This window comes from Marmota monax, unplaced genomic scaffold (genome assembly GCF_021218885.2).
Source record: "Marmota monax isolate L192 unplaced genomic scaffold, Marmota_monax_Labrador192_F-V1.1 WCK01_AAM20220418_F8-fsc00012, whole genome shotgun sequence".
Classification (NCBI taxonomy): domain Eukaryota; kingdom Metazoa; phylum Chordata; class Mammalia; order Rodentia; family Sciuridae; genus Marmota; species Marmota monax.
The window spans coordinates 8,845,363-8,981,716 of record NW_026695227.1 but is presented as its reverse complement, the minus strand read 5'-3'; the positions used below and the strand labels follow the sequence as shown (position 1 = coordinate 8,981,716).

At 35.8% G+C, this 136,354-nt stretch overlaps 1 protein-coding gene, 1 long non-coding RNA gene and 1 other non-coding gene across 5 annotated transcripts; all 3 read right to left on the bottom strand.

Moving 5' to 3' along the window:
- Window positions 1-4,128: 4,128 nt before the first annotated feature.
- LOC124086915 (uncharacterized) lies at window positions 4,129-16,062 on the bottom strand. Its single transcript, XR_006849968.2, has 3 exons — window positions 15,812-16,062; window positions 14,908-15,665; window positions 4,129-5,281 (listed from the first exon to the last, which is right to left on the bottom strand). It is a non-coding gene; the product is annotated as an uncharacterized LOC124086915 (long non-coding RNA).
- Window positions 16,063-42,530: 26,468 nt separating this feature from the next.
- On the bottom strand, window positions 42,531-135,661 carry Slco1b3 (solute carrier organic anion transporter family member 1B3). Of its 3 annotated transcripts, XR_006850019.1 has the most exons (16): window positions 135,551-135,661; window positions 131,563-131,714; window positions 96,340-96,481; window positions 93,321-93,453; window positions 89,285-89,397; window positions 88,002-88,145; window positions 87,708-87,806; window positions 76,230-76,472; window positions 72,792-72,956; window positions 71,327-71,522; window positions 68,863-69,028; window positions 66,546-66,730; window positions 60,585-60,649; window positions 59,603-59,720; window positions 42,855-43,774; window positions 42,531-42,750 (listed from the first exon to the last, which is right to left on the bottom strand). XR_006850019.1 is itself a non-coding variant. In XM_046436018.1 (15 exons), the coding sequence occupies exons 2-15, from the start codon at window positions 131,644-131,646 to the stop codon at window positions 43,564-43,566; spliced, it is 2,064 nt and encodes a 687-aa protein (XP_046291974.1). In that variant the 5' UTR covers window positions 131,647-131,714; window positions 135,551-135,661; the 3' UTR covers window positions 42,531-43,563. The 3 variants fall into 3 exon arrangements, 2 of the variants coding, with proteins under 2 accessions (XP_046291974.1, XP_046291975.1); XM_046436018.1 differs by having other exon boundaries at window positions 42,531-43,774; XM_046436019.2 differs by lacking the exon at window positions 135,551-135,661 and adding an exon at window positions 134,183-134,294 and having other exon boundaries at window positions 42,531-43,774.
- On the bottom strand, window positions 84,513-84,622 carry LOC124087485 (U6 spliceosomal RNA). Its single transcript, XR_006850078.1, has one exon. It is a non-coding gene; the product is annotated as a U6 spliceosomal RNA (small nuclear RNA).
- Window positions 135,662-136,354: the final 693 nt, after the last annotated feature.

Genomic DNA, 136,354 nt, shown 5'->3' with positions numbered 1-136,354 from the left:
CTGTTTGCAATTCACCTGAGTGTATTTGTGCAACCAGGCCTTGCATTTTTTTAATATTCTGAATTTTGCATGCTTGCCTGAATTAGTATTTCTGAATTGATCTTTTTTAAATGGTATGACTGTCTTTGTTTTCACTGAGACTAAATAGTTTTGTCACTACTATGTAAATTAATCTGAAACTTAACTTTTTAAGTAACTGGAATTATCTGCTTGCAAGATTATTCCTTTTTTGCTTTTATCTTCAGTGTACCTCCTTAATTCTTCAGCATGATTATCTTGTGTGGTGAATGAAGTATGATCTTGTGACTAAAGACTTGGGAAGACTGGGGCTGGTCGGACCTTTTATTTTCAAATAGTAGCATATTATCTGAGTCACAGACTCAGATACTACTTTCAGAAAGGTTGCACTAATTTGCAGTCCCACCAGCAATGTATGAGGACTCCATTTCAGAACTGAGAATAAAAAAAGATCCTTGGTACTTAATGGCAAGCACACACACACACACAAAAAAAATCAAAATACAATGAATAAATCTTACAACAGGTATCTAACAACTCTACCATCAAACTATACAACATCATTCAGAGAAATTAAGACTTATATCACGCTCCTTATTTGAATAACTGACATCCTTTTAACAAAGACAGTCATACTGTTTAAAAATCCTGAAAGGATGTCAGTTCTTCAAATATTTATCAATGGGTTCAGAGTAATTTCAAGCAAAACCCTATTACTTTTTTAAAAGTTTGTTACAACTGATATTAACATATCATTTTCACTAAAAATCTATAGTTTAGAATTCACCCTTGGAATTATACATTCTATTGGTTAGCACAAACTTATAATCATATGTATCCACCATTACAGAATCATATAGAAAAGTTTCACTGCCCTAAAAATATTCTGTGCCAGGAGTGTTCATCTTTCCCCCCAAAGTCTCCAGCAAGTACTAATATTTTTTATGGGTTCCTTACTTTTACCCTTCTCAGAATGTCACATGGTTGGAATTAGTATGTAGCCCTTATAGATGAGCTTTAATTTTTTTTAATTAGCTATATATAACAATAGAATGCTCTTTGACACATCATACATAAATGGAGTATAACTCCTCATTCTTCTAATTGTACATGATGTACACTCATACTGGTCATGTAGTCATATATGCACATAGGGTAACAATGTCTGATTTCATTCTACTAACCTTCCTACCCCTATACCTTCTCCCTCCCTTCACTTTCCTCTACCTGATCCAAAATACCTCTATTCTTCCCTAGCCCCCATTGCCAATTAGAATCTGCATATCAGAGAAAACATTCAGCATTTGGTGTTTTGGGATTAGCTTATTTTGCTTAGCTATTCTCCAGCTCCATCCATTTACCTGCAGATTGGATCATTTCATTCTTCTTTAATGCTGAGTAACATTCAATTGTGTATATATACCATAGTTTCTTTTATCCATTCATCTGTTGAAGATCAGCTATTGTGAGTTGAACTATAAACATTGATGGGACTGTGACACTATACTATGCTAACTTTAAGTTCTTTGGGTATAAACCAAGGAGTGGGATATCTGGGTCAAATGGTGGTTCTATTCCAAGTTTCCTGAGGAATCTCCATACTACTTCCAGTAATGGTTACACTAATTTGCAGTCCTACCAGCAATGTATGAGGGTACCTCTTGCCTCACATCCTCGCCAACATTTTTTGTTGCTTTTATTCTTGATAATTGCCATTCTGGCTGGAGTTGAGATGAAATCTCAGGTAATTTGAATTTGCATTTCTCTAGTTGATAGAGATGTTGAATAGTTTTTCATATAATTGTTGATTGATTGTATTTTTTCTTCTGTGAAGTGTCTGTTCAGTTCCTTTGCCCATTTATTGATTAGGCTATTTGTTTTTTGAGTTATTTATATAACCTGGAGATTTATACTGTATCTGAGGTGCATGTGATAAAGATTTTTCTTCCATTATGTAGGCTCTCTCTTCATGTTATTGATTGTTTCCTTGCTGAGAAGAAGCTTTTAGTTTGAATTATCCCATTTATTGATTCTTAATTTTACTTCTTGTGCTTTGGGAGTCTTGTTAAGGTAGTCAGATCCTAAGTCAACATGGTGAAGATTTGGGCTTACTTTTTCTTCCATTAGGTACAGGGTCTCTGTTCTAGTGCTTTAGTCTTTGATCCACTTTGAACTGAGTTTCATGCATGGTGAGAGATAGGGGTTTAATTTTATTTTGTTATCATATGGATTTCTAATTTTCTCAGCACCATTTGTTGAATAGGCTATATTTTCTCCAGTGAATATTTTTGGTTCATTTGTCTAGTATGAGATAACTATATTTATGTGGGTTTGTTTCTGTGTCTTCTATTCTTTACCATTGGTTTCTGTGTGTATTTTGGTGCCAATACTCAGCTGTTTTTGTTACTACAGCTCTGTAGTTTAAGGTCTGGTGTTGTGATGCCTCTTGCCTCACTCTCCTTGCTAATTTATCACATCAATAGAATCAAATGATTATCTCAATAGATGCAGAAAAAGCATTGACAAAATACAGCACTCCTTCATAAAAAGTTTTTCCCTAGAAAAACTAGGGATAGTAGGAACATACTTCAACATTGTAAAAGCTATCTATGCTAAACCCCAGGCCAACATCATTCTAAATGGAGAAAAATTGGAAGCATTCCCTGTAAAAACTGGAACAGGACAAAGATGCCCTCTTTCACCACTTACTTGTATTCAACATCATCCTCGGAACTCTAGCCAAGGCAATTAGACAGGAAAAAGAAATTAAAAGGATACAATAGGAAAAGAAGAACTCAAACTATTACTCTTTGCCATGACTTGATTCCATATATAGAAGATCCAAAATATTGCACCAGAAAATTTCTAAAACTAGTAAATGAATTCAAAGTAGCAGGATATAAAATTAAAATACGTAAATCAAATGCATTCCTTTATATCAGAGATGAATCAACTGAAAGAGAAATTAGTAAAACTACCCCATTCACAATAGTCTCAAAAAAATACTTGGGCATCAATCTCACAAAAGAGGTGAAAGACCTCTACTATGAAAACTACAGAATACTAATGAAAGAAATTGAAGAAGACTTTAGAAGATGGAATTTTTTTCTATGTTCTTAGATAGGCAGAATTAATATTATCAAAATGGCCATACCACTGAAAGCATTATAAAGATTTAATGCAATTCCTATTAAAATCCCAATGACATTCTTCATAGAACTAGAAAAAGCAATCATGAAATTCATTTGGAAAAAATAAGAGACCCAGAATAGTCAAAACTCTAATATTTTTTGAAATGTGGAAATTGACAAAAAATTATTTTATCCTTTATATTGAACATAAAGGGCCAAGAAAAACCAAAGCAATCTTCAAGAAGGACAAAGGTGATGAAGTCTACTATCAGAAGTTAGGAACTATAAGACAAAGTAATTAAGGCAGTATGGTATTGTCATCCAATCTCCCATTAATGGTGCCACCCAGTCTTCCATTGCTGGCACCATACTCCTTTTCTTACAGATGTCTCATTTAACCTATGTGAAACTAACTCTGTATTGGGATGCCCTCCCTCTAGGACATCCTCTCACCCTATTCAGATTCAAATATCTTACATCAGACCTCTGCCCTGAGACCACATTCCTCATGCCATAGGGATGTCTTCCTCACCCTGTTCAGTTCTGATACTTATACTAGGATATTCCATTGTGGGTGTCCTTTTTATACCCAGTAATGGTCAATCTTATGTATGAACTTAGCCAGGCCACAATACCCATATTTGGGGTCAATCATCATTCTGGATATTTCTTTGAAGGTATTTATTTTTAGATGAGATTGTAGACTTTGAGTAAAATACATTACCTTTTATCTTGAAAAAACTGCATTTATCCAAAGAAATTTATCCTGCAGTTTGCCTCTGGATTTGAAGTACAGCACAAGTTATTACACTGTATCACACATGAGCTTTTGGGGGACACTGATGGATACTACATGGCCAAACTTGTGGTACCAGCAAGGGGTGATGGGGAATTAGAAAAGAAAGACTCTCACACACAAATGTGAAGATGAAATAGCTGGGACCAATTAGAGGGCTGCTCTCTGATGTAGAAGCAAATCTAAAGGGTTATGTCAACAATCTTTATTTATATATGTGTCATTATCAGGTTACAGACTATACAAGCATTATTCTTTGTATTCAGGAAAGTCACAGAACTACAAAGATCTGTACAGCTTTCTCATAGTTGAAATGTGCAATGATAGGAGCTTTGTGTAGCACTCAAGGAAGCCCATTGTTTAAATTTACTCTTAAGCAGTCAGGCTCAAGAATAGCAGAGCTGATGAAACATTGTTGTTGTCTAGCATGATAATTCCTCTATCCCTGGGAGCTATTTGCCTGAGATCAAGGTCAAAGCTGATAAGACTCTTGCACAGAGCCTCCTCAGGCAGGGAATTACCATAACAGCTAGGCATCCTGTGCCCTTGCACAGAAACATTCCCAGGCAGTAGGTTTGCCTCAGGTGTGAAGTCATCAGAGACCCCCAGTCTCAGTTACTGCTCTCCCATTTTCTGTCACAGCTCTTCACAGGACCCTCATATTTAAACTATAACATTCCAACCCTGCCCCCCCAAAATTCATGCCCATCTCATAAAGCAATATACATTTAGTCCATTTCCAAGAGTCCCATTCTCATAATAGTTCCAGCATTAGACAAAAGTCCAAGTCCAAAATCTCATCGAAGAGTAAAGTGAACTCATGAAGGTTATCCCTTGTAAAGATCAAAAGCAAGTCAGTATTCAATATATAATGGCATAGAGTAAATGTTTCATTTCACAAGAGAGGAATAGGGACATAGAAGATTTGGGACCAAAGAAAGATCAAAATCCAGCTGGTCACACAAAATCCAGTTGGACATCCTATAACTCCATATCTAGCATCTGGGGCACATGGTATTGTGATATTCTTTCCAAAGGGATTGTGAAGCTTCACTTTCATGTCCTTGCTGGTTTCAGCCCACATGGCTTCTCTCATGGCTTGTCTCTGCTCGGTTACCACAGTTTTCTATGGAAGATGTCCCATGTTAATGGATTTTTGTTAATTTCAGGAGGTCTCCACTGCAGCTTTGGCTTCCTTCTCACATCTTCATGCATCAACTTTTCAGGGACAGTGCATAGGGACTCTGACTCGGCTCCACTTTTTCTGGCCTCCCAGGTCTTCCTTTGAAATCTCAGTGAAATCTTCATGACCCCCAAACTCCAGCATCCTTCATTCCTGAAGAACCAACACCACATGATTAATGCCAAGGCAAGCCTCCTGGGACCACAGCTGCAGCAGCCTCTAAGTACCTGGGTATCTGATCATGATGGGAAAAACATTCTGAAGCCCTCCTTATGTAAGCAGTGTGCCCCCCCTTATCAAAGAAAAATTTGCTTTTAAACCTTTGAGCCTGTAATGGGTATGGCCTTGCAACTTCTGAGATGCCTTTAAGCCATCTTTCCTATTGTTTCTGAGTAAAGTTCTTAGCATTACTTAGTAGCTATAATGTCTTTAATAACAGCAACTTCCTCAGCCCCAGTTTTATTCACAGTTTTCTAGCCAAACTTCAAAAATGTCAGATATTTTTGGTTCTGATTATCACAGCAATCTTGGCTAAAAGCCACACACAATACGCATGCCACCCCAGAATACTGTGCTGTCTTGAAATTCCTTCTGCCTGATTAATTACTACATCACCTTTAAATTCAACCTCACAAAAAGGTTCAGGACATGGGGAAAATGTAGGCAATCTCTTTTCCAGAATATAATACAAATGGCCTCTAGTCCAGTTTCCAATAGAGTCCTTCTTCTCTGAAACTCCATGAGCCCAATCTTTACTGTCCACAGTCCCATCAGCATTCTGGTCTTCTGAGCTCCCACAAGAATTGTTCATTAAGCATACAACATTCTAAAGTTGATCCAGCTTTCATCTCTAAACTTTTCAAAATTTCTGTTCAGACAAACCAGCTCCAAAGACCTTTGAACCACATGGTCAGGTTAGTCACAGCAACAACCTCACTTCTCAGTAACAATTTCTGTTTTAGGCAGCTTTTTTGTCATGTGACAAAAACAACATAGAGGCAGAAATGTTTATTCCAGCTCAGTTTCAGAGGTTCAGTTCAATATGGGTTGACTCCATAGCTCTGGGCCCACAGTGAGGAAGAACATCATGGCAGAAAGGTATGGCAAAGGAAAGCAGCTTAAGACATGGTAACCAGGAAGTAGAAAGGTTATTTAGGGGGGATTTTCAAGATGATGGAACAGAGATGGTCACTTTCCTGGCTGCTTCATGGCATGAAATCTAGAAAGCAGACAGGCAGCTTCTCAGAATGGTGGGTGAACAATAAAGGGAGGGGGAGCTTTACTGGTATTTAAAACTGGACATTCAAAGCATATCAGGGACTCAGGAGTTTAGATATAATAAAACAAGAAAGAAATCTCCAGCAGCACAGCTGCTGCTGTGGCTAGGCTGTAAACACCTCATTTTCCCTGAGGAAAATGAAGGGGTAAGAGAATTAAAGGAACCTGCATTTTTAGGAGGACAGAGGGCATGTCTGAGTATGGATCATTTAGAGATCAGGGACATTGCTCGACTATGAAAGTTGTGCTGCACTATACCCTTGTGGGGAAAGAGGCTGCCATTACTCCCAGTGGTGTGCAGAAGACAAAGGAAGAAACCATTTTACAGCTGTGGCACAGAGGCCAGCAGCTGTGGGAGCCAATTTCTGACAAACCCAACTTTGGCCTGAAATAGAGGTTCAGTATACACACACTGAACAAAATAAAGTGTTTTTAAGGGACCAAGAGAAAATCAAACTCTCTGTGAGGTTTGTTCATATTTCTCTCACCCTTTTTTAAAGCACTGTAACCATAAAAAATTCTCTTTGGCAATAAACCATGTAGTATATGAAATCTTTAAAGAGAGAGAGAGAGAGAGAGAGAGAGAGAGAGAGAGAGAGAGAGAGAGAGAGAATATCAAACATAGAGAGACATTTACATAGGGGACAACTGGTTATGAAAACCCAACCAGCTCTACCCCTTTCCCTCCAATCTGGCTGTTTGCAGGACCAGCTGGTAGAGATACATCTGGCCAGGAATTGAGAAGAGCAGGGCAGGAATGATTGAGTTTGGATACAAAACCCAAGATCAGAAAACATGGGGGCCACAGGTGACATAGGGGACTAAGAATTGTCTCCTCCACCACACGAGTGGAACCCAGGTGAGATCCCTGGGGTACAGTCATCTAGAGTGAACCAGCAATTACTGGGCACTGGAGGTACACTGATTTAAAGTCTCCAGACAAGTTGGCATTCAGCAAAGAGCATGGAGTCCATGTAAGCCTAAACTCTGCCTCCAAGAATTCCACCTGTGAGATTACCTCTCTCACTCCAGCAATATGAGGTTGAAGCATCATGCACCTAAAACTGCTGAGAAGAGAAGCTGGGACTTTTTTGAACTCCAACCAAAAGAATTGTTAAACTTTTCATCAAGGGTGTTTTTTTTTTTTTTCCATTTTTTTTCTTCTTACTTTTTCCCCTTGTTTTTTCTCTATTTAATCATGATCTTAAAGATACATGGACACTTATACATATCCATGTTTGGTTTTTTTTCCTCATTTCAAGCATTTTTGAAGCCAGCTATTTTTCATGGATCAGAGGACTACATTTGATTATTATATTTTAGTTCTGTTTTATACTCTTTTATTTTTATTTTTTGTAATTTTTACTTTACATTTGTATTTTTCTCTTACTGTTTCCCCTGCTTCTCTTTCTCTCTTTTCTTCCACTAACAGCCAATATCTATTGTTCTTTCACTCATTTTAAAATTTTTTACTTCTGTCTTCTCTCCCCATCCCTCATAATCATCACATCCTATATCACTTCTGTTTTCTCCCTTTCTACCATTTGAAATTGTAAATGCTTTTGCAAACTTGCTATTTTTATTGTAGGCAATAACTGATCATATCTTTTGCTTATTGTGACAATTAATATTGTAACTTTCATAGTAGGAACTATTTGGTTTAATGCTATATACTCTTTGCATTGGTTGTTGTTATTATTTGTCTCCCCCTAAACAGTGAGATATTAGAAACATTCAGGAATTATAAGTCCACAGAGTAGAAACTCTACTGCCTCAGATCCATACTGTTAGGTGGGTAGACACACAAACAATATGAAAAAGCAAGGGAACAAATTCCACCAGACAAATCAAGATGCTCCAATAACACAATCCATCAACACCACAGTAGAAGAAATATCAGAGAAGAAGTTTAGAATGCACATAGGTAAACTGATCTGTGAAGTAAAAGATGGTATAAAAAGTGAAATCAGAAAATACCGGAAGTAAAAGACCACTTCAATAAAGAGATAGAGATGATGGAAAAGAATAAGCAGGAATTCTTGAAATGAAGGAATCAATAAACCAAATTAAAAATTCAATCGAAAACATCACCAACCAATTAGATCACTTAGAGGACAGAGTTTCAGGCAATGAAGACAAAATATATAATCTTGAAAACAAAGTTGATCATGGAAAAAAATGTTAAGAGACAATGAACAGAACTTCCAAGAAATATGAGATAACATGAAAAGACCAAATTTAAGACTTATTGGGATAGATAAAGGCTTAGAGATACAAACAAAGGAAATGCACAGTCTTTTCAATGAAATAATATCAGAAAGTTTCCAAAACTTACAGAACAAAATGGAAAATCAAATTCAGGAGGCTTACAGCATCCCAAATATACAAAATTACAACAGACCACACCAAGGCACATTATTATGAAAATGGCTGGCATACAGAATAAGGATAGAATTTTAAAAGCCACTAGAGAAAAATTACATGTAACATTTAGAGGGAGACCAATCCAAATCTCAGCTGATCTCTCAACCCAAACCCTCAAAGCTAGGAAGGAGGTCTTGGAATAATATATATCAAACTCTAAAAAGCTTTTTCTCAGCAAAGGAAACAATCAATAATGTAAGGAAAGAGCCTACAGATTGGGAGAAAATCTTTACCAAATGCACTTCTGATAAAGCATTAATCTCTAGGATATATAAAGAACTCAAAAAACCAAATAACCCAATCCATAAATTGGCTAAAGAACTGAACAGACACTTCACAGAAGAAGAAATACAGTTGATCAACAAATATACAAAAAAGTGTTCAATGTCTCTAGCAATTAGAGACTAAGATTTTATTTCTATCCAGTTAGAATAACAATCATCAAGAATACAGGAAACAATAAATGTTGGCAAGGATGTAGGAAAAAAGATATATTCATATATTACTGATGGGACTGAAAATTGGTACAACCACTATGGAAAGCAGTATGGAGATTCCTCAAAAAACCTGGAATGGAATAACCATTTGACATAGATATCCCACTCCTCAGTTTATACCCAAAGGACTTAAAATCATCATACTACAGTAATGGAGCCATATCAATGTTTATAGCAGATCAATTCACAATAGCTAAACTATGGAACCAACCTCAGTGTCCTTCAATAGATGAATGAACAAAGAAAATGTGGCATATATATTCAAGGGAATATTACTCATATTTAAAGAAGAATGAAATTACGGCATTTGCCAGTAAGTGGATGACATTGGAGAATATCATGCTAAGCAAAATAAGCCAATCCCCTCAAACCAAAGGCCAAATGTTTTCTCTAATATGTGGATGCTAATTCACATTAAATGGGGGGGGGGCTAGAGAAGAATAGAGTTACCTTTGATTAGGTAGAGGGAAATAAAGGAAGGGGAGGAGAGAGGATATGGGCATAGAAAGGATAGTAGAATGAAACAGACATTATTACCTTATGTATATAGGTGACTGTATGGCCAATGCAATTCTATAACATGTACACTCAGAAAAATGAGAAATTATATCCTATCTATGTCTACTATATCAAAGTGCATAAATGCATCATATTGTCATTCATAAAAAAAATTTAAAAGAAAATAAATGCCAGCCAAGAATACTATACCCAGCAAAATTAAGCTTCAAATTGACAATGAAATAAAAACATTACATAAGAAAAAAAGTTAAAAGAATTAACAACTAGAAAGCCTGCACTATAAAACATACTCAAATAAGATATTTCATGAAGAAATGAAAAGTCAAAGTGAAAACAAGCAAAGTGAGGAACTACACTAAAATAACAATGAATCAATAGAGAAACAGATTCAAATTAAAAGCCAGAAATAAATCAAAATGACAGGGAGTAAAAATCATATCTTGGGCTAGGATTGTGGCTCAGCAGTAGAGCACTCGCCTAGCACAAGCAGGACCCATGTTCGATTCTCAGCACCACATAAAACTAAAGGCATTGTGCTGTGTCCATCTACAAAAAAAAAAAAAAAGATTTTCTTTCTTTCTCTCTCTCTCTCTTAAAAAAATCATATCTCAATAGTAACATTGAATATAAATGGCCTAAACTCATCAATTAAAAGACATAGACTGGCATATTGATTTTAAAAACAAGACCCAATAATATGCTATCTCTAAGAGACTCACCTCATAGGCAAACACATATACTGAAGGTATAAGGATGGGAAAAAACATATCATTCACATGGATCTTGTCAACAAGTGAAGGTTTCTATCCTTATATCAGATAAAGTAGTCTTCAAGCCAAAGTTAATCAGAAGATACAAAGATGGACATTTCATACTGCTTAAGGAAATTATACATCAACAAGACATAACAATCATAAATATTTATGCCCCAAACAATGGAGCATCTACATACATCAGAAAAAACTTCTCAATTTCAAGAATCAAATAGACCACAACACAATAATACTGGGTGACTTTAACACACCTCTCTCACTACTGGACAAATTCTACAAAAAAAAAAAAAAACACCTAAATAAATAAGCTATAAAACTAAAAAAATATGGTTAATAATTTAGAATCAACAGACATATAAAGAATATTTCAACCATCAACAAGTGAAAATACACTTTCTTCTCAGCAATACATGGACCCTTCTCTAAAATAGACCATATCTTAGTCCACCAAGCAATTTGTAGCAAATACAAAAAAAAAAAAAAAAAAAAACCAGAGATAATACCTTGCATTCTACGAGATCATAATAGAATGAAATTAGAAATTAATGGTAAAATTAAAAAATAAAACTAACTTACTAACTGGAGACTTGTGCATGTGAGGCAAGCACTCTACCAACTGAGCTACATCCCCAGCCCTATACTAAATGTATTCTTATCACCCAAGTATATAAGCCTCTAAAGTATAACATCTAAAAGAACATTTTCCCAGCTGGTATCCTCCAAACTAAAGTTCTCTGTAAAAAAAACGTCTCTTACAAACTTGTGTAAAAATAACAATTTAGTTAAAATTTTATTTATATCATTTACTATTTTATAATTAGATAAAAATTTCCTGTTATAAGTCATAAGATGTTTTGTTACTCTTTCCACTGGGATGGGAACTTAAATTCATTTGAAAAAAAGAGGATAAGGAGAGCCTGGTTTATTTAGAGATTAACAATATGGGATGTAAACAAATTTTGCAACTTTCCCACAAAAAGAGGTCAAAAGCTCTCTTAATGTGTTTGATTTATGTTTCAGATGTGGTGTTAAATTGTGTTAACTGATTCATATAGACTCATAAATGATATATAAAACTTTTATAAAATAATATTTTAAAAAGAGAATAAATCAGTTTCAAAAATAAAACACCTAAGATTTTTCAAGAGGCCATATCACCTAAGTTAAGACTCTGTCTCTCATCTTATTCCATGTTAAGATACCTACTCAAGTTCATTTAAAATTAAGTTTAAAAACATACACTTTTGCTATAAAAAATACTGTGATCTTAAAATAAAAAATATATAGCTAATTAAAAATTTGAGATTACAAAAAAATTATGTTCCTTGGTTCATAACTATTGTACAAACTCAATGTGTTTTTACTCTTGTTAATTTCATTTTGTATTTTGTAAACTTTCTAATCCCCAAGACCACGTTAGTGTAAAGCAGGCTTACTTATCCCTTTAGTGATAATTTTTAAAAGGGGGGTAGGATAGAACACCACAAAGTTGTTTGAATCATGCTGTTTTTGTTTTAAATTTTTAAAATTGTAATGTTAAAGATCACACTGCTGCTGAGCAACACACAACTCCCACCACAATAGGCCTGTCAGGCTTAGTCTAGTAGAAAGACTTATGAATAGGACAATAAAATGGACCAGATCAGGTAATAATATGTGGTAGAGACCATGCTTGTGTCTTTTCAGAGGGTGTGGCTCATCCTATCTTGGTGCCTGAACATGCTGTTCATCATCTCCATGGAAGATTTGAAGCTGCAGTTCAGGCAACTGGGGTTTGAGCTGGAGTTGTTGGTACTAGACCCTACTGGGAACAAGAAGCTGAGAGGAAAGAAGAGGAAGGCTAAGAAGACTGCAGACACAGAATGCCAATCTGCTAATGTGGGGACAACTGAAGAACCTGACACATGAGGCTCAACACATAATCAAATAGCAGGAAGACCCTAAGTCTCCAGCCACCATGTATGTGAATCCTGCATGACTTGATGAACATACTTAGTGATTTAAATGGATGTAATCTTTGGAACATATTAAAACATTCAATATGGTACATTTTGGGAAATGTGTTTGCAACTAATTCTATTTTGTGTTATAACAACGGTATGCTATATCTTCCAGAAAGAAATCTGAGAACTTCAAATAATAGCCCATCACTTGTATGTAAATAAAAAAATAAAAAAGGGGAAATGTTGGGAGTGGTGAATGCACAATCATCTTTGAACTGCTGAGAAACTGAGGTGATGCCTCTTTTGGGAATTTCTTGGTACAAAGGCACCTAGAAAACTACCCAGTTGTATAGTGATGCCCTATTCAAAAGGAAATTCTGTGCTTACCATGGAGTTTATCAGTTAATGACCTAAGGTTCAAATACCTATTGCCTGAGGGTGGAGAATTGTGGGTTCAAGCTGATGACTGTAATGGTATATTCATACTTTTGACCTCAGTTCTGTATTAAAGTAACTTTCTAATAATGAATCCCTTTGATGCTGAAACCTATGTAATAAACATGCTGAGCTGACTTGTCATCATTATACTCCATCAGAGTGTGGTGCCCACCAGGTCCCAGCTTTTTCTCTCGCTGTGTGTCTATTCATTATTTCTAATATCCTATTGCCTCTATCCAGTTTCCTGAGGCCACAACAGAGAGAACTCTCTGATATGTGTGTGCTGACGCTCCACAGGCAGTGGGTAGGAGTGGAGGTTCACTGGATTGGACAGGGGAAATGTGGGGAAGGGAAGGAAGATGGGAATGAGAAAGACAGTAGAATGGATCAGACATGTTTCCTATGTTTATATGTGAATACACAACCAGTGTAACTTCACATCATGTACAACCACAAAAATTGGAAGTTATACTCCATGTATGTATGATGTGTCAAAGTACATTCCATTGTCACGTACCAAAAAATTTTTTAAAATGTAAATATGTAAAAAAAGAGAGATTTACTGTAGGATTTGGGCATCTATTTTTTAAAAAGAAAACTGTCTTTAGATTTATATACAATTCACTTACTTTTCTTTTAAATTTTCTCAATATTATAGTCCTGTTATCTATAAGGATGATTCATAAGAAGATGGTTCAAATGGTGCTGTCGCTGCTATTCCATTGCTTTTTATAATGAACTTATAGTTTGTTAAAAACAAATACTATTGAAATGTAGCCTCATGGGTGATAAAAGCAAAGAATGAAATACTTCTGCAGTTGGCTCTAATATAATATAATATAATAAGCAATATAATAAAAGATAATCAGGATTCCTCTAGCAGTCAGATATTTGTAATTCCTGTTAAAGTCAATTTTCAAATAAAATAATTCATCTTATCAAAATGACATGTCAAGCTTAGTAAATTAAAAGACATACTTTACTGTCATCATTTTTGACAACTAAATGACTGAAATAAAACTTAGGAGAGATACATTCTTTCTATTAGTAAAGACATATGTCTTAGAATGGCTAATATGGGGGGATACATAGATATCTTTAATATGAGTAGAAAATCTTATTCTTTTCATAATTCTGTATGTTTTCTTAAAACTCAGACCTAGTTCAGTGTATAACTTCTACATGTTTGCCACACTGGAAATATAATGGCAATTATTCAAAATATTGATTGTATTTTCTTCACATTTGTTCTTATTAGTGTTATTTGCTATTTTCTTTATCACATGTTCAGAGACCTCCTGTTAATAAATAAATTATATTTGAAGTATGAGTAATACTGCTTGGAGGAAATTACCAGATTCTTGTATGCATAGGCATCAGGAACAAATCTTTGAATGAAAATTTAAAGTTACTAAAACCAGGTTATAACTTTTATAAAATTTCTGATCTTAAATAAAAAGCCAATTGAGAAGATAGAAGGAACTCAGTAGACACAAAATATGTGTCCCGTGTACGGCTTGTTTAAGGAAAGATGTAATTCACAAGAACAGATATACTAAGAATTGTCTATGGGACTCAAGTTATTTAGACAATTTATTGACTATAGTCAGGTGAGAGAAATGAAGAGAAGTACTTTCAAGTAATTCATATTGGTCTTGAAAATTCATAAAATTAATGGAAAATTAATTCTATTACATCAAAAAGTGAGACTTCTGGTTCTAGTCAGAAATGCAGAGAGCAGAAAAGAGTGTCTTACCTTTACCTTTACAGTAGGAGGAAAGCTGAATAAAATGCAAATTATACCCATCCTGATCTTGGCAGTAAACAGGTTATCTGGCAACAGCTAAATGGAAATTTGTAAAGAGACAGACACTTATAGGGAAAATATGATTTGGACATTTACTTACTTGGGACATACTGTGGCTTGGCTGTGGCTTCTCTCCTGAGAGGTCATGTGTTTGAAGTTTATCTTTAATGTGGTGCAAGGTAATTAGGTCATTAGGAAAGCTGTTCTCAGAAGGGTTAATTTAGTTCTTGTGGGACACTAGTTAATGTGATTTCTTCCACATGCCACAGTTTTCACCAGGGACCAAATAGACGGAACGACCTGATTGTAGACTTTTAGCCTCAAAACTTTGAACTAAATAAACCTCTTTTCTTTTTTATCTTGAAAAAAAAATGTGTATTTAAAATTAGACAGCTGGACTCTGTTTGGATGATCCCAATTTTGTTGTCAACATTCAAAGCATTGTAATCAGGAGCCAGTTGAACACATAGCTTCTTCTCTTCCTCAGGCCTGATCAGCTTGTTTGATCTGATGTTTGTTGGCCTTGACATCCACAATGACTGAAGACACCATTGTGTTGTTGTCTTCAGTCTTCTTCATAACTGACCCAGTGGTCAGGTGGAACTTGATGGCAGAGTGCGAAGGCTTCTTTCTCTTAAGCGTGCTTTTCCGAGGATATTTGGGCTGCCTCCAGAGCCACAATGTCTTGAGCCACCAAAAGGTAGGTGAAGTAGGGATCTTCTTCTTTATATGGCTGTGGATGCCCTTTAACATGCTTTCTTGGCCTTCAAAGCTTTTGCTTTGGCTTCAGCTTTGGGAGGGGAGGAGCTTCCTTCTTAGTTTTTGGTGCCATCTTGGTGAAAAGCCTTAGGTATTTTGCTATTGCAACATGAAACAACAGGATGCCATATAAGTTAGTATAACAACTCTGCTGAAAAAAAGTTTTAATAAGCTGCTAAAGACCAAGTATGGCTAGGCATACAAAAGGGAAGCCCCTGAAGCTGCAGACATAATGGGATTTATACCTCTTGTAGTTGATTCCTCCCAGAACTCCACCAGCCACCATAGGGAAAATTAGAAAGAGTCTAGAGAAAGCCGCATTGATGTCACCTGGGAAAGAAACAGTAAATACTGCTCAAGATCTGTTCAAAACCGATCTCTCTTTTTATTCCTAATGAAAAAAAGTTTTAATCTCCTGTGGGGAGGGGCAACACAACTATAGCTTGAAGGTACTGGTGAAGACTTCTGTAGCTAGGAAAGCAAGCCAGCAAAAAAAGGCAGCCCCCCCCCGCCCCCACCACTAGGTTCACAGATCTCACCTAAACACATCCATCCCCCACTTTCTCCCCAACCCCTGTGCTGATGAGCATCAGGTAAGATAAGAGTGGAATGTAACTGGAAGGAAACAAGAGACTGATTGCTTCTGGAAAACAGGGCAAAGGGGCAAACCAAAGCAACAGAGGGAACATACCTTAAATATAAGGATTCCCTTTCAGCTCTTGATACATCCAGGGCAACCATAACCACAACGCACTTCAAATCCAGCCCCACATTTGATGCAACCCCCAAGTGCAGGCATAGCAGGAGAGATGTGGTCATTTCCACATATGAAAAGTTCATTGCAACATTAATCATGCTGTGCTGTATTTTCGAATTTCAACAAAAAATTCTGGGACTTAAAAAGACAATAAGACAGGGAGCTGGGATTGTGGCTGAGTGGTAGAAAGTTTGCCTAGCATGTGTGAGGCACTGAGTTTGATTCTTAGCACTGCATATAAATAAATAAATAATAAAGATATTTTTAAAAAGACAATAAAACAGTCTGAATAGACAAAGCAATCATCAGAACCAAACCTCGGCTACAATACACATGGTGGAATTATCAGACAAATCCTTTTTTTAAATGCATATGACTCAAAGGAACATTCTTGTAGAAAGTTTAGACATTTTCTGTGGGGAGCCACCATGGATGAACACGCTTTTAAGTCCTGATGCACTGGGGTCCTGAACAATTACTGCACTCCACAATAACTTGGGCTTTACGCCAGCTCTGATAACAAGGTGTGGCTCCAGGTGTAGATGTCACCCTCTGGGGTTGAGTTATACTTACCTGTTCCTTTGTAATCTTAATCCTTCTGCCTTTTTTTGGGTAGAATGTTTTAAGAAACAGTATCCCCCAAATAAAAGCCTACTTCCAAAAACATTCCCTCTCTCTCATCACCCTCTCAAGAACTTCTCTTGTCCCCCTTTTTGGGGAACCTGAGGCTGGGAGATGGTGAAGCCATCCTGAAGCTTATAAAAGGTATTCTGTGTTATTTTGCATCACCCCAAATTCACATGAGTGAGTTTAGTTGAGCTGCCCACACTGGTTGCAGGTGGCAATTTACAATCCTTATTGATAAGATCAGTTCTAAACAAATTAGGGAATAGATAGATTTTTTTTCTGTTTTTAATCTCACTTTTCTTTGAACATTTTTCTTGCTGTGTGAATATCCTCATTTTCTTCATTTCCATTTCTATCAAAAACCTGCTTCTTCAAAACAATGAGGGCTAGGGATATCAGCAGTACAGCCTATGCTTAAATGCCTAGACTGTGTTCTAGCCCCAGCACCAAAAACCAAAAACAACAAAATGATTGCAATTGCACACTGTGAAGTGATGAATAATATTATCTCTTCCAATTTCACTGAAGTCCAAGTCTTAATTCACAGGGATAAACTTCTAGACTGGTTAGGTGTATGAAGTGTGTGGGGGGTAGTAGTCAAGAGTGCTCTATAGTTTTGCTGAAATCACATCATTTTTGTAATCATCTTCTCATCAGATTAGTTTTTGTTACCCGGATGGTAAGCATAGCCTATTCAGGAAGGGTAGAAGGCACACAAGAGCAAAATGAGAGTGACCACTAACAAATTTCATATTAATGATTCTCAGCAATATTTTTTTGGTAAAATCTCCAGTAGTACATGTGTTGAAATTGAAAGAGAGGATTCAGCCATAGAACAGGTAATTTCAGGCTGCCATTCGCCTGTGGCTTGCAGACAAATTACTCAGGCTTAGTGCTAAATAACCCGTGGAAACTGCTTCTTGGAGCCTGCTCTTATCAGAGCATACACCGAGCATGGAGCGGCCGAGTTCCGGCTCCCGGAACTGCTCTGGCCCAGGGCTAAGGAGCCCGCGGAAACTGCTTCTCGGTCCGGGTCCTGCTGAGTACTGTGGAGGTAAATACCAACCGAGACTTCGTGGGCAGTGGCAACAGGACTGAGACGGGGCCTGTGAGGGCCGGTCAGGACTCACCCGTTGCTTTGGTCACCCGGCAAAGGGAACGAAATGCTGCCATTCACATAGGATACCAACATGGCAGAGATCTGATGTCATCAGAAAGCGGTGGAGGAGAGAACTTCATCAATACCAGCGGCGACAGAAACAGTTGGTCTCCTGGTAGGGAGGGTGAGTCACAGACACCTGAGTATCTCTCGCTTTGTCTTCGAGCCAGAGGGGAGGAGCCGGGCAGCTGCCCACACCCGGAGCAGGCCCAGCGGCTCGCCGGCGTGGTGGTCCCGTGACCCCAATTGGAGAGGGGGCGGAGCGGAGCCACCACCCATGCCCGCAAGGTGGGCAGACCTGCGACCGACCCGCAGAACAGGCCCAGTGGTCCGTGGGCGTGGTAGGAGGGGCAGGGCAGAGCCGCCGCCCGCACCTGCAAGGTAAGCAGACCTGCCACAGACCGGCAGATCAGGCCCAGCGGCCTGCCAACGTGGTACACACGTCACCTCAACTGGAGTAGGGGCAGAGAAGAGCCTTCGCCCGTGCCCGGATCAGGCCCAGTGGCCCGCCGGTGTGGTGGTCATGTGACCCCAATTGGAGTGGGGGCAGAGCAGAACCGCCACCCATGGCCGCAGGATGGGCAGACCTGCGACAGACCGGCGGATCAGGCCCAGCGGCCTGCAGGCGTACACACGTCACCCCAATTGGAGTAGGGGCAGAGCAGAGCCGCCACCCGTGCCCGAAAGGTGGGCAGACCTGCGACCGACCAGCGGGACAGGCCCAGTGGCCTGCCGGTGCGACAGACACATCACCCCATTTGGAGTAGGGGCAGAGCAGAGCTGCCGCCCGTGCCCGCAAGGTAGGCAGACCTGCAACCGACCAGTGGAACAGGCCCAGCGGCCGGCCAGGGTGGTAGGCACGTCACCCCAATTGGAGTAGGAGCAGAGCAGAGCCTTCGCCTGTGCCCGGAACAGGCCCAGCTGTCCGCGGGTGTGGTAGACAAGTCACACCAATTGGAGGGGGGGCAGAGCAGAGCCGCCGCCCGCGCCTGCAGGGTAGGCAGACCTGCAACCGACCAGCGGATCAGGCCTGGTGGCCTTCCGGCGTGGTACACACATCACCCCAATTGGAGTAGGGGCAGAGCAGGGCCGCCACCCGCATCTGGAACAGGCCCAGTGACCTGCCGGCATGGTAGTCATGACACCCCAATTGGAGTAAGGGCAGAGCAGAGCTGCCGCCCGCGCCTGCAAGGTAGGCAGACCAGCGACTGACCGGCAGAACAGGCCCAGGGGTCCGCGGGCGTGGTAGACACCTCACACCGATTGGAGGAGGGGCAGAGCAGAGCCGCCGCCCGTGCCTGCAAGAAAGAAATGCAAACAGTATGAAAAGACAAGGAAAGAAAGGACCACAAGCAATGCAGGTCAACTCAACTTTAGAAGAGGTAACAGCTGCAGCAGATGGAATGTCAGATAAAGAATTCAGGATATACATGCTTCAGATGATCTGGAGTATCAAGGAAGACATTAGACAGCAAAATCAGACAATGAAAGATCACTTCAACAATGAATTACACAAACAAATCCAGGGAGCAAAAGATCAACTATACAGGGAGATAGAGGTTATAAAAAACAAACAAACAGAAATCCTAGAAATGCAGGAAGCAATAAACCAACTTAAAAACTCAATGGAGAATACTACCAGCAGAGTAGAACACTTAGAAGATAGAACATCAGACAATGAAGACAAAGTATTTCAACTTGAAAAGAACATAGACAGCTCAGCAAGACTGTTAAGAAACCATGAGCAGAACATCCAAGAAATATGGGATAACATTAAGAGACCAAACTTAAGAGTCATTGGGATACAGGAAGGTATAGAGCTCCAAACCAAAGGAATGAGCAATCTATTCAATGAAATAATATGAACAAACTTCCCAGACTTGAAGAATGAGACAGAATCCCAAATCCTAGAAGCCTACAGGACGCCAAATGTGCAAAATCATAAGAGATCCACACCTAGACATATTATAATGAAGATGCCCAACATACAGAATAAGGAGAGAATTTTAAAAGCTACAAGAGAAAGGAAGCAGATTACATTTAGGGGTAAGCCAATCAGGATAACAGCTGATCTTTCAACACAGACTCTGAAAGCTAGAAGATCCTGGAATAACATATTTCAAACACTGAAAGAAAATGGGTTCCAACCAAGAATTGTGTATCCAGCGAAATTAAGCTTCAGGATGGAAGATGAAATTAAAAACTTCCACGATAAACAAAAGTTTAAAGAATTCACAGCTAGAAAACCATCTCTTCAAAACATCCTCGGCAAAACATTACAGGAAAAGGAAATGGAAAATAACAATGAAAACCAACAGTGGGAGGTAGGACAGTAAAGGGGGCGAAAACAATCAAAGAGGAAAACAAACCATGTTTAGTAACAGAAATAAACAAATATGGCTGGAAGAACAACCCATATCTCAATAATAACCCTAAATGTTAATGGCTTAAACTCACCAATTAAGAGACACAGGCTAGTAGAATGGATCACAAAACAAGACCCAACAATATGCTGCCTACAGGAGACGCGTTTGATAGGAAAAGACATACATAGGCTGAAGGTGAAAGGTTGGGAAAAATCATATCACTCATATGGACTTCGGAAACAAGCAGGAGTGTCCATACTCATATCAAATAAAATAGATTTCAAGCCAAAGTTAATCAAAAGGGATAAAGAGGGACACTACATACTGCTTAAGGGAACCATACACCAACAAGACATAACAATCATAAATATATATGCCCCAAACAATGGTGCAGCTATGTTCATCAAATAAACTCTTCTCAAGTTCAAGAGTCTAATAGACCACCATACAATAATCATGGGAGACTTCAACACACCTCTCTCGCCACTGGACAGATCTTCCAAACAAAAGTTGAATAAGGAAACTGTAGAACTCAATGACACAATTAATAACCTAGACTTAATTGACATATATAGAGTATACCACCCAACATCAAGCAGTTATACTTTTTTCTCAGCAGCACATGGATCCTTCTCAAAAATAGATCATATATTATGTCACAGGGCAACTCTTAGACAATATAAACGAGTAGAGATAATACCATGCATCTTATCTGATCATAATGGAATGAAACTGAAAATCAATGATAAAAGAAGGAAGGAAAAAGCATACATCACTTGGAGAATGAACAATGGGTTACTGAATGATCAATGGGTTATAGAAGACATCAAGGAGGAAATTAAAAAATTCTTAGAGATAAATGAAAACACAGACACAACATATCAGAATCTATGGGACACATTGAAAGCAGTTCTAAGAGGAAAATTCATTGCTTGGAGTTCATTCCTTAAAAAAAGAAAAAAACAACAAATAAATGATCTCATACTTCATCTCAAAATCCTAGAAAAAGAAGAGCAAAACAACAGCAAAAGAAGTAGAAGGCAACAAATAATTAAAATCAGAGCTGAAATTAATGAAATCGAAACAAAAGAAACGATTGAAAAAATTGACAAAACTAAAAGTTGGTTCTTTGAAAAAATAAACAAAATCGACAGACCCTTAGCCATGTTAGCGAAGAGAAGTAGAGAGAGAACTCAAATTATTAGCATACGGGATGAAAAAGGCAATATCACAACAGACACTTCAGAAATACAGAAGATAATCAAAAATTATTTTGAATCCTTATACTGCAATAAATTAGAAGATAGTGAAGGCATAGATAAATTTCTTAAGTCATATGATCTGCCCAGATTGAGTCAGGAGGATATAGACAACCTAAACAGACCAATATCAATTGAGGAAATAGGAGAAACCATAAAAAGACTACCAACTAAGAAAAGCCCAGGACCGGATGGGTATACAGCAGAGTTTTACAAAACCTTTAAAGAGGAACTAATACCAATACTTTTCAAGCTACTTCGGGAAATAGAAAAAGAGGGAGAACTTCCAAATTCATTCTACGAGGCCAACATCACCCTGATACCTAAATCAGACAAACACACTTCAAAGAAAGAAAACGACAGACCAATATCTCTAATGAACCTAGATGCAAAAATCCTCAATAAAATTCTGGCGAATCGGATACAAAAAAATATCAAAAAAATGGTGCACCATGATCAAGTAGGATTCATCCCTGGGATGCAAGGCTGGTTCAATATACGGAAATCAATAAATGTTATTCACCACATCAATAGACTTAAAAATAAGAACCATATGATCATCTCGATAGATGCGGAAAAAGCATTCGACAAAGTACAGCATCCCTTTATGTTCAAAACTCTAGAAAAACTAGGGATAACAGGAACATACCTCAATATTGTAAAAGCAATCTATGCTAAGCCTCAGGCTAGCATCATTCTGAATGGAGAAAAATTGAAGGCATTCCCTCTAAAATCTGGAACAAGACAGGGATGCCCTCTCTCACCACTTCTGTTCAACATAGTTCTCGAAACACTGGCCAGAGCAATTAGACAGACGAAAGAAATTAAAGGCATAAAAATAGGAAAAGAAGAACTTAAATTATCACTATTTGCAGGTGACATGATTCTATACCGAGCAGACCCAAAAGGGTCTACAAAGAAACTATTAGAGCTAATAAATGAATTCAGCAAAGTGGCAGGATATAAAATCAACACACATAAATCAAAGGCATTCCTGTATATCAGCGACAAATCTTCTGAAATGGAAATGAGGACAACCACTCCATTCACAATATCTTCAAAAAAAATAAAATACTTGGGAATCAACCTAACAAAAGAGGTGAAAGACCTATACAATGAAAACTACAGAACCCTAAAGAGAGAAATAGAAGAAGATCTTAGAAGATGGAAAAATATACCCTGTTCATGGATAGGCAGAACTAATATCATCAAAATGGCGATATTACCAAAAGTTCTCTATAGGTTTAATGCAATGCCAATCAAAATCCCAATGGCATTTCTTGTAGAAATAGAGAAAGCAATCATGAAATTCATATGGAAAAATAAAAGACCCAGAATAGCAAAAACAATGCTAAGCAGGAAGTGTGAATCAGGTGGTATAGCGATACCAGACTTCAAACTATACTACAGAGCAATAGTAACAAAAACAGCATGGTACTGGTACCAAAACAGGCGGGTGGACCAATGGTACAGAATAGAGGACACAGAAACCAATCCACAAAACTACAACTATCTTATATTTGATAAAGGGGCTCAAAGCATGCAATGGAGGAAGGATAGCATCTTCAACAAATGGTGCTGGGAAAACTGGAAATCCATATGCAACAAAATGAAACTGAATCCCTTTCTCTCGCCATGCACAAAAGTGAATTCAAAATGGATCAAGGAGCTTGATATCAAATCAGAGACACACCATCTGATAGAAGAAAAAGTTGGCTATGATCTACAGTCGGTGGGGTCGGGCTCCAAATTCCTCAATAGGACACCCATAGCACAAAAGTTAATAACTAGAATCAACAAATGGGACTTACTCAAACTAAAAAGTTTTTTCTCAGCAAAAGAAACAATAAGAGAGGTAAATAGGGAGCCTACATCCTGGGAACAAATCTTTACTCCTCACACTTCAGATAGAGCCCTAATATCCAGAGTATACTGTTGAGAGCCACAGCTGAAGGGACCCCAGCAAACTTCCAGCTGCCAGCAAACTTCCAGCTGCTGGCTGATGATTGGCTCACAGCGGCCCCAGCAACATCTAGCTGATTGGCTCCTCTGCGGTGATGCTCATTGGGCTGTTTCCCTGCCCTTTCAGACCACGGAGCTGCTCATTGGGGGACTTTTTTGGCTCCGCCCACGTGACCCAGCCAATCGGCCTCAAGAGCAGGAGGATTGGGGAAGGTGGGGAGAAGCTTGTGTGGGAGAGAGAGGCTTGTGGAAAGCCGGTGGTGGCAGTTGAGGCTCTGAGGGTTTTTCCTGAGAGGCTGTTTTGTTTGGCGTGTGTGGTTCTAAAAATAAAGTTAGTTTCTTTTGACAAGTGGCTCCTGATTGTGCCCAGCCAGACTGAGGCAGTATACAAAGAACTCCAAAAATTAGACAATAAGATAACAAACAACCCAATCAATAAATGGGCCAAGGACCTGAACAGACACTTCACAGAGGAGGACATACAGTCAATCAACAAGTACATGAAAAAATGCTCACCATCTCTAGCAGTCAGAGAAATGCAAATCAAAACCACCCTAAGATACCATCTCACTCCAGTAAGATTGGCAGCCATTAGGAAGTCAAACAACAACAAGTGCTGGCGAGGATGTGGGGAAAAGGGTACACTTGTACATTGCTGGTGGGACTGCAAATTGGTGCAGCCAATTTGGAAAGCAGTATGGAGATTTCTTGGAAAGCTGGGAATGGAGCCACCATTTGACCCAGCTATTCCCCTTCTTGGTCTATTCCCTAAAGACCTAAAAAGAGCATGCTACAGGGACACTGCTACATCGATGTTCATAGCAGCACAATTCACAATAGCAAGACTGTGGAACCAACCTAGATGCCCTTCAATAGACGAATGGATAAAAAAAAATGTGGCATTTATACACAATGGAGTATTACTCTGCATTAAAAAATGGCAAAATCATAGAATTTGCAGAGAAATGGATGGCATTAGAGCAGATTATGCTAAGTGAAGCTAGCCAATCCCTAAAAAACAAATGCCAAATGTCTTCTTTGATATAAGGAGAGTAACTAAGAACAGAGTAGGGATGAAGAGCATGAGAAGAAGATTAACATTAAACAGGGATGAGAGGTGGGAGGGAAAGGGAGAGAGAAGGGAAATTGCATGGAAATGGAAGGAGACCCTCAGGGTTATACAAAAGTACATACAAGAGGAAGTGAGGGGAAAGGGAAAAATAATACAAGGGGGAGAAATGAATGACAGTAGAGGGGGTAGAGAGAGAAGAGGGGAGGGGAGGGGAGGGGAGGGGGGATAGTAGAGGATAGGAAAGGCAGCAGAACACAACAGACACTAGGATGGCAATATGTAAATCAATGGATGTGTAACTGATGTGATTCTGCAATCTGTATATGGGGTAAAAATGGGAGTTCATAACCCACTTGAATCAAAGTGTGAAATATGATATATCAAGAACTATGTAATGTTTTGAACAACCAACAATAAAAAATAAAAATAAATAAATAAATAAATAAAAATAAATAAAAAAAAGAAATTGAAAGAGAGATATCATCAATGTCCCTCTGAATCAACATAAACATTTTTATTCTGTTATAGTATTTATTGTACTGTACATATTATCATGTTATAATCTTATTTCTCCACTTCATTTATGAACACCAAAGGGCCAAAATTCTAGTCTCTAAATTTTTAAAAATTTAATTATTTATTGTGATTTGTTACGCATGATAGTAGAATGTATTTCAATTGAGAGTACACATATAGAGCACATTTTTTCATGTCTCTGATTGTACACAAAGTAGAGTCCCACCATTTGTGTTTCATACATGTACTTAGGGTAATGATGTCCATCTCAACCCACCATCTTTCCTACCCCATGCTCCCTCCTTTCCCCTCCATCCCCTTTGCCCTATTGAAAGTTCTTCCATTCCTCCCATGCTCTTCCCCATCCTCATTCTGATTCACATATCAGAGAAAACATTCAGCATTTGGTTTTTTGGGATTGGCTTACTTCACTTAGCAGTTCATTCTCCAGCTCCATCAATTTAACAGCAAATGCCATGATTTTATTCTCTTTTACTGCTAAGTAATATTCCATTGTGTATATATACAATGGAATTGTTTATCCATTCATGTACTGAAGGGTATCTAGGTTGGTTTCAAAATTTAGCTATTGTGAATTGTGCTGCTGTAAACATTGATGATTCCTGTAGTATGCTGTTTTTAAGTCCTATGGGTATAAACCAAGGAGTGGAATAGCTGTGTCAAATGGTAGTTTCATTCCAAGTTTTCCAAGAAATGCTTTCCAGATTGGCTGCAATGATTTGTAGTCCCACCAGCAATGTATGAGTGTGCCTTTCTCCCCACATCCTCACCAACACTTATTGTTGTTTGTATTCTTAATAGCTGCCATTCTGACTGGAGTGAAAAGAAATCTTAGAGTAGTTTTGATTTGCAATTCTCTAGAGATGTTGAACATTTTTTCTTGTATTTGTTGGTTGTATATCATCTTCTGAGAAGTGTCTGTTCAGTTTCTTTGCCCATTTATTGATTGGGCTATTTGTTTTTTTGGTGTTAAGATTTTTGAGTTCATTATATACCCTAGAGATTACTAATGTAGCGATGTGCATGTGATAAAAATTTGCTCCCATTCTGTAGGCTCTCTATTCACCTCACAGATTGTTTATTTTGCTGAGAAGAAACTTTTTAGTTTGAATCCATTCCATTTATTGATTCTTGATTTTGTTTCTTGCACAGTTGGAGTCTTATTAAGGAAGTAGCGACCTAATCTGACATGATGAAGATTTGGGCCTTCTTTTTCTTCTATTAGGCACAGGGTCTCTGGTTTAATTCCTCTGTTCTTGATGCACTTTGAGTTGAGTTTTGTGCATGGTGGGAGATAGGGGCTTAATTTTATTTTGTGGCATATGGATTTCTAGTTTTCCCAGCACCATTTGTTGAAGAGGCTATCTTTTCTCCAATGTATGGTTTTGGTGCCTTTGTCTAATATGAGATAATTTTATTTATGCAGGTTTGTCTCTGCATCCTCTATTCTGTACCATTGGTCTACCAGTCTATTTTGGTGCCAATACCATGCAATTTTTGTTACTACTGCTCTGTAGTATAGTTTAAGGTCTAGTATAGTGGTGGCACCTGCTTCACTCTTCTAAGTGAAGGATTTCTAAGGATTGCTTTGGCTATTCTGGGTCTCTTATCTTTCCAGATGAATTTCATGACTGCTTTTTTTTATTTCTATGAGGAATGTCATTGAAATTTTGATTGGAATTGCATTAAATCTGTACAGTGCTTTTGGTAATATGGTCATTTTGATAAAATTAATACTGCCTATCCAAGAACAAGGGAGATCTTTCCATCTTCTAAGGTCTTCTTTAATTTCTTTTTTTAGCATTCCATCATTTTTATTGTAGAGGTCTTTCACCTCTTTCATTGATTCCCAAGTATTTTATTTTAGGCCATTGTAAATAGGGTAGTTTTCCTAGTTTCTCTTACAGAGGACTTGTCACTGATGTATACATATGCCTTTAATTTATGACTATTAATTTTATATCCTGCTACTTTGCTGAATTCATTTACTAATTCTAGAATTTTCTGGTGGGATGTTTTTGGGTCCTCTAGGTACAGAAGCATGTCATCAGCAAATAGTGATAGTTTGAGTTTTCTTTTCCCATCTGTATCACTTTAATTCATTTTGTCTAACTGCTCTGACTAGAGTTTCAAGAACTGTGTTAAATAGAAGTGGTGAAAGAGGGCATTCCTTTCTTGTTCCAGTTTTTAGAGGGAATGGTTTCAATTTTTCTCCATTTAGAATTATGTTGGCCTGGGACTTAACATAGATAGCTTTTACAATGTTGAGATATGTTTCTCTTATCCCTAGTTTTTCTAGTCTTTTGAACATGAATGGGTGCTGTATGCTGTCGAATGCTTTTCTGCATCTATTGAGATGATCATATGATTTTTATCTTTAAGTCTGTCTATATGATTAATTACATTAATTGATTTCCATATGTTGAGGCAATCTTGAATCACTGGGATGAATCCCACTTGATTGTGGTGCACTATCCTTTTGATATGTTTTTGTATTCAATTTGCCAGAATTTTATTGAGAATTTTTGCATCTATGTTCATTAGAGATATTAGTCTGATTTTTTTTTCTTTGATGCATCTTTGTGTGGTTTTTGAATCAGGGTGATATTGGCCTCAGAGCATAAGGTTGGAAGTATTTTCTCTTTTTCTATTTCATGAAATAATTTAAGGAGTATTGTTATTAGTTCTTCTTTGAAGGTTTGATAGAACTCAGCTTCTATGCATAGAACTACGCATCTGGTTCTGAACTATTTTTTGGTTGGTAGTTTTCTGATGCCGTCTTCTATTCTATTGCTTGAAATTGATCTGTTTAACATATATATATATGTGTGTGTGTGTGTGTGTTATATAATATATATTATACATCAATATAATATATATATATATATATATATATATATATATATATATATATATATATATATATCATCCTGATTCAATTTGGGCAAATCATTCAATTTTTCTATTTTATTGGAGTATATGTTTTCAAAATAATTTCTAATTATCCTCTGTATTTCTGTAGTGTCCATCCTAATATTTTCTTTTTCATCATGGATGTTAGTAATTTGAGTTTTCTCTCTCCTTCTCTTCATTAGCGTGGCTAAGCGTTTGTCAATTTTATTATTTTTTTTTCAAAAATCATACTTTTGTTTTGTCAATTTTCCAATTGTTTCTTTTGTTTCAATTTCATTGATTTCAGCTATGATTTTAATTATTTCCTGTCTCCTACTGCTTTTGGTGTTGATTTGTTCTTCTTTTTCTAAGGCTTTGAGATGGAAGGTTTAGTCATTTATTTGTTGACTTTTTCTTCTTTTAAGGAATAAACTCCATGCAATGAACTTATTTGTTTTTAGTACTGCCTTCATAGTGTCCCAGAGATTTGATACATTTATCTGTTTTCTCATTAATCTTTAAGAATTTTTTAATCTCCTCTTTGATGTCTTTTACAACTCATTGTTCATTCAGAAGCATATTATTTAATCTCCAGGTGTTGGAGTAGTTTTTGGTTTTTTATTTCATCATTGATTTCTAATTTCATTCCATTATAATCTGATAAACTACAGGGTAGTATCTCTACTTTTTTATATTTGCAAAGAGTTGCTTTGTGGCATAATATTTGATCTATTTTAGAGAAGGATCTATGTGCTGCTGAAAAGAGAGTGTATTCACTTATTGATGGGTGAAATATTCTACATATGTCTGTTAATTCTGAGTTATTGACTATATTATTGAATTTTATAGTTTCTCTATTTAGCTTTTGTTTGGAAGATCTATCCAGTGGTGTGTTAATGTCACCCATAATTATTGTGTTGTGGTCTATTTGACTCTTGAACTTTAGAAGAGTTTGATGAACATAGACACTCCATTGTTTGGGACATATAAATTTATTATTGTTATGTCTTGTTGATGAATGGTTTCCTTAAGCAGTATAAAATGTCCTTCTTTATCCTTTTTGATTTACTTTGGCTTGAAGTCTACTTTGTTTGATATGAGGATGGAAACCCCTGCTTGTTTTCCGTGATTCATGTGAGTGGTTAAGTGTTTTCCCAACCTTGCACCTTCAATCTGTTGATGTCTTTTCCTATTAGATGAGTCTCTTGAAGGCAGCAAATTGTTGGGTCTTTTTTTTTTAACAATCCAATCTGCCAGTCTATGTCTTTTGATTGGTGAGTTTAGGCCATTAACATTCAGGGTTATTATTAAGACATGACTTGTATTCTTGGTCATTTTTGTTTATTTTTGGTATTTAACTTAACTTGGTTTCTACTTTGATTGGTTTTTCCTTTAGTGAAACACCCCCATTGGCTGATTTTCATTGCTGTTTTTCATTTTTTCCTCATGGAATATTTTGCTGAGGATGTTCTGTAGTGCAGGCTTTCTAGTTGTAAATTCTTTTAACTTTTGTTTATCATGGAAGTTTTTTATTTTGTCATCAAATTTAGTGCTTAATTTTGCTGGATATAAGTTTCTTAGTTGACATTCATTTTCTTTCAGAGCTTGTTATATGGTGTTCCAGGATCTTCTTGCTTTTAGGGTTTGGGTTGAGAAATCGGCAGATATTCTAATTGGTTTCCCCCAATATGTAATCTAATTCCTTTCTCTTGTGGCTTTTTAAATTCTCTCCTTATTCTGTATGCTAGGCACTTTCATTATAATGTGCCTTGGTGTGGATCTGTTGTGATTTTGTACATTGGTGTCCTGTAAACCTCTTGTATTTGATTTTCCAATTTATTCTTCATGTTTGAAAATTTTTCTGATATTACTTCATTGAATAGATTGTTCATTCCTTTGGTTTATAACTCTATGCCTTCCTCTATCCTAATGATTCTTAAATTTGGTCTTTTTATGGTATCTCATAATTCTTGAATGTTAGGCTCATGGTTTCTAACCATTTTCATTGTGTGGTCAACATTTCAAGATTATATATTTTGTATTTATTGTCAGAGATCCTGTCTTCCAAGTGATCTAATCTGTTGATTATGCTTTCTACTGATTTTTAAATTTGGTTTATTATTTTTTTTATTTCAAGGATTTCTGTTTGGTTTGTTTTCAGAACCCAAATCTGCTTATTGAAGTAATCTTTTGCTTCCTATATTTGCTTATGTAGCTCTTTATTGAAATGATCTTTTGCTGCCTGTGTTTGCTCTTTTATGTCATCCTTTAATTCACAGAACATTTTAATTATATACAACCTGAACTCCTTCTCTGTAATTTCTTGTGTTGTGCTGGCCATGGATTCTAATAATGTAGTATCTGGTTTGTTTGGGGCACTTTCTTCCCTTGTTTTTTCATGTTGTTTGTGTTTCTTCCCTTCTAGCACTGCAGATCCCAGCCATTACTGTTTTTACCCTATAGTGTTCCTGCAGGGTTGCAATACCTCTACTTTAAGGCAAGAACAATATTAACAGATCTCAATACAAACAATACACAGCCTTAAACCAAATAGCTACTATTAAGACATTTATGGTTGTTTTCATAAATTCAATTATTATTTGTAATATAAACAGTAGGTTTGCAACAAAAGTGTCCACAGTTTCTAATGGTGGACAAAGAACGGGGTGTGAGGTATAGGATGAGATATTGAGGGGGTAGGAGGTGAGGATATAGTGTTATTAGATCTTAGGAAGAGTGAAAGAGGAATCTAAAGAAGTTGGTTAGTAGCAGCAGAAGAGATAGAAAGTGATTTGGGGGAGACAAGTAAGTGGGAAGACAGAGTACAGAAAATGAACATAAAAATTAAGAAAAATAAAAATGTAAAAATAGGAGATAAAAAAATACAACACAACTTTAATATACTATTCACACATCCCAGTCCTCAATAGCCTGATTCATGAAAAGTACTTGATTTTGCAGATGTTGGGGATGTGAGAGTGGGAGAAGAGAAAGAGAAAAGAGGAAAATAAAATCTCAAAGCAAGATACAAGTGTTGTTTCTGTTGGAGATCAGCATCTTTCCTGCTTCCCTTCTCATCCAATAGTTAGGGTTGTCTGTTGTTTGCTGGTATCTCCACTCAGGATGGTGAAGGTTATTAGGGTGGGAGGGTTGGTCTAGGGGGCAGAGCTCCTGGAGGTGGGATATAGAACTTGCTGTTCCCCAGTGTGAGACTTCAACCCAAGGATCTCCTTTGGGGCCTGCTCATGTGATGTAGTGCCTGGTCTTATCTCCTTATATCACCTGCAGACCTCACAATTCCTGGTCTCTTATTTAGTCTCTAAACTGTATCTCACTCATCTCCTCCCTTTCTACTTCCCAATCAGGAAATTTTCTCTCCCAAGATCTTGTGGGCTGTGCTCTGAGGGTTGTTCACTGTGGTGGAGAGCTGTTTTGTATCGGTCAGTTCAGGACCAGGTTTTGCAAGCTATAGACCAGACTGGCCATGTAGCTGTAAGCACTGTGCCAAGTTGATGGCTGCCTGGGAGAGGGGGGAGTTGGGGACTATAGGTTCCTTGATATTGCTTCTAAGCCCCAGCCTGTGTCTCAAGCTGGGAGTTGCCCCAACTAAAGATAGCCACAAAAGTGTTCCAAGATGGAGACAGCTGCTTTCAGTGATGAGGTATCTGGTTGGGTGGGACCGGGTGGTGGTGGTGGATGGCATGTTCAGAGATGCAGCTCTGTGGCATGCTGTGTTGTGGCTGGAGGCTGTCTGCAGACCCTGTGGGGTGTCCCCTGGTGCAGGCTACCACGTGTAGTGGACTATGGCAGTGGTTTCACCTTGTCCCAAGATGGAGGCAACAGAGGGAGACCCACATTGGTAGATGGGGGTCCACAAGGGAGTGGCAGCTGGAGGTCCTGCATGTGAGCAGCAGCCAGGGTTCCTGTGTGGGTGGGTGGCCAGGAGTCCTGTACTGACATGGAGACCTCCAATGGTGATGACGCAGCGGCTGTGATTCTTGTGCAGGAACAGTTGTTGAGGGTCCTCTGGTAACTCACAGAGAAATAGTATTTCCACTAGTTGAATCCCAGGACACGGAAGCAACACAGAATGCAGCCTCCCTTTAGCCCGCCATCTTGGATCCTTCTCTAGATTTTTTTTTAAACCTACTGAGCATGTGGAAGACTGTCAAAAGACACTTGTTTTTCTACAATTTATTTTTTCTTTTAAAATAAAAATTTCAGAACATCTGAAATGATCACCCCTATTTCACAACATTCATGTAACTATTTAAATTTTTGCAAGTTGTTTTCAGTTCTTATTTGTAAATTCATATTTTATAAGGCTGGTATTTTTGGAATTTGCTTATCCATTCCATCATAAAAAATAATCAATAAAACACCTGCTGTTTGTCACACACCAAACTAGATCCTGGGAATTAAACAGAGGGGTATGATAATTAACTTTAGTTATTGACTTGACTAGATTAAGGGATACCTAGAGAGCTAGCAAAGCATTATTTCTGGGTAAGTCTACAAGGGTATTTCCAGATTAAGACTGGCATTTGAATTTGTGGACTGAGTGGTAAAGATCCACTCTTGATGTATGTAGGCACCACTGGGGACCAGGAGAGAACAAAGAGTCAGAGGAAAGACAAATTTTCTCTTCCTCTCTTCTTCTGAAACTGCTGCCCTTCTTCTCCTGTCCTATGACATCAGAACTCCTGTTCTTTGGACTCTAGGGCTTGCATCAGAGGCCTCCTAGGGTCTCCTAGGCCTTAGACCTTCAACTGAAAGTTTCTGATGAGCTCCCCTGATTCAGAGGCCTTTGAGTTTTTGCTAAACCATGTTACTGGCCTCCCTAGGTCTCCTGCTTATAGATGGCTTTTCTATGACTTCTCAGTCTCCATCAATGCTTGAGCCAGTTCCCTTAATTCAGTCCCTCTCAGCATGCACACCCTCTAGGTAAATAGTTAGATAAATAGATATTGATTTATTTACCTAGAGCGAGAGCCTCTGTATATGTGTCTCTGAAGAGCTATGGTTAATGCAGTGTCCCAAAATGAATTCAATTCCTGTTTTCCTGGAGCTTATGACTTGTGGAAGAAACTGATAGTTATCAAATATTCATAAATAAATAGAAATAGAAAACTACCTTTTTACCAAATTATCATTTGATAAGGATTACATGGCTATAGATATAATCAGAAATTTTTTTAATAAGTGAATATATTAGAAACATTGAAGGAAGGATAATTCAAACACTGAGCAGGATTCAAGTGGAAACAAAGCATTTCAGGAGAGAGAAATATTTCAAAGGTCCATTGCATAAAAATGGATAGAAGTGTGAAGACATAGTGCAAATGAAAAAAATTCAATTTATATGTTCATCTTTCTTCATAGCAGGAAGGAAGGTATTCTTCCATTATTTCTTTGATTAGTGCTTCTTTCCCAATTCTGATTTCTCTCAAGAATATCAGATTTCTTAAGTTGATGCTTTAATTTCTCTTCTAACTTCTTTCTTCACGCTCTGTGTCTATCTTTATCTTCTACACTTTCAGAGAATTTCAAATATAACTTCATCATCAATTATTTGATTTCTTTGTTCATCATCCACTATGTTCACTATATATTTAAATGACACACTTACCTTATTTTACTTCCTTGAAAACTTTCCTTATTTATCTCTCTACCAAATTTATGGTCTTTTCCCCACTAGGGTTTATATTTCTTTTTTTTTATTATTGTGGGTTGTTCAAAACATTACAAATTTCTTGACATATCATATTCCACACTTTGATTCAAGTGGGTTATGAACTCCCACCTTCACCCCATACACAGATTGCAGATTCACATCAGTTACACATCCATTGATTTACAAATTGCCATATTAGTGTCTGTTGTGCTCCGCTGCCTTTCCCATCCTCCACCCTCCCCCCTCCCCACCTCTCCCCTCCCCTCCTCTCCTCTCTCTCTACCCCCTCCACTGTATAACCCTGAGGGTCTCCTTCCATTACCGTGCAATTTCCCTTCTCTCTCCATTTCCCTCCCACCTCTCATCCCTGTTAAATGTTAATCTTCTTCTCCTGCTCTTCGTCCCTACTCTGTTCTTAGTTACTTTCCTTATATCAAAGAAGACATTTGGCATTTGTTTTTTAGGGATTGGCTAGCTTCACTTAGCATAATCTGCTCTAATGCCATCCATTTCCCTGTAAATTCTATGATTTTGTCATTTTTTAATGCAGAGTAATACTCCATTGTGTATAAATGCCACATTTTTTTTATCCATTCGTCTATTGAAGGGCATCTAGGTTGGTTCCACAGTCTTGCTATTGTGAACTGTGCTGCTATGAACATCGATGTAGCAGTGTCCCTGTAGCATGCTCTTTTTAGGTCTTTAGGGAATAGACCAAGAAGGGGAATAGCTGGGTCAAATGGTGGCTCCATTCCCAGCTTTCCAAGAAATCTCCATACTGCTTTCCAAATTGGCTGCAGCAATCTGCAGTCCCACCAGCAATGTACAAGTGTACCCTTTTCCCCACATCCTCGCCAGCACTTGTTGTTGTTTGACTTCCTAATGGCTGCCAATCTTACTGGAGTGAGATGGTATCTTAGGGTGGTTTTGATTTGCATTTCTCTGACTGCTAGAGATGGTGAGCATTTTTTCATGTACTTGTTGATTGACTGTATGTCCTCCTCTGAGAAGTGTCTGTTCAGGTCCTTGGCCCATTTGTTGATTGGGTTGTTTGTTCTCTTATTGTCTAATTTTTGGAGTTCTTTGTATACTCTGGATATTAGGGCTCTATCTGAAGTGTGAGGAGTAAAGATTTGTTCCCAGGGTGTAGGCTCCCTATTTACCTCTCTTATTGTTTCTTTTGCTGAGAAAAAACTTTTTAGTTTGAGTAAGTCCCATTTGTTGATTCTAGTTATTAACTTTTGTGCTATGGGTGTCCTATTGAGGAATTTGGAGCCCGACCCCACCGACTGTAGATCGTAGCCAAATTTTTCTTCTATCAGACGGCGCGTCTCTGATTTGATATCAAGGTCCTTGATCCATTTTGAATTAACTTTTGTGCATGGCGAGAGAAAGGGATTCAGTTTCATTTTGTTGCATATGGATTTCCAGTTTTCCCAGCACCATTTGTTGAAGATGCTATCCTTCCTCCATTGCATGCTTTGAGCCCCTTTATCAAATATAAGATAGTTGTAGTTTTGTGGATTGGTTTCTGTGTCCTCTATTCTGTACCATTGGTCCACCCGCCTGTTTTGGTACCAGTACCATGCTGTTTTTGTTACTATTGCTCTGTAGTATAGTTTGAAGTCTGGTATCGCCATACCGCCTGATTCACACTTCTTGCTTAGCATTGTTTTTGCTATTCTGGGTCTTTTATTTTTCCATATGAATTTCACGATTGCTTTCTCTATTTCTACAAGAAATGCCATTGGGATTTTGATTGGCATTGCATTAAACCTATAGAGAACTTTTGGTAATATCGCCATTTTGATGATGTTAGTTCTGCCTATCCATGAACAGGGTATATTTTTCCATCTTCTAAGATCTTCTTCTATTTCTCTCTTTAGGGTTCTGTAGTTTCATTGTATAAGTCTTTCACCTCTTTTGTTAGGTTGATTCCCAAGTATTTTATTTTTTTTGAAGATATTTTGAATGGAGTGGTTGTCCTCATTTCCATTTCAGAGGATTTGTCGCTGATATACAGGAATGCCTTTGATTTATGCGTGTTGATTTTAAATCCTGCCACTTTGCTGAATTCATTTATTAGCTCTAATAGTTTCTTTGTAGAGCCTTTTGGGTCTGCTAGGTATAGAATCATATCATCTGCAAATAGTGATAATTTAAGTTCTTCTTTTCTTATTTTTATGCCTTTAATTTCTTTCGTCTGTCTAATTGCTCTGGCCAGTGTTTCGAGAACTATGTTGAACAGAAGTGGAGAGAGAATCAAATCTGTCTTGTCCAGATTTTAGAGGGAATGCCTTCAGTTTTTCTCCATTCAGAATGATGCTAGCCTGAGGCTTAGCATAGATTGCTTTTACAATATTGAGGTATGTTCCTGTTATCCCTAGTTTTTCTAGAGTTTTGAACATAAAGGGATGCTGTACTTTGTCGAATGCTTTTTCCGCATCTATCGAGATGATCATATGGTTCTTATTTTTAAGTCTATCGATGTGGTGAATAACATTTATTGATTTCCGTATATTGAACCAGCCTTGCATCCCAGGGATGAATCCTACTTGATCATGGTGTACAATTTTTTTGATATGTTTTTGTATCCGATTCACCAGAATTTTATTGAGGATTTTTGCATCTAGGTTCATTAGAGATATTGGTCTGTCGTTTTCTTTCTTTGAAGTGTGTTTGTCTGGTTTAGGTATCAGGGTGATGTTGGCCTCATAGAATGAATTTGGAAGTTCTCCCTCCTTTTCTATTTCCTGAAGTAGCTTGAAAAGTATTGGTATTAGTTCTTCTTTAAAGGTTTTGTAAAATTCTGCTGTATACCCATCCGGACCTGGGCTTTTCTTAGTTGGTAGTCTTTTTATGGTTTCTTCTATTTCCTCAATTGATATTGGTCTGTTTAGGTTTTCTATATCCTCCTGACTCAATCTGGGCAGATCATATGACTTAAGAAATTTATCTATGCCTTCACTATCTTCTAATTTATTGGAGTATAAGGATTCAAAATAGTTTTTGATTATCTTCTGTATTTCTGAAGTGTCTGTTGTGATATTGCCTTTTTCATCCCGTATGCTAGTAATTTGAGTTCTCTCTCCTCTTCGCTAGCATGGCTAAGGGTCTGTCGATTTTGTTTATTTTTTCAAAGAACCAACTTTTAGTTTTGTCAATTTTTTCAATTGTTTCTTTTGTTTCGATTTCATTAATTTCAGCTCTGATTTTAATTATTTCTTGCCTTCTACTTCTTTTGCTGTTGTTTTGCTCTTCTTTTTCTAGGATTTTGAGATGAAGTATGAGATCATTTATTTGTTGTTTTTTTCTTTTTTTAAGGAATGAACTCCAAGCAATGAATTTTCCTCTTAGAACTGCTTTCAATGTGTCCCATAGATTCCGATATGTTGTGTCTGTGTTTTCATTTATCTCTAAGAATTTTTTAATTTCCTCCTTGATGTCTTCTATAACCCATTGATCATTCAGTAACCTATTGTTCATTCTCCAATTGATATATGCTTTTTCCTTCCTTCTTTTATCGTTGATTTTCAGTTTCATTCCATTATGATCAGATAAGATGCATGGTATTATCTCTACTCCTTTATATTGTCTAAGAGTTGCCCTGTGACATAATATATGATCTATTTTTGAGAAGGATCCATGTGCTGCTGAGAAAAAAGTGTAACTGCTTGATGTTGGGTGGTATACTCTATATATGTCAATTAGGTCTAGGTTATTAATAGTGTTATTGAGTTCTATAGTTTCCTTATTCAACTTTTGTTTGGAAGATCTGTCCAGTGGCGAGAGAGGTGTGTTGAAGTCTCCCATGATTATGGTGTCGTGGTCTATTAGACTCTTGAACTTGAGAAGAGTTTGTTTGACGAACATAGCTGCACCATTGTTTGGGGCATATATATTTATGATTGTTATGTCTTGTTGGTGTATGGTTCCCTTAAGCAGTATGTAGTGTCCCTCTTTATCCCTTTTGATTAACTTTGGCTTGAAATCTATTTTATTTGATATGAGTATGGACACGCCTGCTTGTTTCCGAAGTCCATATGAGTGATATGATTTTTCCCAACCTTTCACCTTCAGCCTATGTATGTCTTTTCCTATCAAATGCATCTCCTGTAGGCAGCATATTGTTGGGTCTTGTTTTGTGATCCATTCTACTAGCCTGTGTCTCTTAATTGGTGAGTATAAGCCATTAACATTTAGGGTTATTATTGAGATATGGGTTGTTCTTCCAGCCATATTTGTTTATTTCTGTTACTAAACATTGTTTGTTTTCCTCTTTGATTATTTCCCCCCCCCCATTTACTGTCCTACCTCCCACTGTTGGTTTTCATTGTTATTTTCCATTTCCTCTTCCTGTAATGCTTTGTTGAGGATGTTTTGAAGAGATGGTTTTCAAGCTGCAAATTCTTTAAACTTTTGTTTATCGTGGAAGGTTTTAATTTCATCCTCCATCCTGAAGCTTAATTTCGCTGGATACACAATTCTTGGTTGGAACCCATTTTCTTTCAGTGTTTGAAATATGTTATTCCAGGATCTTCTAGCTTTCAGAGTCTGTGTTGAAAGATCAGCTGTTATCCTGATTGGCTTACCCCTAAATGTAATCTGCTTCCTTTCTCTTGTAGCTTTTAAAATTCTCTCCTTATTCTGTATGTTGGGCATCTTCATTATAATGTGTCTAGGTGTGGATCTCTTATGATTTTGCACATTCGGCGTCCTGTAGGCTTCTAGGATTTGGGGTTCTGTCTCATTCTTCAAGTCTGGGAAGTTTTCTCGTATTATTTCATTGAATAGATTGCTCATTCCTTTGGTTTGAAACTCTGTCCCTTCCTGTATCCCAATGACTCTTAAGTTTGGTCTCTTAATGTTATCCCATATTTCTTGGATGTTCTGCTCATGGTTTCTTAACAGTCTTGCTGAGCTGTCTATGTTCTTTTCCAGTTGAAATACTTTGTCTTCATTGTCTGATGTTCTATCTTCTAAGTTTTCTACTCTGCTGGTAGTATTCTCCATTGAGTTTTTAAGTTGGTTTATTGCTTCCTGCATTTCTAGGATTTCTGATTGCTTGTTTTTTATAACCTCTGTCTCCCTGTATAGTTGATCCTTTGCTTCCTGGATTTGTTTGCGTAATTCGTTGTCGAAGTGATCTTTCATTGTCTGATTTTGCTGTTTAATGTCTTCCTTGAGACTCCAGATCATCTGAAGCATGTACATCCTGAATTCTTTATCTGACATTCCATCTGCTGCAGCTGTTACCTCTTCTAAAGTTGCGTTGACCTGCATTGCTTGTGGTCCTTTCTTTCCTTGTCTTTTCATACTGCTTGCGTATCTTTCCTGCAGGTGCGGGCGGCGGCTCTGCTCTCTCCTTATTCCAATTGGGGTGTCATGGCTACCACGCCAGCAGGTCACTGGGCCTGTTCTGGGAGCTGGTGGTGGCTCTGTTCTGCCCCTACTCCAATTGGGGTGACGAGTGTACCACGCCGGCAGGCCACCGGGCCTGATCCACCGGTCGGTTGCAGGTTTGCCTACCCTGCAGGCGCGGGCGGCAGCTCTACTCTGCCCCTACTCCAAGTGGGGTGACGTGTCTGTCGTACCGGCAGGCCACTGGGCCTGTCCCGCTGGTCGGTCGCAGATCTGCCCACCTTTCGGGCACGGGTGGAGGCTCTGCTCTGCCCCTACTCGAATTGGGGTGTCGTGACTACCCCGCCTGCAGGACGCTGGGCCTGTTCCTGGCAAGGGAGGCGACTCTGCTCTGTCACTACTCCAATTAGGGTGGTGTGTGTACCACGCTGGCAGGCTCCTGGGCCTGATCCGCCGGTCTGTTGTAGGTCTGCCTACCTTGAAGGCGCGGGCAGCGGATCTGCCCTGCCCCTCCTACCACGCCTGCGGACCCCTGGGCCTGATCTGCAGGTTGATCACTGGTCTGCTCACCCTGCGGGCACGGGTGGTGGTTCTGCTCCGCCCCCACTCCAATTGGGGTCATGTGACCACCACACCGGCAGGGCCTGATCCGGGCGTGGGAGAAGGATCTGCTCTGCCCCTACTCCAGTTGGGGTGACGTGTGTACCACACTGGCAGGCCACTGGGCCTGACCCGCCAGGCTGTCACAGGTCTGTTTACCTTGCAAGCGCGAAGGGCGGCTCTGCCCTGCCCCTCCTACCACGCCCATGTACTACTGGGTCATGGGTCTGCCCACCTGGCGGGTGTGGGTGGCAGCTCTGCTCCGCCCCCTCTCCAATTGGGGTCACGCGGTCACCACGCTGGCGAGCCGCTGGGCCTGCTCCGGGAGCTGGCGGCGGCCCGGCTCCTTCCCTCTGGCTCGAGGACAAATTGAGGAGACTCGGGTGACTGAGCCTCACCCCCCTTACCAGGAGACCAACTGCTTATGTCACTGCTGGTATTGATGAAGATCTCTCCTCCACCGCTTTCTGCTGACATCAGATCTTTGCCATGTTGGTATCCTATGCGAATGGCAGCATTTCGTTCCCCTTGCCGGGCAACCCAAGCAACGGGTGAGTCCTGACCGGCCCTCAGCAGGACCCGGACCGAGACGCAGTTTCTGCGGGCTCCTAGCCCCGGTCCAGGGAAGTTCCGGGAGCTGGAACTCGGCCGCTCCGTGCTCGGTGTAAGCTCCTATAAGTGTAAGCTCCAAGAAGCAGTCCCCGCGGGCTCAGTTCCGGGAGCCGGAATTCGGCTGCTTAGTGCTTGGTGTTTGCTCTGATAGTAGCAGGGTCCAAGAAGCAGCCTCCGCAGGCTCCGCAGCCCTGAGCCAGGGCGGTTCCGGGACGATTCCGGGAGCCGGAACTCGGCCGCCCCGCGCTCGGTGTTCACTCCGATAAGATCAGATTTTAAGAAGCACCCAGGCGCTGAACCCTAGCAATCTGTCTGCAAGCCGCAGGCGAATTGCAGCCTGAAATTACCTGTTCTATGGCTGAATGAGCTGCGGTCAGTCGAAAACAGGTATGGTGATGTCAGTTTACCAACATGGTGGCTGCTGGCCTCCTCTGTGGTCTGACCGGTGTGGAGAACCGAGATGGACCGCTTCCTTCCCCCGTCTCGAACCCATAATTCAGCCCTGAGTGCGGTGCTTTCGTGGCTGGCAGAAACTGCAGCACTGTAACCCTGCGTCTCTATCCCAGCGCGCGTTGCAGACTCTAGCCGCGGGGCGATTTGCTGAATAAGCAGTTTTACCCTCCGTGCGACAAACCTCTCAAGTTTGAGTCCCCGTAGCCGATCCTCATGCGATGGAAATCCTTCCTCCAGGTTCCGGCGCACCCCACTATTGCTGGAAATTCCTAACAAGATATCCTTTAGCTGTCCTGACTTGTCATACTCCCACTCAGTGAAGCAGCACACAGGGGTAATGCACTCCCCTCGCCGCCATCTTCCTCAACCGGGTTTATATTTCTATTTTTAAAATGTCATTGAATTAAGGATTAGCATTTATTCTGGATTCTTGGATTCTGTAGTAGATCAAATAAAATGAGATATTTTTAATGTTCATTTTCCTTTATTGCATATATCACATTCATTAAGTTGAAATGTACAATTTATAAAAATTTATAAATAAAAAATTTTATAAAATTATAATTTTTATTATTTAAATTTTAATGTTCTTTATCCCATTTAAAGTGTAAAATAATAAAGGAATGTCCTCTTTTGTTTTTACTTATTCTTGAATTTCATTTGGTCTGATAAATAGTTGACATTCAATAATTATTAAGTAAATATTCCAAGATGTTGCCCTTTATTTGCTATACTATATTTGAAAAATATCTCCATATTTTTTTTCTTTTTACTAAGACTTATTATACTGTACCCACCAATATAAGACTTGTTATATTGCACCCACTAAAATGTGGGGTTTTTTTTTCCAAATTTCTACTTAATAAATCTTTTCTCAGTTTTGCAGTCTGCAGACAGATAAATAGATATAAATTTGAGAACAATTCTTAGATTCTAGCAAACACTCATGTCATCTGATATTTTACGGGAAGCCACCTGTGAACTGTGTGAGAACTAAAACCAGCATCAAAGCCATTGAGTGGGAAAGTCTAGTATCTGGGCACTCACAGCGGCATTCTTGCTGTCTGAGAGTGCCTGGTACATGTGACATTCTGCCTAGCCCTGTAAGGTTCTACAGAGCACCACAGATAGGGTGACCTGCTGCAGCCACATAGACACACAGCCTCTCAGAGATTGGTGTGGCCTGCCAAGAAGTTTGCTGCAAGTCCCCTGCCACACCCAGAAGGAAGCCTCCTCCCTCTGAAACCTCATCCCTGCCTTTGATGTACTCCCTTAAATAAAGGACCTGAGCCATTTCCTAGTTCATTCTGTTTCAGCTCCTATATGGACTGGAAGAAACTATCAGACTCTCCACTTCCTCTTTAAAACTGTTTCCTGGCTCTGACTCTTTATCTTCACTATTTCAGATTCTTATTTTTCTCAGGTCGCTTATCCCCTCTTGAGCAAGAAACTGCCCTGGTGGGGTGCTGGTTACTCCACAACAATATTTGTGTTGTATGATACATCTTGTCCTTCCATGTGCTTTGTCTTCTGTTTATCAGGAGCTGCTCTTATTACAAATTGAAGTTAAAAGATTAAAAGGGAACGTCCAGACTGCATCAGATGTTATGAATAAGAATCTTTGGAGCAAATGTATGACTACATATTTTTTTTTAATTCACAGGTGTTTTTAAGGCAAACAAAAAACTTTTAACCAATGACAATTTTTAAAAACTACAATCTGTCTCTAGCATTCAATCTACTACAGCCAATGTCACCAGAACACACAATATTCAAGGATTTGTTCTCATTCATTTTACTTCTTGGTTTGCTTGTAGAAAAGTGAAAGATAATTTTTTGTGCATCAGAAACAACTAAAAGAACAAACAAAAATCCATGTAAAAATGGTGATAGCTTATATGTTATCTGGAAGACTTCACTTATGCCAGAAAATAAAGATAGGTGAATGAAGACATACCTGTTAAACAGTCTTTACTTTCTCAAGTCAGTTTTTCTTACTCAATTTCTATGGACTCTGTAGCAACTTCCATTCTGTCATATGTTTTCTGACAATTAGAGCTTGCAAATTTTTAATATCTCTATTTTCAGCAGTATTTTATTGGGGAATAGGAAGAAGATGCATCAGGATTGTTCATCAAACACAATTTCAAAATTTTAATTAATGAAGTCTGTGAAATATATGACTTAACATGAATAGCAATTGTCATGATTGCATAAATCCTTCATCAGGCTAGACTTTAGCCTTGGGTGACATCATCCAAACTGTTGTTATTTTTTTTTAAATACCAGGTTTTTCTCCTTATTGAGGCTACTAATTTCTTTCCTCTTTTTTCACCTCTACACATTTTCTAGCCACTTGATTTATTGAGAGTTACAATTAACTGAGTGAATACATTTTGTTCTATTGTATACTAACTGAACCTTTTACTTTAAATCTATATGGATCATATATTCTAATCTTAACTATGAATGCATACCTATATCCTAATTGTGAGTCCTTACATTCCTTTTTATTTACAGTTTGTTTCAAATTCATATACTTATTCAATTTTACATTATAGGTAGAGTGCAGGAATTCTCAGTGAAAGAACCAGAAACTCAAAAATAGCATCTTACTGCATCAATAAAGTATTTTGGAAAATCAGCAGAAGTATCTTTTTCTTCCCTTAATTATGTGTTTCCTTGACTACTCCAGAAGGTGCAACACATCCATTGTTATTTAAAGGTTCTAAATTTGGTTCTTCAGTGATTTTTTCTCTGTTTTCTGATGCCTTGGTATCTTTTCCTTCATATTTTTTCTTCATGGCATAAATTAATACAATATATAAAATAAGTGCTAGAACTTTTAACAGTAGTATCAAGCCCATGTAGACGTATCTATGAAAAGAGATAGAAAAGATTCGATTATCATTTTACATTTACAAAATAACATATTTCTCTCTAGAATGCAGGCTTTACTGGAAAAAAATTTCTTTGAAATTATGTATAAAATTACAAAGGTAACAATTGTAGTGACCCTTTCATTGGGGTATTTTGGAAGGAAGAAAAACATCCAAATCTATATCCCCTAAAACCATTCTGTCCCACCTAAGAGATGGGGGAGGTACTAACAAATATGCTCGAAGTTCACAATTCAAAGATCCAGACCCACTAAAAAACTGGAACTTCTTCATAGCACTGTGAAATGCACCCCTTCTCCTGTACCTTATACCATATTCCTAAAGAATTATTTACACAGTCTCTTTTACCTAATGAGTTATGTTTAGCTGTCAAGAAAAAAGATCAGAAGTCTATACTAAAGGCAAAAACAATTTGAAGAACATGAGAAAGACTAAAAACTAGCCATAGATTGTCAGGGATGTTGGAATTGTCAGAATGGGAATTTGAGATAACTATGATTAACTTGCTATGGAGTCTAATAGATAAAGTAGCAGAATGCACAAATAGATGGGTGATTCATGCAGAGTGATGGAAATTCTCCTAAGAACCAAAGGAGAAAAATGCTAGAGGTCAAAAATTCTGAAACAGAAATGAAAAATATCTTTGATGAAACAGCTGAGACAAGAAATTCTGAGTTTGAAGGTACTTGAAAAGAAACTTCAAACCTGAAAAAGGAAAGAGAAAAAAGACAAAAAAAAAAGTCCTAGAATATCCAAGAACTTTCACCACTTCTGTTCAACATAGTCCTTGAAATTAGCCAAAGCAATTAGAAGAAATAAATTAAAGGGAAAATACTAGAAAAATAAGAACTCGGGAACTGAGCCCGTGGGGACTGCTTCTTGGAGCCTACTCTTATCGGAGCTTACACCGAGCACGGAGCGGCCGAGTTCCGGCTCCCGGAACTGCCCTGGCCCAGGGCTAGGAGCCCACAGAAACTGCTTCTCCGTCCGGGTCCTGCTGAGGGCCGGTCAGGACTCACCCGTTGCTTTGGTTGCCCTGCAAGGGGAACGAAATGCTGCCATTCGCATAGGATACCAACATGGCAGAGATCTGATGTCATCAGAAAGCGGCGGAGGAGAGAACTTCATCAATACCAGCGGCGACAGAAACAGTTGGTCTCCTGGTAGGGGGGGTGAGGCACAGACACCCGAGTCTCCTCAATTTGTCGTCAAGCCAGAGGGGAGGAGCCGGGCCGCCGCCAGCCCCCGGAGCAGGCCCAGCGGCTCGCCAGCGTGGTGACCGCGTGATTCCAATTGGAGAGGGGGCGGAGTGGAGCTGCCACCCGCACCCGCAAGGTGGGCAGACCCGCGACCCAGTGGTACATGGGCGTGGTAGGAGGGGCAGGGCAGAGCCGCCCTTCGCGCTTGCAAGGTAAACAGACCTGTCACAGACTGGCGGGTCAGGCCCAGTGGCCTGCCAGTGTGATACACACGTCACCCCAACTGGAGTAGGGGCAGAGCAGATCCTTCTCCCACGCCCGGATCAGGCCCTGCCGGTGTGGTGGTCACATGACCCCAATTGGAGTGGGGGCGGAGCGGAACCGCCACCCGTGCCCGCAGAGTGAGCAGACCAGTGATCAACCTGCAGATCAGGCCCAGGGGTCCGCAGGCATGGTAGGAGGGGCAGGGCAGATCCGTCACCCGCGCCTCCAAGGTAGGCGGACCTGCGACAGACCGGCGGATCAGGCCCAGGAGCCTGCCGGCGTGGTACACACACCACCCTAATTGGAGTAGGGGCAGAGCAGAGTCGCCGCCCGTGCCAGGAACAGGCCCAGTGACCTGCAGGCGGGGTAGTCACGACACCCCAATTCGAGTAGGGGCAGAGCAGAGCCGCCACCCGTGCCCGAAAGGTGGGCAGATCTGCGACCGACCAGTGGGACAGGCCCAGTGGCCTGCCGGTACGACAGACACGTCACCCCATTTGGAGTAGGGGCAGAGTAGAGACGCCGCCCGCGCCTGCAGGGTAGGCAAACCTGCAGCCGACCGGCGGATCAGGCCCGGTGGCTTGCCGGCGTAGTACACTCGTCACCCCAATTGGAGTAGGGGCAGAACAGAGCTGCCGCCAGCGCCCAGAACAGGCCCAGTGACCTGCCGGCGTGGTAGCCACAACACCCCAATTGGAATAAGGAGAGAGCAGAGCCGCCGCCCGCGCCTGCAGGAAAGATACGCAAGCAGTATGGAAAGAAAGGACCACAAGCAATGCAGGTCAACGCAACTTTAGAAGAGGTAACAGCTGCAGCAGATGGAATGTCAGATAAAGAATTCAGGATATACATGCTTCAGATGATCTGGAGTATCAAGGAAGAAATTAGACAATGAAAGATCACTTTGACAATGAATTACGCAAACAAATCCAGGAAGCAAAGGATAAACTATACAGGGAGATAGAGGTTATAAAAAACAAACAAACAGAAATCCTAGAAATGCAGGAAGCAATAAACCAACTTAAAAACTCAATGGAGAATACTACCAGCAGAGTAGAACACTTAGAAGATAGAACATCAGACAATGAAGACAAAGTATTTCAACTGGAAAAGAACATAGACAGCTCAGCAAGACTGTTAAGAAACCATGAGCAGAACATCCAAGAAATATGGGATAACATTAAGAGACCAAACTTAAGAGTCATTGGGATACAGGAAGGGACAGAGCTCCAAACCAAAGGAATGAGCAGTCTATTCAATGAAATAATACGAGAAAACTTCCCAGACTTGAAGAATGAGACAGAATCCCAAATCCTAGAAGCCTACAGGACGCCGAATGTGCAAAATCATAAGAGATCCACACCTAGACACATTATAATGAAGATGCCCAACATACAGAATAAGGAGAGAATTTTAAAAGCTACAAGAGAAAGGAAGCAGATTACATTTAGGGGTAAGCCAATCAGGATAACAGCTGATCTTTCAACACAGACTCTGAAAGCTAGAAGATCCTGGAATAACATATTTCAAACACTGAAAGAAAATGGGTTCCAACCAAGAATTGTGTATCCAGCGAAATTAAGCTTCAGGATGGAAGATGAAATTAAAACCTTACACGATAAACAAAAGTTTAAAGAATTCGCAGCTAGAAAACCATCTCTTCAAAACATCCTCAACAAAGCATTACAGGAAGAGGAAATGGAAAATAACAATGAAAACCAACAGTGGGAGGTAGGACAGTAAAGGGGGCGAAAACAATCAAAGAGGAAAACAAACCATGTTTAGTAACAGAAATAAACAAATATGGCTGGAAGAACAACCCATATCTCAATAATAACCCTAAATGTTAATGGCTTAAACTCACCAATTAAGAGACACAGGCTAGTAGAATGGATCACAAAACAAGACCCAACAATATGCTGCCTACAGGAGATGCATTTGATAGGAAAAGACATACATAGGCTGAAGGTGAAAGGTTGGGAAAAATCATATCACTCATATGGACTTCGGAAACAAGCAGGAGTGTCCATACTCATATCAAATAAAATAGATTTCAAGCCAAAGTTAATCAAAAGGGATAAAGAGGGACACTACATACTGCTTAAGGGAACCATACACCAACAAGACATAACAATCATAAATATATATGCCCCAAACAATGGTGCAGCTGTGTTCATCAAACAAACTCTTCTCAAGTTCAAGAGTCTAATAGACCACCATACCATAATCATGGGAGACTTCAACACACCTCTCTCGCCACTGGACAGATCTTCCAAACAAAAGTTGAATAAGGAAACTGTAGAACTCAATGACACAATTAATAACCTAGACTTAATTGACATATATAGAGTATACCACCCAACATCAAGCAGTTATACTTTTTTCTCAGCAGCACATGGATCCTTCTCAAAAATAGATCATATATTATGTCACAGGGCAACTCTTAGACAATATAAACGAGTAGAGATAATACCATGCATCTTATCTGATCATAATGGAATGAAACTGAAAATCAATGATAAAAGAAGGAAGGAAAAAGCATACATCACTTGGAGAATGAACAATGGGTTACTGAATGATCAATGGGTTATAGAAGACATCAAGGAGGAAATTAAAAAATTCTTAGAGATAAATGAAAACACAGACACAACATATCAGAATCTATGGGACACATTGAAAGCAGTTCTAAGAGGAAAATTCATTGCTTGGAGTTCATTCCTTAAAAAAAGAAAAAAACAACAAATAAATGATCTCATACTTCATCTCAAAATCCTTGAAAAAGAAGAGCAAAACAACAGCAAAAGAAGTAGAAGGCAAGAAATAATTAAAATCAGAGCTGAAATTAATGAAATCGAAACAAAAGAAACAATTGAAAAAATTGACAAAACTAAAAGTTGGTTCTTTGAAAAAATAAACAAAATCGACAGACCCTTAGCCATGCTAGTGAAGAGAAGTAGAGAGAGAACTCAAATTATTAGCATACGGGATGAAAAAGGCAATATCACAACAGACACTTCAGAAATACAGAAGATAATCAAAAATTATTTTGAATCCTTATACTGCAATAAATTAGAAGATAGTGAAGGCATAGATAAATTTCTTAAGTCATATGATCTGCCCAGATTGAGTCAGGAGGATATAGACAACCTAAACAGACCAATATCAATTGAGGAAATAGAAGAAACCATAAAAAAGACTACCAACTAAGAAAAGCCCAGGTCCGGATGGGTATACAGCAGAGTTTTACAAAACCTTTAAAGAGGAACTAATACCAATACTTTTCAAGCTACTTCGGGAAATAGAAAAAGAGGGAGAACTTCCAAATTCATTCTACGAGGCCAACATCACCCTGATACCTAAACCAGACAAACACACTTCAAAGAAAGAAAACGACAGACCAATATCTCTAATGAACCTAGATGCAAAAATCCTCAATAAAATTCTGGCGAATCGGATACAAAAAAATATCAAAAAAATTGTATACCATGATCAAGTAGGATTCATCCCTGGGATGCAAGGCTGGTTCAATATACGGAAATCAATAAATGTTATTCACCACATCAATAGACTTAAAAATAAGAACCATATGATCATCTCGATAGATGCGGAAAAAGCATTCGACAAAGTACAGCATCCCTTTATGTTCAAAACTCTAGAAAAACTAGGGATAACAGGAACATACCTCAATATTGTAAAAGCAATCTATGCTAAGCCTCAGGCTAGCATCATTCTGAATGGAGAAAAATTGAAGGCATTCCCTCTAAAATCTGGAACAAGACAGGGATGCCCTCTCTCACCACTTCTGTTCAACATAGTTCTCGAAACACTGGCCAGAGCAATTAGAAAGATGAAAGAAATTAAAGGTATAAAATAGGAAGAGAAGAACTTAAATTATCACTATTTGCAGATGATATGATTCTATACCTAGCAGACCCAAAAGGCTCTACATAGAAACTATTAGAGCTAATAAATGAATTCAGCAAAGTGGCAGGATTTAAAATCAACACGCATAAATCAAAGGCATTCCTGTATATCAGCGACAAATCCTCTGAAATGGAAATGAGGACAATCATTCCATTCACAATATCCTCAAAAAAAATAAAATACTTGGGAATCAACCTAACAAAAGAGGTGAAAGACTTATACAATGAAAACTACAGAACCCTAAAGAGAGAAATAGAAGAAGATCTTAGAGAATGGAAAAATATACCCTGTTCATGGATAGGCAGAACTAACATCATCAAAATGGCGATATTACCAAAAGTTCTCTATAGGTTTAATGCAATGCCAATCAAAATCCCAATGGCATTTCTTGTAGAAATAGAGAAAGCAATCGTGAAATTCATATGGAAAAATAAAAGACCCAGAATAGCAAAAACAATGCTAAGCAAGAAGTGTGAATCAGGCGGTATGGCGATACCAGACTTCAAACTATACTACAGAGCAATAGTAACAAAAACAGCATGGTACTGGTACCAAAACAGGCGGGTGGACCAATGGTACAGAATAGAGGACACAGAAACCAATCCACAAAACTACAACTATCTTATATTTGATAAAGGGGCTCAAAGCATGCAATGGAGGAAGGATAGCATCTTCAACAAATGGTGCTGGGAAAACTCGAAATCCATATGCAAGAAAATGAAACTGAATCCCTTTCTCTCGCCATGCACAAAAGTTAATTCAAAATGGATCAAGGAGCTTGATATCAAATCAGAGACACGCCGTCTGATAGAAGAAAAAGTTGGCTACGCTCTACATACTGTGGGGTCAGGCTCCATATTCCTCAATAGGACACCCATAGCACAAAAGTTAATAACTAGAATCAACAAGTGGGACTTACTCAAATTAAAAAGTTTTTTCTCAGCAAAAGAAACAATAAGAGAGGTAAATAGGGAGCCTACTCCCTGGGAACAAATCTTTACTCCTCACACTTCAGATAGAGCCCTAATATCCAGAGTATACAAAGAACTCCAAAAATTAGACAATAAGAGAACAAACAACCCAATCAACAAATGGGCCAAGGACCTGAACAGACACTTCTCAGAGGAGGACATACAGTCAATCAACAAGTACATGAAAAAATGCTCACCATCTCTAGCAGTCAGAGAAATGCAAATCAAAACCACCCTAAGATACCATCTCACTCCAGTAAGATTGGCAGCCATTAGGAAGTCAAACAACAACAAGTGCTGGCGACGATGTGGGGAAAAGGGTACACTTGTACATTGCTGGTGGGACTGCAGATTGGTGCAGCCAATTTGGAAAGCAGTATGGAGATTTCTTGGAAAGCTGGGAATAGAGCCACCATTTGACCCAGCTATTCCCCTTCTTGGTCTATTTCCTAAAGACCTAAAAAGAGCATGCTACAGGGACACTGCTACATCGATGTTCATAGCAGCACAGTTCACAATAGCAAGACTGTGGAACCAACCTAGATGCCCTTCAATAGACGAATGGATAAAAAAAAATGTGGCATTTATACACAATGGAGTATTACTCTGCATTAAAAAATGACAAAATCATAGAATTTACAGGGAAATGGATGGCATTAGAGCAGATTATGCTAAGTGAAGCTAGCCAATCCCTAAAAAACAAATGCCAAATGTCTTCTTTGATATAAGGAAAGTAACTAAGAACAGAGTAGGGACGAAGAGCTGGAGAAGAAGATTAACATTTAACAGGGATGAGAGGTGGGAGGGAAAGGGAGAGAGAAGGGAAATTGCATGGTAATGGAAGGAGACCCTCAGGGTTATACAGTGGAGGGGGTAGAGAGAGAGGAGGGGAGGGGAGGGCAGCGGTGGGGAGGGGGAGGGTGGAGGATGGGAAAGGCAGCGGAGCACAACAGACACTAGTATGGCAATATGTAAATCAATGTGTAACTGATGTGATTCTGCAATCTGTGTATGGGGTGAAGGTGAGAGTTCATAACCCACTTGAATCAAAGTGTGGAATATGATATGTCAAGAAATTTGTAATGTTTTGAACAACCCACAATACAAAATTAAAAAAAATAAAATAAAATAAAGAACTCAAGGAATACCTTAGACAAATGGAATGGAACCTTAAAGAAGATACGAGACAGCAAATCCAAACAGTGAAAGAACACTTTGAAAATGAATTACATAAACAGATAAAAGAAGAAGTTAAGCATCTTTATCAGGAGATAGAGATTATAAAAAAAAAAAACCAAACAATAATTCTAGAAATGAAGGAAACGATAAACCAAATTAAAACTCAATTGAGTATATCACCAATAGAGTGGAGCAAGTAGAATCCAGAACATCAGATAATGAAGACAAAATATATCATCTTGAAAAGAGCATAGCCAACTCAGAAAGGCTGGTTAAAAACCACGAGAAAAACATCCAAGAGATATGGGATAACATAAAAAAACCAAACCTACGAGTCATCGGGATAGAAGAAGGTACAGAGATTCAAACCAAGGGAATGAGTAGCCTGCTGAATGAAATAATTACAGAAAACTTTCCAGAAATAAAAAAGGAAACGGATATACAAATTGTAGATGCATACAGGACACCGAGCACACAAAATCACAGTCGACCAACGCCAAGACACATTGTTATGAAGATATCCAATATACAGAACAAAGAGAAAATATTAAAAGCTACAAGAGAAAGGAGGCAGATTACATTCAGGGGTAAACCAATAAGGGTAACAACGGATTTTTCATCACAGACGCTGAAAGCGAGAAGATCCTGGAACAACGTATTTCAAACACTGAAAGCAAATGGATGCCAACCAAGAATTCTGTATCCAGCAAAATTAAGCTTCAGGTACGACAACGAAATAAAAATCTTTCATGATAAACAAAAGCTAAAAGAATTTGCAGCCAGAAAACCAGCATTGCAAAGCATCTTGAGCAAAACACTACACGAGGAAGAAATGAAAAACAATAACCAAAACCATCAGTGGGAAGTGCCTCTATAAAGACAGAGGGTGGGGGGAAAGCTAACCATGGAGAAACAAACTAAATTAAAAAAAAAAAAGAAGAAGATAAATAATCAAACATGGCTGGAAGTACAAGCCATATATCAATAGTAACTCTAAACGTTAATGGCTTAAACTCTCCAATAAAGCGACATAGGCTAGTAACATGGATTAAAAAAGCAAATCCAACAATATGCTGCCTCCAGGAGACACATCTGATTGGAAAAGACATACACAGGCTGAAGGTGAAAGGTTGGGAAAAAATATACCATGCACATGGTCCTCGTAAGCAAGCAGGGGTGGCCATCCTCATACCGAATAAAATTGACTTCAAGACTAAATTAATCAAAAGGGATAAGGAAGGTCATTATATACTGTTAAAAGGAACCATTCACCAACAAGACATAACAATTATCAATATTTATGCACCAAATAATGGTGCTGCGACGTTCATAAAACAAATTCTCCTCAAGTTCAAGAATCAAATAGACCACAACACAATAATTATGGGTGACTTCAACACACCTCTCTCACAATTGGACAGATCCTCCAAACAAAAGCTGAATAAAGAAACTATAGAACTCAATATCACAATCAACAACCTAGACTTAACTGACATATATAGAATATATCAACCATCATCAAGTGGATATACTTTTTTCTCAGCAGCACATGGATCCTTCTCAAAAATAGACCATATATTATGCCATAGGGCAACCCTCAGTAAATATACAGGGGTGGAGATAATACCATGCATTTTATCTGATCATAATGGAATGAAACTGGAAATCAATGATAAAAGACGGAAGGAAAAATCCTACATCACATGGAAAATGAACAATATGTTACTGAATGATCAATGGTTTACAGAAGACATAAAGGAGGAAATCAAAAAATTCTTAGAGATAAATGAAAATACAGACACAACATATCGGAATCTATGGGACACAATGAAAGCAGTTTTAAGAGGGAAATTCATCGCTTGGAGGTCATTCCTCAAAAAAAGGAAAAACCAACAAATAAATGAGCTCACACTTCATCTCAAAGCCCTAGAAAAGGAAGAGCAAAACAACAGCAAATGTAGAAGAAGGCAAGAAATAATTAAAATCAGAGCGGAAATCAACGAAATTGAAACAAAAGAAACTACTGAAAAAATTAACAAAACTAAAAGTTGGTTCCTTGAAAAAATAAATAAGATCGACAGACCCTTAGCCATGCTAATGAAGAGAAGAAGAGAGAGAACTCAAATTACTAACATACGGGATGAAAAATGCAATATCACAACAGACGCTACAGAAATACAGAAGACAATTAGAAATTATTTTGAAAACCTATATTCCAATAAAATAGAAGATAGTGAAGACATCGATAAATTCCTTAAGTCATATGATTTGCCCAGACTGAGTCAGGAGGATACTCACAACTTAAACAGACCAATAACAATAGATGAAATAGAAGAAGCAATCAAAAGACTTCCAACCAAGAAAAGCCCAGGACCGGATGGGTATACAGTGGAGTTTTACAAAACCTTTAAGGAAGAATTAATACCAATACTTTTCAAGTTATTTCAGGAAATAGAAAAAGAAGGAGCTCTGCCAAATTCATTCTATGAGGCCAACATCACCCTGATTCCGAAACCAGACAAAGACACCTCAAAGAAAGAAAACTACAGACCAATATCTCTGATGAACCTAGATGCAAAAATCCTCAATAAAATTCTGGCAAATCGGATACAAAGGCACATCAAAAAAATTGTGCACCATGATCAAGTAGGATTCATCCCTGGGATGCAAGGATGGTTCAATATACGGAAATCAATAAATGTTATTCACCACATCAATAGACTTAAAAATAAGAACCATATGATCATCTCAATAGACGCAGAAAAAGCATTCGACAAAGTACAGCATCCCTTTATGTTCAAAACATTAGAAAAACTGGGGATAACAGGAACTTACCTCGACATTGTAAAAGCTATCTATGCTAAGCCTCAGGCAAGGATCATTCTCAATGGAGAAAAATTGAAGGCAATCCCCCTAAAATCTGGAACAAGACAGGGATGCCCTCTATCACCACTTCTATTCAATATAGTTCTCGAAACACTGGCCAGAGCAATTAGACAGACGAAAGAAATTAAAGGCATAAAAATAGGAAAGGAAGAACTTAAATTATCACTATTTGCAGATGACATGATTCTATACCTAGAAGACCCAAAAGGGTCTACAAAATAACTACTAGAACTAATAAATGAATTCAGCAAAGTGGCAGGATATAAAATCAACACGCATAAATCAAAGGCATTTCTGTATATCAGCGACAAAACCTCTGAAACGGAAATGAGGAAAAACACTCCATTCACAATATCCTCAAAAAAAATAAAATACTTGGGAATCAACCTAACAAAAGAGGTGAAATATTTATACAATGAAAACTACAAAACCCTAAAGAGAGAGATAGAAGAAGATCTCAGAAGGTGGAAAAATGTACCCTGTTCATGGATAGGCAGAACTAACATCATCAAAATGGCGATATTACCAAAAGTTCTCTATAGGTTTAATGCAATGCCAATCAAAATCCCAACGGCATTTCTTGTAGAAATGGATAAAGCAATCATGAAATTCATATGGAAAAATAAAAGACCCAGAAAAGCAAAAGCAATTCTAAGCAGGAAGTGTGAATCAGGCGGTATAGCGATACCAGACTTAAAACTATATTACAGAGCAATAACAAAAACAGCATGGTACTGGTACCAAAACAGGAGGGTGGACCAATGGTACAGAATAGAGGACACAGAGACTAATCTACAAAGCTACAACTATCTTATATTTGATAAAGGAGCTAAAAGCATGCAATGGAGGGAGGATAGCATCTTCAACAAATGGTGCTGGGAAAACTGGAAATCCATATGCAACAAAATGAAACTGAATCCCCTCCTCTCGCCATGCCCAAAAGTGAACTCAAAATGGATCAAGGACCTAGATATCAAATCAGAGACTCTGCACCTTATAGAAGAAAAAGTTGGCACCGATCTACATATTGTAGGGTCGGGCTCCAAATTCCTTAATAGGACACCCATAGCACAAAAGTTGATAACAAGAATCAACAAATGGGACTTACTTAAACTGAAAAGTTTTCTCTCAGCAAGAGAAACAATAAAAGAGGTAAATAGGGAGCCTACATCATGGGAACAAATTTTTACTCCTCACAATTAAGATAGAGCCCTAATATCCAGAGTATACAAAGAACTAAAAAAATTAAACAATAAGAAAACAAATAACCCAATCAACAAATGGGCCAAAGACCTGAACAGACACTTCTCAGAGGAGGACATACAGTCAATCAACAAGTACATGAAAAAATGCTCACCATCTCTAGCAGTCAGAGAAATGCAAATCAAAACCACCCTAAGATACCATCTCACTCCAGTAAGATTGGCAGCCATTATGAAGTCAAACAACAACAAGTGCTGGCGAGGATGTGGGGAAAAGGGTACTCTTGTACATTGCTGGTGGGACTGCAAACTGGTGCGGCCAATCTGGAAAGCAGTATGGAGATTCCTGGGAAAGCTGGGAATGGAACCACCATTTGACCCAGCTATTGCCCTTCTTGGACTATTCCCTGAAGACCTTAAAAGAGCGTACTACAGGGATACTGCTACATCGATGTTCATAGCAGCACAATTCACAATTGCCAGACTGTGGAACCAACCCAGATGCCCTTCAATAGATGAATGGATAAAAAAATGTGGCATTTATACACCATGGAGTACTACGCAGCACTAAAAAATGACAAAATCATAGAATTTGCAGGGAAATGGATGGCACTAGAGCAGATCATGCTTAGTGAAGCTAGCCAATCCCTAAAAAACAAATACCAAATGTATTCTTTGATATAATGAGAGCAACTAAGAACAGAGCAGGGAGGAAGAGCAGGAAGAAAAGATTAACATTAAACAGATACATGAGGTGGGATGGAAAGGGAGAGAAAGGGAAATTGCATGGTAATGGAGGGAGACCCTCATTGTTATACAAAATTACATATAAGAGGTTGTGAGGGGAATGGGAAAATAAACAAGGAGAGAAATGAATTACAGTGGATGGGGTAGTGAGAGAAGATGGGAGGGGAGGGAGGGGGGATAGTAGAGGATAGTAAAGGTAGCAGAATACAACAGTTACTAATAGGGCATTATGTAAAAATGTGGATGTGTAACCGATGTGATTCTGCAATCTGTATTTGGGGTAAAATTGGGAGTTCATAACCAACTTGAATCTATTGTATGAAATATGATATGTCAATAGCTTTATAATGTTTTGAACAACCAATAAAAAAATAAATAAAAAAAAATAAAAATACTATGGCCAAAAAAAAAAGAAATAGCTATTTATTCTATTTTGTTATACATAACAGCAGAAAGCATTTTAATTCATAGTACAAAGAGAACAATTTTTCATTTCTCTGGTTGTACACAAAGTAGAGTAACACCATTTGTGACTTCATACATGCACCTAGGGTAATGATGTCCATCTCATCCCACCCTCTTTCCTATCCCCATGCATCCTCCCTTCCCTTCTCTCTCCTTTGTCTCATCCAAAATTCCTCCCAAGCTCTCCCCGTCACCTATTATGGGTCAGCAACTACTTATCAGAGAAAACATTCAGCATTTGTTTTTTTGGAATTGGCTTAATTCACTTAGCATAATACTCTCCAACTCCATCTATTTACCAGCAAATGCCATGATTTTATTCTCTTTTAATGCTGAGTAACATTCCATTGTGTATATATACCACAGTTTTTTTATCCATTCATCTATTGAAAGGCATGTAGGTTGGTTCCACAATTAAATAAGTTCTTCTTTGAGAAGGAAAATTATATAAGGTAGTTCTTTACTATGATGGTTTGGCTTACTCTTTTTCAACTTTTCAATAATGTTAGAGCAATATGTATTCAGTAGAAATCACATTTTGAAGTTTTATCTCCTCTTGAGCCAGTGATATGTGGTATGATACTATCTTATGATGCTGAACAGCAGCAGTAAGCTGTTGCTTCTGGTCAGCCCACAATTATCAGAGTAGACAACCAAAACTAGACAGTGTACTATGTTGCTAGTATTCTTTGGTTATTCCATTTTGTGTTTTAACATCCCATCATGGCTACAAAAAGACCATCTGTGTACATACATGAGATATTCAATATTTTATATAAAATGGGTTCGGTAATAAATAATTCTGCTCATCTGTAGGCTAATGTAAGTGTTCTCAGAACCTTTAAGGTAAGCTGGGCTAAGCTATGATGTCTTGGATATTGGATAAGATGTATTAAATGCATTTGCAACTTACAATATTTTCAATTTACAATGAACTCCATTGTAAGTCAAGGCATATCTAAAGATCAGAAACTTGGGTAGATAAAAGAAAGAAAGAGCATCAGAAAAAAATGAAAGTAAAAGAAAAATTTTTTTCTTTTTCTTATTCTTAATTGATCTAACAGATAACAGCTTATTCAAAATGGTAGAAACAATGTATTTGATTTTATATGGAATATATACATGCATACATATGCTCATGCATGCTTGTATGTAAGCAAAATGAATGAAAGCTTTCCACTGAGTCAGGAATAAGGAAAGTGAGTTCCCTCTCCACTGCTTTTCAATCTTATATTGGAAGGTCTAGTTAATATAAACAAACCAAACAAAACAAAAGCAGCAAATAAAATGTATACAGATTGAGGAGAAAGAAAAAAAATATTTGAGATGACATGGTTATTTATGTAGAAAGTCTTAAAGAATAGATATAAACTCTCCTGAAGTAATAAATGATTATAGTAAGGTTATAGGATACATCATTAATATGCCAATATTTTTCTACATACCATGTTAGAAATTTAAAACATGTTACCACTTATATAAGCAGTTCCAAAATGAAATACTAGTGCAAACCTAATGAAGTGTATAAAAAAATCTGTATGAAGAAAACTATAAAACCTTAATGAAGGAAATAGATGAACTAAATAAATGGGGAGATATCCTATGTTCTTGTACAAGAACGCTCAATATTGTCAAGATGCCTAATTCTCCCGATTTGTTCCATAGACTCAAGACAAACCAATCAAATTCCCAGTGAACTACTTTGTGGATGTCAACAAATTAATTTCTAAATTTGTAGAGGGGCAAAAACCCAGAATAGTCAAAACAATACTGAAGAACAAAGTTGTAGGGCTGACAATACCTGACTTCAAGACTTACCATAAAGCTACAGGAATCAAGACAGTGTGGTACTGGTGAAAGAATAGATAAATCAAAGGAATAGAGAACTCAGAAAAGGACAACTGATCTTTAACAAAGGAGCAAAGGCATTATAATAGAATGAAGACAGTCTTTTCAACAAATAGTACTGGACCAACTGAACATCCAAAAAAGAAATAATAAATGTAGGCACAAATAATGGTTTTAAGAACTCTTTATATATTTAGGTCATTTTCTTGTGTCTTTGTTACAAGTTGCAATTTTTTAAAAATTAATCTTTTTTTCTTTGAACTTTGCTAAAATAAGTTTTCTTATGCAGAGTTTTAAAAATATTTCATCTTTTTTTCTCTTATGGTTTTTGAAGTTTGGGTCATACTTAGGACATACTCCAGCTTCACATATAATTTTAACGTAAATTACAATGAGTTCTTCTAATACTTGTAGTTTTTAATTAGACAATATGTAAATTTGCAACTAATTTTATTTAAGGCTTAAGATATCATTGCAAGGGACTGGGTTTGTGGTTCAGTGGTAGAGCGTTTGCCTAGCACACATGCAGCACTGGGTTCGATCCTCATCACCACAAAAAAATAAAAATAAAAATAAATAAAATAAAGTTATGGTGTCCATGTACAACTAAAAATATGAAAAACATAAAGATATAATTGCAAGGTTTTTTCCCACATTATCATTCCAGTTTTTTTCTTATAGCACTTACAAAATTTCTCTCCCAATGTATAGAAGACTATAGAGACATTTTTCCTCTTTTTCCCCCCTAGGCATGAACAGAACCCCAGTTCTCCATTATATGTCTTCCTACAGAATCCAAATACAATGAAATACATATTTTCCCCCAAAAAAGATTTTTAAATAACAAAACATATGCAAAAATCTTATCTTTTGGACATGTTACTTTTTACTCTCGAATCTTAAATTCTTCATATTTAAGGGTAAAAATATAAAACATCAATTTCCTACAGTTCTTATGAACATTAAAAAGACAAACTAGGTTGGCTGATACAATATAGAAGACAATGTAAGTGTTCATTAAATTATGGTTCATTTAATTATTAATTTATTAATATACTGAAAATTACATACTAATATAGTCAAAGGAAAAGTCATGAAATATATATATATGACAACTTACCCAAATAATACAGAATTATATACCCTACAGCTCCCTTGTGCTCCACAGCTGTTGATGGACCACTTCAAACATGTTTTATCAATCAGGGCCCCAAAATATACTGGAGCTAACATTCCTCCTGCAACATCATATGAGAAGCTATCAATTCAAGGAATACATTTCAAATGTAGCTATATGGTACTCTACATTGATTCATTTTGGACTAAGTAAACGTTAAAAAATATTGTAGGACTCTTCCATCAATTTGGTCTAAATATATGCAAGAATCAAGATTTTATTAGGAATCTCAAAGAGTCACACTATAAAGTAACATAGTAGACATCTTTTATCTGCCCTCACCCTCCCAACATACAATAAAAAAGAAGGAACATTATCCATCTGCAAACTGTTCTTATAATATCAATCAACTGATATCTGATAAAGGAGAGAGGTTGTTAGTAATGTTGGTTCATATGTAATTTTTCTTAGGCAAAAACTGCTGAAACAGTGGAAACAGAATTGATTTTCCAATTTTAGAGTCTGAGTTCATTCCCTTTTGGATTTTTAACATCTGGTCAAAGCTGGCTGCCCAGCCTTACAGACCTATACAATTAATGTGAATTTCTGTTGTTTCACACAAATTCAGCTTAGCCAAATTCCCAGAACTCTTAAGTTGCTTTAGGCATTACCTATATCATATTTAGAAGAAAGATCCTCCACTCTGCCTACCTGGAAGAAATATTTCTAGGCAGCAAAGCTTTGGGAACTGCTTACCTTTGTTTCATACTGTGCGAAACAAATGTAACTCCTTGTTCTTAACAGATTAACTTTAACTAGAATCAGTAATCAATTTATCATTTAGATCATTTGGCTTTCCTCTATCTCTTAGTCTTTTAATTTACCACAAAAATAGAAATGAGTCCTACTTTCTTATAATTGCAAATTAATTACTTTCAGTTTTTGAATTTTTACACAAATTCTGAATTTAATATATTTCTCATACCTAGTGTTCGTATAATCAGTGAATGGCAACCCATTGCAAGTGATTTCAATTCAGGTGGAACATTTCTGAAATAAGATAAAGACAAAGAAACATTAAAATCTTTAAAATACCAAATTGAGTTCAATATAAATGTTTCTCAGTGCAGTTTTCTTCACAGTTAAATGAAAACCCTCAAGTGAATGGCCCTATTTATATCATGTACTATTATATTTTCAATCTTTTAAGGCAAACTCCTAGGTGATAATAATTGTTATTCCCTAATTATTTAATATTTTATGACTTGAAGACAGTTTGTCAAACAGTTTTACATTCAATCCTTATGAAATTCCTGTGAGAAAGTGGTAGTAAAAGTAACATTAGGATGCCCACGAAGACGATCTTTAACAGGGTCTATTCAGTCAACACAGCCCAGAGGAAAAGAGCAGATCCTTTTATCTAGGTTACCTGGGTATAAGTAGGAGACCTCTTTTGCCTCTTATTTATGTCATTAATATTAACAGAAAATTTTACTAATATATTTCACAAATTATGTATGCAGCCAGAAGAGTAAAAAAAATTATCTGTATTCCAGTGTCTAGTGTATTTAACTATCATCTTAAAAGCAGAGGGAACATTTGTATCCTAGGTTAGAATTTCACTTGCTCTTGCGTTTAGAAAGTTATTTCCACAATTCCATTGATCTGTGTTCAGTGAGCTGTTGATACCATCATCCATGATAACATAATATACATTAAATAAGACAGCACTAAGTGGTGGGCTGAGTTGGGAGAAGTGAGGATATTTCAAAAATCCCACTTTTAACTGAAATATTGAATTGAATAATAAAAAATTGAATTCTTTGCCTTGAGTTATTTGTTCCAAGAGCTAAGTAGACATGATCATTTAACAAACATTAAGCACCTCCCAGGGATGTCACGTTAGTAGTACTTGTTCAGGAGAATAGAGAGATAAATGATATTTCATGTCAACTAAGTAACCTGGAGAAATCATTTAACCTTTCTTTTGGATAATAGTGCTTATGTGCTGTGAGAATCTTGTAATACAATGAACTAGCCCTTTGAACCTCAATTTTTTTCACATATACTGTCCTCTTAATCCATACGAGAGAGCTACTATTTGTTGAGCTTCTCAAAGTATTAGAGAAAACTGGGTGTAGTGGCATACACCTATAGTCGTATCTGCTCAGGAGGTTGGGGCAGGAGCATTGCTTGAGCCCAGGAGATGAAGACCAGCCTGGGCAATATAGTAAAACCTCATATTAAAGAAAAAAAAAAGTATTTGCAAGAACTTATAAAGTTAAACAGTGCAAAAATTAAATTAAATATAGCATAACACAAAACACATATCAAACATATATACTAGGAAAAATAACTTTTAATTACTTTGGCTATGATAAAAAGAGCAGCGATGCTTTGCTAGTTCTCCTGTGGGTATGGAAGCTATGCCTATTATTCAAGGAGGTGTTTTCATGCATAAGGGAGAAGAAAAAGTCCCCAGGAAGGGGAAGTTAACTTGTCCATTGAAATGTCTCTCTCGAATATAAGATTTCTCAAGGGAGAAATTGCAGTTTATTCCTGCCTTAGGTGTCTGATAAGTGCCTGAACTGCCTTTTCCCACTATAGTTGATTTTCAAAGGGTGTACTTAGATCACACATAGAAACACAAGAGGCAAAATGATAAGTTTTATCAACTTAGAATTTCACCCAGGTAGAGAATGAGCATGCAGAATTGGGATGACTTACACATAGGGATAATATTTTTCTAAAAAAGGGCTTGAAAGCTCCAACAATTCAGTGAAAATGATAAATGTCTGTGATATATTGACATGCATATAACAATCAATCACACAGTCCTACATTCACAGGCATGTACACTGACACCTAGCCACATAGTGATGTTCCCTGTCCCCAAGCTCATATTCACATGCTCACATCATTATCATGTAAAGCATTTGTCACTGCAGTGTGACCTCATATCTGATGTTGAACATCTCAGTATTTTGATGGGCCTCTCTTAGGATGAATTCTCAAGAAAACACCCCAAGAAGCTAAATATGTTATTTTTATTTAAAGATTGAAGAATGTCTTCTACATACAACAAATACAATTTGAATTGATCCTCTTTGTTCTACTAACAGTCAGTCATCAGGATTTATTGTTTTTGGAGATGATTATCAGTAAGACCTAAAAACTCTATCAATAGATAGCATAAGGAATGCTTGTCTCCCTGTATGCAAAAGATTGAAGCAAAGCTCTGCTTATTCCTAAACAAATCCAAATCACTTATATATATGTTAAAAAAAAAAAACTCTACCCTCAGGCTGGGGTGGTGGCTCAGTGGTAGCATGCTTACCTCACATGTGTGAGGCACTGGGTCTGAGTCTCAGCACTGCATATAAATAATGAATAAAATAAAAGTCCATCAACAACTAAAAAAAAATAAATAAATAAAAAAAACCCACTGCCCTCTTTTGGGCCATTTAGAGTTAATATTTAGTTAGTCATAAGATTACATGATGCCTCACATCCGTGGGTTACCAGTAGAATCCCCAAAATTTGGATCTTTTTTAGGTATCATGACTCTCACCTTTTCGCCTGTAATCCCATCCATTATCCTACTTCTTTTTCACCACTTAAGTCTTTCCATTTTGCCCACTGGAATTTGTAGTCTATCACTAGCAAAATGGTTAGATCTAACGTTCTTCACAGTCCTTCCACTTTCTTGTTCTAAAGAAAGCCTGCTGTCTCCCTGTGACTCTCTTTCCAAGAGGTGGTTGTTTTTCTCCCACACCTTGTGTATGGCTGGGCTTGAAATGTATGTGTCCTTCTCGTGCTTTTTACCCCTTTCAGATCCAACTATCTCCTCTGAAAGCCATCTAGCTCTCCTAAAAAGCTGTGATATCCTAACATCGGATTCCCAAACCTCCTTGTTGAAGGTATCAATTGACTTGCACACCACCACTCCCATCATTCCTTGACAATTTTAGTTTTAGGTTCTCTTTCATTTTTTCTAAAACTCTCTGCCACTTTACTAGTTATTTTCATATCCACACACAGTCTTCCCAATAATCTTCCACTTTCTTGACCTCTTCTCTTCCAGATCTTACCTGTCTCCTCCACCCTAGAATCAGACCAATCAGTACACACTTTTCTAATTCCCCATTCTGAGCATCCCTCTCCTCATAACTACCCCCATATTTTAAATTCACTCCATGTAATATACTATCCCCAAACAGCCTGAACCCCACTGGACTCTTCAGAATCTTGACTCCCCCAATGGTTTCATGGACAGTCTCCATTTTCACCTCTTCACTTCCTTCCTCACCATGATGTTTCCTTTGCATACACGCTGGACATTTTTGTTCCTCTCATTCTTTGTTGTATAATCAAAAATATTTTCATTTACCCTCTGCCTTTCCTATTGCGCTGTTTGGAGGAAATCATTCAAAAAATACTGGCTTGGCTAATTTTAAATTCATAAGCACAAATCCCTGGTGGTGTCCCCATACAATCCTATTATATTTTACGTGTTTATTTTCTCAGATGTATTGTTTTTTTCTCCCAGTCTTCAAGACTATTCACTCACATTTCCTGATCTTATCTCAAACTTTTTCTTCTTCATGCTCAGCTGATTACCTTGATTTTTATTTCAGAAAAAGGATTCTAGTATTTCAGAAAAAGGATTCTAGAAAAAGATTCTAGTATTTTTACATAACTAAGACTACGTATTTACTTGCCTTTACCAACATGGACTATCTTCCCTTCTATTACAGAGTAAAATGGTGTTCTTGTTCATATTTCCTTCTTCTTTCTTCTGTAAAAGTTCTCTTTCCTGTGTTATCAGCTTCCTTCTCCTCTATCTGGTAAATGTCATCAGCATGCAATCATGTTATTATATCTAGCTTTAAACATAAACAGAACTCTTGGTGTCACAGCCTTGCTGTCTACCACATCTTTTTTCTGCTTTTTTTTTTTTAATAACACTGCTCTTAAAAGAGTTTTCTCTACTGGCTAAGTACATTTTCCTTTCTTGCATTTTCTCTTGATGCTTTTTAAAACAGCCTTTAATCCTCCTATTTTCATAAACTATTTTTGTTAAGGCTAACAGTTACCAGCACATCATGAAATACAAGGGTCACTTCCTAGTCCCTAACTCTATGATTTCTCAGCAGCCCTGGACACAGTAGCTCACACACTCCTTCTTAATACTTTCTTCATCTGGCTTCTGGGTCATGGCCCTCTCTTAGTGTTTCTAATGCCCCATAAAACTTCTTTCTCAGTTTCCTTCACTGGTTTCTCTTCCTGTTCTTAATCTCTGAAGTTAGAATTCCTGGGTCTTGGTGTTAGGATCTTCTTTCTTTCTGAGTTCAAATAGAAAGATCTCAGCACTGTCATAGTTTTAAATATCATCTGTATGTTCCTGCTTCCAAAAAATATGCCTCTGATTCCAGTGTTTTATTATTTTCTCTATGTCAGATTATATATGCAATGCTATCACTAGATATCTCACAGGTTTCTCAGATTTATAGAGATAGAATAGGTCCTTGCTTCTCCACTTCCTCCAACCTGTTCCTCTCTTGTAAGGGTTCTGACAGTGGAAATGTACAAGACAGTGAATTTCCTCTGGTGAGAAAACTTTCAAGGAATAATAAAATAATAAGACATTTTCTTTCCCACAATTGGAATATTCTGCAGTTTTTTCCAGGAACTAGTAAGATAACTAATACATGTGCAATGCCTAGTGCTATATCAATGCCCTGCATGAGGAGGCTCTGTGCTAGAGTCTTATGAGCCTCAACCTTGATCTCAGGCACAGAGCTCCTTGGAATAAAGAAACTCTCTTGTTAGACAACCACAATGCTTCACCAAGTTCTGCGGCACCTGAAGCTGTCCACATAATAGTAGCTTTAAACGATGGACTTTCTTGAGAGCTACACAAAGCTCCTAACATGTGCACATTGAAACTATAGTATGTAACTGAGGAATAAGCTGCATAATGTTGCTAACTCTATAACCTGCCTAAAGACATAATGAACAATAATGTACTACTAATGCCAGTGGCCTAATGTAACCTATTGATATAAATGAAGCCGGCAGCTTGGACAAGGAGACATTCTGCCCTTCTGCCTCTGAATCTTACTTCTGTCTCCTTTAGGTTTCTTTGCAGTTTTTGATTTCTTTACACTTCCAAGTCTTTACTTTCTGCCCAGTAGTACTATGGGCCTCCCAGATATTGGACCAGAACCTTGAAATCATCCTCAAATTCTCTATCTCATATGTTACATCCAACTTATCATCCAATTCCATTTGCCTTGGCCAAAAAAAAAAAAAAAATAAGAAAGCAAAGGAAGGAACAAAGAAACAAAGAAGGAAAGAGAAAAAGAAAAAAATGACTGAATTTCAAACTTTTCACTTGCCACTTCCTTTACCATCACCATCATCAATGAACCCCCACCTTGTGGACAGCTGGCATAGCCTTCTTTTATCACTTATTGTTTCTTGCCTCCCTAAAATTATTCTTTCTACAGCAGCCACAGTCAATTAGGTTTGGCATGTTACTACCAGATGCTTAAATCTATCTGGTGCCCAAATGTTTTCTTTCAATGAAATCAATAGATGATTCACACTGACAGGCCTACTAGGATACAAGGTAATGTAAAATGAAGAATTCTTTTAGAATCTAGAAAGATTCTTTTACAATTGAAGTGAAAGTCAATAATTCTGTCTTAATATTCTTAGCAAGAGGAGAAAATATGGAATCTAGATGTCAGAAGAATCAGAGACAAAATCATTATTAATTACAGCATCAAATTATCACAATAATCCTAAAGAATATGCATTATTGAATAATTAAGTAACAAGATATGAACTTGGGTCCCAGATACATTATGAAAAATATGTATATCATTAGGTGTCTTTATAGTGCAGTATATACGAAAGTGGTTCAAAAAGTCATACTCACTTCACAAGCAGCATGACAAATGAGGCGGATCCCAATGCATTGCAAACAGAACTTACGACTTGTGCAGTTAAATAGAAGTAATATTTTTTTTTACAATTATCATCTCTTGGGCATTCACCCAAACGGGCTGAATAATTTGTGTTCTGGAAATTAGACCCTTCTATACAAGTACAGTTATGAAAGACCTAAAAAAACAGTTTTGAAACATTACAGAAAACATTTTTAAAATATGGCAATGCTATAGATGCCTTTCATTATATTTAAAGAGATCTTATCCATTCAAACTAAAATATTTACCATTTTAAAAAAATTCTAAAATACAGTTGCAGAATACAGTCAAAATAGTTTCCTGGAATTTTTTCTAGATAAGAAAATGCAATTCACAGTTAAAACAATTCATTTCTAATTTTAAAGTTAGGAAATAATTGAAGAAATAAATGCTTGAAACTCTGTATATAAGTTCCTGTATATACTTTTCTCTGTATACAATTTCATCATTTATACACATTTTTCCAAATACTTCTCTTTTGCCCAATTTTACTTTCTATGACTACTCATTCTCTTTGACAATATCTACAAAGTGTCCCTGATAAAAGGATTACGCTAGAGAATATAGAAATGTAATAGTTTTTGGAGGGGCCCAAAATTGAAACTAGAGTTACCCATAAGAATGAGAAAAGCCCAAGGGAAATGAAGCCAGGCAGGGGTGCTGAAATTCTGTTTTGATAAGCAAAATTGACATCCAAAAGTATAGTGACAGATAATAAAATAGAAGATATTATGGCCAGAAAGATTCAACACAATGGAATGTCCTAACAGCTGGAGCACAGAAAGGGAATGCTTAGAAATATATGATTTTAGAAATTTGATCATGCAAGTCATTTTCATAGACAGGTTGCTTTAAAAAATTCTTTCTGATTCTAGGCTAAACTAAAGTTTAAAAGAAGTTAACCTTGAATCTACTGCTAAGTTCAATTACTAAAGGAAGAACTGAGGAATAATTTGAATCCATACTTGCATGATTCAACAAGCTTTACTTTCCTGGGTTTTTACTTTGTTACTTGTTTTTCAACTAGGAATAAAATTGGAGGACTCCTCTACTGAGCAACTATATTAGCCAATGAAACAAAACTTTGATATAAATATCCTTACTTCAGAAGAGATGGGGCAAATAAAAAACTCTTCTAAAATAAAAAGTTAATTAAAAGTAAAGAGAGAGGTGTTATTATTACTAAGAAATTAGGAGAAGACCTTGGTAGTAATTTTTAAAAGGGAAGATAATGTGACCATGGTAGGTAGACAGAACTCTCTTGAGTTTTCTAATATGCCTTCTCCAGGCTTTACCAAATGCACAAAATAAGACCATGGGTTCAATGGGTGCCCTCTCAGTGAAAGGCACTGTAGCCACAAATGTGAAATGTAGGATTTTAAGGATGGTCTTTGAGCCATATTTGTCCAAGTTTCTTAAGTTGTGCCCAGCTTCAGTGAATCTAGGGTGCTTAATTCTTCAAAGTTTTTCATGCCTTTCCATCATGTAATTAGAATTGTAAGTAAGAGAATGGTGAAAAAAATTGAAAATCAGCCACAGATATGGCAGAAAGCAATGATCATAGTTGGTTATATTGCTTATGTTGGTGATAAGAAAAGGGCCCAGGAGATGATTCTTCATATTGGTAAGATGTTGAGTAGATTGGAGGTATGAGAAATTTCACAAATGATCTCCAATTATTGAGGAATCGCCCAGGGAGCTGGGCAGAACCCATAGCTCACATGGAAGGGAATGTTTTGAGCCTTTGGTTTTGGGGGAACTCCTAATTAGAAGATAAGAAATGGGCAATCAATGAGCATGAAACCATGATTATTTCTTGGAAAGTCATAAGGATAGTGAGTCCAGAGTTAGACTCATCAGAATCTATATACAAAATTGTATAGAGATTATTGTTCTAGTAATGCAGGTAATGCTGAAAAATGAGCTGCTCAGGACTTTCCCCTAACTTCTGAAAAGTAAAGTAATTCTAACTTAACAGAAATCATTGCTTCAGTAAAATGAGATGCTTCCTAGGGACCCTAAATGCATTCATATTCCAGAAAGGTCATATTCTTACAATCTCAAGGCAAAAACAGTAAGGTAATCTCCAGTTAGAGTTCACATAACATATAACGCTGATTGTGTTCCAAGCAGGATTGTATATGAAGTTTTGTTCACACAGGCATCAGAAAGACAGATAATACTGGAATCTTTTTCTTATATCTTTTATTAAGTCTAATCTGTGATTTTGTTTAAGATTAGGAGAGAAAGTTAAAAATTAATACTCACTATAGACTTTTTCTGGCCACTTGAAGATGTGCATCCTGCTAGACAAGGTGAAATGTAAGTTATTCCATTGTCCCCACAGATGGGTTCCCATTGATCTTCATCACAATTGCAGTCTGAGTTGCAATAAGAATGTGGTACATCTACATGAGATGCCACTGGATTAATTCTGGAAATACATGATAGACACATATCAGAAAGAGAGAGAAAAGAAGAGGAGGAAGGAGGAGGAAGTAAAGAAGATGAGGAGGAGGGGAAGGGAAGTGGCAGAGAAGACAAAGGAGGAAAAAGAATAAGAAAAAAGAAATTAGAGAGTGAGGCTTTCTTTTCCTTTTTTTTTTTTAAGTTGGAGAGAGTTAAAGGGACTATGCCAAAGCAGCAAAGTTGTTGCTGTTGTTGTTTTAATGCTCATTCACTTTTTCACCCTCCATCTCTATCAAGACATGATTTATGACCTAGAAAAAGTAAAACTTAAAAAAGAAACCAGAAAGAATATGTGGCAAAAAAATACTTAGGCAAAAAATCTTGGTATTCCAATCAGGAAATTTCACATTAGATGAATCATTTCTTTTTCCTGAAACTTGATTTTTCTTCAGTAAGATAATGGCATTAAACTGAGATTCCTCCCGGCTCACTGTAAAAAGTCACATGACTCCATACATGTTATTTAAGTAGGTTGAACTTTTTAAAGAAAATCTATGTTTTAACTTTATAAGGGAAGAATTCTTTGTGGTCAAAGCAAAACCAGTAAGGATCAATTTTGAAAAGTAAGAAAAATAATAAAATCAGTTGTGAAAGACTAGAAAAGCTCCATATATTTTTAAAATGAAGTTATAACGTGCTTTATAATTTAATATATAATAAGGTATAAATTATAAAATGTAATTGTATAACATGACTAAAGTTTTAAAATACATATTTATATAGTTGATTTTCTACTTACAGATTTTAGAAATTACTCTTTTGTTTTTATAAAAATCTTGATAATAATTGAGGATATTCATTTTAAAGGAGGCAATCAACAAACTTATGGAGAACACTGCCATCTTTCAAATACTAACTTTACTGTGCAGTCCTGTCCTGCTCGGTGATGTTTTAGTCAACAATGGACTACACAGACGAAGGTGGTACATGATTTTACCACCTAGCGATGCTACGAGTGTCTTGGACTGTGTTTACACAATGATAAAATAGACCAATGACACATTTCTAAAAACTTATATTTGACTATACTTAGACAACACATGACTACACTTGCTCCATTAAACTGGCTTTAGGCTAAAGCCTGTCCTCACAACCAGGGATCCCTGGGACCTACAGGTGTAATGTACAGTCAGTCTGAGGTTGTTGTGTGACTCCAAGCAAGGAACAGTTTCTCTAGGTCACAATAAAGGAAGAGATAAAAGCAGGTTTGATTGCATGATCCATAAATTTCCTTTACTTTTGAAATTCAAAGCTCTAGGTGCACTGTATTTTGATTTGCCATAATAGTAGGTATTGGTGGATGGGAACGATTGGCAGTCAAGATTAGGAGCAGGTAGAAATATAATTCAAGATAATTTTGCCAAGCCTCCTAGAATGGTATGATGTTTAGGTAAGGAAACATGGAAAAATTTGATGAATTAAAATTGGCACTTCAGAGATCCGGACTTTGAAAACTCAGAACCAACAGTAAGTAGCACTAATGTGCATGGTTACTCAACTATGATCCAAGGATCTTTGCTGCTTGGATGTGAACCTTTCTAATCTTAAATTGTTAGCTACATTCATGAGATGGTAAGTCTGCATAGGAATTTTTCTCCTGAGTTGGAGTGGGCTGAAGTACTAAGAATACTTGACATAGTATGATAATAATAGCAAAGGTTCTCCAACATTTAATATGCAATTATATGCAGGATATCTAGTAATTCTACTTAGAATGAAAACACCACCAGAAGACAGTTTCAGCTTACAGAAAGCAAGAATTCAGTACAATGTAAAGAAGTGTTTTCTTTTTCAGTTTGTTGAACATCAAAATGTAATGTAGATAAAGGTTGTTAAGTCACTTTTGGAGAATGTCATTTGTATTATACTCACAATCCATCCAAGTTGGTAGTGGTTAAGACTAACTATTTTGGAGCCAAAACTCCTCAAATTTGACCCAGTGAGAGTAAGTGAGATCAAGTTAAGACATTGCTAGTCATATAATCTGTATGTCTCCAAGCCTTACTTTCCACATCTATAAAAATGGAAATAAAAGTATCCATCCTGCATAGTAAGTATCCCGTAAATTATAATAATTATTATAATTACAACCTATATAGTTTTTCTTTAAGAAATATCTTAAGAAATATACATTTTAAGAATTTCTAAGTTGAAATTTCTCTCAACTAAAAAAAGGTTTAAAACTTCTTTCTTCTCTATTTTTCTCAGTCTTTTCATTGGATAGTTAACACATTATGCAGTTGATATAGTGATATATACAAACCCATCATAGGTCAAGGTTAGGCCGGCAATTGATTTGTTTTCACAAAGTAGACCAAATTTTAACAGAAAAAACAAGAAAGACATGAAATAAGTAAAAAATGAAAATTTGGCAATTCCAATCAAGGTCAATTTGAGTTTTTTAATGATATATCCTCCTAAAAACATTCCTGTTGCCATAGCTGGTAAGGTTAGGAGTCCTAGAAATAAAAGAAAAATTATAATTACATAAATACGTTTTTAATATGTCTCTATATATGAAACACATTGTATATCAACCAAATTCATCCATCCCATTACTTCTTAAGGGGAAGGGTAACAGGCAAAATGGAAAGAGAGGGCAAGTTTATCATTTGGGAGAGACAAAAATAATTGTTTCCTGCCAAAGATGAGGATTTGGTCTCCTCAGTATTAAAAAGCAATGATTGATAATATTTGTGTGTCTGAACTGAGAATTTCTGAGGGACTTCCCCCACCCCCAGAAAACAATAACAATATACCATTTTTCTGCTTGTGAAACTTTGATCCTATCATCTAAAATCCTTTACATCTTACAGAATGAAGAATTCTAGCCCTCAAAACCCACTCCAATATTTCCCAGTGATTTAGAATTAAATACTGAAATTAATATCTTATCTATTCATAAAACCCATGAATAAATAGGTAGGTCTATTATATATAGTATTAAAAATGGTTGATCCCTCTTCTAACTTTTCCATTCCATTGTCCTGTACAAGTTATTTAAGATGAAGACTCCTTCAACAAAAAGTTTAGTTTAGGTTACTGGGAGTCAAAACTTAACAGCATTTACAATGCTTTGGGGAATTCATTTTCAAATCATCATTTTCTTTGTTACTTATGATCCAGTTTCATACCACTTGATAAATTTTAAATTCATCAAACAACTACTTAATATCTACAATGTTTTCACAATACTGGAGTTGTGGAAAGAATAATATTAGAAAACATTTCCTCAGCAAGTAGGTCTTATAGGTCACTGAAAATAGATAAACAGAAAATACTCTTTAAAATATGATATTTATTTTGAATTGTGCATATTTTGGTGGTGCATTTAAATTGTTTCTCCTTTTGGAACCATCAATGTCCTGGTTTTTATAAGTAATTAAATCCTGATTTCAGAGTCCATAAATTACAGACTATATGATTGTGCTACAAAATGGTTTGTCTCAATATCTCATCACAAAATTACAAGATCTAATTATTCAGGTACCATGTCTAAATGTTCCATTTATATACACCTTTTCCTTTAGGAGCTATATAACATGAGATGCAACTTTTAGTGCAATAAAGTAAAGATATCAGATTAACAAATTTAATAAAGTTTGAGAGAGAATAAATAGAAATTATTTACTAAAATATAAAGTTACATTCACAATAAAATGTCACTTGAAATACACTGATTAGTAGTACACAATCCATCAAGCAAATAGGTAAAAAATATGTCTTACCCAACAAAATATTAGCCTGAGATGCTGACTGACCATATTGTTGCTCTGTGTATTTGAATACATAAGTAAAAAAACCAATAAAGCCACTTATCTGTAGCAATGTCAAAATCAAGAATATAACATAGAGGTGATTGGTAAGGAGGATTTTCAAAGACTGGAAAAAACCTTAAAATTATGAAAATAAAGAAAATATTACAATACAACTTAAATATATACTAATCTTTTATACTATATAAGATTGAACATTACTTAAACACATAATAAATGAGTAACAGTAGACTGGTATCCTACTGTCATAAGTTATTTGTTTGTTTTTGGGTGGTCCTGAGATCAAAACCAGAGCCTCATAATGCTACACAAGAACTCTGCTAGTGAGATTCATCTGCAGCCCTCAACAATTTTTTAAAACATAATCCTTCAATATTTCCAGAACATACATTAATATTTATTTGTTTAGTTCATTTTACCCCACGCCCAAAATTAAATCATACATGCATGCTTTTTTGCAACTTGCTTTGTTAACTTAATATTTGGTTATTCTGGGCACTTTACCAATGTATTACATATTTATTTATTTGTTCATTTAACAAATATTTGGTTTTCAATTCAGTTAGGTACTAACCAATACATTAAGTGTTCAAGTAAGAATATACATGCAATGTCTTTTATTTATCAGCATTTAATGATATAATCATTATATTAACAATATCATTAATTATTCAACAGAAATTTAAATGATAGCATAATCCAAAACTTCACAAAAGTAAGGTTCAAAAATATTAAATATCAATTTAGTATGAGAATTCAGACATCTTGTTACCTGGTATACAGCTTTTCTATCATAAAATACTGACTCAGTAAATCTGGAAATATCTTAAATAGAACCTTAGTTCTACTTAAGAACATGAATCATGTGTCTAAAGATCCAAGGAGAACCAGGATATAATGATGTTGTGTCTCACGTGACATTATGACAGGAATCACACAACTTCTGCATACAATGAGGTGTGTAACAAAATTATAACTTATCCATGGCAGAATTTATGGGATATACATCTGTGATTACCAGGTCAACCAGCAGTTAACAGTAGATAAAGGGAGAAAGAACTACATAGGAAAGCAATAGGAAGTTTCAGAGTCAAGTAAGACCAAACCAGACATTGTTATTGAGAAATAGATGACATGGTCTTTAAAAGACCTTGCCCTTTATGTGTTAAAGATTTCCAATGGATATGATCATTGATATGAACTAAGATTTCCATCTAATGTCAACTAAAAAATAATTTTATATACTTATTATAAGAAGAAAAGAGAATCATGGCAAAGGGCACAAAGAAAAAAGAAGAGGGCATTTTTTTTTTTTTTAACCAGGAATAAACAGCATTTAAAATGATTAGGCCAAAATACTAAACTTCTCTCTTTAGCATTCCCCAGATCAGAAAGACTATCACTGATTTGTGAGCCATTCTAAATGAGCTGTGACCTTTGATTAAAAGAAACAGAGGCTATAAATTCATCAAATCAATTGTATTTTGAGGTGACTGAGAACATAGTTGACATCTTGACTGAACTTCCACACAATCATGATCCAATAAGTATCTTTAATAAATGGATCAATACGTAATTCAAGTGGCATTAAGCTGATTGCCTCAGAAAGCAATTGTTTTCTTTGGGACTGTTCTCAATTTTTACACACTGTTTTCTTTGAACTGAAATCTTGCTTTCTTTCCTTCAAATCAATCAACCTTAGTTCTACTTAAGAACATGTAGAATAAATACAACAGTTTTCCTTCTGACCTTGTATTTTTAGTTTTTTCTTCTATTCCTGCTAGATACAAAATTAAGGTCCTCTTTAACTATTTGGGTCACTATCCTGCAAACACAGTCGTAATTATTGCTGATGACTGTAATTGTCCTATTTTTAAAATTTTTTATTTATTTATATTTAGTTGTAGTTGGACACAATACCTTTATTTTATTTTTATGTAGTACTGAGGATTGAACCCAGGGCCTCGCATGTGCTGGGCGAGCACTCTACCACTGAGCCACAAACCAAGCCCCATAATTGTCCTATTTTGGCAGCTTTATTATCCTCTCTGTTCTTTTTTGAGCGAAAGCAGTCAAACCTAGTTTCTGTAAGTTTAGACAATCTGTGGATGTTTATGGATTTGATCTGGTAGAGTAGAAGCAGCCTGTGCAAATGAAAATTTTCTGGATATGCTGTCAATGTGCTTGTTAAGTTTCAAAAACTTCTAGCTCAGAGGTGTGCTGGGATAATAATGAATAATGAACTTTGGGAAGTAAGGCCTGATTTGTAGTATTTCTCAATTTCCAATGGATAAATTCTCCTGCTTTGGCCAATTCAAGCTACCAATGTAGTTGAAAATTTAACAATGGTTCATGAGCCAACACAACCTGACTCCAGCATACCATTGTTGTTAGGTCAGAGTGATGGAAAGAAAGAAATAATAAATGGATAAGTGGAAGAATTGATGACAGAAAGAATTGGGGCTATCCTTGAGAATTTGTAATTCCATTTCAATGTCAATTTGAAAAGGTGTCCAAGGATTTAGGCATTTCGTTGTTTTGGATTTTAGTATTTCACCATTTCCTTCCAATCTGAAAATTGCTGTCAACACTTCATTATTTCGACTATTTTTCTTTGACTGTTGGACCATTCTCTTGGTTATTACTTCTCTGTGGTTGTCTACAAGCCCCCAAGGGAAGACTTGTTATCAAATAGTAGAAGATCCTAATTCATATTACTGACTCCAATGATTTCAACTATTACTGTTTCTACTTCATTTTTTTAACATCTTAATGAGCATTTTTAATACAATTACCAAGAAAAAAAATTAGTCTAATCACCAGTCAGAAATCTTTCCTAAGTTCCTTCTCCTTACTCCATGTCTCCACCTGAGAATAGTTAAGTTTAACCAAACCAAAGTACTTAAGGCTGTTAATGCAATTGTCTGAATAATTCTCATTATTAAGTAAATTATTGAAAATAATTATAAATTTTTGGAAAATGGAGGCAATATCCAATCACTAGGACATAGTCTAGTGCTTAGAATCATTTGCTAAATAAATGAATGAGTGCATTAATGAAATAGTATAAAAATTTTATCTATTACTCATAGGCTACACTACATAATTTGAAATAAATATATTGTCTTTGGTTTACAAAGAACATATATTTTAGCCTTTGGCTGTAATCTCCATGCTAATGGCCACAAATCTGATCCTATTCAGTTTTTCATATGCTCAGGAAGTATTTACTAATTTTAATAGGAGTTTAGAAAAATAACTTAGCTAGATTAGATGTACAAGAAAAATAACTCCATATGATTTAGATATGAATTATTACTTTGGAATATTCACTCTTCCATTTCATTGAAATGAATAATTCCAAATTGACAAGGGGTGTGAAATACTTACCATTTGTATTTATAGTAGTCTTTTTCTCACCGTTGGTCAAATTAGCTGTTTGAGTCCTTTCTTCATTTGTTTTGAGTACATGCAAAGATGCTGAAACTTTCCTTTCTTTCTTTGATTTATATGGATTTTTGTGTAGAAAAAAGAATGGTATGGAAGAAATAATGGATAGGAGTCCAGATATAAGGAAACTAAGCCACCAAGCACCAACCCAGCGAGAGTCCGTGGGAGTTATTCTGATGCTGCCTAAAATAAATAAAAGAACCCAGTAAAAAATAATTTTGAAAGATAATAATATCTAAGCAATAATAACAATGATTGCTGTCCTCCATAGACAAAGAAAGTAAACTGTATTTCATCAATTCAAAGATGCTGTTTTCTTCTTTTCATATTTTTTAATCTCAGAAACTGGGATACGTCTAACATTTAATGACATCTTAAAATTGCTGTTATCCATGAATCAGTTATGGGACTACTTTCATAGCCTGAGCTTGTGTAAACATGGTGGCTTTTTTGATGATATGACTGCAAAACTGCCAACATTGCATATCCAAGTGTGAAAATGACTTTAAAAACATGGAAGGAATATGAATGTTCATTGCCATCTGAAAATATCTAGGGATACCACCTGCTGAGGTCAAGAAAGCACCAATAATGAAAGTTAAAGCAGTTTTCAATAAATTCTCATATCCAATAGAAGAGCTTTTCTCCCCTGCCCAGAAACTTGTATTTATAACTTTTTTTTTCACAGCACAGAGGATAAAATTGGTGAAAAAATATAGACAATGAAAATCTGAATTTAAAAGTAACCCAGAAAAGTTGTACTCTACATGTTAGAAATAATTCAACCTTTTTATTTCAATTATGTGTTTCTTTAAGGCATGCATAAAGATTATATGTTAAAACTATATATCAAGTATAAATGAAGAACTTCAGTAAATATAAGATGAGCAGTCTAAGTATTAAGAAAGGATACATAAGATTATCAGCAAAATGACAAAATAGGAAGCCATAAATTCCCATACACTAACACACTGATTCAATAGCATTATACAGATCAATTCCATTTTTGAGAAACCCAGAAACTTGTTGAGAAGCACCTATACCCCAAGTAAATAATAAATTAGCCACAATGAAACCAGTAGGAAAATTGGAAACCCCATTTCTTTATAATTCACAACTCAGTATAATCCCATAAGATCAGGAAGAATTAGCAGTTTGAACTAGTTTGTGGATACTTGCTGGAACTCTTCTGCTTGTCACAGAGTGAATGGGAACAGAAAGGGTTGGACTATACATCCATATTTCTATTTTTCCTGATCAAGGGATTGAAGGGATTGAGTGCAAAACCAAGCAGCAGCAGCTATTCTCATATTCAACAAAGCAGATTCCAAGCAAAAAATAATTAGAAAGGTCAAATAGGGTCACTTTACACTGGTAAAGGGGAAAAATACAACAAGAAGATAAAAGGATAGTAAATATTTATGCCTTAAACATTGATGCATCTAATAAAATCAACACAAACAAACAAAAACACTTGTTGACATAGGACTCTGACCACAATAATACTAATAATTTCAAAACACTTTTCCTCCAATAGATAGGCCATCCAGACACAAAATTAGTAAAAATACTCAAGATCTAAACAATACCATAAATCAAATGGCTCTGACATCTATAGACTGTTTCATCCAACAATAGCTAAATTCACTTTCTTCTCAGTTGTTCATGAAACATCTCCAAAATATACAATATTTTAGGCCACAAAGCAAGTTTGAACAAATACAAAAGAAAAATGATAGCGTTCCTTGCATTTTGCCAGATCAAAATGGAATGAAGTTGGAAATAAACAGCAAGAAAAATTATGAAAATCACATAAATACATGGAGACTGAAAAATATAGTTTTGAATGAGGAATGGATCATAGAAGACATGAAAGAGAAATTTAAAAATTCCTGGAGTCAAACAAGAATAGTGACACAAGGTACCCAAATCTGGGACACTGTGAAAGCAGTTCTAAGAGGCAAGCTTACAGCACTAAGTGCCTACATAAGAAACAAACAATACCTCTCAAATAAAAGTCTAATATCATGTCTCAATGACCTAGAAAAGCAGAAACAAATTATTTCCATACAGTAAGAAGAAAGGAAACAATAAATATCAGAACAAAAATTAATGAAATGAAGAATAAAAAAGGCAAATGATTGATGTAGCAAATATTGGTTTTTTGAAAAGATAAACAAGATTAATAAACCTTTAACCAAAATAACCAAAAGAAAATGAGAGAAGACTCAAGTCAACACAATTAGAGATGAAAATAGAGACGCTGCCATAGACATTCCTGAAATCCAGAGGGTCACTGGGATTGAAAAATTACATTCCAATAAATTGGAAAATCTATAAGATATTGATAAAGTTCTAGATATATCTGACCTATCCCAATTGAACCAATAGAACATAGAAACCTAAACAGACCAATATCAAGCAATGAGACTGAAGCAGTGATAAATAGCCTTCTAAAAAAGAAAAACCTGGAACTACATGGATTCTCAGCTGAATTCTACCAGACCTTTAAGGAAGAACTAATAGCAATTCTCCTCAAATTATTCCATGAAATAAAAAGAGAGGGAAATTCATTCTATGAAGCTGAGTATCACCCTGATACCAAAACCAGATAATGATACCTCAAAGAAAGAAAGCTGTAGACCAATATCAATTATGAACATACAGAGAAAGGCATGTAATAAAATATTAGCAATCTGCATTCAAAAACACAATAAGATTGTACATCATGACCAAGTTGGTTTCAACTCTGGGATTTAAAGTTGGTTCAATGTATACATGTCAATAAATGTAATTCACTACAGAAATATTATTAAGGACAAAAGCCACATAATAATTTTGAGATGAAGAAGAAACCTTCAACAAAATCCAGCACCCATTTATGTGAAAAACACTTGAAGAAACTAGGGGTAGAAAGAACTGATCTCAACACCATTAAGGCTATCTATGTCAAACACAAAGCCAACATCATTGCAGAATGGGGAAAAACTGAAAGCATGTTCTCTAAAATCAGAAACAAGACAGGGAGGTCCACTATCACCACTCCTATTCAATATAGTATTTGGAACTCTAAGTAGAGCAATTAGGTAAGAGAAGGAAAATAAAGGTATATAAATAGGAAAGGAAGAAGTCAAACTATGTGAGTTGATGATATGATCCTATAAAGAACTCTACCAGAAGGATTCTAGAGCTTATAAAGAAATTCAGCAAAGTTATAGTATGCAAGATTAACATTCAAAAAACAAGCACCTTCCTATACACTAATAACGAACCTGCTAAGAAAGAAATTGGGAAAAGAATTCCATTCACTGTAGCCTAAAACAAAACAAAACAAAAATGGGAATAATCAGACCAAGAAGGTAAAAAATCTCTACAATGCAATTTACAGAACACCACAAAAGAAAATTGAAGAAGACTTCAGAAGACTGAAACATCTCCCATGTTTTTGAATAGGCAGAACTAATATTGTCAAAATGGCCATATTATCAAAAGCAATCTACTGATTCAATGCAATCCCTACCAAAATACCAGTGATATTCTTCATAGAAGTAGAAAAAAATTCATATGGAAGAATAATTATCCAAAACAATTCTAAGCAATAATAGTAACGCTGGAAACATCACAATACCTGATCTGAAGTTATACTACATGGCTATGGTAATAAAAATAAGATATTATTGGCAATATAAACAAACATAAAGCCAATGGAATGGAATGGAAGACACAGGGACAAATCTAGATAGATAAATTTGTCTGATCTTTGACAAAGGTGCCAAAAGCATACATAGAAGAAAAGATAGCATTTTAAACAAAGGGTTCTGAAAATACTAGATATCCATATTTAGAAGAATTAAACTATATCCCTATCTCTCACCCTGCATAGCAATTAATTCAATGAGAATTAGACAAGAAACATGTCAAGGGCTAGAAGAAAACTTAGGGTCAATTCTCCAACGATGCACAGGCATCAATATCATTAATAGACTCCTAAAGTTCAAGAAATAAACCCAAGAACTAATAATATGTGGATGGCAACAAAATAAAAAGCTTCTGCACAACAAAGGAAACAAGAGCATGAGGAGAGACCCTGCAGAATGGGAAGAAATCTTTGCCAGCCAGTCTTTTGGTAGGGGATTAACATCCAGAATATATAAATAACTCAAAATCTTAATGCCAAAAAACCCCCAAATAACCCAATCAATAAATTGGCAAATTATATGAATAGATACTTTTTAAAAGAATAAATATAAAAAGCCAACAAATATATAAAAAATTGTTCAATATTCTTAGCAATCAGGGAAATAAAAATCAAAAGTACACTGAGATTTTATTTCACTCTAGTTAGAATACAAATGACAATAAATTCTAGGAAGGACATGAGGAAAATTGTACACTTATACACTGTTTTGGGGACTGCAAATAAGTAACACCTCCCTGGAAATCAGTATAGAGATTCTTCAAAAGATTAAGAACGGAACCGCCATATGACCATAATACCAAGATTGGTTTTTATCCAAAAGAACTGAAATCAGCATACTATAGCAGTAGATGCAATCAAATGTTTACAGTAGTGCAATTCACAATGCCAAATTATGGATTCAGTCTAAGTGTCTGTCAACAGATGAGTGGATAAAGAAAATGTGGTATATGTACACAATGAAGTTCTACTCAACCATAAAGAAGAATGAAATTATGCCGTTTGCTGGTAAATGAATGGAACAGGAGAATACCATACCTAGAGAAATAAGCCAGATGGTGAAATTCAAGTGTCAAATGTTCTCTCTCATATGTGGAAGCTGGAGAGGGGTAAAAAAGGAATAAAAAAGGACTCACAAAAATAGAAGGTAAACCAAGAGAAGAGAGGAAGGGGATTGAGTGGGAGAGAGAATATACAAATATACCACAATGAATCATATATGTGTGTGTATACACCTATATATATTTATGCACTAATTAAAATAATAATACAAGGCATACCAGCAGAGTACAGCAATGGGAGCAGGGATAGAGAGGAGGGAAAAAAATGAAGAGGTTTCAGGGAATGAGATTGCTAAATTATGTTATATAAATGTATGATATGGTTTTTATGAGTCCCACTCTTATGTGTAATTATAATGCATCAATAAAAATGAAAAAAGAGAAAAGCTAAAGGAATTCTTCATCTTTAAACAAAGGATACTAAACACCAACATGATAATAAAAAATGTCTAGCATTCATGTTCATACGTATGTACATTTACATGTGTGTACACATATAAACATCTACACAGAAAATATATATGTGCATATGTAGACACATACAAAATACTACATTACTGAATTGGTAGTGGGCAAATCACTTTTAATTCCAGAATAAATGTTAGAAGACAAAGGCATTAAAATAATACATCTAAAATATGTTAATAGATAGTATAAATAGATTGTGACATCATTAAAATAGAGTGTGTGGATGAGTAGTAAAATCATAGTTTTTATATGCATTTGAAGTTGCTATAAGCTTAAAATAAACTTACAAGTATACGATATTTTATATAAGTTTCATGATAGCCAGAAAAATGTTTATAGGAATTATAAAAAAGAAAAAAAAAAGAACCAATGCATATAAACCCCCAAATCAACAAATCAGCAAGAAAAGGAGCAAGTGAAGAAACGAGGGACAAAAGTACCACAATGTAAAGCAATTTTACATTTTACCACTATTTTACCACAATTAACAAAGTGACAACTGTAAATTCATCCTTGTTAGTCATTACTTGAAATATAAATGGATTAAACTCATCAACCAAAAGACATAGAGTGGCTGAATGGATAAAATAAGGCATAGATACATGTTGTCTATAAGAAAGTCAGATTTAAGGACCCATATAGGCTGACAATGAAGGGCTAGAAGGAGACATTCAGGGCACATGTTAGGGAATGGGGGTAACTATGTAAAAGAAACCTGTTTTCTCTAATAGGTAGAAGCTAACCAGTAATAAAGTGGGGAGGTGAGGATAAGACTAAAAGTGCAGTAGAGAATGGGGAGTGGAGGGCAGGGAGGGGGATAAGCAAAGGAAAGTCAGAAGAATAAATCTGACATAGTTTCCTATGTGCATATATTAAAACAATATAGCGAATCCCACTACCATGTACATACATAAGAATGGGATGCTCAGTGGAATAAGATATATTCCATATATGATTATATCAAAATGAATTCTGCTGTCATATATAACTCAAAAGAACTAATAAAAATTGTGTTTTTATACAAAAAACTATATTTTTATATAAAAATAAGTAAAAATGAATATTTTATTAAACATATTTATTAATTAATATTTATTTATGACAATGATGTACTGACTAAATTAAAATAAATTAAATGTAAATCAAAATAAAATCAAATAAACCTGTAAGTCAAAAATTGTCTCAAGAGGTCAATTTACCAGGAAAATTAAATAATTATAAACATACATATACCCAACATTGGAGTACCAAAATATATAAGGTAAACACTGACAGAACAAGACAGAAACAGACAGGAATGCAGCAGGACACCTCAATACTACATTTTCACTTACCAATAGAATAACCAGAGAGAATATCAGTAAGGAAACAGAGGACTTTGACAACAGTATAGAACAATTGGAACTTGCAGGCAGGTAGAAAACACTCTATCCAATAATAGCAGAATACAAATTCTTCTAAAGCCTAAATGAACATTCTCTAAAACAGACCACATATATGTCAGGCCATTAAACAAGAGTTAATGAATTTTTAAAGATTGAAATGATTTCCAAACCAATTATCTTTTCCTCTTGCAATGGAATATAGTTAGATATTAATAGCATAAGGAAAACTGAAAAATTCACAAATATGCAGATATTAAACAATACACTTTGGAACAATCGGTTGCAGAAAAAAATCTAAAGAGAAATTAGAAAACACTTTGAGACATACAAAACTGAAAACACAATATACATGGGATGCAGCAAGAACAGTATCAAGAGAGAAATTTATAATGTCTACCTCATTAGAGTAAATTTTATTCTTGTAACCTGAGATAGAGGTTGTTTTCTTTAATTTATGGTCACTAGCAGAATCTGGCATATTTCTGACTCTCAATAAAACTAATTAAATTTGTTATATTAATAATAAAGATTGGGGAAAAACAGCCAATAAAAGTAAAAATAGACAAGTGGGACTCCATCAAACTGAAAAGCTTCTGTACAGCAAAGAAAATAGTGAAGAGTGAGAAAGCAACCTATAGATAAAAGGAGATATTTGTAAGCTATATATCTGACAAGGAGTAATTTTCAAAATATACAAGGAAATCCTACAATTCAGTAACAAAAGAATAACTTGATTTTTAAAATGGGCTACAGTGTCAAATTAATGTTTCTCCAAAGAAAATATACAAATGAACGACAATATGTGAAAAGATGCTAAATGTCATTTACTCTCAGGGAAATGCAAATCTAAAGCACTATGGGATATCACTTTACTCTCATTAAAACAGCTATTATAGAGACAACACCAAGAATATCAAACAAATGTTGCTAAGGATGTGGAGATATCAGAAACTTTCTACCCTGTTGGTAGAAAGCAAATGGTGTAGGCACCATGAAAAAAACAGTATGAGGGTTCCTTGAAGAATTATTGAACTACCACATGCTTATCCCACTTCTGGATATATACCATAAAGAAAAGTATGATCTCAAAGAGATATTTGGACTTACATGTTCATTGTGGTACTATTAACAATATTCTGGATGTGGAAACTAACTAATGCCATCAATGGATGGATTAAAAAAGCATAACACACACAATGGAATATTATTCAATCTTAAAAGAAAATCCTGCAATATATGAATAGCATAATTGAGCTTTGAGGGCATTATGCAAGAAACAAATCAGTAACAGGACACATATTGCATGATGACATTTACATGATGCATCTAAAAAAGTCAAATTCACAAAAGCAGAGAGTGGAATGGTGATTTCCAGGGGCTCTGGGAAGGGGAAATAAGGAGTTGCTAGTTAATTGGTATAAAATTTCAGTTATGCAAGATGAATATAATTTTGAAATCTGGTTATAACATTGCACTCATAGTCAACAATACTATGTTGTACTTTTTAAATAATCTATTAAGATCTCATGTTAAGTGTTATGTGTCCTTACTACAATAAAATAAAAATAATTGTAAAAGTATATGTGTATACACATACTCCATAGATTTTTTAAAAAATATGGAATGCTTCACAAATTTTCCTGTCATTCTTGTGCAGGGGCCATGCTAATCTTCCCTATGTCATTTCAATTTTAGTATATGTGTTGCCAAAGTGAGTACCACCCCCTAAGAAGTTCAAAGCACAATTTAATACCATTATTCTTTGACCTACAAAAATGTCATTAACATAAGAAAATATTGTATTGACGATTATCTTAAGTTTATAAAAATAAATTATTTTCAAATATGCACAGATCTGGGTTTAAAATTTATTTACATGATCATAATTTTTCATAATCAACCACTCAGATAGACTTCTGTAAATGATTGGTTAAATCAGTGACTTTATCTATATGATAAATATTTTTTCTTACTCGACATCTGTCAAATATGTGATTTTGGTTAATTTTCTATTCTCTCATTGGCCTACTATATAATAGAAAAAAAAGAGATATCCTTCATATCCTAAGTAGATCTGGCCTGCCAAACTGTTTTCTTTAATTTACATACCATATTAAAATCAAAAAATTATAGATGGATTTGTCCAGAAACCAATCAAAATACCTTGTCAATGATAGAATCAAATTTCTACAAAAAAAGAATAGTACAGATGGTTTTGGGTAGATGGTGAGGGCAATAAATCCCCACCAACTCTAACCAGTCTGCCCACCACATCCTAACTTCCTATAGCAGAACCTGTATCACTTTATTCATTTATGTTATCTGTTTGGCTCCTGTAGGTATTAGAGTTTGCCAAGTATACTTTGTAATAAGTTCACTTTACACTCATTACTGAAAAAAGATACAATAAGGTCTGAACATTCAGTTGTATAAATTGAATTACCATGAATCCTAAAATGTTTATGAATATTTCTAAATATTAGGGGGATTTTTAAAAAACTGTTATCTTAAAGAACTTCACAACTTATTTCTGTACTCTTAGTGATAAAAACAATAATGAGCTTGGAAGTGAATAAGTAAAATTGAACAGAATGTGAGCCAACTCAAAGTCATGTATTTAAAACAGAAGACATGAAACATTTCATCAGCTATTTGCTTTAGTCTTGTATTAGCAAACACTTTCAAGTTTGTGCCTACTGTTAGCCTACTGTGATAACTAGTGCATTTTAAAAGTAAATCTTTTGATCTCCTTAGAATGATCTATTGAAGTCCTGATAAGATAGAAAATTGAATATGTTTGTTCACAGGCACTAATTATTTGTATGTTAAAACATCTACCATCCTGTCATTTTTTAAAAGAGATGACAGCGGGGTTAGGATGTAGCTCAGTGTTATAGCATTTGCCTACCTTGTGTGAAGTCCTTTGTTCAGCACCAAAAAAAAAAAAAAAAAAATCACTAAAAGAGATGTCAAGTAAATACAGAAATGTCTATGGCTTGTTGTCATAGGGCCTACAACACAGGCATGCTTTTGGTGATGAACAGGGAGACTTAACCTTACTTTGGGCCAACGGAAGGTGGTGACATTAGGACTTCTCTAAAGAAAAGCCACATTTGGGATGAGATTTTAAGAACCATGCAAATGGAAATATGAGAAAACCTTTTCCAAGTACAGGGAAGGGTACTATTACAGGACACTTTGAGACTCCTGCAATTAATATGACATGGGATATATATTAGAGAAAGAATGGAGAGGTAAAAAACAAAAATGGTTAAGAAAGAAAGAAAGAGAGAGAGAAAGAGAGAAAGAGAGAAAGAAAGAAAGAAAGAAAGAAAGGAAGGAAGGAAGGAAGGAAGGAAGGAAGGAAGGAAGGAAGGAAGGAAAGTCACAAACAGCCATATATCTCATTCTGGGGAATTTGACTTCAATCCTTAAGTCCAATGTGAAATCACTGAAGGAACTTAAATAAGGGACGACATGGGTCATATTTGTTTAGAAAGATAATTCTGGAAGCATTATGCCTACGAACAGGTGAGACCAGAGGCAAAGAGTTCAGATGAAAGGTTAATCAGTAATTCGGTCAGTAATTGAATTAAGGTTAGGTTATTTATGAAGAGAGGGAACATAGGAAATAAAATGGGTATAGAGGTAAGACAATGAGCCAGATTTGGACACATTGAGTTTTAGGCATTTATAAGACATCTAAGAAGGAAAAAAAAAATGAGCGAGTACTAAAAAAAGTGTAAATTTTAAAAAGTTGTAAAAAAGTATCCATTAGAAATGCATTGGATAGAAACTAATTGTGTTTCATAAATAATAAAAGTCAGATTATAATCGAAAAGTAGATGGGAGGTAATAAGTGAGACATTTACATTTAGATTATTTCTTCCAGGTGCTTGGCTCTAAAGGAAAACAGAAAAACGCAAAATCAGCTAAAAGGTTGTTTGATGGATAAAAAATATTGTATGTGTAAAAAAAGATGGGAGAGACTTGAGTGTGCTTTCTTAAGGAAAAGAGAGAGTGGCGATGGTGGGTAGAAGGTGCAGATTGGACCAGGTAAAGTGGTTGATGGAATCAGATCTTGGAAGACATGGAAAGAGGATCCAAACCACAGGTGAATCTATTAATATCATCTGAAGATGGAGGACTTTCCCACTGAGTTGGGGAAAACAGGATGAAGATACAAGATGAAGGTATAAGAGCTTGAAGTTCCCATACCTTCCACATTATTTCTCCTAATTATGAAGTAAAGCATGCTCTGAGAGTCAAGAGGAAGGTTACAGATGTCATTTATTCCTTCATTCATTTATTCCACAAGCACTTATTGGATGTTGCCATATGCCAAGCCTTCTGCCAGGGCCAGGACACGCGAGGCTGGACCAAAGTTCTTGGTAAGAGTCCTTTAAACTACTCCAGATATAAGTCAAACCAGCAGTCTCTATGGCAGCTTCAGCAAAGCAACCTGTAAGTTCTGCACTTCAACATCCAAACCACCAACAATCAAAAAACGAAATTGACTCGACTGGGTGGTCAGTTCTGGGAGAGGAATATTTAAAGTTTGTTTTGGATCACATCATATAAAATAAGATTGTTTACATTTTTCTCATTTTATATTTAGTTGTAAAAGCTTGGTATACATAGGAGCTGAATTTTACTTTCATTATAATTACTAATGTGCTTTTTCCTACTTGTTACCTTTGAAAAATAGTAAGCAAATAGTATTAAAAGAGTAAATTTAATAATTTGGCAGAATGGTATCAGGTTTTTGAAAGAAATTATTGTGTTACCTTGTTGTGATTGTACTTACTTAGATCTACGTAGCCAACGTCCACATACATTTTTGCAAACACAGATCCCATTACAAAGCCAATGACTGGACCAATCATTGCTATTGCTTGCAACCCACCTGAAATACGATGAAACAAGTTTATCAGATTCTAAGAATACATGGTTCCTGTTCAATATGTTTTTAAAAGTAACATTACACAACACATTTATCTAAACAATTTTTTTAGTTAAAATAATTAATTTAGTGACACTATTATTTCAAGGATAAATCCAGGCAAAATAATCATTCAATTTCATGTTTTCTGTACATTACCTATGTAAACAGAAGAATGTCCTTCTTTAGCAAAATCATCGATATAAGAAATCCCCAGTGGCATGATAGGAGTTTCTCCTATCCCACGAAGCATGTTACCCATTAGGACATATATCCACATGTATGATGATTCTTTTTCACAACCTTGGTAGACGAGAAGGTTTTATTTTAAATATTAACTTCAGCATTTCTATCAGAAACTGAACTACTTTAAACAATTAAATATTACTGTGGGGATTTGTTTTTGTTTAGTTTTTTTTTTTTTTTTGCTTTTTTTCTAATTTTAAGTGATTTATATTCATTTTGCAAAGTTTGAAATACAAACAAAAAAACCCAAACACAAATACACACACATAAAAAAGTAAAAATTAGCTGAGATCCTACTATACAGATAAAATCAATTCTGATGTTTGTTATATACCTTCCATACTTCAGGTTCATATAAAAGTATGTATATTATGCATCATAGACTTAAATATCCAATTCATATTATAATCTGTGTATACATTTAACACTATATTATGGCACTTCTCCTATTTAGCTTGTTCTGTGTTGTCATTCATATCAGGATCTCAATGATAGCACAGTACTGTGTTAAATAACAGCTTCATAAGAAATTTAGTCAATGCTATATTTTTAAATTGTAAAATATTTCTTATTTTTATTCTGTTAAATATGGATGCTTTGGCTATAACTATAAATAAGACCTTGTGCCCATTCCTGACTATTTCCTTAAGTTTAATCGATAACAGTAGGATGAGTGTGAAGTATATTTTTGTTCTTTAATGCATAGTGAAAATTAACCTCCAGAGTTACAAATTTACATACTCTTAACAATACTAAAAATCTAAAATCATTTTTCTTCCTCCCACTTCATTTATCTATTAATATTTTCCTATCTAATAGTTAAAAACTTTAGTGTTATTATTTGTAATTATAATTTGTGTGAATTATAATTTATAGTAGGTAACAATATTTAATTGGCATAATAATTTACATATCCATAAAGAGCAAGTTTCTATTTTTTTCACATACTTAGGCCAGCTCCTATTGTTTTATTTCAAATGTAGATGTTCTTTGCCAATTTTCTACTGGCATTTTCCTCTTTTCTAAAAGGTCTTTATATTTAATACATATTAACATGATGATTTTTGTCTGTATGTAAAGGTCAAAACTTTTTCCTATTTTTTAATTAATTTTGCCAATAAGTATCACATTTTCATAGATATAAGTAATTTTTCATAAATTTTAGAATCGTTTTCACTGTCACTATTAATTCTTACCTTCTTCTGTTATCTCAGGTTGTGTTCCAGTGAGTGATAAAGTTTGATTAACCAAACAGGTTAGTGTTGAATTCTCTGATAGATTAATATGGGCATCAGTAGAATACTTGTAACTGTAAGAATATCAGGACATAAATATTTGTTCATCTACTGAATATTTTTACTATTCCCAAAAACACAAAGAAATTTTACCCTGTTTGTGTCTGCCTTTTCTCCAAATTACCAGAATCCTCTACTTCAATTTTATGACCTGTATTTTAGAAGAGATTATGGGTGAATGTGAAGTGGGAGTGTCCATTCAGAAAAGTCATTCCTTGATGTCAGTCCGGGACTGATTGTATTCTGGTCAATACTGTATTCTTGTTTCATCTTTTTGTTTTTTAAACTTCTAACTATAAACTGTCTGATAATTTACAATGAAATTTTATAAACTTTAGAGGAGTGTTTTCTAAATCAATCTAAAATGCATGCCAGTTCATCTACATTTTCTATTAATAACCTGTTATTATTTCACACACACATAAACACACTCTCCCTCTCTTTCTAATTCCTATCTCTGCAAAACTTAAAAACAATTATAATGCACCTCAATTTGATAAGAGAAAACTTCTTAGGAACAACAGAGATAGAGTTAGAATAGGGACAAATTCTGATCCTCAAAACATTGAAGTACCCTGTAGCTCTGTGGGCAGCCTAATGTATGTCAGGCATTGTGCTCAGCTGCAAAAACGTAGAAATGAATCAACAGCTTTTGTACTTAAGGACTTTCACACTAAGATAGACAGATATGATAAATGATATAAGTTTCATATACAAGGTTCTGAGTTGTCATAAAGGAAAAAGGGATGATCAGAGCTGCCTGAAGGTGGAAAATAGAATGGATTGAAGAAGATCTCACCATGAAGATGACACGGGAGAAGAATATTAGTGAGGAATAGGAGCTTAATAGACAAAGTAGGAAAAGTGTTCAAAGGTATTGGAAGAGTATATGCAAAATTATGATATATTATGGACATTTAGTGAACTGCAGCTTTAGAGTGTGGTCCTCAATGATGGGGAGCAGCAGAAGATCAATCTGGGAAGATAACAACCAAATAAGTGAGCACCATGCATGTGCAAATGACTATAGGTATTAACCCACAGGCAAGGGGCTTTTAATATTTTGACTGTCACTACCAATAAGAAATGCATTTTACATTACAACCACAATACACACACACACACACACACACTCACAAATGTATGTACAGGTAAAATGTAAGTTTCTCAGAAAAGTATTTATCCCCATCTACATTGTACTCATTTTATTCTGGCCTATGGGGAAAATGTTAATTTCAATAATCTGAATTGCTTTATTGGTACAGAATCTGAAGTTTGAAAAACTGCTCTAGGAAATCGAGTTTTAAATAGGAGTAAAATCATTAGATACACATTTTAAAGTATTGAATATGAGTTAGAATAGATGAAATTGGAAGCAAAGTCCAGACCAGAGAATGAAGCCTCAGCTAGGTAAGGACAGTGGAGCAGTCCAACTTTGACAGACTGGAGATAAAAAAGGAAGATTTGGGTGATTACCAGGTATCCATGTTTCAGTAAATAGACAGCCTAGGACAAGGCCCTTGGTTTTAAGTTCCTTTTGAGTAAAGGAATCATTACGAAAGAATGAATGTGAAAAATCTGAACTGGTCTTGGAAAAATGATGAATTCAGTTCTGAATATATGGATGGAAAATGCCTGTGGGACAGGAAGTTGGAAATATCCACAAGCACACAGATCTTGAGTACTAGAAAATGTCAGCACATATTGATGATAGTTTTATTTAAAGCATATATCCCATCAATCATGTAGAATGAAAAGTTAAAAAGACTAATGGTGGAGTTTAAGAGGTACTGAAATTATGATGTTAGCCATGAAAGAAAATGACAGGCATGTTAAAAAAGAGCCCAAATATCCAGAGTATACAAAGAACTCCAAAAATTAGACAATAAGATAACAAACAACCCAATCAACAAATGGACCAAGGACCTGAACAGACACTTCTCAGAGGAGGACATACAATCAATCAACAAGTACATGAAAAAATGCTCACCATCTCTAGAAGTCAGAGAAATGCAAATTAAAACCACCCTAAGATACCATCTCACTCCAGTAAGATTGGCAGCCATTATGAAGTCAAACAACAACAAGTGCTGGCGAGGATGTGGGGAAAAGGGTACACTTGTACATTGCTGGTGGGACTGCAAATTGGTGCTGCCAATTTGGAAAGCAGTATAGAGATTCCTTGGAAAGCTGGGAATGAAACCACCATCTGACCCAGCTATTCCCTTTCTTGGACTATTCCCTAAAGACCTTAAAAGAGCGTACTATAGGGATACTGCTACAACCATGTTCATAGCAGCATAATTCACAATAGCTAGACTGTGGAACCAACCTAGATGCCCTTCAATAGATGAATGGATAAAAAAAAATGTGGCATTTATACACAATGGAGTACTACTCAGCACTAAAAAATGACAAAATCATGGCATTTGCAGGGAAATGGATGGCACTAGAGCAGATTATGCTAAGTGAAGCTAGCCAATCCCTAAAAAACAAATGCCAAATGTCATCTTTGATATAAGCAGAGCAACTAAGAACAGAGCAGGGAGGAAAAGCATGATAAGAAGATCACCATTAAACAGGGACGAGAGCGGGGAGTGAAGGGAGAGAGAAGGGAAATTGCATGGTAAAGGAAGGAGACCCTCATTGTTATACAAAATTACATATAAGAGGAAGTGAGGGGAAAGGGGAAAAAAAACAAGGGGGAGAAATGAATTACAGTAGATGGGGTAGAGAGAGAAGATGGGAGAGGAGGGGAGAGGAGGGGGGATAGTAGAGGATAGGAAGGGCAGCAGAATACAACAGACACTAGTATGGCAGTATGTAAAAAACGTGGATGTGTAACCGATGTGAATCTGCAATCTGTATACGGGGTGAAAATGGGAGTTCATAATCCGCTTGAATCAAATGTATGAAATATGATATATCAAGAACTATGTAATGTTTTGAACAATTAATAATAAAAAAAAATTTAAAAAAAGAGGGCACAGAGATGGGAAATAAATCCAGCTAGGGCAATATGTTAGAAATAGGAAGGAGAAGAATCACAAGGAAGACAGGTTTTCTCAGAGGCAATGTAGGGAAAAAAAATGAGTTAATGTGGTGACCAAAAGGTGTGACTGCTGGGTTTGGCAATGAGTCAGTGATTCCTGTGACTGGCAGAAATGGCTTGCTCTTTCTCAATACCCGTTTCCCTGAGTAATTTAAGTTGAAACTTTTAGCTGGGAACATGGAAGAACTGTGCATCAAAGGTTCTGGCCATGGTGACATTGGCAGAAGGATTATGCTTCTAAAAATATTTCTTCTTAAGCTACTTCCTATGTGTGCTTTTCGCTGCTTTTCCTTGGTCTTCATCTCTTCTGATATCCTGTTGCCCTGGAACAACACTGACAGAGTCTGGGGCCATGAGGACAAGACCATGAAAGGCAAAGCAGTTATCGGGCTTTCTTGGACTGGCTACATTAACTCTGAGGTGAGAAATAAGCTTTGATCTTATTTAAATCATTGCTATTTTAAGTTGTCTCTCATGAGCATCTGACTCCAACCTTGACTACACCATAATCTTAGGAAATTTGCTTCAGTGGAAGGGCCGTGGGAAAGCCCACACTGTAATGGGTTGAACGAAAAAGTCTTACTGAGTATGATCCTAATCTTATGTATAAAGATGTGAACTATTCATGTTGTACTAAAAAGTCATTAAAAACATTTATTTCAAATGAAACTGGGCAACTTATTTAGTGCTATGCATATCTCAAAGACAATGAAAGCTATAGTGAATGAAGCTATTAATTGTTTCATAGAAAAAAATACCAATTACTATACATAATGAGCCATCTTCTCAAAAGGTGAGACTAGCTCTTTAAAAGAAAAAAAATTATATTCCACAACTAATTTACAAGTTAATGAAATTAACAGCACAGGGCTTTTAAATACTCACTATCCCATGAAGAAATGTGGTAAAGCTGTCATAATGCTTCCGACCCCCATAATGAAAGTACCAATTCCAATAACCTTCGGTCTGTGTACTTTGGATCCATAGTAACTCACGAATACAATCACAAGCAAGTTTCCTAGGGAGAGAACAAAATTATGTTGATATGATTCATCACAATGAATATTGACTGAGTCCAATTTTGTATCCAATGGAAATGAAGGCCCCAGAATGGATGCAAATAGAGAATGAGATAAAATACCTTTTCCCCAAAGATTCATTTAATGGAGAAGGCAAAACTTACCTACGTGAAACCAGTCAGTGGAAAGTTGTGGAGTTATATAAAATAAGTTTTAGAAAACAACTTACTATGCAATATTAGTGAATCAGCATTTTATTGAAGAATTTAGAGTTAACTTGGATTGCACTGGAATGGAGAAAAATACTCCTGATCTGAGGGAAAGATATTCATCAATGTATTTATTTATTCTTTCCTAAAAATAAAAAGGGGGACATGAAAACAGAAGAGAGATTCACTAGAGCAGAGGAAGAGGATTTAGGGGGAGAAAGAAGGGCCTAAAAGGGAAGAAAGGTGGAATGAGTCAGATCAAATTTTCCTGTATACATACTACATGTATGTATAAATAAATTTAACCTTTATGCATATTCAAAATGCACTAATTTTAAAAACACTATAAACAGAAGAAATATCAGTAGATTAGAGGCAGAGAAACAGGGGGAGAAAGGAGAGGAAGGAAAGGGGAGTACTGGGGACTGAATTGGAGCAAATTATATTCCATGCTTTTCTAATTATGTCAAAATGAATCCTAATATTATGTGTATCTATCATGAACTAATAAAAATGTGTAAAATTTTTATATTATGTGCCTGCCATGGTGCTTGGTTCCAGAAATAATAGATAGATGACAGATAATCAATAATAATAATCAATATATAATCAATCTTGGTACCTTTCCTTAAGAAATTCACATACTAGTGACAAAAACTGGTATATGAATGGAGGTACTGATAAGCCACAGGAAGAGACACTTTTTATTAATTAAGAGACTCAGGAAAATTTCCAGGAGAAGAAGTCACTTGAGATTTAATGTTTAACATCTATATTATTTAGTTTAAAAAGGAGAGAAAGAGTATTCCAAGTGGAGAGAGTCACCATCGATCCTGGCCATCTGGCTGTATGTATAACAATAAGCAGAAAGCAACCAAGATTTACTGAGCATTTCATAGAAAAGAAAAGCTTGACAGAAAAGTGCCAAAATGAACCAGTAGATAACATAACACATGAAGAAATAGTAAGGATAACACTAAAAAGAGGAGAAACTTAAAAAAGTTCAGTTAATAGATACAATAGCATGTTTACCCATAAAATAGTAGAGAACAATAAAGTACTGTTGTAACTTTAAAAATAAGACAAATGCACAAATTATAACTTTATATGATAAGATGGAAGATATAAGCATATGGAACATACAGCAAAGGAAATAGAAATTTAGAAAGAAAAATTTAAAGAGAAAAACAATCTAGAAAACTTAATAGTTGTGTCATAGATGTTTCAAAAGAAAATAGAGGAGAAACAAATAATAAAGAGGAAGTAAATTTCTTGAACTAAAAGTAAGACTTCAGCCTTTACATGGAAAGTTCTTCCATTTCTCCAGTCGAGGTAATATAAAAAAAGACAGTCTTCAATACATGCTAGTAAAATTTCTGAGATTTGAGGATAAAAAGGAGATGTGTATTAGTGCATATTGGTAATTATTTATAACATATATATGTTATTGAATTGTATGAAACAGTAGATTAATGTTATAATATTCTTATAAAAACATTTTGATTGTTTAATTCCATACCCAAATTATCACAGTAAAAAAAAAAACACATTCCCAAAAAGCAGGGGATCTAAAAATATGTTATGTGTTCAATTTTGTTTCTGGGAAAAAATAACCCCTTGAAGATACAGTTCACAGGAACTAAGGATGAAACTTGAAGTTACAAGATTCAAAGATCAAATGTAAGCAAATTTGTAATGCTGTTCAAATAAATGCTCATAGATTTGTCTTCTGTTATAGTTACTTTAAAATATTGTCACGTATGTTTTACATAAAGTTTAAAAATAGGCAAACTTGTAGGAAATATTTGCAATCTATATGACAGACATAATTTGGGGGGTCTCCAAATAATTAAAAAGTAAGAAGAAAAGGGAAAATTGAGCAGAAGTAATAAACTCCTAATTCACAAGATAAGGAAAATGTTCATTAATTACATAAAGCTTTATGATTATAGAAGATATTAAAATTAAGACAATAAAGCAATATCTTCCATGTTTTTTTTAAAAAGACTTTTAACCTTAAAGAGTAGAAATCTAACATAGTTTTGTTCCAAATCTGTCATTTTATCCACAAATCATATGAAACATAGTCCTTTTTCAACCTTTCTTCACATTTGGGCAAATGGAGAGAGGGCAGGTTAAGCGTCCCAGGGTGTGAATTTGAAACAATGGGTTTATGTAAGATCAGTCTTCCAACACTCTTAATAACTAGGATTTTGTTTTGTTTTGTTTTTTTGCATTACAATTCTTATTACACATATAGAGCACAATTTTTCATACCTCTGTATATAAATTATGTTCATGCCACTTTATGCCATTGTACATGTACTTTTTTGCATTACAATTCTTAATACACATATATACCTTATATACAAACAGAGATATGAACAATTGCGGTATGTATATATGGTGTATCAAGAACTGCCATTTTGAACTGAGTGATTCTTTGTTGTTTGGGGCCATTCTGTACATTCTGGGTGTTTAACAGTATCCTTGAACTCTACCCCTAGGTACTAGTAGCACCCCTATCCCCAAGTTTCAACAGCCAAAAATGTGTCCAGATGTTGCCAAGTCATCCTTGAGGAATCAGTTTGCACCTAGTTAAGAACCAGGGTTGTAGATCATGTGTGAAGTGTTTTACCTCTGTAAGTCTAGTTATTAAGATAGAAATACAATTACCAATTTCAAAGCCTCCATCAATTATACCAGCAATAGAAGAGGATATGTCAAATCTTCTTTCTATTTGAGTAATGGAAGTTTTCATAATGACTCCACCTAGTGCTTTGCAAATGAAGCTTAATGACATAGCTCCCAAGAAAATCTAAAAAACAACAACAAAAAAAAAAGGAAGAGGGAAAACTGGTTAAGCAAAGAACTATATAATGTTTATATGAATATGGAATTAATATAGCTTTTCTTTTTACTTGAAAACATTATTTTATTACAAAAAGCATACCTATCTTTTCCCTACAGCAATCAGTGCACCTCAGCCCTTTTAATGTTATCTCTACACAGATAAAGCACCATTTTCCAACTAGGTTACAATATCAGATTACACTGAAAGTTGTCATTTTTCAACAAATGTCATTAATTGATCTATTAAACACTAAATGTGTTCTCAATTTGCCATGATGGTAAGCCATTCTTTATTTCCAAGTAAATAGCACAAGCCAGCTGAGGGGAGTGGCAGAACATTCTCAAAGGTACCTTCCAGGAAGCCAGTTGGAACTTTGAGGCAGCAAGGAGAAATTTAATGAGTAACAAAATCGACCTTGCATCTAAGGTGAAGTGGCTATAGACTTTTTAAAGTTTCAGTTTCACTTGAACAAAATTGACTCATCCTTTCCCTTACAGTCCACATTGTTATCCATAAGCAAACTTGTTTTTGCTCTCTTGCTAAAATATGACCACATTATGGAACACATGATTGCAACTCCCCAAATTCAAATGGTGAACCCTAATCCCCATTGAGATGACACCCGGAGCTGGGGCCTTTGGGAGGTCTCATGATGAGGTTAGGGCTCTTGTGAGTGTTTGCCGTGTCCCTCTGTTATGTGAGAGCACAGGAAGAAGATGATCACATCTAAATCAAGAAGAGGGCTCTAGTTAGATTCTAACCATGCTGGCACCTTGAACTCAGACCTCCTACATTCTTGAAATGTGGAGAATAAATTTTTGTTGTTTAAGAAATCCAGTCTGTTGTATTCTACCAACCTGAACGAGGACTAATGATCCCTTCTCATTTACCTCCTGTGCTTCCAGTGGTCTCCACCATAATGTCTAGCTTTGATGATTAAAATATTCTCCTGATACATCTTTATGCTTCTGTTCCAGTTCCACTAAAAGTCTGTTCTCAAACCAGTAGCCAAAGAAATTCTTTTAAAATAAAAATTAGACCATACTGCCAATTCCTGCTAGAATGCAAACCTTTTCCAGGTAGGAGGTTTTGCTCATTCAATGCTATATCCCAGTGCTTAGAACAATGTCGGGCACAAAGATAATCAAGAAATAGTATTGGGCTTTTGTTGAACCAATACTAGGCCACGTTTGGGAGTTAGAGACAAAAGGCCAAACAGACATTTGCATAACCTACAAGATGTATATATGTTCTTCCCTGCATCACAGTCTTTCAAATTATACATGCTATCAATGAAGATGGAAAAATTGAGAAGAGCTGTCAAATAATACCACTTATTAGATACAACTAAAAAGTACATACAATTTAGAAAACCATCTAAAAATGGAACACCAACATAGAAGGGTATCAAAACGAGTTTTGCTAAGTTGATGGTGGGAATAATAAAATTCATAAGATAAACACTAAGCTGATTCATGGTGTTAAACAAAAATCATGAAAATTTTCTTCCAGGACAGTCATTTCCTGACATCTTGTAGAAAAACAATCTTTATATCACAGAAGAATTATGAAAATTGTTCAGGGCCCAATCATTAAAAAAAATCATGTAATTAATCCTGGGTCAGGGATGGTGGTAGAGAGAACACCTGGGAGGGAACAACATCAGCAACATGGTAGGACAGGAATCCAGGACCCTTCTCTCCCACAATACATAAGTTTAACAACAAATGGACCAAATGCCCTGTAAGAACTACAGAAACCAATTAGGAGTTTCATGTAATCCATGCTAGCCTAGATATAAACACATGGAAACCTAAAAGGAAAACGTATGATTCTCTGCTCTCTCCCTTGCACTAGAGCCTTTATCACACAATACTGCACAGTGCTGCTGGGAGAAAACATTCAAATCCCCTACATCCAGTGTTTGGACTTCTAGTGGGGGCTTTCCAAGAACTGGTTTCTGTCTTGCCTCAGCACTCAAAAATGGGACACCAGATTGGGGTTCTGTCAGCAATTGATTAAGCATCAGTCTGTAGTACCACATAAAGACAGCAGATGGAGCACCATTGCCACAATTTGCTACATCACTAAAGAGGTCACAGTACCGCTGAAAGACACCAGGACCTTACCAAGGAATGGTTCTAAATAGTAACTAGTAAACTTTTTCAAATAAGAGACTACATACAAGCCTAGAGAGGTTAGAAAAGAATGCACACATAGAAAAAGCTTAAGAAAGCTTCAGTATCGAGCAAGGCTGAGTAGAGAAAATTTCCCCTTATAGAAAACCAGATTACAGTGTTTAGAAGAATTGGCTGATTCTTTGAACACTGAAATCCAAACAAACAAACAAACAAAGACATACAAAGAAACAGGGAGCATGGACACATTTAAATGAACAAATTATATCTCCAGGAACTGGCCCCAAAAAGTAAAAAGCTAGGAATTGCCAGAAAGGGATTTTAAAATTCCTGTGAAAAAAAAATGCTTAATAAAATAAAGAGAGCACAGATAGACAACTAAATGATATCAGGAACATGGTACATAAACAAAATGACAATATCAATGATACACAAATTGCAAATGACCAAGTAGGTATTCTGAAAATAAAGAATATAATAACTGAATTGAAAAATATGCAAGAGAGGGACTCAAAACACTGACTTGGTCAGGCAGAGGAATCAGTGAACTCAAGGACAGGTCTTTGAAAATTACTGAGAGAGAGGAGCAGAAGGAGGAGGAGGAAAGTAAGAGGTGGAGGAAGAAAAAGAATGAAGAATCTAAGGGAATCATGGGACAAAAATCAAGCAGAGCAAACACACAGAGAAGGATCGGAGGAAAGGGTCAAGAACTTTTTTGAAGAAATAATGGCCTCTAATTTCCCACATCTGGGGAGAGAAGCAGACATAAAATTCAAGAAGCTCAAAAATACTTGAACTAGGATAAACCTAAAGATATCTACCCCATGGCACATCTTAAACAAATTGTTGAAAGTCATAGGAAAAAGAGAAATAATCTTGAAAGTAGTCAGTAGGAAAGCTTTACATCAGGTAAAAGGGAGCTTCTATTACATCAGCAGCAGGTTTCTAAACAAAACTATGGAGAACATCCTATGGTTTGGATGTGAGGTGTCACCAAAAAGTTCTTGTGTGAGTCAATGCCGGAAGGTTAAGAGGAGAATCAGTTGTTTATGAGAACTTTAATCCAATCAGCGAATTAATCCCCTGGTGGGGATTAACAGAGTTATAACTGAAGGCAGGTAGAGTGCGGCTAGAGGAGGTGGGCATTGGGGATGTGGTTCTGGGATACGTATTTTGTATCTGGTGAGTGGAGTCTCTCTCCCTGCTTTCTGATCATTATGTGAGCTGCTTTCCTCTGCTACACTCTTCTGCCATGATGTTCTACTTTACCTCAAGCCCCAAGGAATAGAAGCAGCTATCTATGGACTGAGAGGTCTGAAATTGTTCTGGTTGTGTCTTTTAGTCACAGTAGCAAAAAAGCTGACTAAAACAGATGAGAAGGGAGTGAGATGATATATTCAAAGTACCGAAACAAACAAAAAAGAAACTGGCCAATCAAAAACACTATATTCAACAAATCCACCCTTCAAAAATGAAGAGAAGTCAAGATTTTCTCAAATTAGCAATATCTATGGGAGCTCATCACAACATTTGACCTGCTGAAAGGAGAGGGCATTAGAAGAATGTTTAACAGCAACACAAAACAGTATGAAAATGTACATATCTCCTGGTAAAGATAAATATATAGGTAATATGGAATCTTGAATTATTATAATGTAGATAACCAAATCGCTTGTTAATCTGGTATAGAATATTTTAAAGAGCACAGAAAAGGAGTCCAAGATGAAAAAACAATGTTGGAGGTGTCACAATATCTGACTTGAAATTATAATACAAAAACTGCATGGTACTGGCATAAAAACAAACACAAGACCATCGTACAGAATTGAAGACACAGAGACAAACCTACACATCTATAATCATCTGAACCTTGATAAAGGAACAAAAAACATTCATTGAAGAAAAGACAGCCTTTTTAACAAATGGTCCTGGGATAACTGGTTATCCATATGTAGAAGAATGAAACTAGACTTTTATCTCACACCCTGCACAACTATCAACTCAAAATGGATCAAAGACCTAGGAATTAGACCAGAAACTATGCAACTCCTAGAAGAAAATATAGTGTCAATATGTGAGTATATAGATACAGGCAACAACTTTCTCAATAGGGCCCTAATGCTGAGGAAATAATGACAAGAGTTAATAAATGGGAGGCATCAAGGCAAAAGCTTCTGCATAGCAAAGGAAACAATTAGGTATGTGAATGGGAGAAAATATTTGCTAGCTACTCTTCCAACACAGGATTAATATCTAGAAAATATTTTTAAAAACTAAAAAAATTAACACCAAAAAATCAAATAACCCAATTAATAAGTGGTCAAAAGAATTAAACAGACACTTCTCAAAAGAAGAAATACAAATGGCCAACAAATATATGAAAAAAATGTTCAATTTCATTAGCAATTAGGGAAATTCAAACCAAAACTATACTGAGATTTTATCTCACACCAGTCAAAATTGCAGTCATTAAGAATACAAACAATAAGGCAGGAGCAGTGGCACAAACCTATAATCCTAGCAGCTTGGGAGGCTGAGATAGGAAGATTACAGAATTCAAAGCCAGCCTCAGCAATTTAGGGAGGCCATAAGCAATTTAGTAAGAACCTGTCTCAAAATAAAAAAGGGTTGGGGATATTGCTCAGTAGTTATGTGCCGCTGGGTTCAATCCCCAGTACTAAAACAACAATAAAATACAAATAATAATAAATGCTAGAGACAACGTGGAGAAAAAAAGGAACACCTTTATACTATTGGTAGTATTACAAATTAGTACAACCACTATGGAAATCAATATGAAGTTGCTTAAAATTAGGCATGGAACCACCATATGACCCAGCTATACCACTCCTTCATATTTATTCTAAAGAATTAAAGTCATTATACTATAGAGATACATTCATATCCATGTTTATAGCAGCACAATTCATAATAGCTGATCTATGGAACAGGTCTAGGTATCTATCAATGGATGAATGGATAAAGAAAATGTGGTCTATATACACAATTGTGTGTATTCAACCATAAATAAAGGTGAAATTATGTCATTTGCATGAAAATGGATGGGACTAGAGGCCATTATGTTAAGCAAAATTAGTCAAACTCAGAATGTCAAGGGTCATATGTTGTCTCTCATATGTGGTATTTAAGCAAAAAAAAATGCAAGATGATTCAATATATGAATTGAATCACTATAACATCTTAACAAAATTTAGGACAAAAGACTCATGATTACCTAATAAATGCAAAAAAGTTGTTTTTGTAAACTTTACCACCTGTTGATGATAAAAGTACTGAATAAAGTAGGAAGTGGGGAATGACCTCAACATAATAAAAGCCATATAAGGAAAGCTCACAACTAATAATATCATATTCAAGGGGGAGACTGGTAGTATTTCCTCTAAGATCAGAAATTACCACTAATATTCAACCTAGTTCTGGAAGCTCCAGCCAGAGCAATTAGACATTAAAAAAAATGAATGAAGAAACAAATAAAAGGCATCCAAATTGGAAACACTAAAAATCAGCAACGTTGCAGGACAGAAAAATTAACATTCAAAAATCTGCTGTTTCTATACACTACAATGCACAATCTAAAAAGAAAATTAGAAAACAATCCCACTTAGTAAAGCATCAAAATATATACAATACTTATAATATTAGGGATAAACTTAGGGATGAACTTAACCACGAGGTGACAGATTTGTTCAATGAAAACTATAATATTGATGAAAGAAATTAAAGACGCCATAAGTGAGAAAATATTCCCTGTTTATGGATCAGAAGACCTAATATTAAAATGTCCATATTGTCCCAAACTATCTACAGATACAATGCAATTCCTATCAAGATTCTCATATTTTTTTTACAGAAAAACCTGAAATTCATACAGAACCCAAAGGCAACCTGAATAGCCCAAATAATCTTGAAGCAGAAGTTAATGCCTTACATTTCCTGATTTAAAAATATACTACAAAGTAGTAATTACAAAGCATTTGTAATTAAGATGGTGTTTCAGTGGCATAAAGATAGATCTATAGACCAAATTGGACAGAGAAGGGATCCCAGAAATAAACCCAATGATTGTCACTGAGGATGCCAAGACTACATAATGGAGAAAGAACAGTCTTTTCAACAAAAGGTGCTGGGAAAACTGAATTACCATATGTAAAAGAATGAAGTTGCATCCTTACACTTTACACCATATAAAAAAAAAACTCAAAAGGATTAAAGATGTAAGTAGAAGATCTAAAACTCTTACACTACTAGAAAAAAAAAAAAAAAACACAGGGAGAAATCTTAGGGGCATGAGATTTACCAATGATTTCTTAGATATGACACTAAAAACATAGGCAAAAATCAGGAAATACACAAATAGAACTACCTTAAACTTAAAAACTCTGCACACAGAAGGAAAAACTTAACAGAGTGAATAAAATAACCTATGGAGTGGTAGAAAATAATCACAATTTATATATCTGATAAAGGGTTAATATCTAAACAATGTAAAGAACTTACATGATTCAAAAAAAATAAATATTTTTTTTTAAATGAGAAAAGGACTTCAGTAGATATTTCTCCAAAGAAGATATACAAATAGCCAATAAGCTCAGCCTCAGGGAGATGCAAATCAAAACCACAATGAAATACTGTCTCATATCTTTCAAGATAACCACTAACCAAAGAAAAGAAAATAGTAAGTGTTGGTAGGAATTTGGAGAAGGTAGTGCTTGTTGGTATAAATGTAAAATGGCATAGCCATTAGGGAAAAGACTATGAAGGCTCCTCAAAAAAATTGTCATATAATCCATCAATCCTTCTGGGTATATTCAAACGTATCCAAAGCAGGATCTTGAAGAGATATGTCATGTTCATTGAAGTATTATTTACAATGGACAAGAGGTAGAAGCAACTCAAATGTCCACTCACAGATAAATGGATAAAGAAAGACATATACATACAATTTAATAGTATGCAGCTTTTAAAAAAGAAGGAAATCCTACTACATGCTATAACATGGATGAACCTTAAGGTCATTATATTAAACCAAATAAGCCAGTCAAAACAAGAGAGATAGACAGGTGCAGTGGCACACATGAGGCTGAGGCAGGATGATCCAGAGTTCAAAGCCAGTCTTAGCAAAAGTGAGGTGCTAAGCAACTCAGTGAGACCCTGTCTCTAAATAAAATACAAAATAGGGCTGGGGATGTGGCTCAGTGGTCGAGTGCCCCTGAGTTCCATCCCTCGTACCAAAAAATAAAGAAAAGAAAAAGAAAAAGGACATATAATATATAATTCTACTTATAAGAAGTATCTAAAATATTCAAAAACTTGGGGACCTGGGGTTGTGGCTCAGTGGTAGAGTGCTTCCTAGCATGTGTGAGGCACTGGGTTTGATTCTCAGCACCACATATAAATAAATAAACAAAATAAAGGCCCATCCCATCCCATCTAAAAAATATTTTTAAAAACCTTAGAAACATAAAGTAGAAAAGCCCTTTCAAAGGGCTAGTGGTGGGCTGAGGATGTAGCTCAGTTGGTAGAGTACTTGCTTTGCATGCACAAGCCCCTGGGTTCAATACCCAGCACCAAAAAAAAAAAAAAAAACCAAAAAAAAAACAGGGCGTCGGGGAGAAGAGGAATTGTGTTCAGTGGGTGGGTGTAGAGTTTCAGTGTTGGAAGCTGAAAATGTTCTAGAGATTTGTTGCACATCAATGTGAATGTACTTAACACTACTGATTCATAAACTATGTGAAACAGCAAATGTAATGTTTGTTTGGTTCTTTTTTGGTACAATTAAAAAAAAAAAAAAAAATATATATATATATATATATATATATATATATATATATTTAGAATCTGAAGTTGACTCTATTTGTACTTGTTAAGTAAATACAGCAACATGTTGATGAAAAATGGTAAAACTGACAGAACACTGTAAATCAACTATGAACAAGAATGGCAATATAATTCAGTCAAAAACAAACCGCAGTAATCCTGAGAAATTCAGTTTTGGACAAAATTGATGTAGGGTAAATCTGTATTTCTAGCACTGTAAATAAGTAGGGTATTCTAGATTTTTCCAGCATTTTGCTAGTTGGAATAAAAAACATGTTCAAATTTTATAAAAGATTAAAACCATGCCTTATATAACCAGCAATTTCACTAATAAAAGAAAATGACATTGCTTTGTGCATTATCTGCCAAATGTAATGTTCTCCATTGATTTACATGAAACCATCAAGTAGAAAGCAAATTTGAAAATCAATTTTTAAAAAGGTAATACCTTTTTAAATGTTTTAAAGCTTTCTATGCCAACCTAGGAGGCTTTTACAAAAAAGCTAACTTTTATTTTCTTCAGACAAATGACTATTTTACAGAATAGGGAAGAAAGATTCTACAGGAATATCATTCATCATTTTAAGCAGTTATATAAGGGAAATTTCTCTTAGTAATGAAAAGAAAAATGTAAAATATTTGAGGCATGTATTTTAAAAAATATTTTTTTCAGAAAAAAAGAAATATGGGTGGCTTACTGATAAAAAAGATACATATCCCACTGGGTATGCATATGGAGCCAGGGGGCAGGAGAATTGTGGTATATTACTGAAATCTTCTAATTTGTCTCCACAACTGCTTTTCACCACGTTGCCATCTCCCAACCTATCAAGTTTTGTATAAACTTAAAACTTCTCAATGAATATTCCCTCCTCTATTCTTTTCTACCCTCCAGTAATCCAGTTTTTTTCAACACAAAAGCTGACTTTGAATTGTCATATTCCATCAGATTTCAACAATTTGTAACTAAAATGTCATATATTTTGTTAAAACTTTCATGATCTCTTCAGTTATAATTGTTATCAAAGGGTTTTTTTTTGGGTGGGGGCAGTTACTGGGGATTGAACTCAGGGGTGCTTAACCACTGAGCCATATCTGCAGCCCCCCTTTTTTTGCATTTTATTTAGAAAAAGGGTCTCACTAAGTTGCTTAGCACCTCGCTAAATTGCTGAGGCTAGTTTTGAACTCACAGTTCTCCTGCCTCAGCCTCCTGAGCTGCTGGAATTATAGGCATATGCCTCAGCACCTGGTCATTATGAAAGGTTTTACAAAACCATAAAAATCATCTTCTCAGTGAATATTTGTTGCTTTTTCTGTGACATCCAAACATTTTTTAAAAAATAATTTTTACATAAAGGTTATGATATAAATTTGCCATTTTAACTATTTTAAGTATTCAACTCATTGACATTATTTATATTCACAATCACCACTATCTATTTCTAAGATTTTTTATTACCTCAAATAGAAACTGTAACCATTAAGCAATAACTTGGCATTCTCCATTCCTCTAGTTCCTGGTTATCTCTAATTTATTTTCTGTCCCAATTAATTTGCCTATTCATTTGTTGTGGAATACTTGTTCTTTTCCACCAATTATAAATACTGCACTGAATATTGTGTGCAAGTATCTGTTTTAGTCCCTGTTTATAATGCTTCAGGGTATGTACCCAGGAGTGGAATTTGGGGGTCAAAAGGCTATTTCTATGTTTAGCTCTTTGAAGAATGGCTAAATTCTTTCTCGTAGCATCTGTGCCATTTTATATTTCCATCAGCAACGTATACGGGTTCATTTTCCCACATCTTCACATTTACTTTCCATTTAAAAATTATTATAATCATTCTAGCACGTGTGAAGTGCTACCTCATTGTGGTTTTAATTTGCATTTTCTTAATGACTAAAAGATATTGAGCATCTTTTCAGTGCTTACTAGGATTTTCATATCTCTTTTAAGAAATAGCTACACAAGCCCTTGCACATTTTTTTAATTGGGTTGTTTTCTTATTGAGTTGTAAGTATTCTCAATATATTTTGGATTTTTATACTGTATCAAAAATATGATTTGCAAATATTTTATTTTTTAGCCCATTCTGTAGGTTGTTTTCACTTTCTTGATTATATATATATATATATATATATATATATATATATATATATCCCAAAAGTTTTAAAATTTGACCTAGTCCAATATATATAGTTTTTCTTTCTTTCTTTTTCCCATAAACTTTTGATATATCTAAGAATCCATTACCAAGGTCATCAAGACTTATATTTTCACCTAAGAGGTTTGTGGCTTTCATTCTTAAATTTAGATCTATGATCTATTTTGAGATAATTGTATATGCTATGAGTATGAGGTATGAGTGTCTACCTTCATTCTTTTCCTATGAAAATCCTGTTATCTCAGCCCAATTTGTTGAAGAGACTACTCTTTGCCCAAGGAATAAACCTAGTGGCCATAGATGTATGGGACTATTTCTGGACTCCTGGGTATATTCCATTAGTTTATATGTTTATCCTACTGCCAGCACCATACAATTTTGATTACTATAGTTTCCAAGTCTGCTTGAAATAGAGAAATATGAGTCTTTCAACTTTTTTCACTTTTTTTCAATATGGTTTTGACTATTTGGATACTTTTAGAATTCCCCATGAATTTAAGAATGGGCTTTTCTATTTCTGGGGGAGGGAAGCTATTGAAGTTTTGATAGGGACTGTGGTTAATATGCGGAACAATTTGTATAATATCAATATTTTGATAATAACATCTTCCAACCCATAAACAAATCAATCTCATTGCTTGATATTGATTCATTTAGGTCTTCTTTAATTTTTTCAGCAATACTTTGTGGTTTGCAGTGTACTTTTTATTACCTCCTTGTTTAAATTCATTTTTAGATTTTTTTTCTTAGCTACATTATTGTGAATGGGTTTACCTTATTATTTGTTGAATATTCCATGGCTAGTGTGTAGAAACACTATTCATATGATTTTTTTTTACCATTAAGTACTGCTTAGTTCATTTATTATTACCTCTAATAGATTGTGTGTGTGTGTGTGTGTATGTGTGTTTTCTTTGGGATTTTTATCTATTTAGGAACATTTCACCAGCAAATAGAGATAGTTTTCCTTCTTTCTTTCACACTTAGATGCTTTTTATTTTTCTTATTTAAAGGCTCTGGATAGAAGCTCTAATGCAATATTGAATGGTCACTGTTGAAAGTGGGCATTATTGCCTTGTTCTGATATTAAGAGGAAGGCTTTCAGTCTTTCAACCTTTAGTATGATATTAGTGGTAACTTTTTATAAAAGCCTTTATTATGTTGAGAAAAATTCCTTATATTACTGGTTTTATGAGGTTTTTTTAATCATTAACAAGTGTTAGCATTAGCTGAGGTGATCTTGTGGGTTTTGTCTTTGTTTGATTAATGAACAATATTTCATTGATAAATTTTCTATGTTTAACCATACTTTTATTTCCAGAACAAATCTCACTTTGTCATGATGTATAACGTTTTAGTATGTTGTTCGATTTGGTTTGATAGTAATTGGTTAAAGGTTGTTTCTAAAATTTAATTAATAGACTTTATTTTTTAAAGCAATTTTATGTTTACAGAAAAATAGACCATAAAATACAGAGTTCCCACAAACTCCTTTTCTCCATACACAGTTTCACTTATCATTTAGTCTTGTGTTGGTGTGGCACTTGTTTATATTGATAAGCCAAGATTGATACATTATGTTAACTCAAGCCACTACTTTATAACACTCTGTGTTGTACATTTTATAGATTTTGACAAATATATGATGGTCTGCTTACTGTATCATGCGGGATAGTTTTCCTTTCCTAAAAACACCAGTATCTATTTGTTCCTCCTCTTCTTTGAGCAACTGCTGAACTTTTTGTTTTCAGAGATTTGATTTTTTTCAGAATTTCATATAGTTGGAGTCATATAGTATGTAACCTTTTAAGAATGATGCTATCACTTAAAATTTCACTTAGCATGATGGTCTCTTGATCTACCCATTTACCAGCAAATGACATATTTCACTCCATGTCTTTTTCGTGGCTTGATTTCTTTATACCTCCCCAAAAATATATTCCATTGTATAAATGTATCACCATTTGCTTGCCTATTTGCCTATTGGAGGACATCTTGGTCATTTCCAAGTTTTGGCAGTTATGGATAGTGCTGCTATAGAGATTTAGGTGCAGGCTTTTGTGTGCACATAGGTTGCCAATTGATGTTAAGCATTTTTTATATGATTACTTGTCATCTGTCTATCATCTTCAATGAAGTATCTTTGGATATTTTTCAAATTTTATGATTTTTTTGCTTATTTTATATTATTTTTTTTTTACTTTTAGGGTTCTTTGTACATCTGGGATAGCAATCCTTTATTATACATATCATCCCACTGTCTTCTCATCTCCATGGTTTCTGATGCAGTAATGGTTATTACTCTTAATGAGAAACACTTACATATGATGAGCTGCTTCTCTTGCTACTTTTTAAGAGCATCTATTTTTCTTTGACATTTAATAGGTTGATTATAAGTGTCTCAGAGTTAATCTCTGAATTTATTTTACAAGGAATCCTTGAGCTTCTAAGGTATTAAATTCATGTCTTTTATCAAATTGAAGAAGTTAGCCATTATTTCTTTAAATATTCTTTATTCCTTTGTTTTTTTTCTCTCCTACCTCTGAGACACTCATAATTATTGGTTCACTTGAAAGTAAAGAAGGTTCTTACCTTTTGTTCATTTTTCTTTGTCCTTTTTTCCTTTCTTCTTCTTATTTGATAATTTCAACTGTCCTATCTTCAAGTTTACTAATTCTGTGTTCTGCCTGTTCAAATCTGCTGTCAAATCCTTGTATTGATCAGTTCAAGATGATATAACAAATTCCCATAGACTGCATAGTTTAAAATACAAGCATTTACTAGTCTTGGTGCCCATCAACAGATGAATGGATAAAGAAATATATATATGCAATGCTTCAGGTCTTTTTTTTTTAAACAACACAGATTTATTATCTTAACAGTGGTGTGGGTCAGAGGTCTGTCACGGTTCTCATGGGACTAAAATCAAGGTGTCAGCAGGGCCGGTTCCATCTGTTTCCATAAACAAGTGTTGAGCTCAGTTTAGTGAAATGCATGCTGAAGTATTTAAGGGAAAGTGATTGATGTCAGTAATCTACTTTGAAGTGAATGAAAAATAACATGAACTTGTAACTGAATTAAGGGATGTACAGATGAATAGACGTGTGATAGAGTAAGTTTAGTAAAAGATTAAGAATACAATAGCCTTGGCTTTCATGGTAATGTTTCTTCATCTTAAATATATATGATGTTGATGGACCTTTATCTTATTCATAGCTTCAGGTCTTTGATGTAGTATGTTGAATGAAGAAATCACTGAAGGTACTCTTAAGCTTCTCTTCATTCAAAATACCACTTTTTGTCCCTTTATTAATTTTGATCTTGAATTCTAATATAGGCAATCGTTTATTAGTGTTACTATACTTGTTTTATTTGCATTAATATTTGCCCAGGATACTGTGTCTCAATTTCTTTCTTTATTATTTTAAATTAACTTTCTCTGTCATTGTGTTCTAAGAATACCTATTATAATTGTATATTTTGTTTTTCTTGGATAGAGAGTCTTTATTTTTTGTCTTTTTCTTTTAACTGATAAATTTAATCATGCACATTATGAGTTCACTGAGAGAATTTAATTATTTCTCCAATCTTGTTTGTACTTTTAAAAAATTGTTACCTTTTATTGTTTCCCTTCTCCATTCTTAGGTCTTTGCTCCTTTAGAATGATGAAGATACACAATACTTACATAGTATGTTGTGCCAAGTTCTTCACATATGCAAACTTACTTAATCCTCACAATCAATGAGGTAATTGCATTATTATCATTTTGAAGAATATGAAAATCAAAGTTTTGAGAGTCTGTAACTTCCCCAGGAAATTATAACTAGTAAGTAGCCAAGCCAAGATTTGAATCTGGGCAATTTTGCTGAATAATTTAGAATCTGGGTAATTCAGAATTGTAATTCTAAATTACCTTTTAATTGCAACACTTACAATCCTTATACTTTCCTCTGCTGCTTCTCTTTCTCAGCTGCTTATCTACTAATATCATTTTAGATTTTAATCTCAGCTCATTTTTTTTTACAGGAGACAAATTTTTGATATGCTAACAATTTTACAGGACCCTGGGTTACTATTATTTCTTGTGTAACAGTAGAATCCTCAATTGGTTCTACAAAGAAAGAAGTAAGAGATATAAAACTCAATAGCCAGACTAGGACATCTCCAATGAGTGGGGATTCTATTTCTTTGTCAACAATCAAGTTTTTGATGTCTCATTTGTATGTTTTTCTTATAACTCTTTGAAAAATAATCATCATACTAAATTAGGATTATTTGCTCTTGTTAATGGAGAATATAAATTAATAATTTTTTTACTAAAGGGTTGTCAGTGATAATTTTTTTAACCTTTTATTCCTGGAGATATTTTACTTGAAACAGAATTTTGGTAAGTGTGTATTCTCTGGAATATATAGTTCTATTGTCTTCTTGCCTCCAGGGCTGCAAATGAAAATTTCCATTTCTTTGTAGATAACATAGGGTTAATTCATCAGCTGGTTTTTTCTTTCTTTTTCTTATTTTTTCCTTCCTTGTTCCCCACCCCCTCTCTCTCTTTCTCTCTCCCCGCTTCTCTCTGTCAGAGTGCATCTCCCTGTGTTGCCCAGATGGCTTTCACTTTCTGTACTCAAATGACCCTCCTACCTTGGCCTCCCAAGTAGCATATGCTACTGTGCCCAGCTCTATTTTTCCCTTTTTAAAATGATTTTGTTTTTGTTTTTTAATTTTCAACATTGAAATTTTGGTTGAAAATTTATAACAGAGTCTATGTACTACAATTCCTGGTGAATGCTTACTCTCTTAATAAAAAATAGTATTTTCAATCAATTTATTTGATTCACAGTTTCAAATTTATATACCTTTGCATTAACATATAAATTTGATATGTGCATACTTTTTAAAGTATGCACTTTTTTTCTTTTTATTTCTTCCTTTACTATCTCCATGTCACCCATATTATCTTTCCCCTACTTAATTTGGCAATACAATATTCTCTCCACATTCTCAATATTTGTATCATCTCAATAAAGTATTTACATATTACTCATACAGATTCATATTCATCCTAATCCTCTGTACTATATTCGAAGAGAATAAATATCACAGCTTGAATTTACAGATTATTGATTCAGTTTTTGAAATTTTTGTCATGCTCAACAGCCCATAAAATAGACCTTCTTTGTCAACAATCTAGTTTTTGATGTCTCATTTGTATGTTTTTCTTATAAACTCTTTGAGAAATAATCATCATACTAACATTAAAACCCTGTTCTTTTTCTTTTTTTTTTTCTCTTGCCGTGGGTGAATTCTTTATCTGCTGTAAGTTCACTCACATAACAATATGACTGATGATTTAGCCAAATAAAGTTTATGCTAGCCACTAAGGTAGGTACCTATAGAATCAGTGATGAGCATACTAACAATATGATTTGTTGGTTGTCAAAAAAAACACAGAGAAGACTCTTACTTAAATGCTAACCAAAAGAGTGCTGACTGGTGAAATCAAGAGAAGAGGAATTTCAGATATCAACAGGATATCTTATTAAAGCTAGCATAAGCACAGTCAAAGGTAAGTCCCATTCTAGCTAAGAGAAGCTTTCAAAAAGTTCAGAGACAGGTTTTATACAATCCATGACTTCAATCTTAAAAGACGTTTAAGTTCAAGATAAGAGACTCAAAAAGTCAAAATTCTCACAATAAAATCCTAAATTGGTTTTACAAAGAAAGAAGTAAGAAATATAAAACCCAATAGCCAGACTAGGACATCTCCAATGAGCGGGGATTCTATGAGGTCATGAAATGAGTTAATATAGGTAATCAATTCTGTGGATTGGGCATTACTACATTACTAGCCCTGTTTTTTTTTAAACATTTTTTTTAGTTGTAGGTGGACACAATACCTTCATTTTATTTTTATGTAGTGCTGAGGATCGAACCCAGTGCCTTCCACATATGAGGCATGCGCTCTACCATTGACCTACAACCTCAGCCCCACTAGCTCTGTTTTTAATACAAGACAAGTTCAGAGAAAAAAAAAGTGATATAATGACTTTCTCAAAATTTTACAAAACGGCTAAACAAGAAGAAAGCTAAAATCTCCAGTGAAAAACACTGGACGGTCAGTAGCAAGAGAACAGAGGAGTTTTGATTGAGAAGTTTCGAAACAGGGGTCCAAATGTTCACAATCATCCAACAGATCTTAAAAGTGTCACTGGCAGAAAAAAGACAGCTGACAACTGGAATAAGAGGTAAAAGTCTGTATTTACCTGCAGCCGTGGCAGGGCACTTGTTTACTGATAGTTAACAAGAATTCTGGACTTGAAGTCAGATGGCTGTTCCAAGTTTCCATTTGTCACAGGTACAGTTCTTATGAACTCGGTGAACTTACCTGCACCTCAACTGACTTGCTCAACAAATGTGTATTGAGTAATCACAATATGGCAGTTTTTCTGCCAAGTTTTGGAGGCAAGACCGGGACAGAAGAACTAGGTCAGTAAAACTAAAGAAGATATCGTAAATGCCCTAACAGAACAAATCATCTTCTGGGAGGTATGAACAATAGATGAAGGATAACAGCACAGAATTCAGTGCTGTCCTTGCACAAGTTTATAATGTTATGAGGTACACAGGAAAAAAGTGAGTAATTTGTACAGGTTAAGCATTTATAAATGTGATAATATTTGAGTTCAGTCTTTAGGGGTAATAGAATTTTATGAACCGAAGAAGAAATAAGACATTTACAACAAAATAGAAAGCCTGTATAAAAAGGCCCTGAAAGAAAAAGGATACAAATAAAAGCAAGAATGAAATAGCCTGGGGTTGGGGATGTGGCTCAAGCGGTAGCTGCTCGCCTGGCATGCGTGCGGCCCAGGTTCGATCCTCAGCACCACATACAAACAAAGATGTTGTGTCTGCTGAAAACTAAAAAATAAATATTAAAAAAAAGAATGAAGTAGCCAGACACTGCGGGGTTAATGTACATATTTAAATATGACAAAGAGATTTAATATTTCAAGTTTATTCTCATAGCTATGAGAAAGATGAGCTTATGTCAAGGAAATCTCTAAGCAAGATGAGTTCAGAAAACATTAAGAAAAAAAAAGATGAGTAGAGTTGGAAAGAGAAATATTACAGATACATTTGGGAGAACTTTAAGAGGAAAACCAAAATAATGTGGCAATAATGGGAAACGAGGATTCTGATTTTGTCTTTCAGGTTTCTAGTCTGGATAACTAGATGTAGTAATACTGATACTTGGGGTGAGAAATATAAGAAAAAGAGAAAAATTTTAGCCCTAAATATAATGAAATCTTCTTTTCAAAGTCAAACTTGAGATGCTTAAAAATAAATAGATCCAGTTGATACAACTAAGGCAGATGCGGAGTTGGTCACTTTTTCTGCCTGTGCATTTCTGTGCTCTCTTATTTGATTGATTTCCGCCAAATTATATGTATTCACTTGTCATGGTCCCTATCCTTTGGTGATACCCCAGCAGTTGTCTGTCATCAGCTTTAGTTGCTTCTGAATTATAAAGTGCTTTATTTAAAAGATGAACTTTTTTCTGTCATAAATTTTTTTCTTAATGTAATCATTTTACCAGAGTGTTTAAAAATATATTAAAGTTTTCATGTGGCTGCTTGACCAGATGCAAAGTTACATCAGACCCACATGCCCAGGATCCATATGTCCTCCCATATGTGTTCTCATTCATTTTCTCTCTCTGTCTCTGTCTCTCTCTCTCTCTATCTTTCTCTCCCTCTCTTTCTCTCCCCACTTGTTTATAGATCTCTGTATGGTCTCTGGCCATGCCAGTCACCCCAGGACCTATGAATAATAAAAGTTTTTTATTTCAAACAAACAAACAAAAAATACATATATAAAAACACATATATTATTTAAACTGGCAGACTTGGACATAATATTTTAATCATCCACCAGTACTGTGCTTGTGTTTTAAGAGGGGAGAGGAAAGCTCTCAGGCTCCAAAATCTTCATAAACCAATCTTCAACTCCTTCATCCCTAGGGCCAAAAACTTTTGGATTTGATTTTCTCTCTACAGCTACTGTATTACTCTATTAAAATCCACAGCTATATTATTGGAGGCTGTCTTCAATAGAGATGCATGATTCTGGTGAGCTTAGGACAGCACAGAATTCAGTCACAAGGGCCTCCAGGGTGAAAACACAGTGACTCAGAAGTCCTGCCCAACAGATCAGCTAGGAAGAGGAGAGAGCCTTGGGATTAAACTTTGGAATTCTCTTTCAGAGGTGATCCCTTCAACATTCCTACAATATTAGAACAGGCTCTCCAGAGTATTGCCTCCCTCGGGTACTGAGGGAGCCCTGGCTAGAGGCAATTGGCCAAGTGCAGGGTGACAGGTGGTTTACTGGTGGCTGGTGCTCACCCTCAGGTTCATCTCCCTCTGCTTGCTGAACTCTTGGTTCTCACACTGACAAGGTTGTGTCCTTCAGTCCTCCCCTGTCCCATTACCAGAAAGAGTAACCCCACCAGGGATAGGAGAACTCAGAGGAAAAGGCTGCAGGATCTTAGAGGAACAGACATCCCTTCAAAAGAGAGAAACAAAGAAACAAAAAACTGGGATGTGGTTACCATACAAAGCAGATGTTTCAGAGGACTCTCACCAGAAGTTTCAAATACAACAAATATCAGCCAAATGAAATTAAGACACATTGTTTTTAAGAAGCAGAAAATATGAGACATAAAATATAATGGTTTAAAAATATTATATATGAAATAAAAAAGAGAAAGGCCAAATTGGAAAATCAAACTGCGATGTTCACAAAAATATTTGGAGACTTATATGTATAAATATATATAAAATATTGTATTGATATTATAAAATATTATGTCCAAAGTTGATCAAAACTGAATAAAAGTGGAAAAAATAAATTGAGGAGAAGAAGTATTTAAATAAATAATAAATTCAAGATATATAATGTTCAATAAAGATTAAAACAAAACTAACTCAGGTTGAGAAGGCCATAGAGTACTCAATAAGAGAGAGAAGGAAGAACCCACACTTGCATGTGGAAAAATGACAAACAGCATAGTAAAATTTAAAAATATCCAAGAAAAACCTTTGAAGTGTTTCAGGAGAAAGAGCAGATCAATTTTTATATAGCAAGAGTGAATGTAAAAAGAACAAAAAATATTTCTCTTAAAATATTGAAGAGAACATTGAACCTAGAATTTCATATTTAGTAAAATAGCCATTCGCTGTAAGAATATATATTCCTAAGCATATAGGGTTTCAGAAAAATTGGCACATAAAATGTCACATTCAAAATGGTTTTGTAAAAATTACTTAAATAAAACAACTTAATCCTGAAGATATTGCATGAGATTTGCAAAACAAAGTGGATAAAATACTTGATAAATTTTATTGTTATCCTTAAAAAATAATAAAATAAGAGGGGAAATAGTCATGCTATCTATAATTAAAAATACAAACAATTTCAGGTGATGTGGAGGTTCAGCAGGCATATCAACGGACATGAGGACATGTGTCTTAGTCTTCTTGAGCAGCTATAACAAAATATTGTGTATAACAAAACTAGGTACTTAAAAACCATAGGATCTTATTCCTCATCATTCTGGAAGCTGAGGAAGCCAAGATCAGGGCACTAGAAGATGTAGTGTCTAGTGAGGGCTCTCTTCTCACCATAACCTCATAAGGTGGAAGGGGCAAAGGGTCTCTCTCTGGGGCCTTTTTTATAAGGGCACTATTCCCTTTCATATAGACTTGGCCCTCAGACCTAATCACTGACTAAAGACCCTATCTTCTGATACAATTGTTTTGTGATTATTATTCAACATACAAATTTGAGAGAAAATACAAACATTCAATCATAGCAAAATGCTATAGTGTTTTTCTTGTTATGGAAAATATAAACAGCAGTTTAAAAGTGCAAGAAAGAATTAAAAAGGAGCATAGAAAGGGATAAACTGTCATAATAAACTCAGTAGAAACACCTACTTCTATATATCTATATATTTATATGTCTTAGATAGATATATGTATATAAAATGTAGACATATAAACTAGAGATTTTTCATTGGGAATTTTGAAAACTCAACTCTAAGCTCTTTATAAAAGAAAGTCCTAAATCATGAGAAAATGTTAATACTAAAAAGATAAGAAAATACAACCATTTGAAGAAAACTTTTTATAGCTGTATAAATAATAACCCAAGTAAAATTAAAGAAACATCATTAAGAAAAAAAGAAGTTTTCTACATATTGATGTAAGTGTACATCAACTTAGAAGATAATGGTTAAAAATGTAAAGAAAAATTAATAGAACTACTATCATAAAGGAAATTTTAACATGACTTTGCCATTTGTGATAGGTCCGTCAAAATATTAGCAAGGATACAAGAAGAGTTAAATAGCATAACAAACAAAACTGATGTCTTAGACATATGTAGAGTTCTGTACCAAACATTTCAAGGAATATACAATTTCCTCAAGTTCATAAGGGTACCTTACAAAAACTGATGATGTATTGGGGCATAAAGAAGTCTTGAAAATTTTCAAAAAGTAGATATCCTCCAGACAGTCTTTGCTACAATAAATTATGATAGAAATGAGTAGCAAAATTTTAAGAAAATCCTCATATATTTAGAAACAAGAAACTCATTTCTAAATAAGTTGCATACTTATTATTATGTGATGTGTCCCCCCAAAAGCTAATGTGTGAGACAATGCAAGAAGATTTAGAGGAGAAATTATGGGATTATGAGAGCATTAACCCAATCAGTGAATTAATCCCTGATAGAATTAACTGAGTAGTAACTGAAGGTCAGTAGTGTGTGGCTGGAGAAGGTGGGTCATTGGAGGTGTGCTTTGGGGGTACTTATTTTGTATTTGGCGAGTGGAGTCTCTTTCTGCTTATTGATCATCCTGTGAGCCACTTCCCTCTGTCACACTCTTCCACCATGATGTTCTGTCTCACCTCGAGCCCAAGGAATGGAGCTGGCTGTTTGTGGACTGAGACCTCTGAAACCATGAGCCCCCAAATAAACTTTTCCTCCTTTACAATTGTTGTTGTCAGGTCTTTTAGTCACAGCAGTGAAAAAGCTGTTTAAAATAAAATCTGAAGTAAAAGTCTAGAACTGATATGATGTAAATTAATACTATTTAAAAGTCTGGGACTTCCACTTTCTGATTCTGCATGAAAGGAGCTGGGATGTGGCCCTTCTGTCCTAACAAGGAGGAAAAGCCTGAAGAAGTTGAAATATCCACAACTCTTTTTGGGTCCCTAAGAAAGGTGAGGGTTTATGGCAAGTCATTTTCTCTCCCCACTAGCAGAGAGACGGACTGGTAAATATAGGGAGCCACAGTTTATCAAAGCAGAGAAACAGAAACAGAAACCACCACGAATGAAGCAGTGCCAGAGCAGGGACACCTCAGGTGTGATTGATGATTTGCTGGGGACTTAGTGTGGACAAGTTGTGCATGAAAAATTTCAGAGGATCCAGTCAAGGACCCCATCCTTTTGTGAGCCTTCTCTGCAGGAGTTCTACCAGATTCTCAGAGCAAACACTGCAGAGAAATCTTCTCATGCTTTTATCAGAATGAGCAGAGAAAGAACCACTTTGAAATAAACCAGAGTACTTGCTCTGTTCTTGATACGGCTAGCCTTCGGTAGAAACTATTCAATCAAAGTCATGAGCTGGGATAAAGCATGAACCTGCAGCTCCAACCAGTTCTTGCCTTCTGTGTGACAGAAGGAAAATGCACAACTTCATCCCATTCTAGACATCCTGGCCCACCTAAGGAGGGGTGGTTAGAAAAACCTGATTCACGTTTGCAAAGTTCCCAATCCAGAGGCAAAGACTCACTAAAAGATGGAGACCTAATTTTTTTACAGAACAATAGAATGCTTGCCTCCCCCACACCTTACCACCAGATTATAAATGACTTATTTACAGCAGTTCCTTTTACTCAAGACATCATGTGTGGCCATCTAGGAAAATAAATAAATAATTAATTGTAAAGTACATAAATGGCAAAAATTAACAAATAAATAAATCGAAAAGCGAGAATGAGGACCAGATTCAGATATGGCAAGGATATTAGAACTATCAGAGGGGACTTAAAAAAAAATGTGACTAATACGCTAAGGGTTCTAATGGTACAATAGAGAACATGTAAGAACAGATGAGCAATGTAAGCAGAGAGATGAAAATTCTAAGAAAAAACTAAACATACATTCTAAACATCAAAACATTAACAGGAATGAGAATGCCTTTGATGGACTTCTTAGTAAACTGGATATGACTAATGAAAGAATTTTTAGTTTTCAGATACATGAACAAAAGTCTGTAAAACTAAAATGGAAAAAGAACAAAGCCTGAAAAATCAGAATAGAACATTCAAGGACCTTGAGACCACCAAAAAAGTCTAACATATATACAATGGGAACACTAGAAATAGATGAGGGGGAGGAAGGAACAGAAGAAATACTTGAAAAAATGATGACTGAGAATTTCCCCAAATTAATGTGAAACAACAAATCATAGATTCTGGAATCTCAGATGATATCAAGATAAAGACAAAAAATAAATAAATCAAAAATAAAGATTAAAACTACACCTATGCATATCATTTTCAATTATAGAAAATCAAAGTCAAGGAAAAAATTCCTGAGAGAAGCCAGAAGGGAAAAAAAAAAAAGGTATAGCAGGCCAAATATAAGAATTATATATGACTTCCTCTCAGAAACTGAACTAACAAGAAGAGTAAAATGAAATATGTAAAGTGCGTGCACACACACACACACAAATAAACCCACTAACCTAGAATTTTGTTCCCTGTGAAATAATCTATCAAAATTGAAAAAGAAATAGACTTTCTTAAACAAAAATGGAAGGAATCTATTGCAAGTAAATTTGCCTTGCAAGATGTTAAAAGCAGTGTTTTACAGAGAGGAAAATAATTAATTCAGAAACACAGATCTACACAAACCAAGGAGGAACACTGAATAAGGAATGAGTGAATATAAAATAAAAATGATTTTCTTTTTTTTTAATTATTCACAATAATAATAGCAATAACGTATTTGCTTACGTATCCTTATGAATATATGTGTTACAAATGTGTGAAATTAAATGACAACAATGATATAAGGAACAGGGAGGGAATTATGAATGTTTTGTTATTATAAGGTATGATCTATGAAGTAATTTGGTGTTGACAGTGGACTTGAATTAAAGTTAGTTTTAATTGTATATTGCAAATTCTATGGCAACCACCATAAAAGTAAAGAAGAAATATAATGAATATGCTAAGAAAGGAGAGAAAAATCAAAATATATAAAATGCTTAATAAGAAGTGTTAAAGGCGGAAAAAGTAAAAGAAGACAAAATCAGGAATAAAGAACATAGGCAACAAATCAAACACAATAATAAATATGGTAGTATTAATTTAACTGTATCAGTAATCACTTTACTTTCAAGATATGTATGTACGAGAAAAGGCCCAGTGGCCCGCGGCGGGACAGAGCTTCCAATCACTCCTGCAAGGTAGGCGGGCCTGCGACCCACCGGCAGAAGAGGAGCAGCGGCCTGCTGAGAGGCAGAGCCGCCCCCTCCCCCTGCACCGGCAAGGTAGAGGGAACTGTGACCACGCACAGAGCAGGCCCAGCGGCCTGCTGGGGGGCAGAGCTGCCCCCCACCCCCTGCGCCTGCCAGGTAGGTGGAACAGTGACCACCGACAGAAAAGGCCCAGTGGCCCGCGGAGTGGCAGAGCTTCCAATCACTCCTGCAAGGTAGGCGGGCCTGCGACCCACCGGCAGAAGAGGAGCAGCGGCCTGCTGAGAGGCAGAGCCGCCCCCTCCCCCCCGCGCCTGCAAGGTAGACGGAACTGTGACCACCATCAGAACAGGCCCAGCGGCCTGCTGAGGGGCAGAGCCGCCCCCCACCCCCCGTGCCTGTCAGGTAGGCGGAACTGTGACCACTGACAGAAAAGGCCCAGTGGCCCGCGGAGTGGCAGAGCTTCCAATCACTCCTGCAAGGTAGGCGGGCCTGCGACCCACCGGCAGAAGAGGAGCAGCGGCCTGCTGAGAGGCAGAGCCGCCCCCTCCCCCCCGCGCCTGCAAGGTAGACGGAACTGTGACCACCATCAGAACAGGCCAGACCTGCAACCGAGAGACAGAATAGGCCCAGTGGCCTGAGGAAGGGTAGAGCCGCCCCCCCCCCCCGCGCCTGCAAGGTAGGCGGACCTGCGACCCACTGGCAGTACAGCCCCAGAGGCCTGCAGAGGGGCAGTGCCGCTGCCTGCGCCTGCAAAGTAGACAGAACTGTGACCACCGACAGAACAAGCCTAGCGGCCCGCAGAGGGACAGAGCCGCCGCCCGCGCCTGCGAGGGAGACTTTGCAACTATACAAGACCAATATAAATATATAGGGGGAAAATTCAATAGCACAACAGTTTCACCAAGTAGAAAGGAACGCGAACAGTATGAAGAGACAAGGAAAGAAAGGACCACAAGCATTGCAGGTCAACTCAACGTTAGAAGAGGTAATAGCTGCAGCAGATGGAATGTCAGATAAAGAATTCAGGATATACATGCTTCAGATGATCTGGAGTCTCAAGGAAGACATCAGACAGCAAAATCAGACAATGAAAGATCACTTCAACAATGAATTACATAAACAAATCCAAGAAGCAAAAGATCAACTATACAGGGAAATAGAGGTTATAAAAAACAAACAAACAGAAATCCTAGAAATGCAGGAAGCAATAAGCCAACTTAAAAACTCAATTGAGAATACTACCAGCAGAGTAGAACACTTAGAAGACAGAACATCAGACAATAAAGATAATGTATTTCAACTTGAAAAGAACATAGACAGCTCAGCAAGACTGTTAAGAAACCATGAGCAGAACATCCAAGAAATATGGGATAACATCAAGAGACCAAATTTAAGAGTCATTGGGATACAGGAAGGGACAGAGTTTCAAACCAAAGGAATGAGCAATCTATTCAATGAAATAATACGAGAAAACTTCCCAGACTTGAAGAATGAGACAGAACCCCAAATCCTAGAAGCCTACAGGACGCCGAATGTGCAAAATCATAAGAGACCCACAACTAGACACATTATAATGAAGATGCCCAACATACAGAATAAGGAGAGAATTTTAAAAGCTACAAGAGAAAGGAAGCAGATCACATTTAGGGGTAAGCCAATCAGGATAACAGCTGATCTTTCAACACAGACTCTGAAAGCTAGAAGATCCTGGAATAACATATTTCAAACACTGAAAGAAAATGGGTTCCAACCAAGAATTGTGTTTCCAGCGAAATTAAGCTTCAGGATGGAAGACGAAATTAAAACCTTCCACGATAAACAAAAGTTAAAAGAATTTGCAGCTAGAAAACCATCTCTTCAAAACATCCTTGGCAAAACATTACAGGAAGAGGAAATGGAAAATAACAATGAAAACCAACAGTGGGAGGTAGGACACTAAAGGGGGGAAAATAATCAAAGAGGAAAACAAACCATGTTTAGTAACATAAATAAACAAATATGGCTGGAAGAACAACCCATATCTCAATAATAACCCTAAATGTTAATGGCTTAAACTCACCAATCAAGAGACACAGGCTAGTAGAATGGATCACAAAACAAGACCCAACAATATGCTGCCTACAGGAGACGCATTTGATAGGAAAAGACATACATAGGCTGAAGGTGAAAGGTTGGGAAAAATCATATCACTCATATGGACTTCGGAAACAAGCAGGAGTATCCATACTCATATCAAATAAAATAGATTTCAAGCCAAAGTTAATCAAAAGGGATAAAGAGGGACACTACATACTGCTCAAGGGAACCATACACCAACAAGACATAACAATCATAAATATATATGCCCCAAACAATGGTGCAGCTATGTTCATCAAACAAACTCTTCTCAAGTTCAAGAGTCTAATAGACCACCATACAATAATCATGGGAGACTTCAACACACCTCTATCACCACTGGACAGATCTTCCAAACAAAAGTTGAATAAGGAAACTATAGAACTCAATAACACAATTAATAACCTAGACTTAATTGACATATATAGAATATACCACCTAACATCAAGCAGTTACACTTTTTTCTCAGCAGCACATGGATCCTTCTCAAAAATAGATCATATATTATGTCACAGGGAAACTCTTAGACAATATAAAGGAGTAGAGATAATACCATGCATCCTATCTGATCATAATGGAATGGAACTGAAAATCAACGATAAAAGAAGGAAGGGAAAAGAATACATCACTTGGAGAATGAACAATAGGTTACTGAATGATCAATGGGTTATAGAAGACATCAAGGAAGAAATTAAAAAATTCTTAGAGATTAATGAAAACACAGACACAACATATCTGAATCTATGGGACACATTGAAAGCAGTTCTAAGAGGAAAATTCATTGCTTGGAGTTCATTCCTTAAAAAAAGAAAAAACCAACAAATAAATGATCTCATACTTCATCTCAAAATCCTAGAAAAAGAAGAGCAAAACAACAGCAAAAGAAGTAGAAGGCAAGAAATAATTAAAATCAGAGCTGAAATTAATGAAATCGAAACAAAAGAAACAATTGAAAAAATTGACAAAACTAAAAGTTGGTTCTTTGAAAAAATAAACAAAATCGAAAGACCCTTAGCCATGCTAGCGAAGAGAAGAAGAGAGAGAACTCAAATTACTAACATACGGGATGAAAGAGGCAATATCACAACAGACACTTCAGAAATACAGAAGATAATCAAAAATTATTTTGAATCCTTATACTCCAATAAATTAGAAGATAGTGAAGGCATAGATAAATTTCTTAAGTCATATGATCTGCCCAGATTGAGTCAGGAGGATATAGACAACCTAAACAGACCAATATCAATTGAGGAAATAGAAGAAACCATCAAAAGACTACCAACTAAGAAAAGCCCAGGACCGGATGGGTATACAGCAGAGTTTTACAAAACCTTTAAAGAGGAACTAATACCAATACTTTTCAAGCTACTTCGGGAAATAGAAAAAGAGGGAGAACTTCCAAATTCATTCTACGAGGCCAACATCACCCTGATACCTAAACCAGACAAAGACACTTCAAAGAAAGAAAACTACAGACCAATATCTCTAATGAACCTAGATGCAAAAATCCTCAATAAAATTCTGGCCACTCGGATACAAAAACTTATCAAAAAAATTGTGCACCATGATCAAGTAGGATTCATCCCTGGGATGCAAGGCTGGTTCAATATACGGAAATCAATAAATGTTATTCACCACATCAATAGACTTAAAAATAAGAATCATATGATCATCTCGATAGATGCGGAGAAAGCATTTGACAAAGTACAGCATCCCTTTATGTTCAAAACTCTAGAAAAACTAGGGATAACAGGAACATACCTCAATATTGTAAAAGCAATCTATGCTAAGCCTCAGGCTAGCATCATTCTGAATGGAGAAAAATTGAAGGCATTCCCTCTAAAATCTGGAACAAGACAGGATGCCCTCTCTCACCACTTCTGTTCAACATAGTTCTCGAAACACCGGCCAGAGCAATTAGACAGACGAAAGAAATTAAAGGCATCAAAATAGGAAAAGAAGAACTTAAATTGTCACTATTTGCAGATGACATGATTCTATACCTAGCAGACCCAAAAGGGTCTACAAAGAAACTATTAGAGCTAATAAATGAATTCAGCAAAGTGGCAGGATATAAAATCAACACGCATAAATCAAAGGCATTCCTGTATATCAGCGACAAATCCTCTGAAATGGAAATGAGGACAACCACTCCATTCACAATATCTTCAAAAAAAATAAAATACTTGGGAATCAACCTAACAAAAGAGGTGAAAGACTTATACAATGAAAAGTACAGAACCCTAAAGAGAGAAATAGAAGAAGATCTTAGAAGATGGAAAAATATACCCTGTTCATGGATAGGCAGAACTAACATCATCAAAATGGCAATATTACCAAAAGTTCTCTATAGGTTTAATGCAATGCCAATCAAAATCCCAACGGCATTTCTTGTAGAAATAGAGAAAGCAATCATGAAATTCATATGGAAAAACAAAAGACCCAGAATAGCAAAAACAATGCTAAGCAGGAAGTGTGAATCAGGCGGTATAGCGATACCAGACTTCAAACTATACTACAGAGCAATAGTAACAAAAACAGCATGGTACTGGTACCAAAACAGGCGGGTGGACCAATGGTACAGAATAGAGGACACAGAAACCAATCCACAAAACTACAACTACCTTATATTTGATAAAGGGGCTAAAAGCATGCAATGGAGGAAGGATAGCATCTTCAACAAATGGTGCTGGGAAAACTGCAAATCCATATGCAACAAAATGAAACTGAATCCCTTTCTCTCGCCATGCACAAAAGTGAATTCAAAATGGATCAAGGAGCTTGATATCAAATCAGAGACACGCCGTCTGATAGAAGAAAAAGTTGGCTACGATCTACATACTGTGGGGTCGGGCTCCAAATTCCTCAATAGGACACCCATAGCACAAAAGTTAATAACTAGAATCAACAAATGGGACTTACTCAAACTAAAAAGTTTTTTCTCAGCAAAAGATACAATAAGAGAGGTAAATAGAGAGCCTACATCCTGGGAACAAATCTTTACTCCTCACACTTCAGATAGAGCCCTAATATCCAGAGTATACAAAGAACTCAAAAAATTAGACAATAAGAGAACAAACAACCCAATCAACAAATGGGCCAAGGACCTGAACAGACACTTCTCAGAGGAGGACATACAATCAATCAACAAGTACATGAAAAAATGCTCACCATCTCTAGCAGTCAGAGAAATGCAAATCAAAACCACCCTAAGATACCATCTCACTCCAGTTAGATTGGCAGCCATTATGAAGTCAAACAACAACAAGTGCTGGCGAGGATGTGGGGAAAAGGGTACACTTGTACATTGCTGGTGGGACTGCAAATTGGTGCAGCCAATTTGGAAAGCAGTATGGAGATTTCTTGGAAAGCTGGGAATGGAGCCACCATTTGACCCAGCTATTCCCCTTCTCGGTCTATTCCCTAAAGACCTAAAAAGAGCATGCTACAGGGACACTGCTACATCGATGTTCATAGCAGCACAATTCACAATAGCTAGACTGTGGAACCAACCTAGATGCCCTTCTATGGATGAATGGATAAAAAAAATGTGGCATTTATACACAATGGAGTATTACTCTGCATTAAAAAATGACAAAATCATAGAATTTACAGGGAAATGGATGGCATTAGAGCAGGTTATGCTAAGTGAAGCTAGCCAATCCCTAAAAAACAAATGCCAAATGTCTTCTTTGATATAAGGAGAGTAACTAAGAACAGAGTAGGGTCGAAGAGCAGGAGAAGAAGATTAACATTAAACAGGGATGAGAGGTGGGAGGGAAAGGGAGAGAGAAGGGAAAATGCATGGAAATGGAAGGAGACCCTCAGAGTTATACAAAAGTACATACAAGAGGAAGTGAGGGGAAGGGGAAAAATAATATAAGGGGGACAAAGGAATGTCAGTAGAGGGAGCAGAGAGAGAAGAGGGGAGGGGAGGGGAGGGGAGGAGAGGGGAGGGGAGGGGGGATAGTAGAGGATAGGAAAGGCAGCAGAATACAACAGACACTAGTATGGCAATATGTAAATCAATGGATGTGTAACTGATGTGATTCTGCAATCTGTATATGGGGTAAAAATGGGAGCTCATAACCCACTTGAATCAAATTGTGAAATATGATATATCAAGAACTATGTAATGTTTTGAACAGCCAACAATAAAAAATTAAAAAAATAAAAAAATAACAAAAACAAAAAAAGATATGTATGTACCAATTAAAAGACTGAGATTGTCACAGTAGATCAACAAATAAGACCTGATTACATGTTATTTACAAGAGACCCACTATAAGTATAAAAATACATTCAAAATAAAAAGTAATGAAACAATTGTATGCTAACATTAATTAAAAGAAAGCAGGACTAACTAAATTAATTTCACACGGAGAAGAGTTTAAAGCAAGGAAAATTACCATAGATTTTCTTAAAAAGTGTGTTACATAATGTACTCCCAAAAGAATATTTAATAATCCTTTATGTATTCATACCTATCAGAAAATCAAACTACATGAAGATAAAGATGCTAGAAATACAAGGCGGAAACAGATGAATCCACTATCATAGTTGAAAATTTTAACATTCCTTTATCAGAAATAGATCCATCAGGCAGAAAGAACATAGTTGATCTCAACTTAGTTTAACCAAATGGATATAATCAATGTCTATAGATCACTTCATCAACAACCACAGAATACACATTCTTCTTCAGCACAAGGAACATTCATTCTAGACCACATTCTGGGCCACAAAACATACCTTAAATTAAAAAAAGTAGAAATTATCTAATGTCAATTCTCAATTAAACAGGAAATTGATAACATAAAGACAACTGGAAAATTGTAAAATATGTGAGGATTAAACAACACACTACTAAATAACATATACATCAGAGAAGAATTTTCAAGAGAAAATTTAAAGCATTTTGAACTAAATAAAACAATTTATCAAAACTTTCGGGATATAATGAAAACAATACTTAGAATATATAGCATTGGATGCACACATTAGAAAAGAAAAAAATCTGAAGTCAATATTTAAGATCCTACCTTAGGAAACGTGGAAAAGAAGAATAAGCTAAATCCAAAATAAACAGATGAAAATAATAAAAATTAAAAGAAAAGTCAATGAAATTGAAAATCAGGCATCAACAAAACCAAAAACCTATTCTTCAGAAATATCAATAAAATTTATAAGTTTCTAGCCAGGTTCACTAAGAAGATAAAAAGAGAGAGAAAGAAGACAATTTACTAATATCAGAAATAAAGGAAAGAAATGACTACAGACCCCAGGGACGTTAAAAGGATAATAAAGGAATACAAAGAACAACAATGTGTCCACAACTTAATAACCTAGATAAAATTGACCGATTTCTTTTTTAAAAATTTTTTTTGGTAGTTGTAAATGGACAGAATGCCTTTATTTTATTTGTTTATTTTTATGTGGTGCTGAGGATGGAACCCAGTGCCTTACACGGCTAGGCAAGCGCTATGCTGCTGAGCTTTAGCCCCAGCCCAACCAATTTCTCAAAAGACACAATCTACTCAAATTTATATAAGAAGAAATAGACAATCTGTATTGGCCTATATGTATTTTATAAATTGAATCAATAATTAATAAAACTCCAAGAAAGAAACAACTGGGTGTGGGTGTTTTCACTGCTGATACCATTCAAATATTTAAGGAAGAAACTATAACAGTTCTAGAAGATAGAAACAATGGGAACATTTCCTCTGTCATTCCATAAAACTAGTGCTGTCCTCATACTACAACAGTGAATGACATTGCACAAAAAGGAAGACCAATATTGTCCCTGAAAACAGATGCCAAAATACTCAACAAATTCAGCAAATTGAATACAGCAATGTGTAAAAATAATTAAGCACCATGACCGAATCAGATTTATCCCAGTTATGCAAGGCTGGTTTAATGAATCAACAGGCTAAAAAAGAAAAAAAAATGTGATATTTATAAAAAACATATCTGATGAAGAACTCTTCCAACATATACAAAGATACTCTTGAAATTTAAATAAGAAAACAACCTGATTAAGAAACAGACCAAAGAACTCCACAGTTACTTCTTCAAAGAAGGTATGTAGGTGACAAATAAATATGTTATATGCATATTCAGACATGACACAATGAAACCCACAATTCTGTACAATTAATTTGCACTAATAAAAAATTTCCCCACAGACCACATGGACCAAATGTCTGCAGAAAATTCCATCCAACAGTTTCAGAACAACCATTTTCCTCATCAGCACAGGGAACGCTCTCTTGTACGGATAACATACAGGACATGGAATAAGCCTCAACAATTTTTTTAATTAAAATTATATTGAGTATTTTTCCTGACCACAGGGCAATAAAAATGTAAATAAAAAAAGAAGAAAACCTTAGGAAATTATGTAAACAAACATAATTTGCTCCACTTCTAGTGTCACTATAAAATACAAATTAAAATGACAATCAGATAACAATATAGAACTATCAGAGTAGTCAAAATGTAGAACACTGAAAAAACAAAATGTTAGTGAGGATGTGAAGCAACAGGAATTCTTATCCGTTGATGGGAATGAATGGTACACACTTTGGAAGAGAGATGGTTGGTTTCTTATAAAACTAAACATATTCTTACCATATATTCCAGGAATTACACTCCTTGGTTTTTACACAACAGAAGTGGAAACTTATTTTCACACAAAAACCTATACATGCATATTTATAGCAGTTTTATTCATAATTGCCAAAATATAAAAGTAATCAAGAAATTCTTTAGTATGTGTACATATAAACTGTAGAATACCCAAGTGATAGAATGCTATGGACTGCTTAAAAAAAAAAAAAAGAGCTATCAAACCATGAAAAAACATGAAGGAAACTTAAAAGCATGTCAATAAGTGAAAAAAGCCAATCTGATAAGGCTGATTTCAATTATATGCCTTTCTATAAAAGGCAAAACTGTGGAGACTGTTAAAGGGTTAGTGGTTGCCAAGTGTTGGGTAAGTGGCTGACTAAGCAGAGAACAGAGTATTTTAAGGGCAGTGAAATTACTCTGTATGGCACTATCATAATGAATACATGTCACTATTCAGCTGTCTCCACTCACAGAAGGCACAACACCAACAGTGAAGTTTGATAGAAATTGCAGACTTTAGCTGGAATAAGTGAGCTAGATAGAAAACTGGAGCTATAGCTCATACTTACCTTCAGGGTTGTTTATTCTGGGAGGATATGGCACAAAGGGAGAAATTTTACCTGTGACCTCTTATTTATGTTTTTGGGTGATAAATACATTGCTTTTGTGCCATTAAAGAATTTTCGTTCGAATATGGAGGCACAAAAATATTGAGTAGAAATGACAAATAGTGAAGGTGAAGTATATACTGACACATTCTCTATAACCTAATTGGTCCAATACAAAAATTGAAGAAAAGGGGTCACAAATGATAATCAAAATATGTTGTTGTTACTTAAATATGTTCATTATCCATTCATACTTTTATACATTTATACCTGCTAAGTCTATGTGAAAATCAATAACGTGTATTTGTGTGTGTGCATATACACAAGCAAGTATAGGAATCCCGTGGTGGCTAGATACTGAATAATTTGATCTGAAGGTGAATTTTTAGAGGTGTGAAATATGGAAGATAATTAAATAATTCATTTATGAAACCTTGCTTGCCATAATATTTGAGGGTATTAATATTATAAAAATCCACAGTTACTTTAGCAGTACAGAATAGAGCTGAGAACTTGGAGTCTGGAATCCAACTGCCCCAGATTAGACCCCTCTCCACCCCTTACCAATTTTGAGGCTAGGGGAAGTTAATCGCCCTGTGTATACCTAGATTTTTGTTTTTTTTTTTTAATCTGTAAAAGGGCAATGATAAAATCTGACTGATAATTGTTATAAGGAATAAATCCATTAACAGAAATGAAACACTAGATTAGTGTCTGGCAGATGGTAAGCGTTCAATAAATGTCAGCCTCTATCATTTTGTGTCTTCTTTATCGGGCTGCAGGTAATATACTTGACACACACTGCAAACTGCCACCTCCCAGCCTCTTCTCTAAACATGCTGTAAGAAATCACTCTGAAAATCATATTGCAACCAATTTGCTGTCACTTTGCTAGATACATACAAGTGAAATCATTGTAACACAGTATATTACCCCTAGAATGTACTTCAACTGCATTAACCTTTTCCTCATGACTATCATTCTGCTTAAACTTTATTCAAACATTTCATCAGAGCAGACTTTAGCAGATATCTCTGAAAACAAACGGATTTCATGTTCTCTGGACAAAGATAAAAAGGACTTGATATAACACTACTGCAATTGAATATAATCTGGTCATTATTCAGCTGGATAAATTACAATTTCAACTAAGTAAACAAAAATTTTAATATTGTTGAAAAGTGGCTGTGACTGATTTCCTGACTTCTTTAAGATTTCCCTTTATGAGGTTTACAGGCTTTGTCTTGGTTTAAAAGGTTTTCAATTTACAAAGTAGGTGACTTCAGGCAAATTTCTCAACTTAGTGCTAAGTTTGGTTTCCTCTGTTGCACTGTGACCAAGGAGGAGTTTCTCCTATTTATGAAAGTGTCAATATAATTTAATGGCCCACAATTTTGTGACAAATGCAAAAGGTGGAATTATCATTATATCTGCTAACCTGCAAATGGAAAAATCAAATGGTTTTCCTAAGTCATCAACTAGGTCTCTGGGCCAGGTTTTTGATTCCTATAGATTTCTTTTCCATCAGACTATACTACTTAAAGTTATCAGAATAACAAATGCTGTTCTCTAAGAAAGAAATATTTAAATAGATCAATATGGCAAAGTGATTCACAAGAAATTAATCTTCTAGGTTTAAGATTATCTCTAAAAATATTTTTCATGTTAAGCATTACACAACATCTTTTATTTTAATCACATTTATGAGTATCTTTTGGTCCATCAAGAACCAGAGAAGACTACTGAAGTATTTCTATTTTTTCAATAATAATGAATACTTACAAATTAAAATATCACCAAAGAAAGACTTTAACCAGATTTAAAGACATTTAAATTGAGATATGTGTCATTTTGTTAATTTTGATGTATACTTCAATTGAAAAATACTAATATGACATATAGTGTTCTTTCAAATAACTGGTTGTCTTTTCTATAAATAATAACTCCCCATTCACTTATTTTAGTTTGGAAACATGGCATTCATTCCACCTTGAATCCATCGCAGCGTCTCTTTTTTCTTTTCCCTGAAGATTTTTCCTCTGCTGTATTATTCAAATGCTGATTTTGGTCCATGATTAAACCACAGATATTATGTGAATGTTTTCAAATGTCGTTGATGCTTTTTAAAAATGATCACCTATCTGGGGAGAAAAAAAAAACAATTTATTTCATCCAAACAATATGCAATTTAGAAGTAAGAAAAGCTGTAACATCAGCATCAACCAATCAGTCAATCAATGATATTTATTCTGAGACTGTTATGTCCAGCCACTCAGCTAAGAGTGTACTGGATACAAACACAGGAAAGAAAAACACAATATTCCAGCCTTGGGAAGATTGTGATTAAGTTAGGGAGATATATTTGGGGGAAGAAACTCAAAAAAATTAAATTGGATAATATAGAATCAAATCCTAGATTATATGAACAAAACTATTAATTTTTGCTAGTATTGGGGATTAAACCCAGCACTTCATGCATGCTCGGCAGGCACTCTACCACTGAGCTATATCCCCAAAACTTCTTAAATTACAGAAATTAAGACTTGAATGTTTTCTACATACATAGATTATAAAATTAACGAAAGCAAACATATGTTTAACTTATAGTTTTGCACAGTGACAAATTGTGCCTTGCATATAATAGGTATTGAAAATGAGGAGAAAGAATCATGTTAATGAATTATAACTAGAATGGCCTAATGTAGAGGAAGTAACTCTGGAACCAGATTCAGAAAGCAGGTAGAATTTGGACTTGTTTAAAAGCACCAAAGTGTACTCCAAGTACCTCTCGGAGACAATGGCCATATTCAATGTACCACTATCATCATCTTACTTTAATTTGTTCTTCTATTTTTCAAGAAAACGTATGCATGCAGTTGAAAATGTGAAATATTAAAAATACAAAGACACTTCTTCTCACTCTTGCCTCTTATGCAGAAACATGAAATGCATTTTAATTAAATACAAATGGTATCATATTGTCAATACTGTCCTCTACCTTTTTACTCTGCTGTACATACTTTATTTTAAAGGGGACTAATTTTTCTTATAGCTACAGCATTGCATTATCCATAATATATTTAACTCATGTCAACAAGCAATTACATCTAATTATTTCATATTAGAAAATTATTTTAATATATCATTTTGTTTTATTTATGTATGATCATATCTGTAGGATTAAACTCCTGTGAGTAGAGTTTGGGGGTCAAAGTCTAAGAGAACTTTTAACTTTGAAAGTTATTAAGCCCCTATTTTAAAGAGTAGTAAAATGAATTAAATTCTGCCTTCAATTCACTCTTTTATGTAGAATAATTTGGTTTTCACTAAGGTTTACAAGATGTAACCTTATTCATACACATTTATGCATCTGAAATATCTATATTGGCAAACACATAAAAGTACAAATATTAAATGATCTTCATAATATACTAATTACACAATGTTTAATAATTGTTATAATTACAGCTGATTTTATTTGTGGTAGTTATGTTCTTAAAGTTCCTGAGAAAACTGAATTGGCAAATACTGAAACACTGTTTCTAGAGGAAATACAGAGTTAGATTTCTGTGCACCTTTGAACACATTTTCATCCACTGATCAATACATACCCTTCTTTGTGTTTATTTCCCTTTGAAGTCACTTTATTTAATGTGTACTCTTGCTTCATTAACATTGAGTTAGTAACCACTAGTAATAGTTCAAGCCTGAAGGAAGATTATTAACATGTGTTTTTTTCTGTCAGGTACTCTTGCACATAGGAATACTAGATAGCATTTTGGCACATTTTAAATAATAAAATGAACAATATAAAGTACAAAATCTCAAAACATGAGTAATAAATAAACTGTGAAAAAGACATTTGTGTACCCTATATGTGCTGAAGCAAAAGGCAAAGCATCATTTTAGACAAACAAGCTGAGAAAATAGGAACTCAGACTTTTCACCACTCTGCATGTATGTCAGTGCTCATGAAAGCCCAGCAGAATTAATTTTGGGGTTCCAAATAAATAGTAGTGAATACAGAAATTTGCTAATTCAGAATTTATGAATAATGAGAATCAACTGTAGATACTACTCATTAATTCAACAACGATTTATTGATTATCCAAAATATATAAAGCACACATAATAATACATATTGAATGAGAAATAAATAAATAAATAAATAATATAATTAACATAACATCCAAGATGTTATGAATTATGTATGTGTGAGTATAATATAAGCACATGCATTATAACAGAAACCCATACCTATGTGTATCTAAGTGAACTCCACTTATTCTACTTTTCACATGTGTTCCATGTGTGTTGTACCTGGGTATGTTCAGTTTCTGGGTGGAGTGGCCTGAGCACTAAAATCAATAGATTGGTGGTCTCAAGATCATGGGCAGCTCTTTGATAAATTTTATGCCTTTTTTTCCATAAATATCTCTATTTTTGTCCCTAAAATTTAAATATTAGCAAAGCATTTTTTATCACTTCATTCTACATTTGAAAATCTTTCTGAATTAAAGGTAGAATACAACTCTTCACTTTTAAGCTCTTTTTTTCCCACCAAGGAGTTATTCCTAAAGGCTGGAAGGCTATTGTCCTCCACTCCTACCTGTTTAAGTTTCAATTAACTTCTTCTTGTCCAGTCTGCTGGCCTCCAGTTCATCCTACACATCTCAGGCCTATTCTCAGATTCTTTCAGAGAGGCCTCATACCATACAAAGTAAAAATCATACTTCCTGTCTGAGGCTCTTCACAACCTAAACCCAGCCCTTGTTTTGGTCTCATTTCCCAGTACATCCATAAGCACCATGACACATAGAACCACTGTCCCAAGAAGAAATCTCTCAGTCCTACTGCATGTTTCTAACCAAACTGGAATGTGCTTCCTCACTGCTTGGTTGTAATTCTACCCCAGATCAGACCTCTTCCATATTACACCCACTTGAAGGAATCTCCCACACTGTTGCTCCAGGGGAAAATATACAGACATTATTTTTCTCTGTATTTCCCCTTCTTTCCCAGACAGTAAGTAACTGGTGCACTCTTCTCTCCTGGATCTTGAGATGAAACAGCAAAAAGTTTGATAAGGTAGGAACATTGCTCCTCATTTCTTGCAAAGGTGAAATTGCAACATGGAACTTCACAGGCTTGACTAAATTCCACACATTCTACTGTTAAGCCTGATTTAGAGGTAATTGATTATGTTTTTTTCTTAGCGTATTTTTCTCTGAGTTGAAATTGACTAACATATAAATGAATACTTGAGATGCAGTATGCTCATAAGATAGGGCAACAGGCATCTGACATAGCAAGGCATCTCTTTCCTGAAGACAACAGCCAGTTCTTTCTCACTTGATTGAGGTGGCACAGGGGAGGGAGGGCACAACCGTATGGGCCTCTGCTTACCTGTGGCCAGCTTTGACTATTTCAGGGGTCATGGCAAAGGAGTACAGGCCAATTTCCTGTTTCCTAGAATGTGCCTATGGCAGTAAGGAGGAAAAGGGAAATGCAGTACTTCCTAACTTCTTAGACCTTCCATGGGACCTGTGGATCCCCACCTTCCATTGACCATACCAACAATTATCTTTAAGATAAGATAAAATCACAAATAGGGAGTCCACTCCAAGGATTCTATGCAGTTGATGAAAACAAATATCTTATATCACATTTTTAAAAGGCAATTAGAAGCCTCATATTTCAGACTTGAAAATCCCTTAGTCTAAAAAGTAATGGGACTAGAACTTCAAACTTTATTTTAAAATTATACAATTTAAGACTCCATTAACCTGAGGCACATCTCTCTCCAGAAACGATAGTTAATTGGTTTTGAGGGCTTAGAACAAAAGTGTATAAAAGACAAAGAACATAAAATTTGTAGTACGTATCATGACCACTAAATCTTTTTTATTTTTTTACAATTTATAGAAATTTTTTATATAGAAGAAATGCTGAAATTCAAAAAGTCAAAGGTTCCTACCTGAATGTAGAATCCTACAGCAAATGGAACAAGTGATCCTCAATCTACTGTTCACGTCCCTCTTTAAATACTTTTTTTTCTTTTTATGTCAGTTCAGTGATGATTAACCATCATGTTAGGTCATTGTGCTAAACAAACAGAAGAAAATTACAACTATTTCTAGGTGTTCACTCCAGACTTATATTTTAAAGGCCACATTAATACAATCTGAGAATTTATACATTTTGTTAATGTTATTTTATAAATCTTTATTTCTGGGAATGACTTATAACTGTTTTTTCAATGAACTTGGTTACATAAGACCTTTTCTTTAGAGATAAATTCATCATATTATTTAAGGTACTTAAAATTTTTCCACACAGAAAACAATTCAAGGCAATGTTTAAAATGTATCTACAGGTTAAATTAGCATTCAAAAATATAAAATATACTCTTTAAGCTTATACATGGAGAGGGTTATAATATGTAGGGACCCTGAATGTCCCACATGGAATAGTAAGGCACCCATTAATTACCAGATGGTTCTCCTAAGTGACATGATCAATACTGTTTTGCAGGAAATATTCCTCACTTCAAAGCCTGAAGAAAGAATGGCATAATGAATGCTTTCTTTCTTTCAAATATTAAATTGGTTTTTGAAAGGGAAAGGCTTGACTAAAATGAGACTCTTTTTCTTTTAATGGAGATGAAACTTAAATAATTAATTTAATAGCTCAAACACTTCTTGATTCCCTAGTAGCTCAGGCATGGGGCTCTGTTTTGGAAATGTACTAATATAAATAAGGTACAGACCCTTCTTTCGCG

What these genes read in the sequence shown, in the direction of transcription:
- Slco1b3 (XM_046436018.1), bottom strand. Translation starts at nt 131,646, where the DNA reads ATGGACCAAAATCAGCATTTGAATAATACAGCAGAGGAAAAATCTTCA. An exon ending in GACGCTGCGATGGATTCAAG is followed by an intron (nt 96,482 to 131,562) that starts GTGGAATGAATG and finishes GTTGTTTTTTAG; the next exon opens with ATTTTCTTGGGAGCTATGTC. An exon ending in CCACATTTCTTCATGGGATA is followed by an intron (nt 89,398 to 93,320) that starts GTGAGTATTTAA and finishes ATATTCTTACAG; the next exon opens with TTACAAGTATTCTACTGATG.